The sequence below is a fragment of the Vipera ursinii genome, assembly GCF_947247035.1.
Source record: "Vipera ursinii genome assembly, chromosome: 8".
In the NCBI taxonomy this organism is placed as follows: Eukaryota; Metazoa; Chordata; class Lepidosauria; order Squamata; family Viperidae; genus Vipera; species Vipera ursinii.
The window spans coordinates 1,834,156-1,977,668 of record NC_139519.1 but is presented as its reverse complement, the minus strand read 5'-3'; the positions used below and the strand labels follow the sequence as shown (position 1 = coordinate 1,977,668).

Here is a 143,513-nt window from a genome sequence, read left to right as displayed (position 1 = left end):
TTGCTTGTAGGAACTGAACTGAGGAACAGGGCTGCTGTTCTGGATCGAAGCTCATTGTGCTAGTGATTTAATTCCTTATTAAGACACTTGCAATGGTCTGTTTAAGCAAATGTAGTCACAATTAACGGCCCTTTCCAGACAGTGAACTCATAAAGCACCTGGTTCATCTGAAATACCTTTATTTTGCATGTAGAAGATTACAGCAGAGAAGGTGTGGTCAGGTGAAGTCTGGATGGTACTTTAAGGTCAAAAGACAGTAAGGGGATTACTGTCCACATGGCTTGTGTTCAGATGTTACAATGGAGGATGGAACACAAAGGAACAAGGAAAAGGAGGAAGTCCAACCCAGAAGGGGTGGATCCTAGTACATCATGAGCAGGACAGGAAATACATCACAAAGGGGGAAGGTACTGGAAGACCCAATTAGCATATTATAATTTCCAAAAGCAGCCACGTGGTGGCAGCACAGCTGCGAATGCAGCAATTTATACCCTGGCCTCTAGGCAGCGGCCAATAGGTTTAAAGTAACATATTGCTGCCCTAGAGGCAGCCAATGGCGGCACTGGAGATGGGTTGTCTGAGGAGCTGGCAGCTGTTAGCCAGCTTCCGTGCTTAAACAACCTACCAGCAATTAACCCACGTGATGTTCCCTTAACAAGACAAAGCCCAATACATTACACCCCTCCCCCCTAGAATGTACAAACATTATAACAACGAGAATGATTACAGCAATACGAGTTTACAGAGGTACAACAGTAATGTGCAATATACACATTTTTCCATACTGGCTAATACAGAGGGTCTCCTAACTAGCAGCACAATGATACACACAACATCATAGCTCAGTTATTTCAGAACAAAATCTTGTAAATATGCAGGAGGCTTGCGAACCCTTGTGGAACGCCTGGGAGACCCAGGCACTTCCTGGCCTGGCTGGGTAGACCAGTGTCCGTAAGTTCAAGTGAGTCTGGTTGACTCGGAATTCTCTGGCTGGCCCTTCCAGGACGGCCCAGCCCAGAGTCCAATTGCTCCGCAGAGTTAGCACAGCGGCTGTAGTGTTCTGGTTGGCTTTCTCCATCAGGGCCCCCATGTTGCACTCCTGGGCTTTCCTCTCCTACGGCCACCTCCCCGTTGCTCTGACTGCTTGGCACCTCAGAGCCTATGGATTGATCGGCCTGGCTGCCGGTTTGCGGTCCATAAATGGGACCTGGGATGAAATCCTCGCTTTGTGACCATTCTGGGAAACTCTTTCTAAGCTGATCGATATGGCGACAGATGACTCCCCGCCCTCTAGGCCCACTTCGTTTGAGAGAGGACCCAACGTTTTGGTGATTTTCCCTGGCACCCACAAGTTCCCATGCCCATAGTTCCTGGCCCACACCCCGTCGCTCACATGCAGCCCCCTCAGGGGTTTTGGGCGAGAGGCCTCAGCTGCCACCCGGTCTGGGTGCAACCTGTCCAGTTTCATGATTAGGCGCCTCCCCCAGCGCAGCTCTGCTGGGCTTTTCCCTGTTGCCGTGCATGGCATGGAATGTTGGCAGACCAAAAAGTCGGCCAATCTGTGGTGCCAGTCCCCAGTCACTACATGCCTCAAAGACTCTTTTGTGGTGCATACCATACATTCGGCTTGACCATTAGTAGATGGGTGAAATGGAGCTGATGTCGCATGCCTAATGAGGCTTGCCCTCAGGAATGCCTGAAATTCTGCCGCATGAAGCGATTCCAAAACACTGTCCCTTAATGAATTGGAAACTATGACCCTGTTCCCCCAAAGAATACAACCCTTATGAACTGAGAACTCAGGTCTCCTTGTGAAATAGCTCTGAAACTCAGGACCTGGGCTTTTATCTAGCCACCCCGTGTGTACCCAAGATAGCACTCTGCTTAGATTGTTATCTGCTGCCGTTTCAGCAGCTATGTCCCCCGCGTGGAGGGGAAACTCCGGCAAGTCCTGAATGGACAAAACACGGGCTGCTGGGGCCGGATCTGGTTCAATTTGCGGCAGTGGAAGCCTGCTCAGGCCATCTGCATGGCTCATATCCTTGCCAGGTTTGTGAATTAGCTTAAAGCTGTAAACCGATAAAAAAATGGACCATCTTAGCATCCTAGGAGATAAGATGTGGGGTGTCTGTCTGTCTGTAGTGAATAACCCCAATAGCGGTTTATGGTCTGTGAAGACCATGAAGTCCCTGCCGTATAAGTAGTCGTGGAATTTTTTTACTCCAGCTACTATAGCCAGTGCCTCTTTGTCGATTTGAGCGTAATTACGCTCGGCGGACAGTGTCCTCGAATAAAAAGCAATTGGAACTTGAGTTCCATCTCTAAGTGACTTAGGACTGCCCCCACCCCATATGGAGATGCTTCACACACTAGGCATACTGGCATTGATTCCTTGAAATGAGTGATCGTGGAACTGACCGACAGAAGAGCCTTCAGTTCCTGAAAACTTTTTTCGTGAACACTAGTCCACTTCCATGCAGCATTTTTGTCCAAGAGCTGGTGTAACAGCTCTGCCACTGAGGCCTCGTTAGGAAGCAATGTGTGATAAAAATTTAGGAGGCCTAGGAATGCCTGAAGCTCTCCCTTCGTTTTGGGGCTGGGTGCCATCTGAATGGCTTTTACTTTAGACTCAGCAGGATGGATGCTGTCAGCATCTATATGGAAACCCAAGAACTCAGTTGAAGGGACTCCAATACTGCACTTATTCTTTTTAAACTTGAGGCCTGCTTTGTGCAGCCTTTGAAGGACGGCTCTGAGCCTCCTTGCAAGCACCTCAGTGGATTGACTGGCGATGAGCACATCATCAAAATAGGGGCAAACCCCCGGAATGCCCTTGAGTGTCCGTTCCATAATGCCCTGAAGACCATAGCCTTGTATACGCACTTTTGTTGACAGGGTGATGTCTCTGCTTTTTAGTGTGCTGTCTAGATTTGCAATTGCTTTCCTCCCCAGGAGCAAGGCTTTTTTAATTTCTTGGCTACAGTCCCCATTTGCAGTGATCTTGGAGCCCAGGAAAATAAAAGCTGTCACTACCTCCATTTCTTCCCCATCTATTTGCCAGGAATTGAGAGGGCCAGATGCCATGATCTTGGTTTTCTTAATGTTAAGTTTCAACCCAACTTTTGCACTCTCCTTCTTCACCCGCAACAAGAGGCTCTTTAGTTCTTCACTTTCTGCCATTAGTGTGGTATCATCTGCATATCTTAGGTTGTTTATATTTCTCCCGGCAATCTTAATTCCAACTTTTGATTCATCTAGCCCTGCCTTTCTCATGATGTGCTCTGCATATAAGTTAAATAGGCAGGGCGACAGTATACAGCCTTGCCGGACTCCTTTCCCAATTTTGAACCAATCAGTGGTTCCGTGTCCAGTTCTCACTGTTACTTCTTGACCCGCATATAGGTTTCTCAAGAGACAAATAAGATGGTCTGGTACTCCTATGTTTTTAAGAACTTGCCACAGTTTGTTGTGATCCACACAATGAAAGGCTTTAGCATAGTCAATGAAGCAGAAGTAGATGTTTTTTCTGGAACTCCCTAGCTTTCTCCATGATCCAGCGTATGTTGGCAATTTGAACTCTAGTACCTCTGCCTCTTCAAAATCCTGCCTGTACTTCTGGTAGTTCTCGATCCACATACTGCTGGACTCTAGCTTGTAGGATTTTAAGCATAACTTTACTAGCATGTGAAATGAGTGCAATGGTGCGATAGTTTGAACATTCTTTGGCACTGCCTTTCTTTGAAATTGGAATGTAAACTGATCTTTTCCAATCCTGTGGCCACTGTTGAGTTTTCCAAATTTGCTGGCAAATTGAGTGTAGCACTTTTACTGCATCGTCTTTCAAGATTTTGAATAGCTCAGCTGGAATACTGCTCTAAGTGTGTTCCGTTGATGATGGCAAGCCCAAGATCCAGTCTTGGAAAACGTTACGGCTAAATATACAAAGGTGTTAATTGGTTCACCATCTAATTGCCATCTATGTCTCTCATGATGTTTTCCAAACACCATGATTTTTTATTTAGATTTACTGATGGTTAGGGAATTGTCTTGGCAATAGGAGTTAAACCTTAATAGCCTACAGAATCTTACTTGTGAATACGATAATTGGATCATATCATCGGCTTAGAGCAAGCTATTACAGTATGTATTTAGGATCATCGGCATATGTACCATGGGATCCTTCATTAACCCTGGCAGGTCTTTCCCCTTTGTGTTATTCCTGTTAGTCAGGGCTCCATTAACCCCATACCACACCTTCAAACAGGTACTAGTGTAAAGGGCTTTAATCAAAGCTAGTAATCTAGGTTCTATTTTAAGAGATGTCAATTTACTCCATAGTACTTCTCTATTTACAGTATCAAATGCTGCTGTAAGTTCTATAAAGGCAGCAAATGGGACTCCTCTTATAGGCATATTTGGCAATTAGATGGTTCAGGATAAAGCAGTTATCGATAGTAAATCAGTTTGATCTAAAACCTGCTTGTTCTTCTGTGAGGATATGTTTTTCCTCTACCCAGATTTCAATCTATTCAAAAGGAACCTAGCATATATTTTTGCTACAAGGTCAATAAGACTAATGGGTCTATAATTACTAGGGTCCTTTTTATTCCCTTTTTTATATATGGGAACAACTATTGCCATCTTCCAATAATATATACCAACAATTTATCATCATAAAAAATCTTTTAAATTGTAATTTAGTGTAAATTTTAAAACATTTGTCCACATATTCTTTCGTTCTTTACATTTTATCCAAAGTTTCATGCCCACTGAATTGTTTTTACATATTCACTTTCCAAATTCAAATACATTTTATAAACCTTAGCAATAATGTGTTCATCACCACTACAGTAGGATTTCCGATTCATTTTTAACAAAGTCAAACCCATAGCTTTTTGTCTAATTGAAATCTTTCAATTGTAAATACATAAACTAACGTCCCTTTGCCTAAAAATATTCATTTAATTTCTTTTTACAGTCTTTTACAATTGTCTCCTTTTACAATAGATTCATTTAATCTCTTTTCTAAGCACCAAAAGAACTGGGTTATGATCAGAAAAGATTTAGGAATCATGGTGTCTTGGTTGTAGCATTTCTTTCTGGTCTGCTACAGATTCCCCAGTTTTGTTTTGTTTTTTTATACAAACTTTATTGATTTTCTAATATTACATTCACATATTTGAAAAGCAACGTGGTGACTGAGTAGTAGTGATTCAATTACATACAGATATCATTACTACAGATTTCAGATTGCTACCATAAACATTTTCTTTTTTCCCTTCATATATACTGTCTATTTGTAAATTAAAAGACAAATTTTATCTTATCAATCACATAGAAGAAAGCTTTCTTACATATATCCAAAGTTTTTAACTTATATTCTAGTTTTTTTAACATACAATCTTTTAGACAATGACCTAATAAATTTTTCAGTTTTAATTTCCACTAACATTTAGATTTAGTGTTTGATATTTATCATTCCCAAAAATTTTATTATACTCCCAATTAATCTATCATTATCCCTCACAAAGTCTAATATTCAAAATACACATCCCATCTACTTAACTTCTGACCCTCTATATCAAAAAGTTAAGGATATAATATGATATCCTTTTTGCTAGTTTTCAGGTTTTTTTAATAATCAAAATTTCTTTTTATTTCAGTATTTAATACTTCCTCTCTCTTCCTCTTTGTATCTGCTATCTCTTGCTTAAACTAATTTTCGTTTTTAACATTCCATATAGACGTATTTATTACTTTTAACAATAAGTTTTAGCTTATCTACATTGTTCACCCTTGCATGACCTTTATACACAAATCAATATTCAAATTAGCTATTAGTATTTAAACTGCTAAATTTTAATGACCAAATTTTTTTCTTTATCTCAGTTTATAACAATGTCTTGTGTGCTGCCGCCACTTGGCTGTTTTGGGAAATTATACATTATGCTAATTTGGTCAGCCAATCCCTCCCCCTTTGTGATGTATTTCCCTGCTTGCTGAGCTAGACTTCCTGCTGCTGCTTGGCTCTGTGCCTGATCTCCTCCACAACCGGCAGATACACGTGCTCCTCCATTTCACATGCAGACACTGTGAGTCGTAACTGTCTTTTGACCTTGAATTACCGTCCATACATCATCTGTCTACACCTTGTCTGCTGTAATCTCATCTGCATGCAAATAAAGGTATTTCTGGATGATCAAGGTATTTCATGAGTTCTGCTATCTGGAAAAGAGCTGATCCAGAATAGTCAAAAGACAGTTAAATTCCTTCTGTCTGCAATCCATATATGTGCATGTTATCTGCAAGCAAGCTTAGTTAAAAGGCAATCCATATGTGTGCATGTTATCTGCAAGCAAGCTTAGTTAAAAGGCAATCCATATATGTGCATGTTATCTGCAAGCAAGCTTAGTCAAAGGCATCATTTGCCATTCAATTTCTAGCCAGCATCTTAAAGTAATTTGGACAGACTTTGAAATGAAAATGAATTTCTACTCAGATCTACTTTGAATGTTTACAAATGTTCCTAATTGCAAAGAGAGATTGTTTTCAAGCCTTTGTGAAATCAAATGCAGGACCAAAAATTTCCCTGTCTGTTTTCTCCAAAGGGAAACTGCTTTTTCCCCAAATTGGACTGGGAAAATCACAAATATCCTGTGTTGCAAACCCAATTTGTGTTTAGAGCTGAATTTTACCCAAAAAAGAAAAAAAGTTTGTCAGTTTGCTAAACTCCCTTTGTTTAACAGACTGCTGAGAGCAGCAATAAAAGGGCCATAAAACAATTAGTTACATTGGTAACTAAGACCCTGGTACACTGCTGAGTGAAAGAGGCCCCTACCCTTGGAATGCAAAAAGTAAACAGCAAGCTTGGATTTATGTCAAAGCAGGCAGTGACCTCTGGTGGCCAAACTGAAACGTTTATACTGTCTGCAAATTTAAACTGCATGTGGAGCTGTATAGACAGAGAAAGGTATTGATTCACATTTATGACAAGCCATGAAAGCACTTTATATGGAAAAAACAAGTGATTTAGCTAACAATCCTAAAATATATGTTTTGAATCTCCAGAAGGGAGATTATTCAGCAAGCCTACAGTTAAGTTACCTGCAACTGAACGCCTAAAGCAAAGCAATCCTAGCCAGTCCTACTAGCTCTAAACAAAAGAACAAGGAGCAAATTAAAAGGCTTGCTTCCAAACAGCGACCTCTAGTGGTCAAAGGGTGAACTTTGCTGAAGTACCCACTTACGCAAGCAGCACAGCAAATATAAGGCTTGTCCCCAGGCATGTGTAGAGTGCCCCCTAGTGGCTAAAGGGTGAACTTCCTTGAAGTCTCTAACAATGCAGAAGGCATCCCCTGGTGTTCAAAGAGCAAAGTTCACCAAATTAGTTAAAAATACCTAGGAAGTTTTCTGTATCTATCCTAGCCATGGCGGAGTGTCCCATTGATTCAGAAGAGCTGGTTCAACCAGACAACCCTGATTTGTGCAAAGATCCTGCTGTAAAACCCAAGCGTACAATAAAACCAACCCAGAAACTCAGAGAAAATTATGAGGCAACTAGAGATGAATTTTCCAGTAATCTGTCAGAACTATGGAACAGAACTGCATACAGCATGTCAGTTTTGCTGAGCCTTAAGCATAATCCTGTTGAATTAAGAGGCTCTATAGGTCGTCTATCTGCAGCATATCAAAGTTACCAGCTGCTGTCTGCAAAATACACAGGTTTTTTGAATGACTCTAATGTAGATGATTCCTCAGCAGAACTAACCAATATTGATGAACTAAACCAGCAAAGAGATCTCCTAGTGTTGGGGTAGGCAACCTCGGCTCTTTTATGACTCATGGACTTCAACTCCCAGAATTCCTGAGTCAGCTGACTCAGGAATTCTGGGAGTTGAAGTCCATGAGTCATAAAAGAGCCGAGGTTGCCTACCCCTGTCCTAGTGCAAGATGCAAAGAATAAGGCAGAAATCCGTATTGCTGAACTGCAGGAGACCAGATCTCATAGATCCACATCAACTAAAGTCGCAGTATGTTCTGCTAGATTTTCTCGCTCCAGGGCTTCAACGATACATGACAAGCTAGTAGAGGCCCATGCGCTTTCAGAAGAAAAGAAAGTGCAAGTTTCGCCCTCCATGCTCTTCAGAATGAAGCCCTTTCTGAGCTTTTTCTCTATATTTCCAATAAGGGTCTTTTGCTCAGAAAAAGTGTGCCCACTCCTGAAACAGCGTCACCAAGAGGGAACTGTCGCTTTAAATCTAGGCTGCAACAGCCCTCACACTACTAAGCCTGAGGCTGCTGCAACTGAACTGACCCTGAGAAAGCAAAGAAGCAATATACGAACTGTGTTACCCACAGCTGCAGGAACTGCTGAGGATGTGCCAGAGGAAATGTTGATTGACCTATTCAGTGCATTGCCAGAACCCGAGCAAGTTAACATCATTCAAAGATTGGACGACCTAAAAGAGGCACTGACAACAACCCAATCTACAGCAAAGCCTCTATCTAATTTGGCTCCACTAAACACGCAACCTTGTGACAAGATATTTAATCAACAATCTGCCTTTACCTCAACAGTAAAAAAAGGTGTTGTCACACAGGCTGAGAGTGGAGTAACTGCACTGACTGACCCAGCCTCTGAGAAACAACTGAAAGACAAAGGGCTTCATCACACAGTGCCCCCTAAGCTGACAAACACTAAGGACATAATCCAGCTTCCATCCTCATCTGATTTAGAAGTTCCCACAACATCTCTCCACAAGATGAACCCTCAGCCATGCCCCTCCAAAAATGGACATAAATCTACATTTATAGACTTAAGCCAGAGTACCTGCTCTTTGGAAAAAAAATCATTCTTGGAGCAAGAGCAGAGGCACACTGGCAACCGAGATATAGAGGAGCAACAACAAGTTCTGCAACCCACGAGGAGAAATATCGAACCTCACAACAACTGTGTTTATATGGGAAGCTTAGATGATATTGACCCAGCTCCATTGTCAAGTTGACATCTGGCATTTCCACCATCTAGCCAATCAACCAAGTCAGACCACGTTGCTTCTGAAAACTCTGAAAACTCCATACAGAGTTTTCATACTGGAACATAGCTGGCTGGAAAAGGATGGTTGATAGTGGACTAATGAGCTTTCTTTCTAGATTTGACGTAATAGCCTTTCAAGAAACCTGGCTAACCGAAGTGGATGAACCAGTACAATTGCCAGGCTTTCAGGGATGGGCCTCCCCAGCCCTAAAAACAAAGAACAAAGGGAGACCCTCTGGTGGGCTATGCATTCTTATAAAGGAAGAGTTGCAATGGCAGGGAGAGAAATTATATAACGAAGATAAGTATCCGTACTTTGTAGCTGTCAAATTTGAATATGACCAGTTTGAGTTAATATTGTTAAATGTGTACATTCCTCCAAGCACATCCCAGCACTATAATTTTGAATATTGGATGGGCTTGGAAGTTATCTTAGAAGATATATCTATATTGTACCCTCAGTCCATAGTGGTATTATTAGGAGATCTGAACGCTAGACTGGGTCCCTCTCAGTATGAGCTTGCCCAGAAGAAGGGAATCCCAGGGGAGTTCTTTGATAACCATCCTCAGTGGCTCTCAAGAGACTGTAAAAGTAATGCCGCTGGCCTGCTCCTAGTCTCCTTAATTTTTAAGGGTAATCTCCAAATTTTGGGAGGTAAGGACAAGAATTATACATACCCTTATACATACCACTCAGCCAATTCAAGTAGTGTACTGGATCTCTTTTGTGTGTCTAGAGATAAGGCTGACCTCTTCTCAGAGGTCACAGTACACCTTAGCGACAATAGCGACCATCAGCCTGTAAGTGTGACATTGCGAGGCCACTCAGATTTAAGACCATATAACATGGCTGACAGATGGCTCACCAAAAAGGTAGAGGTGACCCAAAATAAAAGGTTAATTTGGGCCAAAGTTGATACTAAGGCAATATTAGAATGCCTTAAAACAGAGAATGCTACTAAGTGGGCTAGAACAATACAGTCATCTACTACTGACTGGATGTCAGCCTTCAATGCATTCTCCAATCTGTGTAACATACTGAAGAAACACCTAACAGCTAAACCTACTACAAAAAGAGCCCAAGTGGGTAGACCTCGCTGGTTTGATCCTGATTGCCAGCGACAGAAAAAGAAATTGAAGGCAGCCATGAGGCTTGCCCATAGGAATCCTACTGCCCATATACAAGCTAAGATGCTGCACACAAGAAGGGAATATAAAAAAACTATAACATTAAAGAAAAAACATTTCAATCTGGTCAGAACTTGAGTTGGCTGCCAGAAGTCATAATTCAGTATTATTTTGGCACTCAGTAGCAGGTATTCTGAAGGAACGGAGATTTGCATTTGACATACCAATCTCTGCTGCGGACTGGGAGAATTATTATCAGTGCTTGTTTGCCCCCACCGAACCGGTAAAGAAATTATTTTTAAACAGTGATTTGGTAAATCCTAGAACTCTCCCCCCTTGGCCACCAGTCTCAGAAAAGGAGATACAGTCCATCATTAAAAGCTTAAAGAGCAATAAAGCCCCAGGCGAGGATTTTTTACCAGCAGAATTATTTAAGAAATTTCCCAACTGGTGGGGCCCTGTATTAGCAGGTCTTTTTACACACATAAATAACACCTGCCATATACCAGACGGGTGGAAGATGGCAATAGTTGTCCCTATATATAAAAAAGGGAATAAAAAGGATCCTAGTAATTATAGGCCCATCAACCTGATTGACATTGTAGCAAAAATATATGCTAGGTACCTTTTGAACAGAATTGAAATCTGGGTAGAGGAAAACAACATCCTCACAGAAGAACAAGCAGGTTTTAGACAGAACAGATCTACTATTGATAACTGCTTTCTTTTGAACCATCTAATTGCCAAATATGCCTATAAGAGGAGACCCCTGTTTGCTGCTTTTATAGACCTTACAGCAGAATTTGATATGGTAAATAGAGACGTACTATGGAGTAAATTGACATCTCTTAAAATAGAACCCAGACTTCTGGCTTTGATTAAAGTCCTTTACACAAGTACCTGTTTGAGGGTGCGGTATGGGGTTAATGGGGCCCTGACTAACAGGATTCACACAAATAAAGGGATAAGGCAAGGGTGTATCCTGGCCCCATTATTATTTAATTTATACATCAATGATTTGCCAGGGTTAATGAAGGATACCATGGTACACATGCCGATGATCCTAAATACTTACTGTAACAGCTTGCTTTATGCTGATGATATGATTTTATTATCATACTCACAAGTAGGATTATGTAGGCTATTAAGAAGATTCAGCTCTTATTGCCAGGATAACTCCTTAATTATTAGCAAATCCAAATCAAAAATAATGGTGTTTGGAAGAAACCATCAGAGACATAAGTGGCAATTAGACGGTGAACCAATTGAACAGGTTAATACCTTTGTATATTTGGGAGTAACTTTTTCCAAGACTGGATCTTGGGCCTGCCATCATCAACGAAGTACATTTAGAGCAAAAGCCCATTTGAATTTATTGCTCAAACTAAAGAACCATAGTTACCCAGGGTCCCTAGCTCCACTACTCAAAGTTTATAAGGCTAAGGTTACGACAATGCTCTTGTATGGAGCAGAAATTTGGGGTCTTTATTCAACCACAGCTTTAGAACGAACACAGTCCCAGCATCTGAGATGCATTTTGGGTGTAGATCCAAGAACATCTGCTGCAGCAGTTAGAGCTGAATTGGGAATTCATACAATTCAGGCATTATCTAAAATTAGAGCTTATAACTACTGGTGCAAAGTTAATGAAATGGAGACTGATAGACTCCCCAAATTATGCCTACTAGAGCAAATAAAACTGCAATCACAAATCTCCTGGATCACCAAACTAACAAATTTTGTAAGAAGCTGTGGCCTTCCTGTTTCTTGCGTAACAGGAGAACAATCTAAAAAAAGAGTTGCCCAAAGAATTAAGGATATAGAAGCACAAACTGATATAGCTATCCTTAGTAAGGTGGGTAACTTGAAATGGCTGAGTAAATACAAATGTACTTTACATTGAAGAAGGAGAGTGCAAAACTTGGGTTGAAACTTAACATTAAGAAAACCAAGATCATGGCATCTGGCCCTCTCAATTCCTGGCAAATAGATGGGGAAGAAATGGAAGTAGTGACAGATTTTATTTTCCTGGGCTCCAAGATGGGGACTGTAGCCAAGAAATTAAAAGATGCTTGCTCCTGGGGAGGAAAGCCATGGCAAATCTAGACAGCACACTAAAAAGCAGAGACATCACCCTTTCCACAAAAGTGCGTATAGTCAAGGCTATGGTCTTCCCAGTTGCAATGTATGGCAGTGAAAGTTGGACCATAAGAAAGGCTGAGCGCCAAAGAATTGAGGCCTTTGAACTATGGTGCTGGAGAAGACTCCTGCGAGTCCCTTGGACTGCAAGGCGATCAAACCGGTCAGTCCTAGAGGAGATCAATCCTGACTGGTCTTTAGAAGGCCAGATCCTGAAGCTAAAACTCAAATACTTTGGCCACCTAATGAGAAGGAAGGACTCACTGGAGAAGAGCCTAATGCTGGGAAAGATCGAGGGCAATAGAAGAAGGGGACGACAGAGAATGAGGTGGCTGGATGGAGTCACTGAAGCAGTAGGCGTGAGCTTAAATCGACTCCAGAAGATGGTAGAGGACAGGAAGGCCTGGAGGAATGTTGTCCATAGGGTCGCGATGGGTCGGACACGACTTCGCAGCTAACAACAACAACTTTTCAAGTGGACAGTTATTTGAAGTTACAACTCCCAAAACATCTCAGGGAGATATTTACGAGAGCGAGATTCGAACAGCTTGATACAATGGTCAGATATGGGAGATTTCATGCTATACCATACAATGAGCGTCTCTGCATTTGCGGAGCAGCAGAGGTAGAGGACCTGGCTCACATTCCTATTTGACTGTTGTTTGTATAAGAGGGTGAGAGACAGGTATCTTGGTCTATATACCAAACGAATGACCCATTGGGATCCCCATATCAAAATAACTTACCTTATGTCTGGCCAGAACTTGAAAATAACATCCAACGTAGCACAGTATTTGAACAAAATGATCCAGTTAAGATCTGCATATGTGGGACTGATTGGGGTAGATTGTAAGGGCGACTCCGAAATATAATGTTTCCATATTTTATCTATATCTTAAATTTGCATTTTATTACTATTTTAACTTAAATTGTATTTTAATTCCATTTTAAATTGTATTTTATCAAATTCCATTTCGGATTGCTTTTATCTAGTTTTGGTGACGATTTGTTGCTGGAACTTTGTACTTTGATATGGCCCAAGGGCTAATCAATAAAGTTGTTGTTGTTGCTAAAGCATAATGTTTGCAACGATGCAGAGCTATCTTCTGTACTTCCCACAAACAACGCTGTCCTGACTCACCACACAGAAATCCCAGAACCGCAAAGGCCTGCACCTCCTCAACACCACAACACGAGTGCATCAACTGTACTTCCTACGAACATCAGAGACCCCAGAACTGCAAAAGCCTGCAGCTCCTCAACACTACAACGCAGGTGCATCAACTGTACTTCCTACGAACAACACAAAGACCCCCAAGCCTGCAAAAGCCTGCACCTCTTCAACACCACAACACAGGTGTGCCAACAAACTGCATCACCTCTTGCCAATGACAATGTAACTTCCAGCAATGGACAACGGTTGAATCAACAGCCAGCACAAGCCTTAGGGACTACACCACAGCTGAATGCTCTTACAACATCATTCTATCCTGGTACACCTCCCCCTTATTCACCAGAGAACTTTCAAACCCAAGGGGTCCCATGAGTTTCTTTGGCATCAAGGAGTGAGGGGTCAGACCATTTTGACCATGCCAGATACATGATTCGCTGAGAGCTCCTCAACCCTAGCCTCACAAAGTTTAATGACCGTCCAGAGACCTACAGATCCTGGAAAGCAACCTTCAAAGCTGCTATTGCTGATCTCAACTTCAACACCAGGGAGGAACTTGACCTACTCATAAAGTAGCTGGGCCCAGAATCCGCAGATCGTGTTCAAGGACTGAGAACAGTACATGTTGACTCCCCAGACGATGCCTTATTCGAAAGACTACAAAACTTTCCGAAGATAGGCAACAAAGACAATTACAAGCTTCAAAGACTAAGTGATCTCCTCATGGAAATAGAATTGGCAAAAACAGGCCCACGTCTAACTGGTCTGAGCTACCTGGATTCCTCCCACGGTGTCAATCAAGTGGTGTCAAAACTGCCATACAACCTGCAGGAGAAATGGACATAGCAAGGCTCAGATTACAAACTACGCCATAATGTTTCCTTTCCCCCATTCTCATATTTTTGCAGGTTCATCAGCAAACATGCCTGGACGAGAAATGACCCCAGCTTCAACTACCCTGAATCCAGTGTGTCTGCTCCATCATCATCATCAAGGTTCATCGGCAGACACGCCTGGACAAGAAATGATCCCAGCTTCAACTACCCTCAATCCAGTGTGCCTGCTCCATCATCATCATCAAGGTATGATAACACCACAGTTAAACACAGAAACTTACGTGGAGCTGTGTTTACAAAAAAGATGGACATCTCACCTTCTGTACCATCCCCTACTCATCGGAGTGGTTCGGGTGGTGGAGATGAACATCCTAATCGTCAGTGTCCTATTCACAAAAAACCTCACCCTCTCAGGAAATGTCGTGAGCTTAGAGCTAAGGCTATACAAGAGTAGAAAGAGGTTCTCCAAAAACTTAGAATATGCTACAGGTGTTGTGCTTCATATGACCATCTTGCTAAAGATTGTAAAGTCTCTGTTAAGTGCACAGAATGCAATAGTGATAAGCATGTTACAGCTATGCATCCTGCTCCACTTCCAGGCAATCCACAGCAACCACCTGCATCCAACCCTGCTTCAAACCATGGCGGGGAGCAACAAAGTTATGCTCCAGTTACAAACGTGTCATCTTCATGCACCGAAGTGTGTGGGAAAGATTTCACTCACAAATGCTGTGCCAAGATATGTCTAGACAAGATATATCCAGAGGGTCTGCCCGAGAAGGCTGCCAGGATGTACGCCATAATAGATGAGCAGAGCAACAGATCCTTGGTCAAACCCAAATTCTTTGATATCTTTGGCATAGAAGGACATGCAACACCATATACGCACAACACCTGTTCTGGTCGTGTGGAGACTTCTGGCAGAAGAGCTGATGGGTTCATGATTTCTCATATCAAAGCGCTTAAGGGCATACCATTGCCATCATTGGTTGAGTGTGACCAAATACCAGACAACAGGGAAGAGATCCCCACCCCAGAAGCTGCGTATCACCATCCCCACCTAAGGCACCAATGGACATGAATGCCGACATCTTAGTCTTGCTGGGAAGGGACATTCTCAGAGTTCATAGAATACGCCAGCAGTGCAAAGGACCTGACGATGCCCCATATGCACAAAGACTTGACCTAGGCTGGGTAATAGTGGGAGATGTATGCTTAAACAGGATGCGCACACCGTCTGAGATCAACTCCTTTAAAACTAACATCTTAAGCAATGGGCGTGCATCTCACTTCAGACAATGTCCTCACCACTATGAAGTGAAGGAGAAGCCTCTTGACATCATCCAGGTATCTGATTTTACCTGTCACCTCTGATGACAACTTAGGCAGCACAGTGTTTCATACTACACGTGATGACAACAGAATAGCCATGTCAGTTGAAGACAGAGAATTCACCAACGTGATGGACACTGCATTCTCCAAAGATATGTCTAACAGCTGGGTTGCACCTTTACCTTTTCATACTACCAGAGCCAGACTCCCAAACAATCACAACCAAGCTCTATCTAGACTTCACTCACTACAATGAACATTAAAGAACAGGTCTGAAATGAAGGACCATTTCATTGCTTTTATGAAAAGGCTCTTCGACAACGACCATGCTGAGCCAGCTCCACCTGTTCAAGAACATGAGTGCTGGCATTTGCCTTTCTTTGGTGTGTATCATCCACGCAAGCCAAAGCAAATCAGGGTAGTGTTTGACTCCAGTGCCAAGCATCAAGGTGTGTCCTTGAATGATGCTCTTTTCACAGGTCCAAACTTAACCAACAACCTTGTAGGTGTACTCATGAGGTTCAGAAAGGAACCCGTTGCCATAACCGCTGACATTGAGCAAATGTTTCATTGCTTTAAAGTAAGAGAAGACCATAGGGACTTCTTAAGGTTTTTGTGGCACTGTGATAACAACATGGACAATGAAGTGATTGAATACTGCATGAAAGTACACGTTTTTGGAAACAGTCCCTCACCTGCTGTTGCAACATATGGTCTGCGAAGGACTGCTCTTGAAGGTGAGAAGGACTATGGTGCAGTTGCTCGAGATTTCATCGAGAGGGACTTCTATGTGGATGACGGACTCAAATCCTTACCCACAGACGAAGAAGCCATAGACCTACTCCAAAGGACACAAAGTATGCTTTCTGAAGCTAAGACTCCACAAATTTGCCTCAAACAGTGCTGCAGTTATGAAAGCCTTCCAGACCAGTGATCATGCCAAAGGATTTAAAGACCTTAATCTGGGAGTGGACACGCCCCCCGAACAGAGAAGTTTGGGCCTACGGTGGAACCTATCAAAGGACACTTTTGGCTTTCATGTCAGCTCTGCTGATAGACCATTCACCAAATGTGGTGTTTTGTCAGTAGTGAATAGCCTATATGATCCACTCGGCTTTGTGGCTCCCATCACCATACAAGGTAAATCTTTACTATGACAGCTTTCAGAGTCTAGTAAAGACTGGGACGCACCACTACCAAGAGACAAGCTCCCAAAATGGGAGTCCTGGAAACAATCTCTAAATGCCTTAGATGGAATTGACATACCACGCTGCTACACTCCAGTTTCCCTTACAGCAAGTCAGACCAGGGAAATTCATATCTTCTTCTCAGACGCATCCACTGAGGCCATAACAGCTGTTGCCTACCTCAAAGTAAGAGACTTTATAAATTGGAACCACGTAGGGTTTTTGTTTGCCAAAGCCAAGTTGGCACCCAAGCCTGAGCACACAATCCCTAGGCTTGAACTTTGCGGGGCTGTATTGGCTGTAGAGATTGTAGATTTCATATTGTGTGAGCTGGACATTCAGATACATGATATCAAATTTTACACAAACAGCAAGGTTGTCTTGGGTTACATATACAACCAGACAAAATGTTTTTATGTTTACGTCAGCAATCGTGTAGAAAGGATCAGGAAATCCTCAAAGCCTGAACAATGGCATTACATTCCATCAGAACTTAATCCTGCAGATCATGCTACAAGGCCACTGTCGGCAAGTGCATTTGCAAGTTCCTCTTGGTTAACAAGTCCTAAGTTCCTGCTTGATCATACAGAAGAAAGCACAGCTGAGGTCTTCAATCTTCAAGATCCTGACAACGATCCAGAGATTCGTTCTGAAGTCAAGACTCTCCTCACCAGATCTGAGCAGAGAGCCATCATGGACTGTCAACGCTTTGAATGGTTCTCCAAGTGGACAAGGCTTGTACGCACCATTGCAAGGTTAGTTCACATTGCACAACATTATCACACCAAGTCCAGCGATACTGAATGTCAAGGCTGGCATTTCTGTAAAAACCCTCTATCAGCAAAAGACATTGCTAGAAGTGAGCTGATCATTATATGCAGTGTACAACAGAATGTCTTTAGCACAGAAATCAAATATATCCATGACAAGCAGAACATTCCAAAAAACAGTCCAATCGCCAACCTGAACCCATTTATAGACATTCATGGCATGCTAAGGGTTGGTGGACGTTTAAATAAGGCCAAAATGGGAGAGCAAGAACAGCATCCTCTTATTATACCTGGTCGCCATCATCTCTCCACCTTGCTCATACGGCACCACCACGAAACAGTTAAGCACCAAGGAAGACATTTCACAGAAGGTGCCATAAGAGTGGCAGGCCTTTGGATTGTAGGAGCAAAAAAACAGATTACAGCACAGCTGTGTTCAATGCTGCAAATTAAGAGGAAGGCATCAGCAACAGCAAATGTCAGATTTGCCAGCTGACAGGCTAAGCACTGACCCACCATTCACTCATGTTGGTCTGGATGTTTTTGGGCCATGGTCAGTAACAGCACGTAGAACACGTGGTGGCCAAGCAAATAACAAACGTTGGGCAGTGCTGCTCACTTGTATGAGTGTGCATGCAGTACACATTGAGGTTTTAGAATCTATGGATGCTTCATGTTTCATTAATGCTCTAAGGCGATTCCTTGCCATCAGAGGACCAGTAGAGTCATTAAGGTCTGACTGTGGAACTAATTTTATTGGAGCCTGCAGAGAATTAGAAATCAATTCTAAGTCAGTCCAGGACTTTTTAGCTGAAAAGGGCTGTACTTGGATCTTCAATCCTCCACATTCTTCTCACATGGGTGGCTCATGGGAGAGAATGATAGGAATTACATGTAGAATATTGGACTCTATGCTTATGGACTTGAATTCTACAAGGCTCACTCATGAGGTCCTAACCACCTTCTTAGCAGAAGTGTCTGCTATAATCAACTCAAGGCCACTTGTTCCAGTGTCTACAGATCCAGAATTCCCAACCATTCTCACTCCAGCTACTCTTCTCGCTCAAAAGCTCGGATCTGTTCCTGTTCCACCTGGAGATTTTAAAACAGGAAATCTATACCATGATCAATGGAGGAGAGTACAATATCTTGTGTTCAACATGCACATTTATCTATGTAAGTACTTTCTGTTTTAGATTTCAATAAGATGGTGGAAACTCCATTCTTCTTGACTCTTATTCTGGCTTTTTTTTCCTTTGCCAAATCATCTTCCATGTCCTTGTTTTTGGGTCATCAAACCAGTCTCCTTGTATTATCATGTATATTAATTAATATTGACAAAACCATCCAGTCGCTATTTTTTTGAGAGGACTTGTAGCTCTAGTGGGTCGTCTCTTTATTCTTCCATATCGACGTGGTTGTTCTGAATTGTTTATCTTCTCATCCAACTGTTCTTTTTCTAAATCCTCTAGTTCCTTCTGAATTGTATAAGAAACCTTTTCCTTTTTCCAAGTTGTCGATGTCTTTTCTGAATTTTCAAATGTCAATATTTGTTGAATAGTAGATTCTTCTGTCATCGTATTTGAATGTTTCATTTTTTCTGTTGTATTTTGTATAGATGATTCTTTAGTTGTAGTCAAAGTTTAGGCTTTCATATCTGGGCTATCTTCTTGTTCCTTCACGTAGCCTCTTAGTATTTCATTGGTTGTAGTAATAATTTGGATTAATGTTTTCAATATAGTGAGTTTGTTGATCTTCATCTATAAGGAAATTTTGTTCCTGGTCTTCTAACATATTGGTATTTTAAGCTAAAGACTTTACACTTAGAAAAACCAAGAGAGATTTTTTTTTCCTAGGTAGGGAACACAAAGCCTTTCACAGCTGTTGTTTCAAAGTTCTCAAGGTTATGTATCTTATCTATTTCCCTGGGCAGTCAGCCAGACCCCTTTTAAAGAGTCCCAAAGTTGTCTTAATCTTTTCAGTTGTTCTTTTTTTTTCATAAGAATCCAGATTTCCAACAGAAGTAGACCATGAAAAATAGGAAGTAAAAAATCTTTCAATCCACATGCTTTGATAAATAAAGTTCCAATTGGGATTCAGTTACTTTTTCAACGTTTAAAACGCCCCTGGGTATTTAGTTGCCGCTCTTTCTGGAGGGAGGGCAAAATTCCCCCTTCCCTCACACAGGGGAGAAAATGCTTGGCAGCTTAAGGAGGTACAGAAAGTAATTAGGATGTAAAAGAGGTAGATCTCACCCAGTCTCTTCCGCACTGCTTTAAGAGTTGCCTGGTGGAAAATGTGGCTTCGGCTGTTCATAGCCTAGGGATGAGCCATGATGGCCGGTCCTTTCGTCCGCCTGTTTGGAGGGAACACCAGGTCTAATAGGAGAGTTGCGGCTCTCCCGCGATCCAGTGAGCGCTCCTCCTTGTTGGTCGCCTCTTCAGGGTGACTTTCAGCCCTTTTCAGGGGCCCCCAGAGATGCGAAACTGGATGGGGGAGAGAGAGCAAGTCTCCCAGCCATCCATAGTGGCTGCGTGGCAAACTGGAAGTCCAGATTCCCCAGTTTTGTACTTACAATGTTTTCTAAGTCAGAAGAACCTTCTCTGGGAAAAGAGAAGTTCTGGAAACCAACCCTTTTGCTCCCTGGTTGGCTGGATGCTCTCAGAGAACTTCTTGAGGAAGAAGTAATTGGGTGAATCTTTGGCTGTGGTTGGGTAACCAAGAAACAAGTTCACTGTGGAAGAACCAGCCATTTAAAATGGACAATAAAGTCTACCACTGCCTCTTAGACACTAGCTTTTTGCATATTTACCTCTCAGAGGCTTCCTCTGGCTGCAGCTTGCTTTCTCCTTTTTGTTGAAACATCGTCATTTCTGAAATTCTGTTTATAAGGGCTTTGTGTAGTCAGTAGGTCTTGTAATATTGAGGTTATGTCAGGTGAGGGTCAGATCAGGGTCTTATGATCAGGTTTGGGTGTGTCAAGTGAAGGTCTTGTGATAGGTCAGGTGTGGGTCACCAGTGAGTGTCTTGTGATGGGTCAGGTTATGAGTGACATTGGGAGGTGAAGTGTGGTTGGGGGGAGCTTGCATGGGTTGGTTGAGGGTCAGTGTGGTCTCTGGTTGGCTGTGTGGTTGATTTGGATTCTGAGGGGTTCGTAGGCTGGTTGTAGGTCAATGTGTCTGTGGATGGAATTGCTTGTGGAGTGCCAGGCTTCAATGAACTGATGAGCGTGGTGGGTGGTGGCATGGCTGATAATTCTTGTATTGCTCCAATCAAAGTGGTCCTGTTTGGTATCGGTGTGGGTAGATATTTGGGACCCTCCACGATGCAGATGCTCTGGAACTATGGAATTTTAACCATTTCATGGCGGCCCTCAGGAGACGATTTGAGGATCCTTTGGCTGATCAGAAAGCTAGGAAGTGCATAAAAACTGTCAGGCAAGGGTGATGCCCAATAGCAGAATACACAGAGGACTTTCAAGCCCTGGTCAGCCGGCTTAATTGGCCAGAAATTTTGGTGGGCCATTTTAAAGATGGACTAAAAGATTACCTTTATTATGCCTGCATTACTGGGGGGGACCCTGACCAGCTCCATGACTGGTACATCCCTAGCTGAGGAGGCTGAAATCGATTGGGCCAGGAAACAACGATGCCTGGGAAGATCCTGGAAAAGATCTGTAGCCAGCGAAACAAACCCCCACCACTCCAAGACCATCAGGCTGTTCCAAATATGGGAAGGATAGCCACCGCACCATTGAATGCCGCTCAAAGACTCCAGTCTGGAAGCCTGACCGAGCTGTAGGGGGGAAGCCCAGGAAAATCCCGCTGAAGCCGAAGGAAACGGCCATGAAAAGCATGGAGGTTGTCAAGGTCCTAACCCCCTCAAAGTATGCGGGAAGAACTCCAACCCGGACTGGAGATCCCCCAGAATCCTTGGAGGACAGCTCGGAGGACAAATCCCTAGTAAATGGACCCATGGCACCCCGGAGAAAGCGATGCCGGAGAAAGTTGCATTAAGGGGTTTGTAAGACTCTGGTTACACTCACTGCCTCATAAGCCCAAACATGGTGGGAAACTTAGGAATCCCAGTGAGGAGGCTGAATTAGCCGATTTTGTTCAGTCAATTAGGTGGGTCCATCACAGGGGGGATCCCGGCCACTCTCATCACACAACCCATCCAGCTTACCATAGGGAACCATATAGACTTTAATGTTCATGGTGACCCCTGGAATGTAATGCCCACTCATATTAGGCATGGTGTGGCTAACAAAATTGAACCCGAGAGTGGACTGGAGAACTAGAAAACTGAGATTCCTGAAATGTCGATGCAAAGGGAGCAGCTCAGAATAAAGGGGAGGCTAAAATTCCGGAAAGTGCGGCAGCAGTGAATGATGGGGAGCTGGAAGCATACCAGAGGAATATCGGGATCTAGTTGAAGCGGTCAACGAAGGGAAGTCTGATGAATTACCCCCACCCCCCATGGACTGTGCTACTGAAATCCTACTGGGGGTGAAATTACCCAAACCAAAATTATATTCCATGACCCCTTGGGAGTTGGAGGAATTAAAAAAAGTCATAGAAAAGAATTTGGTGAGAGGGTTTATCCAACCAGTGAAACCCAAAATGGCAGCCTCGGTGCTATTTCATGAAAAGAAGGATGGGTCTATTTGTCTCTGTGTGGATTATAGATCTCTTAATGCAGTGAGTGAGAGTAATCTCTACCCCCTCCCTCTGATGAACATATTGGCACATTTGCCTAAGGGAAAGATTTTTTCAAAATTGGACTTGAGGAAGGCTTATTATCGAGTCAGAATTAAAGAAGGGGATGAGTGGAAAACAGCATTCAACTGTCCCTTAGGATATTTCCAATTTAGGGTCCTGTGGTTCAGGCTTCAGGAAGCACACGCAGTATTCATGGAACTGATAAATGAAGTGCTCCAGAAGCATCTTTATAAGGAGGTGCTTGTCTACCTGGATGATATCCTAATATTCACAGAAACAAAGAAGTAACATGTGAAATTGGTCAGAGCAGTGCTGAACAAGTTACGTGCAGCCTGCTTGTATGCCAAATTATCTAAGTGTGAGTTCCACAACGACAGAATCATTGAACGGCATAGAGATAGACCCTGAAAAGGTCCGGGTTGTATTAGAATGGGCTCCACCCCACACCCAGAGACAACTGCAAAGCTTCTTCGAGTTTGCAAACTTTTGCCACCAATTCATCCCCTTTCGCGTAAATCACACTGCCCATCACAAATCTGCTAAAAACTAAGGGGGAGGGGAAGCTGAAGCCCAGCCAGCCTTTAAAATGGACTGTGGAGTGTCAAACTGCTTTTGAGAAATTAAAAACATTATTATTCTGAGTGGAACCAGTGCTAAAACACAGAGACCCAGAGAAACCTTTCATAATTCAAGCAGATGCCAGTTGTCATGGTTCTGACTAATGAAACACTTCAAAGAATCTTCAGGCATTGTTTATTCTAAAAAGTCTATAATAATGAGAACAAAGTGTTGGCATGGCATGGATGGATGCCAAAATCTGAATTCCCCTCCCTTCAGCACCTAATATGTGGCATAGTTCCCTCCTCCAAATTAGCAGTCATGAATCACATCCTCCAATCAGTTTGAAAGGCAAAGCTTTGCTTCCATTCTATAAGGCGCCATTTCTTATCTGATGAAAAACAACTGGGGTAGCATTCTCCTCCCCCGTTTCATTTAATTCTAAGAGCAAAAAATTTAAAGGAAAAGGCTGCCTCTTATATTGTCAAAGCAAAAACATCCAATGTTTACAGCGTTGACATCTGCCCCCCCTTACAAAAAAGATAGATCCTGTAATGTAAACAAAAGCATATGTCAGGGATTATTATCTCTTGGTTTGTTTGGTTTTTTTTCATGAAACATTTTGATGAGGCTGTCAGCCTTCACATCGCTAGATTTCACCCAAGTAGCTTTAGACAGTGAGTATTCCTTCCATTGTACTAGGTATTGCAATTTCCCTTTAAAAATTCTAGAGTCAAGAATGTCTTTCACTTCATAGTGTTTCTGACTCGCTACTACGAGGGGCCCAGGTGCCTTAAGGGGAGGTCTTAAGGTGGAGTCCCAAAAAGGTTTCAGCAGCTGCAATGGAAGACAGGGTGAACTCTCCCTAAAAGCCTAGGGAGTTTTAATTCCACTGTGATGGGTTGATGATCCTGTGAGCTGCACTCCTCTATCCAAAATTATTCACTTAGGGATGCCATACAGCCGGTAGATATGTTACAGGAAAAATTTAGTCAGTCACTGAGCAGATGGGACTCCTTTGTAGGTGATAAAATGAGCCTGCTTCAAGAACAGGTCTATTACAGTCCAGATGACAGTATATCCTCTACTTTTGGGTAAGTCTACAGTAAAGTCCATAGCTATTTCTTCCCATGGTTAAGAAGGTCTGCCACTGGGACTTCCGGTAGTGCTGCCGCGCTGAATGGCGGCGTTTCTGAAGCCGCCCGATCTTGGGATGCGTTAGAGCGTGCGGAGGCAGCGAAAATCAGCTGTCCCGTGGCACCGAAGTCTCTCCCTCGGGAGAAGAGGGAGAGGCGAGCTTGTTTGGGTAGAGGTAGAGCTCCTCTGTGATTCCCCCAACGAGTTTGGGGGCTAATGGAATGAGTTCCCTCGGAGCCCAGGCTTTCTCCGCTCCCAGGACGCTTTCACTCCATAAAGGACTGGAACAAGATGCAACAACTACATCTGCTGCTTAGATGGGACTGTATTTTTTTTCTTTGAGAAGCAGGCAGAGCGAAGCAGGAGGATTTGAATTTTCAAGTTGGATTTTAATTTTAACTCAGACTCATTATCTTTTTCAAGTTTTAAGCTGATGGAAATGGAGTAAAAATGGCGCTGGAATGTTTCTTTCTTGTGTGAATTGACTGTTTTGGAAAATTGTTATATTTTGCAACATAGCAAGAGATACAATTTGCAACTGATTCTACCCAGTACCGGACTTTGTGTATTTGAAAGCTTGTCCTTTTTTTATTGAAGGATAAGGAACTTTGGGAGAAAAACTTCTATTTTTTCTCCCTTCTCTTTTTTTTTCTTTTCAACTTTGATTCTGCTGGGAGAAAGAGGAAACCGAAACCTAAGAGATGGCTGCAAGGCATGGGGGAGGCCCTACAATCTCTAAAAGTGTTATTTCTTCACCTTTACCACAAGCTGCAGGGCAAACTACAACAAAACCTACAGTACAACCACCTTCCCCCCCACCATCTGCATTTACATTGGCAGACATTCAGCAAGTTGTGATGCAGTCAACACAAGTATTAACACAAGTATTACAGCAAGAAATAAAGGAAACAAAGGAAGAATTTGTTAATCAAAATAAACAGATGAGGGAGGATATAGTGCTTGCACTTCAGGGCTTGGCTGCACATATTGAACGCCTGGATGTTCGTGTGGATTCAGTTATGGAGTATGTGGAGAATCTGGAAAATAAAATCATCAGTGCTGAACAGAAAATAGACAGAACAGAGGTTAAAATTGATAGAACAGAAGATGAAGTCATCATCTCACAATACAAAGACATGGAGTTTGCATTGCGCATCAGAGGCCTTAAAGAGAATCCTAAAGAAGATTTGGAATGGGAAGTAGCACAAGCAGTAGCTCCTGTCTTGAAATGTGAACCTGAAGAATTACTTAAAGAAATGGATAAGACATTTAGGGTTAATTCCTGGATTGCTAGGCAGAAAAATTTACCTAGAGATGTAGTGATTTACTTTTCCAGGAGATCAACCAGATATTCTATTATCCAGGCTTTCTATCGGGAAAGATTTCAAATTGCAGGCCAAGATATTATAATTTTAAAGGAGATACCTCCAAAAATTCTTAGAAAAAGGAAAGATTTCGCTTTTCTGTCCAATGAGCTTAAGAAGCGACAAATTCAGTTTAGATGGGAAATATCCAATGGAATTGTGGTGAATTATGCAGGGACGAGGTACAAGTTGAATACAATTTTAAAAGCAAAGGATTTTTATACTAAGGTCCTTAAAGCAGGCTCACCACCGTCTCCTCGAGTTAAAAGAACAGAAGTAAGACAAGAAGATAAACAATTGAGTGAAGGGGCAATGTCATTGCCTCTTGAGGAGATGCAGCAGGCTGAGATTACGGAGCAGAGTTTGGCGTTAAAGGAGGACCCGAAAGAACAGAGGATGACTAGGGCTGCATACAAGCGTATGGAAAAAGAGCAAAAACAGAAGCTTGTATCTGGTCTAACTACGCAAGATGCGGCTGTCTCAGAGCCTGTGGGAGGAGCACATCTGAAGAGAGCAACAGGTGATCTTCAGGCTATGTTCCAAAGGCTCATGGTCACCAGAGATGGTGAAGTTCCTGACATGGAATGTTAATGGCTTAAATTCACCACAAAAAAGAAAGAAAGTATTTTATTATTTGAAACAACATAAAAATGACATTGTTTGTTTACAAGAGACACATATTGTATTAAAAGACCAAAAGTATCTGGCTAATTCCCGATTGGGAACACATTTTGCATCTTTTGCTCTGGACAAGAAGGCTGGAGTGGTCATTTATGTAAGAAAAGATTTTTCGGCTAGATTAATCGAATCGGACAAACAAGGGAGATATGTTAGTATTGAATTAATGCTACAAGGAAAGAAAGTTCTTCTTATTGGATTATATGCTCCAAATCAACAACAGCAAAAATTATTTAAACTTTTACATCAGAGACTAATTGAATTGGATTACAAATCTGTTATTATGATGGGGGACTGGAATGGAGTTTTGGACCCATCTGAAGACAAGAAGGGATCCTTCAAAAACTTTTCTAATTCAAAATTGCCTAAAGCTTTTTTTTTATTTGAAGGAGGATCTGGAATTAAGAGATGTATGGTGGGAAAGGAATATGAAAGACAGAGATTTTACTTTTTTTGGATAGACATAAATCTTTCTCTAGGATTGACTTTATTTTAATTACTACTGATCTTTTCTCTAGGGTTAAGAACGTTAAGATTTTTCCTAGGACATTGTCGGATCATAGTCCTGTTTGGTTGGAGTTTTTTTGCTGAAGATGGTAGTAGAAGATCCTGGAGACTGAATGAAAATTTATTTACAAATGAGGTGTTCTTGCAGAAATGTAGAGAACATGTGAAAGAATTTTTTGTTATGAATATGCATAAAGGTACATCGATGGGAATGGTTTGGGACGCCAGTAAAGCTTATATAAGAGGGGTCTTGATTTATATGAACAATGCTTATAGGTGTAAGCAAATGCAAAAACGTATAGATCTTGAGGAAGAGATTAAATCTAAGGAGAAAGATTTTATTTTGAATCCATTGGATAATAATTTAAGGATTTCGATACATTTATTGAAAGAACAATTTAGTATGCTATTGGCTGACCAAGTAGCAACTAATTTGCGTTATGCTAGACATAACACTTTTTGTAATGCTAATAAGCCTGGTAGGTGGTTGGCTTACCAATTAAGGAAGAAACAGAAATTACGTACTATAGATAAAATAGAATGTAAAGGAAAAGAAGTCTATCAACAAAAGCTGATTAAGAGGAGTTTTTTAGATTTCTATTCGAAATTATATTCTAGAGAAAACATACAAGCTTTAGATATAGATACAGGAAGCTCATTTTCCGAGACTTTCAAAAGAACAACAACTTGAGATGAATCACTTAATAACATCAGAGGAAATCTCTTTAGCTATTAAACAGTTGAAAGTGGGCAAGGCCCCGGGAACAGATGGATTAACAGCAATTTATTATAAAAGGTTGTTGGTTGAAATGATTGAACCTTTAAAGATCTTGTTTAATGAAATTCAGACTGGAGGAGCAGTTCCTCCATCTTGGAGGACAGCTTTTGTATCATTGATTCCAAAGGAGGATCAAGACCTTACTCAACCTAAAAATTATAGACCTATATCGCTTTTGAATACAGATTATAAGATTTTTGCTAAAGTATTGGCTAATAGATTAATGCAAGTTTTCAAACAAAAGATTGATAGTGATCAATCGGGATTTATATCTGGAAGGTATATGAAATATAATGTAAGACAAATTGTAAATTTGCTTGAATATTTGGATAAGAACAACCAAGTCCTTGCAGCATTGATATTTTTGGATGCAGAGAAAGCTTTTGATCAATTGAATTGGCAATTCTTATTGAGAGTTGTTGAGGAAATGAATTTTGGAGAAGGATTCCTACATTCTATTAAAGCAACAAACTATCAACAACAAACTGTACAAATTATAATTAATGGGGGGCTAACAGAGATGTTTAAAATTGAAAAAGGTACAAGACAGGGATGCCCCCTATTACCATTATTGTTTGTTTTAACATTAGAGATTTTATTAATTAAAATTCGAGAGTCCTCTATGATAAAGGGAATTAAAATAAAACAGAATGATTATAGGTTGAGAGCTTTTGCTGATGACTTGGTTGTGACAGTATCTCAACCAATACAATCGGTTATAGATTTGATGGAAATTATAACTCAGTATGGTAAGGTTTCTGGGTTTAAGGTGAATAGTAATAAGACTAAGATATTATCTAAGAATATATCTATGAGTGAAAGGGAAATGTTAATTAAATTAACAGGTTTTGAAATAGTAAAAAAGGTTAAGTATTTGGGAGTGTATATTGCAGCTTCAAATGTAAAACTATATAAGAATAACTATGAAACATTATGGTTGAAGATACAAAGGGATTTTTTTTATTGAAAAGTTTTTCAATACATTTTATCTTTAACAATCCCTCCCCCCCACCCCCACCCAACCCTTCCTAGCCCTCCCTAACCCTCCCCCCTCTCCTTCCCCCCCTCCCCCATCCCTGACTTCCCAGAGCTAAATACAAGGTATAAAAGTAAAAACAATCATAAACAACCATATGCTAACAACAATAAACTATTAAGTCTATCGCACTCTAGCTCATATAAAATGACTACAAGCAATACTAATATCACATCAAAACTTATACAAATGCTAAATGAAACTTTTTGGTCCCATATTTGTTCTGGATGTAATCAATCCACTTTTTCCACTCCATAATATAACGTTGTTGCGAATGGTCTTTCAAATAAGCCGATATCTTTGCCATTTCCGCCAGGTCAGAAACTTTTAAAGTCCATTCTTCTATAGTCGGCAGTTCCTCCTTCTTCCAATATTGACCTACTAAAAGTCTTGCTGCCGTAATTAAGTTCAACATCAATTTAGTGTCCACAACAGTAGTATCCGTAATTATGCCCAATAAAAACAATTGCGGACAAAACTTTATCCTTTGCTTAAATATCTTCTGCATATTCCACCAGATTTTAATCCAAAAAGCTTTAACCTTTTTACAGGTCCACCATATATGAAAGTACGTTGCGTCTTCGCCACCACACCTCCAACATTTAGGTTGATAGTTCGGATACATACTTGCGAGCTTTTTAGGATCTAAATGCCACCTATAAAACATTTTATAAAAGTTCTCTCTTAAATTTTGGGCTTGCGTAAATTTTACGTTCCTCACCCAAATCTTTTCCCAAGTATCCATTGTAATAACTTCTTGAATATTCTGAGCCCATTTTATCATACAATCTTTAACAAGTTCTGTTTCTGAGTCAATTTCTATCAATGCAAGATATATCTGTTTGATATGTGCTGGACCCTGATTTCTAATTTGCTTTACCAGATTTTCATCAGTCATTGAAAAACCAATTTTCTGATCTTCTTTCCACCTGGCCCGTAATTGACCATATTGAAACCAGGTTTGAACAATCTTCTCTTCTCGTAGAAAATTATATGGCTTCAAACACCAGACGTTCCTCTTCAAACTTAGGATTTCCTTATATGTAGTCACATCATGTTTGAACCCAACATTTATATTTTCTATTGCATTTCGGTATTGCCCACAAAGGTATCTTGTAATTTAACTTATGTCTATACTTTTTCCAAACTCTCAACAAAGCATATCTAAGAATATGCACCTTAAACACATTATCTACCTTCTTATCAAACAATAAATATGCATGCCAGCCAAATAACAAGTCGTGGCCTTCAAGATTTAATAATCTCCCTTGTGTTAAATTAATCCAATCACTTATCGCTGACAAAGCAGCAGCTTCATAGTATAATTTAAAGTTGGGCATTTTGAGACCACCTCTTTCATGCGTGTCCTGCATAATCTTAAATTTAACTCGTGGCCTTTTCCCTGCCCATACAAATTTGATACCTTTTTGCCATTCCTCCAAATTTGAATCCTTTTTAAGAATAGGTATCATTTGAAATAAGAATAAAAATTTAGGCAAAACATTCATTTTCACTGCTGCAATTCTTCCCAATAAAGACAATTGTAATTTTTTCCAACTTTCCAATTCTTTTTGTATTTTTCCCCATAATTTTTCATAATTATTTTTATATAACTTTGCATTTGAGGGTGACAAATACACCCCCAAATATTTAACCCTTTTAACAATCTCAAATCCAGTTAACCCTTCTAGAAGGGCCTTTTGCAATACTGTCATATTTTTAGCCAATATTTTAGTTTTTTGTATATTAACCTTAAATCCAGAAACCTTCCCATATTGCATTATTATCTCCATCAGGTCCAAAACAGAATTCTTTGGCTGAGTCACCGTAACAACCAGATCATCTGCAAACGCCCTCAATCTATAATCGTGATCTCTAATTTGAATTCCCTTAATTTTTTCCGAATTCCGTATTTTAATCAATAATATCTCCAATGTTAAAACAAATAATAAAGGTGATAACGGACACCCTTGTCTTGTGCCCTTTTCAATATTACATACTTCAGTCAAACTATTATTTACTATTATTCGGGCTGTTTGTTTTTGATATAATGCCCTAATTGGTTGTAGGAATTTATCCCCAAAATTCATTTTATCTAATACTTTCATCAAAAATTGCCAATCCAGTTGATCAAAGGCTTTTTCGGTGTCTAGAAAGATCAGCGCCGCAGGGATCTGGTTGTTCCTTTCCAAAAATTCCAACGCCTCACATTATTTTTCATTTGTCTGCCACTAATAAACCCAGTTTGGCCCCCATGAATTATCTGTTGCAAAACCCTCATCAATCTATTAGCTAAAACCTTAGCAAATATCTTGTAGTCCGTGTTCAAAAGTGATATTGGTCTGTAATTTCTTACTTGAGTGACATCCTGATCTTCCTTCGGTATCAGAGAAATAAAAGCAGTTCTCCAAGACGGAGGCACCCCTCCTCCCCTTTGAATTGTCTGAAACAATTCCCTTAATGGCTTTATCATCTCCAATTGTAATTTTTTATAATACACCGCCGTCAGTCCATCCGTGCCTGGCGCTTTATCCACCTTCAATTGTTTAATTGGTAAAAGAATTTCTTCTTCTGTTATCAATTGATTAATCTCTTCCTTTTGTTCTTGTGTAAGAACCGGGATGTTGGCATTCCTCAAATATACATCAATATCTGCTTCGTTGATCTTATCTTTAGCATATAATTTAGAATAAAAGTCCACAAAAGCTTCCTTAATAAGATCCTGTTGATACACAACCTTACCCTTATGTTCTATTTTACAAAGGGATTTAAATAATTGGAAAAAATTACAATTATCTTTACTGGGAAGAATTGCAGTTGTTAAAATGAATGTTCTGCCGAAGTTTCTCTTTTTGCTTCAAATGATACCTATATTGAAAAAGGATGCCAACCTTGATGAATGGCAGAAGGGTATTAATAAATTTATTTGGGCGGGGAAAAAACCAAGAGTTAAATTTAAGATTTTACAAGATGCTAGGGAAAGAGGGGGACTCAAGGCGCCGAATTTGAAACTGCATTATGATGCGGTGATCTTGACATGGGGTAGCAATTGGCTTAATTTAACTAATAAGAGAATACTTCACCTTGAGGGTTGGGATTTGGTATATGGATGGCATGCATATTTGCTTTATGATAAAAAGGTGGATAGGGCTTTTAAATCTCATATTCTTAGAAGTGCCTTGTTACGTGTCTGGAAAATGTATTATTATAAGTTAAATTATAAAATACCGATTTGGGGAATTCCTGGACACGCGATAGAAGGTGTATCTATGGGAGTGAGTTTGGATATGTTTTCCTATAAGGAATTACTTAGATTGGAAGGGAATGATTGGCAACTTAAATCATTAGATGAGTTAAGACAAGAAAACATAAGTTACTCTTGGTTTCAATATACCCAATTGAAAGCTAGGTGGAAGTTGGATCAGAAGGTTGGTGCTGGGTTGCTGGGAAGCTGCTGTTGCTGGGATGCTGCTGCTTGTGCAGCCGGGTTGAGAAATTAGCTGCTGGTGAAGCTGGGCAGAGGCTGCTCCTGCCCAGGGTTGGCGCCCATGAAAGAAGGACACAGAGATCTCTCGGGGGAAGGGCCCCGCTGCTCCTGGGATGCACACTGAACTTGGGATGCACTCTCAACCACGAGGAGCAGTGGACCTTGTTTATTTATAGTAAAAGCAACCAATCATATTTTATTATTGTTCAAATAGACCAATCATGATTACACATGTGTTCTTCTAAACTATCCTGAACGGACATTGGTGTAAATGGTAGATTCAAATACAGTAATGACCAATCATCTGCAGGAGGCGTCAGAATTTGCCTTATATGGAATATCCAATGGTGTGAAGGAATTCTGTGATTATGCCCTTACAGATGAAAATTTAGTAAAACAAATTAGAGATTTAAATTGTACACATATAAAGAGGATATATAATGTTTTAATTGAATTGGATTCGGAAACGGAATTAGTTAAAGATTGTATGATAAAGTGGGCATTTCCACCAGTTCAATTTCACCATAAAGCATTTGCCGGGTGGAAAGAATTTCCAAGCAAGACACACTGTCACGATTGCCGCAATACAATAACACCAAAACACAGATAAGGGACCCACTCATGCCATCTAAGCAGTTAGCAATGCTGGTCACCACTCGAGCACAAGCAAGGACCCCAAAATCTCTAGTAAGCCAAGCTGGGGTGGAATTCAGAAAAGCACTAGAAAAGGATGAATGGTTTTTAAGCCATAATGTCAGAAACTTGACACATAAGAACTTATGCACAATGAATGATGGGCTAACATGGGGGGGAGGAAAGCTCTACATTCCAAAAAGCCAGAGACTGACCTTTATGCAGCTCTGCCATGACTCCAAGTCAGCCGGACACTTTGGGTCCTTGAAAACCCTCCACTTGGTAAAATGACAATTTTGGTGGCCATTGATAAAAAAGGACATTGAAAGCTATGTAGCTAGCTGCCCAACATGCACAGCAGCCAAAAGAAGACCCCAGAATTGTTACAAATGGTAGTCAGCCTGTCAGCACCCTGGAGGGAGATTTCTATGGATTTTATTGTAGAATTACCAGAAAATGGGGGAAATACAGTAATTTGGGCCATAACAGATTTATTTTCAAAACAGGTACATTTTATCCCATGCCCCAAAATCGCCATGGCCAAAACATTAGCAAAATTATTCATGCAACACATTTATCAACTGCATGAGGCCCCACAATAATTATATTCGATAGTGGGGTGCAGTTCTCCTCGGAAGGCAAAGCTTCAATCTGATGCCTGAACTGCCTACCACCGAGCCAACCATCCCCTCCCTGAAGGAGTGGATTGCGCAACAACAAAACACATGGACGGTTGTGAGAAAGGCTTTAGACAGGCTAGGGAAGCATATAAGATCCAGGCAGATAAGAAACGAACAGAGTACAAGCCATTCCAAGTGGGGGAGAAAATATACCTGTCCACAAAATACCTGAAATCCTTGCAACCCTCAAAGAAACTTGTATTTAAATTTGTAGGACCTTTCCCCATTAAAAGAATAATCAATCTGGTTACAGTAGAAATGGAACTTCCTAAGACACTCAGACAGGTTCACCTGGTATTTCAATGCAGCCTGTTAAAAGCGTGAATTGAATTCACCCTTAAGGCCAGCTGCAGCTCCTCCTCCCCCTCCTATCATGGTAGAGGGAGGGCAGCATTTTGAAATCAAGGACATTTTAGACTCTAGGAAATACCATGGTTCCACACAATATTTAGTAGACTGGAAACACCTCCCTCCCTCCCAAAACGAATGGATCTATAAAAGCCACATCAAAGCCCCTAGGTTACTTAGTAAATCCCACGCTATGTATCTTGGTAAACCAGGCTAATCCCTATGTTTATCTCCCTTTTTGTGTCTTTACAGGTGGATTTCTCATTTTTTTAAGGGAGGGGGCGGCATGTCAGAATCCGTTCCTTTGCTGTAGGGGTCTTTTGGTAATTAACTCTTTTCTTTTTCCCTTCTACGGGTTCTACCATACTCCTGGGGGGACGGGGGAGGCTTTGCGGAATTGCAATGTATCTTCTTCCCTTCACATAGCTGCTACAACGTATTCTCTCCACTTCCTCTATCTGCTTGCTCTTTGAACTGTCTCCCCTTGATAGCAAGCTGGGGTGAAAAAGGAATATGCCTCCGGCCGTCTGGCTTATCTCTTGCTGTGGAAGAAAAGGTGCAAAGACCTAGCAACGTTTTCACAGCCTTGGGAACTATGCCTTATCAGCTCTGTTCCCACAGCAGACTTTTAACACCTGGGGATTGGCCTATTTGAACTGACCGGATGAAATATTGGGGCGGGGTTTGCTTTTTGCTCTTCTAACCTATTGATTTGGGCAGGAAACCCTCAAATCCTGCTTTCTATGCCTGCTGTCAACTTCTAATAAAAGTTCCTTTTAGGATGACTTCGTTCCAAGAGTCCTGCTTTCTTGGGAAGAGGATTTGAAGCAGGTCCTTACACCCACCCCAGTCCCACCCCTCTCCACCAAAGACCCCCAGTTCCCAACACCGCCCGCACGTCCCACAGGGAGAGCTGGTGAGTTGGCCTCCGGCCATTGACTTTGCTTGTCAAAAAGTTGCAAAAGGGGATCACATGACCTTGGGACACCGTGACTGTCAGTTGCCAAGTATCCAAATGTAAATCACATGAGCCTGCGGATGCTGCAACGGTCATAAGTGTGAAAAATGGTCATAAGTCACCTTCTTCAGTGCTGTTGTAACTTTGAACAGTCACTAAGTAAACTGTTGTAAGTCTAGGACTACCTGTACTTTAACACTTTTTTCCTTGTTTGTTTTTAAGTTTTAGACATCTTGCTAGGCGACCGGTGGTACTTGAATATTGCAGTATCCTAAAAGTGGTACAATTGGTGAAAAGATTGAAAAGCCCTGCTAAATAGAATTCGCCTCTCACAGGGCCTCTGCCGGACTCTGCATTCCCTCTGTGCAGGCAGGCAGCTCTCTCTCTGGTTGACCCCCCCAAGGCCTGAGGGGCCCTGGACAGCATCATCTTCGGCCCCTGGGGCTTCTGCCCCGCAGCCCGGATCCCGGCGCCGAGGCCCCGCTTCCTTCGCGCCCCGCACGGGCGACTCCCGCCGGCAGAGGCGAGGCGGAGAGCTTTGCCCCGGGGGAGGGCCGGGGGGACCGCCCCGGCAGAGACGCCTCCTCCCGGCGCCGCCTCCGCGAGCGGGCCCGGCGCTCCCCTTCCGCCTTCGGGCCCGCCCGGCGCCGCCTCCTCCCTGAAGCGCGGCTCCGGCATGGCGGCGGCGGGGCCGGGCGCGCTGGTGAGCGAGGGCCGCGGGGCTGGGGCGGCGCCGACCGGCGGCCCCCTCACCGCCTCTCCTCCTCCTCTTCTCCCCCCGCAGGGCGCCCGGGAAGCGGCCGAGGCGGCCCACGTGCTCTCTCTGCCGGCCGAGGCCTTCGGGAACGACGTGAGTGCGGGGCGGCGGGCCGGCGGGCGGCGGGGCTCGGGGCCTCGGGGCGCTGACGGCTCTCCCTCCCTCCCTCTCTCCGGCAGCCGCGGCTGGAGGCGGCCTGGGCCGAGCGCGCCCTCCAGCACGCCCACGTCTACTTCCACGTGAGTCCCGGGCGGGGGCGGGGGGGGCGGCGGGCGGGGGATCTCGGCGCCGCTGACCCGCCCGGTTCGCCCGCAGCTGCTCTCGGCCGCTGACCCCGCGGGGCTGAGGCTCACCCCGGCCGACGACCGGATCTACGCGGCCTTCCGGCGGAGCTTCCCCGACCTGCGCGTCGACCTGCTGGACGTGGAGTCGCTCAAGTCGGAGCCGGCCAAAGAGGTGGGGCGGCGTCCGGGGAGGGCCGGCGGGGCCGGGGGGGGACGCGGGCTCACGGCTCGCTCTCCGCCCGCAGAAGTGGCGCCCCTTCTGCCTGCAGTTCGAGGGGGCGGTGGAGGACTTCAACCTCGGGACTCTCCTGCGCCTCGACTGCCGCCGCGGCTACTCGGAGGAGAACTCCGTGCTGGGTAAGCGCCGGGCGGCGGGCTGGGCCTGGGCCGGCCTCGTGACGGCCCCTCCTCGCCTGCCTCTCCTCCCCGCAGCGCCGCGCATCCAGTTCTTGGCCGTCGAGATCGCGCGCAACCGCGAGGGCTGCAACGGCGCCGTCTACCGCCGCGCGGGCGCTCCAGAGGCCGAGCCCGACCCGGCCGGCGCCCGCTGAGAGCCTGGCCGGACCCGACGCGAGTCGCGCAAGCGAGGAGACCCGCGGGGGGGGGAGAGGCCGGGCGGCCCTCGGAGGGCGAGGCGTGGGCCGCTTTGGGGAGCTGCCCCTGCGCCGTCTCCTGGCCCAGCGATCGACGTTTGCCTTCCGCTTTGTATGCGGGACTTCAGCAGAAGGTCCGTCTCCATCTTGGCTTGTAAACAGTGAGTTCCGAGATTAACGTTGTGTGGCTTGTTTTTTTTCTAAAGATGGACCCTCGTTTGCCAGGCGGGGGCCCCTCTGTCGCGTTCCCTGCCGTTTGTACCCCGAAGATTAACGCTCTGGCCTCATTGCACGCAGTTCAGTAGAAACCACTTTATTTGCAGCCACAATGCTTACACTGTATGCAGCAAACATCCGTACAAATCATTCAGCAATCTGGTCACAGAAAAAGGACCCAGCACACAATCGCCAGAGGAAATAATTCTCCCCCCATCAAGGAGATGCTATTTGGGGAGAGAAACCAGGGTTACAATTAGATCTGGGCTCCTGGGACAGAAAACTAGCAGCAAGAGGGTGGGGCAGGGCCAAGGGAAATCGGTCCCTGTTGTTTTCACTAAATTTAACATTTAACAAATGTTCCAACAGCTTTAGTGGGAAAAGAGATTTGTCTGAAGGATTTACAGTGCACTTTCTTGGTGGTGGGATGGCCTTGGGGAGAAGCTGCTGTTTCCAGAGCTCCAAGATGCTCCATGAACATGGGTGCAATGTGGAGTTGCTCACAACTGCTGCCAGATAGCCAAGTCCTCCCATCTTCCAAAAATGTGTGTGTGTGTGTGTGTGCATGGCAGGAATGTGGCATGGCTTTGAGCTCCTAATGAGGGAAGGTGGGGAGGGATGGCCTAAGCTGAAGGGATAGATAAGAAAAATATACATTTGGAATTTTACACTTGTGCCTCTAGACTAGTACTAAATATAATTCTGTACTCTCACACCCCCTTGCCCAGTAATGTGGCAGGTAGCCAGGAGACTCTTCACTTGCATACCACCCTCGCTCTAGCATTGGTGCACTATGTAAAAATTTCACTCACACTTTTTTTTTAAACTTGAGTCAATATAAACCTTGTTCAAAATGTTATGAAAAAATGTACATGTTTATACAAGGCAGGCTATGGCAGGACACAGGGTTCCTCTGACATTCACGCAGGGAGGCGCCAATGGTGCCTCCCCAATGAAAAACCCCCTCTGAGTGAACCTTTTACACCCCCCTCCTGCAGCCTAGCCCCAAGGAGGACCAGCAGGGATCGGAAACACCCTTGTGTCTTTCCATCGGAAAAGTTAACCTCCCCAGCCCAGAGAGCAGCTCCTGGCGAGACGTCAGCTCATCATGTCGTTGCTGTTTACCCCGTAGGTGGAATTTTTCATGGAATCGTTTACTTCTCGACGAAATGCAGAAAGATTCTGTGTAAACCTGTCAAAGAAACAGACGTTAGGATGGGGGCAAACGGACCTGTCTTTTTGCCCAACAGCTGGATGGCATCAGACGAGAGTTGGGTTCCTTCTTAGGGAATCATCAGAATCAGCCAAATCCAACTTCTGGCCAAAGCTCAGTTTTTTAATGCTCTGAATTTCAGCTTTGAAAACATGGCCGCAAGTGAGGGGCAAACCCAATATCCCTTCAGCTCCTCCCAATTTTCCTTCCATTTTCTTCACTGGACACTGGAGATTTGGATTTTGAACACAAGCAAAGTGTAACTACTTTATAACTTTGGAAAGGAACCAAGCAGGTTCCTTCACGACAGGGACCAAAATGCTTCTGAAAGGATAACTGTCCTACAGAATTTAACTGGGGGCGATGACATTTCTGGTGTTCCTCTGAGAGGGAAATGTAAAGAGGGACGGCTGCACCGGGCTGGGTTAACTACTCATAGGGGTGGGCGAGACTTTGAGCCAGAGAACTATGGGTGGTGGTGGTGGTTTGTCTTTTTGATTCCGTTAAATTTAAGACAGGATTTGCAGCCTCGGCACAGTGAGTTATTTTGTTGGCACAATAGTTTTTGGCAGCGTGGGTCACAAGAGATGGTGGAGCCACCCTTGCAGGCTGCATGCGGTCCTGGGCTAGTGGGCAATCCTCCTGTCCAAGAGCTCAGGCATTAAGCGATCTGGCAGGGGTGCTGCTTCTTCAGAACGAAATGAATAAGAACAGAGGACTTTGGCTGTTCTGCTGGCTGCGTTTTATGAAGTTACTGACCTATCACGATTCTTTGTCAGCAGGTTGCGCTCAATGCCTTCCATGAGATTTTCAAAGCAGAGATGCATAGCTTGTTGTTTCTCAGGGGGCTGGCTGTTTACTATGCTGTTCCTTAAATCTGAAAAATACTGCAAAGGAAAAGTTCACGCTGTAAGCTATCCAGGATAATGTGCCAGCACACAATGACACACTACCCTAAATCGGTGGCCTTACCTTTTCATTGAGTAGGATCAAGCCAAGCAAAGGCCGTGACATAGACCACTGGTTCCTGCAGTCTTCAAATATGATGATATTCAACACTGTGGAGAGCATCTGGAAGGATCAAGCACAAGCTTGTAAGCCGCCCTGAGTCTTCGGAGAAGGGCGGGATATAAATGGAATTAATAAAATAAATAAATAATAAATAATCCAGTCAACTGTACAGGTCTACCGAGCTCACACTGGGGCACTGCTGGGGATTATGGGGAAACTGGGAAGGAAAGGTAGACATAGTGGGCAACTCACAGGACAGCTTATCTAATAAAGAGCAATTTAGTCAGATGTTTTGTAGGGAAGCAATTCAAAGTATTCCAAGAAGCATTTAGTCACTACAAATGAGTGGGAGAAATTGGGAGTGAGAACGTCTAGTCTAACAAAAGAACTAGGGGGGACACAATAGCAGTCTTGCAATATCTGAGTGGCTATCACAAAGAAGACAGGGTCAACACATTTTCTAAAGCACCTGAGGGGGTTGGATGAGAAATAACAGGTGAAAGCTAATCAAGGAAAGATCCAACCTAGAATTAAGGAGAAGATTCCTGACAGAACAATCGATGGGACGGCTTGCCTCTAGAAGTTGTGGGTACTCCATCACTGGGGGTTTTCAAGAAGAGACTGGACAGCCGTTTGTCTGAAATGGTATACGGTCTCCTGTCTGAGCAGGGGGTTGGGGTAGAAGACCTTCAGCTCGCTTCCAACTCTGTAAATTCCTACTACACTTTTCAGAATTCTGTATTTATCACAGACCAGCATTTACAGAGGTTTTCCAGGAATCCATTTAAGCATTTGTTTCCTTGACCTTGCCCAGCTGCCTGAGTCCTGACAGGAATGTTTTATACCTGTTTAAGAAGGCTGACAGACAAGGGAAGAGACGGGTGTTCCAGCAGCCTGAAGTGGGGGGTGCTTCATGCCCAGGGAGTAGCAGATTCCATCAAAACAAACAAAATGCAAAATATCAAAGCCTCAGAGGAAACGTTACCTAACTACCAAATATCACAGAAGGTATGAGATACTGTATATCTGAACAAGGACAAAAATCAAACAGGATTTTAGAAAAGTAGAAAAATGAAGGGAATCTCTTAGACAGGAATGATAAGGCAAACACAAAGATTGGCTGGAGAAGCATATGAAGAAGAAAAGGTGATCAATGTATAGAACAACTAGAAAGATTTCCTATCTCTGCTTGGTACTCAAGTACCATTGTTGAGCTAAAGCCAGAGGGTTTGGGAAATGAAGTTAACAAGCCCTGGGAAATCGGGCTAAGAAAGCTGTGGGAACTGTTTCACAACACCGAAAGTCGATGCCCACAGTTTATAATCCAGTGGGGAAAGCGAAGGGATGCTCAGTCTACCAAGCAGCTGCATTCCTCATGTTCCCACAAGACAACGATCCTGACTTTCTCAATCCAGGTTTCCAGAATACCTGGAGCTGGTTTCCAAAGAGAAAAGCACTGGGATCACGCTCTCCACAAGCCCCAACAGATGAGAAAATAGCAATAGCCCTTAGACTTACATACCGCAGAGTCAGCCTATGGCCCCCAACATCTGGGTCCTCATTTTACTGACCTCGAAAGGATGGAAGGCTGGGTCAATCTTGGTAAGTACTTAGTAAATAGTAAGAGTATCAATTATTGATTATTCTATGACTTTTGGCTGTAGTCCACACGGACTATAGTTCTTAAAAACATGGGCATACTGGACTACCTCATTTGCAAGCTAAAGAATTTATTTATTTATTTATTTATTTATTTATTGATGGGATTTATATCCCGCCCTATCTCCAGAAGGACTCAGGGCGGCTAACAGCAAAACATATAATAGGTACAGAAATCAAGATAGAAATAAAATTGAGAACATCTGTGCAATAAATTAAAATTAGAGAATTTAAAAAAATAAATTAAAAATACTAAATATAAATTAATTAAAATGCCTGTCAGTCTAGGTCAGTGGAACAGGAGTGTTTTGAGGCCGCGGCGAAAGGATTGGAGGTTTTGGGCCATCCGAAGCTCAGGGGGGAGCTGATTCCATAGGGCTGGCGCTCCCACAGAGAAGGCCCTCCCCCTGGGGGTCGCCAGCCGACATTGCCTAGCTGATGGTACCCTGAGGAGGCCTTCTCTGTGTGAGTGTACTGGACGATGGGAATTTGTTCCCGGCAGCAGATGGTCCTGCAAGTATCCCAGACCTAAGCCATGTAGCGCTTTAAAGGTAAGTACCAGCACCTTAAATCTCACCCGGAGGGCAACCGGTAGCCAATGCAGCTCACGCAGGAGGGGTGTAATATGGGAGTATCGGGGTGCTCCCATCACAACCCGTGCAGCTGCATTCTGCACCAGCTGAAGCCTCCGGGTGGTCTTCAAGGGCAGCCCCATGTAGAGAGCATTACAGTAATCAATATGGGAGGTAACGAGTGCGTGGGTGACTGTACGTAGGGCATCTCGGCCCAAAAAGGGGCGCAATTGGTATATAAGACGAATCTGTGCAAATGCCCCCCTAGCCACGGCTCCAATATGATCTTCAAAACTGAGTCGTGAATCTAGGAGGACGCCCAGATTGCGTGCTCTATCAATGGGAGGTAACATCTCTCCTCCAATAGTCAGAGATGGAATCTCTTGGACTAAACGAGATGACGGTATGTACAGCCACTCAGTCTTGGCCGGGTTGAGTCAAAGCCTGTTTTCTCCCATCCAAATCTGTTCCGCTTCCAGGCAACGGGACATCACATCGAGGGCATCACTGGGTTGGTTCGGGGTGGAGATGAATAGCTGGGTATCATCAGCATATTGATGATATTTCACCCCGAAGCTACGGATGATCTCTCCCAGCGGCTTCATATAGATGTTGAACAGGAGGGGCGAGAGCCCCGAACCCTGAGGCACTCCACAATTAAGAGGCCTAGGGCTTGACCTCTGCCCTCCTGTCAACACCGTCTGCGAACGGTCCGAGAGGTAGGAGGAGAACCACTGCAGAACGGTGCCTCCCACTCCCAGCACCTCAAGACAACGCAGTAAGATACCATGGTCGATGGTATCAAAAGCCGCTGATAGATCTAATAGGACCAGGACAGAGGAATAACCTCTATCTCGGGCCCGCCAGAGATCATTCACCAGCGCGACCAATGCCGTCTCCGTGCTGTGCCCGGGTCTGAAACCCGATTGGTACGGATCTAGGTATTCAGCTTCCTCCAGGTTCAAAGGGAGCTGTCGTGCCACCACGCTCTCAACGACCTTTGCAAGGAAGCGAAGGTTGGAGACAGGACGGAAGTTGTTTAAAACAGCTGGGTCCAGTGCCGGTTTCTTGAGGAGGGGCCTTACCACCGCCTCTTTCAAGGCAGCAGGGAAGTACCCTTCACTCAGTGAGGCATTGATAATTTGCATGCTGATCAGAAAGCAACAGCTAGAACAAAATATAGAGTAACTAACTGCTTCAAATGAAGTATATCAAGATTGCATACTACCTATTACACGGATATGTGAAACATTTTGAGAAAAGCTAGATTGAAAGAAAAAAAGAAATTGAAATTAAGTTTGTTGGAAGAAATATTCTGAGGAATGTTGCGAGATGCAAGGACTCTCCCGGTCACAGCATATGGCTGTGAAAGTTGGGCAATTGATAGGATGAATAAAGAAAAACAGCCCTTTGAATTGAAGAAAGGGATGGGGAGTGTCTTGAATTGCCAGAAGAACAAATAGTTGGAGCAAAGCCACACAACTCACTGGAAGCATTAGAAACCAAGCTACAGTTTAAATATCTTGGAAATTGGAAGCAAGCGCCTTGGAGGAAGACCATCCTGAAGCGAGATACTGACTGCAAGGCACTCATCGCGACCAGGCATGTGTGCTTGCAAGCAGTTACTGACGAGACGATCCTGGCAAACTGCTGGCCTCTGGGCTAGGAAGAGTAAAAGGCAGCTAAGCATTTTCAGCAGAATAGTCACTTCATCCTCAAACAATATTGAGAGTGAGGAGATGAAAAGTTCTACAATAATTTCCTGGGGACAAAAATCGCTTCTTGCGACCTGTGTGTAAATATTCCAGGCAAGGGTTTTAGCCTTACGTATATCAGGCAACGGCAAGGAAATAACAGGCAGCAGACAAAAAGCAGAGCTGCTTAACTCGGTCTTAATGCAAAAAGAAATTACCGTATATACTTGAGTATAAGCCGACTCGAGTATAAGCCGAGACCCCCAATTTCACCCCCAAAAACTGGAAAAAGTTGTTGACTCGAGTATAAGCCGATCCGCCATTCTGCAAGCCTCTGCCGCCAGCAGAGGCTCGATCCGCCATTTTGCAAGCCTGAATACACAGGAATACCCTGTGTGGCCGCGGCTCTCGGGGAAGCCCTGGCTGTCAGCTTTCTCGCTCCACGCTGCCATTCGGGGCCCGCGCGTTCCCCGGGCAAATCGCGGCGCCCAGCAGGCGAGGAAACGCCCGCTCCAGTCGTCCCCCCTTCCCTCAGGAGACGCGAAGCAAGTGACCGCCCGGAGCTTACCGAGGACTTGCTTCGGTGCTTCCAGGATCGCGCGCACCTCTCCCAAGCCGCCGCCGTCCGGAGACCTGCCGAAGTTTGGGGAGGTTTGGGGAGGTGCGCGCGCACCTCCCCAAACGTCGGCAGGTCTCCGGACCTCTGCGCCCTGCCTGCCTGCTTCTTTCCGCAGCGGAAAGAAGCAGGCAGGCAGGGCGCGGAGGAACGGACACCTGCCGACGTTTGGGGAGGTTTGGGCGCCTCCCCAAACCTCCCCAAACGTCGCCGGGTCTCCGTTTCTCTGCGCCCTGCCTGCCTGCTTCTTTCCACAGCGGAAAGAAGCAGGCAGGCAGGGCGCGGAGGAACGGACACCTGCCGACGTTTGGGGAGGTTTGGGCGCCTCCCCAAACCTCCCCAAACGTCGCCGGGTCTCCGTTCCTCCGCGCCCTGCCTGCCTGCTTCTTTCCGCTGTGGAAAGAAGCAGGCAGGCAGGGTGCAGAGGAACGGAGACCCGGCGACGTTTGGGGAGGTTTGGGGAGGCGCCCAAACCTCCCCAAACGTCGGCAGGTCTGCGCGGAGGAACGGAGACCTGGGGAGGTTTGGGGAGGTGCCCAAACCTCCCCAAACGTCAGCAGGAGGAACGAAGACCTGCCAACGTTTGGGGAGGTTTGGGGAGGTGCCCAAACCTCCCCAAACGTCGGCAGGAGGAACGAAGACCTGCCGACGTTTGGGGAGGTTTGGGGAGGCGCCCAAACCTCCCTAAACGTCGGCAGGTCTGCGCGGAGGAAAGGAGACCTGGGGAGGTTTGGGGAGGCGCCCAAACCTCCCCAAACGTCGGCAGGAGGAACGGAGACCTGCCGACGTTTGGGGAGGTTTGGGGAGGCGCCCAAACCTCCCCAAACGTCGGCAGGTCTCCGTTCCTCCGCGCCCTGCCTGCCTGCTTCTTTTCGCTGCGGAAAGAAGCAGGCAGGCAGGGCGCGGAGGAACGGAGACCTGCCGACGTTTGGGGAGGTTTGGGGAGGTGCGCGCGCACCTCCCCAAACCTCCCCAAACTTCGGCAGGTCTCGGACGGCGGTGGCTTGGGAGAGGTGCGCGCGATCCCGGAAGCACCAAAGCCTCGGCCGCGCACAAGTCCTCGGTAAGTTTTTTTGTTGACTGGAGTATAAGCCGAAGTGGAATTTTTCAGCCCAAAAAGTGGGCTGAAAAATTCGGCTTATACTCAAGTATATACGGTATATCCCAACCTACCAAAAACATAACTGAAAAAGACAGACTAGAAAAATAAGCAAGAAAATAGCAAGAGAACACCTGTCTGATCTTGATGAATATAAATCCCCAGGACCTGATGGATTACATCCCAGAGTTCTGAAAGAGCTGGCAGCTGTCATCTCAGAGACATCTGAACCATATCTTTCAAAAATCCTGGAGAACTACCAGAGGACTGGAAAAGAGCTGACGTGGTTCCCATCTTCAAAAAAAAGGGGGGGAAGACAGACTCAGGAAACTACAGATCAATCAGTCTAACATCAATACCTGGGAAGATCCTGGAAAAGATTAAAAAAAAAAGATCTGCGAACATCTACAAACAAGTAATAATTAGAAGCCAGCACAGATTTGTTAAAAACAGATCATGCCAAACCAATCTCATTTCATTCTTTGACCAAGTGACTAAATTAGTAGACCAGCAAAATGCTGTGGACATAGTATACTTAGACTCCGGCAATACATTCAACAAAGTAGACCACAACCGCTTCTTGGAAAGCTAGAAAAAAGTGGGATAGACAACACCACCATCAGACAGATTTGTAACTGGCTGACAAACGGTACTCAACAAGTAGTCCTTAATGGTACTATGTCTAATGGAGGGAAGTAAGCAATGGGGTACCCCAAGGTTACGTCTTAGGCCCAGTACTCTTCAATATCTTTATAAAAGATTTAGATGAAGGAATAGAAGGGGAGCTTATCAAATCTGCATATGACACTAAGCTGGCAGGAATAGCCAACACCCTAGATGATAGGCTCCAGATCCAGATAGATAGGGCCCAGTGTTCACATCTGTCAAAATCCAACAAAATAAAATTCAGTGTAGAGAAAAGTAAAGTCTTACACTTAGGCAAGAAAAACCAAAAATACATATATAGATTGGGTGAATCCAGGCTTAATAGCAGAAACTGAGAGGGATCTTGGAGCCTTAAGTAGACAATCAAATATGAGTGAATAGTGTGCGGCGGCAGCCAAAAACCAACGCAATCTTAAGTTGCATTAACAGAGGGATTCAATCTAGATCACATGAGGTACTAATATCACTCTATAAAGCCTTAATAAGATCACACCTAGAATATTGCAACCAGTTTTGGTCTCCACACTATAAAAAAGATGTTGAGACTCTAGAAAAAGTGCAGAGAAGAGCAACAAAGATGATCAGGGGACTGGAGGCTAAAGCATATGAGGAACGGTTAAAGGAACTGGGCATGGCTACTCTAGTGAAGAGAAGGACCAGGGGAGACATGACAGCAGTCTTCCAATATTTGAGGGGCTTTCACAGACAGGAGGGGGGTCAAGCTATTCTCCAAAGGGCCTGAAGGCCAGACAAGGATTCAAACTAAATATAAGGAGAAATTTTCTGACAGTGAGAACAATCAACCAAGGGAACAGATTGCATTCAGATGTTGGGGGTACTTCATCCCTGGAAGCTTTCAAGAAGAGACTGGACTGACATCTGTCAGAAATGGGCAGGGGGTTGGACTAGATGACCTACAAGGTCCCTTCCGACCTGTGATTCTCATTTTAATTCTAACTCAAGGGCGATGATGTGGAGCTGCTTTCAGAAACACCCCCCGAGTCCTGCCCTCCTTGTCCTGACCTGTTGAATCATCTCTGGGTGCTGTTGCATGATGTGGAGGAACCGATCGCTCTCCTGGGTCAAGGGGGCAGATCTCTTTTTGGTGCTGCGGGAGAGCTGCTTGAAGAGATAAGTGACAATGTGGTCTAAACAGGAGCAGCATCCAGTGCAAACCATGGTATCTGCCAGGAAAAGAGGAATGAGGCCAGTTACGCCAGGTCAAAAATGCCTATTTCATTAGCTGGATCATTTCCTTGGCCAAAAAACCTGGATGAGCAGTAGCAGCCTCAGGCCAACCAAGCCCGCTGTGACCATTGTGCACTCTTATTCTCCTGGCATGATTTCTTAAACCCTTCAGGTCCTTGGACAGGTTGTATGCCTTGTTCATATCTTAAGACAAAGCATTACTTGTCTTAAGTTTCATTGTACGTACAGATAATTTTGCTAAGCCATACGATTCTTTGAGAGCAACCCAGAAGTGAATAGGTCTCAGGTGTTGCGGAATTCTCATTAAAAGGGTTCTATGATCAAACCTTGCAAGGTTATCATGCAGTATCAGCAGTGGCTATAACAGCTGAAAACCCACCAAAATGATCAGTGTGAACCCCTCCTTCACAAACCTTTGTCCTCCTCAAGGGCTGATGGCTAGTCAGTTGAGGCTGCCAAATCTTCCTGAGAAAGCTAATGGAGGGATAAAGATCCAATTGCTTGGGATTGCTCTGTCACTCACTTTGCCACAAGAGATTAAGTAAATGTAAGGCTAATCCTTATATCAAAATGAAGACACCAAACCAGGAACTGCGAGGGAATTAAGGAAAGATTTAGATGTTCTACTGTGCATTATGTCTAAGCCAGGTAATGTTGGTGTCTACATTCCTTTGCTGCTGCTGGAGAACAAAACCCCAGGGCGCCTGTTGGCCCTGACGGTTAAGACTTTTGTAGCCCTTCCTCAGCTCTCAAGAAGAGCCCTCAAACTTCCAAATAACGATTGTTGCACTCACCTAGTGCTGTGAGACCTTCTGAAATGGAAGATAGAATATACATGATTACATGTGGCTCCAGGCTAGCTATAAAATTCATGTGATCTTGAGTAAGAACTTCCAGTAAAGAATAGTAGGACTGGCTGAGTTTAGGATAATCCTGAAAAAAGATAAAGGGATTAGGAGAACTTTCAGACGAGTTTTGTGGGCCCAGAATGTGTGACAAATTCAGACATGCTGAGGTTGGGGAGCATTCAGACGTATTACTCCCCCCCCCCGGCAATCCCAATATCAGAAGCAGTGATTTTCCAAACATCTTTACTTTTATAACCACTGAAGGTACAGCTTCCAATTTATTGACAAATTATCTGCATATAGTGTAACCGTTCTTGAATTCCTAGACCAGAGAGGTAGAGCTGTTATCATGCCAGGCCCCCATCTCACAGGTTTCACGACCTGACCATCCAGTGCTATTTTATATATATCCTTGGGGTTTTATATCATGTGACTGTTTAACTCAGAATTCTTTCAATCTCATTATTAAAGATTTTGACAACTGACAATTGCTTGGAGAGCCGGTTGCGGTCGTGGCTAGGTGAACCTTTGTGCAATTTTGTGTTGTGTGCCAGTTGTGCCGCTTCCCGGATCAGAGGTTCCTGTGCTCAGTCACTCAGGCCCAATCATCTCGCTTCTGGACTGCATGGGACCACTCCTGAGCAAGACACACTGGTTGCTGGTTTGCTCCTCGGCCCAATACAAGCTGTGGGTCATCGTCTTTATGGCACAGGGCCAGGGTAGCTGGGGGACCACCTCACCCTAGCAGGACTGGCCCACCTCACTCACCCCTGCAGGAGGAGGATGCGCTGGACCGTCAACCCAGGGACTCCAACTGGCTGGTCCCAGGAGAAGGGCCTGAAAATCTGATTGGCCTGGAGCCCTGATGGGGCGTTCCATGCTGGATTAAAAGACTCCACCTCTAACCGCTCCTACTTTTGTACCTTCCTTAGCAAAGTCTTGTTGATTTTAATGTTAATATTTATTTCTTTAATATTTTATAATGTTCTTTTTATCTTGCTGTAAGCTGCCTAGAGTCACCTGATAAGATCGGCGGCATAATAAATAAAATTATGCAGTAAGTATGAAAAGCACAATACAACTTGTCCCACATAGCAATCACTAGGAATACCCTAAATCAAATACAGGCAGTCCTCAACTTACGACCACAATTGAGCCCAAAATTTCATTTACTAAGCAAGAAAGTTGTTAAGTAAGTTTTGCCCCATCTTATGACCTTTTTTGTCATTGTGAAATGAATCAATGCAGTTGCTGAGTTAGTAACAATCTGGCTTCCCCACTGACTTAGCTTGTCAGAAGGTCACAAAAGGGGATCATACGACCCCGGGATCACACAACAGACCAGTTGCTGAGCAGGTGGCTTCTGATCACGTGACCATGAGAATGCTGCAACAGTTTTAAGTGTAATAAAAGGTCATGTCACTTTGTTCAGTATCGTTGTAACTTCAAATGGTCACTAAACGAATGGTGGTAATTCGAGGACTACCTGCCTGCCTCTTCCTAGGATCACAGGCCAATCTGGCATCAGCTCATCCACTGCTGGGACACAGCAGGGAAGAGACGGACTTTTGACCCTCACTTTCAGCACTGTATCTGAGCCTTGCAGTGCTGCATTTGGCAAAAGTGAAAGTACGGCAGCAGCCCTCATCTTACACCTCAAGCAGTCCCTCCACCCCAGGGCAAACTGCTGTGGGGTGCAATCATGCCCCAGTCCCTCAGCCAGGGCAACGACAGCTGCTGCCACTTTCTCAAGAAGCAACCCAGTGCCAGAATGGGCAAAGATTAATTTGTAGCCCAGCTGCCATTATGAGGGAGGCCAAGTTAGGACGCCACCATTATGTAAGGCTAGCAGCAGAGGGGAACAATTCCAGAAAAGTCAAGCGGGAGGGGAGGATGGCAGGGACCGGAGTCACTGTGCATTCTCACCAGCAGGTCACTGTGTGGGATGGAGAGCAGGAGCTTGATGAAAGTTTGCAAGGCGTTGTCGAGGGCATCGTCCCCGTAGAGGCGGAAGACACCAAAGTTGACGTAGCTGCCGCTCAGGGCGGCTTTTAGCATGGAGAAGCAGATGGAAACCCCCTTTAGCTTCAAGGCATAAACTTGATCTTTTGGAACTTCCCCCAAAGTGAGGATACGGTTTCCTGCATAAAACAAGGCAGATATCTCAAAAACATTCCTTCAAAGGATAGTTTACCTGTGTGGCTCCTGGAAAAATGGAAGATGAAAAAGCCAAGAGACAGTCTTCAGAGAATCTTACTGGAACCACAAAAGAGTTGCATTTGGTCAAGTCTACTCAAAGCCGCATCGCCTTGGCACAGGTGCAAATGGCAATAGCAACAGCGCTTAGACTTTACAGCCCTGCCTAAGTGGTTTACAAATGTCAGTCTATGGGCCCCAACAATCTGGGTCCTCATTTTACCACCCTGGGAAGGATGGAAGGCTGAGTCAACCTTGAGCCCATCAGGATCGAACTCCTGGCAGTGGGCAGAGTCAGCCTGCAATGCTGCATTCTAACCCCTGCACCACCAGGGCTCCTCAGCAAAGCAAAGCAAAGCAAAGCAAAGCAAAGCAAAGCAAAGCAAAGCAAAGCAAAGCAAAGCAAAGCAAAGCAAAGCAAAGCAAAGCAAAGGCCAAGTTCTGTTAAACTCGACAAGGCTTCAAGGGAGAGCAGCTCTCGGCCTAGCTTTCTTTCCCCTTTCCCGTTGAAGACCTTTCCAAAGGAGATGCTCTTTGGCTGTCCCCCTGCCAATTCAGAGCCACAGCAGCAAGTGGGCCAGGCAGTCCTGGGCAAAGCTCCCTTCCAATCTGACCCAGTTCAACGGCTGTGAAGGAGAAGGTACCCACCGTAGGTCGTTATCATTTTACTGGTCTCCCGAAAGAGCAGGATGCCATTTGGGGAGGAGACATCGAACTGCAGCCTCTGGGACCTGAAAGCAAGTGAGAATAGAATAGAGCTGAAAGGGACCTTGGAGGTCTTCTAGTCCAACCCCCTGCTCAAGCAGGAGAACGTATACCATCTCAAAAAGGTGACTGTCCAGTCTCTTCTTGAGAATTTCCAGTGATGGAGCACCCACGATTTCTGGTGGCAAGCTGTTCCAATGGTTGATTGTCCTCACTGTCAGGAAGTTTCTCCTTAATTCCAGGTTGCTTCTCTCTTTGGTCAGTTTCCAACCAGTTTCTTGTCCTGCCCTCTGGTGCACAACCTGACCCCCCTCTGTCTTATGGCAGCCCCTCAGATACTGGAATACTGCTGTCATGTCTCCCCTATTTCTTCTTTTCTTTAGACTGGCCAAACCCAAGTCCTGCAGCCATTCTTTGTATGTTTTGGTCTCCAGGTCTTTGATTATCTTAGTTGCTCTTCTCTGATTTTTTTCCTAACTCTCAACATCTTTTTTGAGATATGGTGACCAAAATTGGTTGCAGTAGTCCAGGTGTAGTCTTACTAGGGCTTTATAAAGCCTTGGCTGAGACATGCTATCTGAGTGGACAGCCCAAGCCCAGAGCAGCCAGAGAGGTGGCCCTGGGTTCTAAACAAGGATGCCGTGTGGGTAAGCTTCAGGCATAAAGCTACCTTCTATGGATTTTTAGCATTCTTTTGAAAAGCGTTATACAGTATTTAGTGGCTGTTTCCACTTCACTTACTGAATGCCGTAACATCTGAGAGGACAGTCTCTGGCTGCCTTCCCCTCGCAAAGAAAGGGTGGGTGGGTCCAGGAAAGGTCACTGCCATGGACTCTGGCCATGGAACCTGCCTGAGGCCAAGGACTTGCAAACACCAGGCCTCTTCTTGTTTGGGTTGTTCCTGTCTGCACTCCTATCTTTTATGGGCTCCAAAGTTGTTTTACTACCAAGTACCGTATTTTTCGGACCATAAGACGCACCCAGTTTTTAAAGCAGGAAAACAAGAAAAAAAAATTCTTTCTCCTTCTCTCTCTCTCCCTCTTTCTCTCCCTCCCTCTCTCATTGTCCCTTCCTTCCTTCCTTCCTTCCTTCCTTCCTTCCTTCCCTCCCTCTTTGTCCTTTCCTCTCTGCATTAGAGCAGTACCCGCGGAGGCGGCCCTGCAGCCCGGCTTTCTCTTGCAGAAAGCAAGCTGAAACGGAGAGAGGGAGATTGCCAGAAATGCGAATTGGCCGATCTCGCACTCCTGCAAACTCCCTCGCTCGGTTTCAGCTTCCCTTGCTACAAGAGAAAGCAGGCTGAAACGAGGCAGATTGCAGCAGCGCGAGATCAGCCGATTCGCATTCCAGGCAATCTCCCTCACTCAGTTTCAGCCTGCTTTCTCTTGCAGCAAGGGAAGCTGAAACCGAGCGAGGGAGAGTACAGGAGCGTGAGATCGGCCTTTCTCAGCACGTGCCGATTTGTGCTCCTGGCAATCTCCCTTGCTTTCCACTTGCGGAGGTTGGGGCTGGCCATACGGATCACCTTCGGACCATAAGACGCACCTTCGTTTCTCCCCCCCCCCTTTTGGGAAAAAAAGTGCGTCTTATGGTCCGAAAAATACGGTAGTTCTTTAGGAGCTGTCTGAAGGTACTGGAAATTCATCCCAGCACTTTCAACAAAGATCTCATCAATATTTATGTTTCCTAGAGCTAATAATTACAGTGTTCTCTTTTCATACCACCTCTCTCCTCTGCCTGTCTGTCCCTGTAGGACAGCCTTACTTCAGGTACCCAAGGAGGCCACTTAGAGTCCACTTACCTATTGTGCACCAGCTCAGCCATCAGCTTGAGCACAGGGGTGGTGCAGGCTGGGTCATGGTACCAGAGCTCAACTGCCCGCTGCAAGATTGGCATGTAGGCTGGGTAGCTGTAAGGCTGAAGCTAAGGACCACCTGACTACTTCCAGAAGCAACTCAGACATTCATCCTTCAGGTCAGAATAGCCAAGATGGCCAGATTACTGCAAAGATGACCACCACAGACTCAGTTGGCAAATAAAGGACTTGAAGAAAAGACAAATGAATCTATTGGATCACTTCAGGCAAGAGTTAGTAAGTGTTAAGCCTTCTCCTCCTCCTCCGGCTGTCTGCCCAAATCTACATTATTTCAGCCACCTGCTCATAAATATGGGAAGCAGAATACTACAGATCATGTGCTATGTTGTCCAGGCTGGCTTTTTGACCAGCCCTGGGAAATCTAAGCATAGCACAGCAGGTGAAGCACCGTTTTCCCTTGAGCCATCGGAGAGAACTGGAGATTCCAGAATTCAGTCGTCAGCCTGGTCCCCATTCCAGGAGGCAGACAGGCACAAGAGTCAAGGATACATCCACTCGAAGAGCATCATAAAACTAGTCTTGGCGTTGAAGGCAAAGGCAATCCCCCTCAGGTCTCTCACAAGGCCAACCAGCGTCCTCTGAATGAGGGGAAAGACACAGATTAAGAGGAAAGATGCATTGCTTCATGTCCTCCATATCACAATCACCCTCCAAGCCAACTGTATTTGCTGGTCCCATAAGGAAGACCCCTCCCCCATTTCAGAGAATGCTTCCGTCAGGGATCATGGAGGAGGCCTTCTGAACTGCCTGCGCTGGGTGGAGGACCCTCCTTCCAGCTATCCAGGCTGCTCCTGCCCTGGGGTGTTTTAGGAAGACCATTGAAACTTAGCCCATTAGCAGGCCTTGAGCTTTGGGACATTTTAAAACTCTTTACTGGCTTTGGGATAGTTTTCTAATGTAATTAATGCACCTGGCGCTTACGTTTTATGCACAGATATAGACGGATCGTAGATAGATATACTGTTAAGTGTATGTAAACACACACATTTGTTGTTGTTTTTAAACTTGATTTAGAGGTCAGATATGCAAGTTTTCAGTCATCGGCAACTAGATCCCATTAAATATTGGTAACTTCTCCTCAAAAAATGGCTGAACTCCGGCCCATCTTCGCACTCCATGCCCAACAGACTCCATGCAAGACAGATAAAAATGGCTCCTAAATGGGTCAATATAGAATTGCCCTTTAATAATGCAGATTTAAAAGTTCTGCTAGGGTCAATAATGAATGCCCTTTGCTGTCAGAATAAATGAACAGATAACAGAGTTGGAAGGGAACTTTAAGGTCTTCTAGTCCAACCCCAGCTCAAGGTAGGAGTCCTTATACCACTCTGGATACATGGCTATCCAACCTCCAGTGAGGAAGCACCCACTTCTGGAGGCAAGCCATTCCGCTGATTAATTTTCTTAATGTTAGGTTGGAATAATAATCTCTTTAATAATCTTCCATTAGTTACTTCTTGTCCTTTGGAAAATAGTCAACCCACTCTTCTCTGTGACAGGCCCTCCCTCAAATATTGGAATGAAGCTTGCATATCGGCCTAACTGTGGTGAAAACAAAGGCACCTAATTTAAAATTCCAAAGGGCTGCCCTTTGCTTTAGGATGCCTTTAGCTCTGTCCCACCAAGAGGAATTACAAACTGAGGTAAAAAACTGCAAATCATTAAGATCTTGTATTAGCATTTTTCTCTATTGCAAGTGAAAGGAACCACTTGGCATAAGAACTATGAGAAAAATATTATATTTACCCAGTAATTAAAATGCAATATCCAAGCACATTATCTCTTAAATCCTGCATGCTTTGTTGATCAGGCTCCCTGATATTCTCACCATAAAGCTTAATAGTAATTTCTAAAGTAAAATAATATATTCAATTATTCATAAGTAATTTAAATTGGAGAAATATATCCTCCATGAATTTTTGATACTTTGTTTACCCATTTATATTTCACTGTTAGTTCCTTTACTTGTCTTTTAGTTTTATGTTCTTTCTCTAAAATGTCTAATTAAAAAAGATTGTAAACACCCTCAACAGTCCTCTCTCATCAATGGACCATGATTGGTGTCAGTAAGTAAAGCTTTGGAGCCAGATTATCAGCCTCAAAAGCACATAAAATCAGGGATATAAAGCCCCCTCCCCATTCTAACAAGAGCAATACTTTGAGGTAGAAAAAAATGAAATTCAGAGGAGGCAGACAAAACCAAACCCTGGCGGGGTTAGGACACAAATGCTTGCCCAGAGGGGCCAGGAGCTCAGCAGGCGCTTGGGCTCAGCGGTCCAGAGTCTGCAGCCCACTCCTCAGCCAAGCAGCAATGTCAGAAATGGGAAATGCTGGAAATATACCGTATGATCTAGGCCAGGGTATCAAAGGGAATCATTAGGAGGGACATGATAGCTGTCTTCCAGTACTTGAGGGGCTGTCACCAAGTAGAGGGGATTGACTTATTCTCTAGGGTACCTGAGGGCAGGACAAGAATAGGTGGAAGTTTGGGAAAAGCAGTTATGGGTGGAATCTTGCTAAAAATGAGATCCAATATAGACGAAAGAAATTTTCTGTCAGTGAGGGCAATTAATCAATAGAATAGCTTGTCTTGAGCAGCGGGTTGGACTAGAAGACCTCCAGGGTCCCTTCCAAGCCTATGATACTGTGTTTCAAATGGGAATCCAAATCAAGCCCCAGTTGCCCTTCCTGGGTGGACCAATGGCTTCTGTAATGGCACCCAGGAAAACTCCTTGTGTCAGAAGAGATGGATTTGAGGGCCCTTCCGACCCAATGGGTCAGCCCTCCAGGAGGAGACTCTGTTGAAATCTCCCCCAGAACGTAAAAGCCTCACGTGCCTCTTGGGAATGGAAGCCACGAAACTGCTTCTCACCTTCTGAATATTCGGCCTCTCTGGCTCCTGGCAGGAGCAATCCCAGAAAAGCCCCTCAAGGAAAAGGAAAGAGGGTAATGCAAGGGCCCCCCAAGAGAGTCCGCTGAAGGAACCTGGAACTAGTGCCAGGCCAGTGCTTCGCACAGACTGAGAGCTGGTCATTATTTAAAGGCATTTGAGGACAGTGGAGAGTGAATACAGATAGTTTTCTTTGGACATTAAAAGAAAATTAAAATAAACCCAGAAATAGATAAATCAGGAAAATTAAGTATATTTCCACTACTGATCTGACATTATTGTTCTTGTAAATCACATCTGCTTTTTTAGGGATGGACAGTGTGGCCATATGTGGAATAGGGTTCAATATATGGGCTCCCTCCCAAATGATGTATAAAAACATACTTACTGGATGGAAAAGAACCAAAATCAAAATCCTGTAAGGAGAAAACCTGAAGGGCAGGTATCTGAGCCCAGGCTGGAGGAGGCAACATCCCTGTCCGCAAGCAGAGAATCCCAAGCCTTGGACTTTTGGAGGACCGCACGCCCACTGTCCAAACATGCCAAACAGGCAGCTCCAGACCAAGATGGGCAATCCAGACCACCCAAACACTTTGGACTTCCACCCTAATGGAAGAGGGGAACTGTACTCTCGAGAGTCTGAAAGGTTCAGATGGCCTTCCTCTAGCCCACAAAGGGTTCCACACACTCCAAAGGTGAAGCTTTCTGCCCCTTCCCTACCTTTGCCTCCTGCTCATTGAAGGTGTTGGTGCTGAACATTTGTGCCACAGTTTCAAAAGCAGCAGTGAGGGGTAACATGAATTGCTCATACTGATCTTCATCCTCTCCTGGAAGAGATATGAAAAACAATGATCTTTAACAGTCCTCTGCTTTGTAATCTGGGCTAAAAATCTAAGTAATTCTTAGATCTGTCTGGTAAACCTTGGGGACTTTGATCCTCCAGGGAATTCAGATCTATGCTTGCAGTGGGCAATACCTGGAGCAAGGTAACCAGATGAACTCTTTTCACACTGAATAACCAAGCTTTATAGAAAGTTGACAGATTAAACTGTTCCTGTCTAATTAGTTATAATTAAAATGACAAGAACTTAGCAGCATGCATTTGGTAGCATGGGAATGGGTTGCAGTACCGAGGTCCACCATGAGGAGGCGCCCAAGTGCCGTATAGAAAGTAGTCCGACATCTCATATCACTCAGGTTGGATTGATTGTTAATACCCAAGAAGGAAAAGTGCTCACTCTGTTGAAGAATAAAAATCATATTAATGAGGTGAAATTCAATGGTGAAAAAAGTAAGTTTCTACATTTAGGAAAGAAAAACCGAATGCACAGGTACAGTGGAGGTGGTACCTCGCTCAACAGTAGTAACTGTGAGAGGGATTTCAGAGTCCTAGTGAACAATCACTTAAGTATGAGGCAGCAGTGCGCTGCACCTGCCAAAAAAAGCCAACACAGTGCTAAGCTGCATTAACAGAGGGATGGAATCAAGAGGACAATTAACCAGTGGAACAGCTTGCCTCCAGATGTTGTGGTTGCTTCATCACTCAAGGTTTTTATGAAGAGACAGGACAGCCACTTGTCTGAAATGATATAGGGACTCCTGCTTGAGCATGGGGCTGGACTAGAAGACCTCCAAGGTCCCTTCCAGCTCTATTCGGATTCTGTTTCTAAGATCACGTGAAATGTTAATACCCCTTTACAATGCCTTGGTAAGACCACACTTGGAATACTGCATCCAGTTTTGGTCACCACGACGTAAAAAAGATGTTGACTCTAGAAAGAGTGCAGAGAAGAGCAAAAAAGATGATCAGGGGACTGGGGGCTAAAACATATAAGGAATAGTTGCTGAAATTGGGTATGTCTAGTTTAATGACAAGAAGGACCAAGGGTGACATGTTAGCAGTCTTCCAATATCTGAGGGGCTGCCCTAAAGAAGAGGGAGTCAAGCTATTCTCCAAAGCACTGGAAGGCAGGAAAAGAAGCAACGGATGGAAACTAATCAAGGAGAGAAGCAATCGAGAACTAAGAAGAAATTTCCTGACAGAACAATTAATCAATGGAACAATTTGTCTCCAGAAGTTGTGAATGTTCCAACCCTGGAAGTTTTTAAGAGACTGGACAGCCATTTGTCTGAAATGGTATAGGGTTCCTGCCTAAGCAGGGGTAGGACTAGAAGACCTCCATGGTCCCTTCTAACTCTATTCTGTTCTGTAACAGAAACAAGATGAGTCCTTGGCATATGGGCACCATGGAAAGTCAGGCCACAAGTGCCTGCCTTCCTTGCCCTTGTATTTGCCAAGGAACTAGCATAATTGCAAACCTGGGGCTTTCCCCCTCCTTCTGGTAGAATCCAATCCAGTGCCGGTCATTGAATCTGGCCTAAAACAACTAAGTACTTTTATATTTCACAATGGATGTAAAGTAACCAAGGAGAGAAGCAATCTAGAACTAAGAACAATCAACTAATGGTTAGAGCAATCAAGCAATGGAACAGCTTGCCTTCCGAAGTTCTGAGTGCTCCATCACTGGAGGCTTTCAAAAAGAGACTGGACAGCCATTTGCCTGAAATGATATAGTCTCCTGCTCGAGCAGGGAGTTGGACTAGAAGACCTCCAAGGTCCCTTCCAACTTTTATTCTGCGTTCTATATTTCAAATATGCTTAAATCAACTTGCATTATTTATGGTACTTGACAAGCAGCGTTCCTTTGTCTGACATGCTATTTTAGGCAACCAACTCCTAGAGCAGTTTTAAACTGTATTAGACTTAATACAGGTAGTCCTTGCTTAATGACCAATCAAAATTACAATAGACTTCAAAAATGCTACTTACAACCTTCCCCAAAGTTATAATAGCCGCATTTCAACTTCCCCTCCCGCTCACATGATCCCATTTTGGGCATTTGGCAAATGGCTTGTATTTAAATCCGGTTGCAGTGTCCTGAGATTACACGACTGTGATTTGCAACTGATTTGTGTTGTTCTAGTGCTGTTCTAGAATCAAGCTTGTGTTTATATAACACACTGAACTAGTCCACATAAATGCTCTGCTACACTTAGGCCAAATATGGACAATTTTGACCTCAGACTGCTGTGTGTGTGTGTGTGTGTGTGTGTGTGTGTGTGTGTGTGTGTGTGTACGCTAATGGGCAGAAGAGGGAGGCTTTCTGAAGAGTTAAGAGTTCAGATGCCCCTGAATAGTCAAAGCATGGAGAGATGTTCTGTGGGCAACCATGTTGGAAAGTTTTTATCAGCTAGAACATGAATAGTGCACAGCCAACTACAAGAGGAATGGGCAGACAAAGTGGTTAAAATGGCAAGAGGCTAGCAGCATGTGTCCTTCCTGCCAAGGTCCATCAGGAGAGCTTTCAATCGATGGTGGTCAAAGTCAAATTGCTGCTAGGAGACACAACACTTTTTTTTGCCCAAGAAGGGCAGGATTGACAGGACTAGGATAATTTGTATGGCAATGTCTGAATCTTAACCTGCTTCCCCATGGATCTGCAGCTTCAGTCCTTCTTTCCTCTACAACAAAAGACACCCCAGCTGACAGTATTTGGAAGGCACCGCCCCCAATAAGCTTTGCCAAAGGAGTTGATAACTAACCGTGTGATTGTTCAGCATGAATTGCACAGCGCTCAGTTTCACCAGTTTCCTAACGCTGCTGTAGGTAGAAATGAGGTTAAGGAAACAAGAAGACATCAGCCTAATTAGAAAATTTCACAGGCATAACATGAAAGTAGTTCTCACACGAAATCCTGTATCCCCCTCCATGCCAGCTAAGAAATCTAGCATGCAACGGTCGGCACCGGATCTGTTGAATGGTGTTGCGGGGAGCCAAAGTCCAAAACGTCAGAAGGATCTCACCTGATTTCTCCCTTCCTCTAAGTATAGGTGTATTAAGAAGTTTAGGCATCCCTGGTAGAATTGCATCCACTCTTAATTCTGAATCTGTAAACACTTGGCACATAAACCTGCAAATTGGCAGATGGAGGACACTTTTAACTTTCTGTTTACTGAGGAATTCACTGAAACAGTTTGACCAGAGAGGGCTAAACTTGCATACGCAACAGGGCTTGTCTGCAGCTCTCCGCTTGGACAGGTGTCTCCACTTAGCAATGGCAATCAGGACCGGGAAATCCACTACTAAGCCATGCGCCCATCAAGCGTTGGGCCAAGTGACTGCGCTGGTTCACGATGGCAGTTGCAATAGTTCTAGCTGCTGTCATTAGGCGAATCCCACGTGGTTGCAGCATCCCAGGGGTCACGATCACCATTGGTGGCCTCCTCCTGGTTTCCCCATTGACTTGGCTTGCCGAAGCCAGCAGTGAAGGCCGCAAGTGGCAATCAAGTGACTGTGAGATGCTGCAACCCTAGTCATTGCAAGCCAGTTTCTGGGGACACTGCCATGGTCGCAACTCTGAGAACCATCTCAAGTCCCCTCCTGCAGCACCATTGCTACCGTCCACCTTGTGAGATGGTCCAGCAGGAAGTAGCCAGGGTTGAAGTAATTCTATTTTACTGTAAGGTTACATGAACAGATTCTTGCAGATCTGAAAGTCTATTTCTTTCCTGTCACTTTTACAGCCCAAGAAACTGGGAAGGGCTAAGCGGCCAGCTTTCCTCCGACTGCTCCCTTGCTGTGGTTTTTCCTGCTGTCTCCCAGGCCATTCCCACATGCTATTACAGTGCCTGGAAATGATTGCTGAATGAGTGGTTCCCCAATTATGGTCATGACTGCTGAGACCACTGGAGAGGACCATATAATAGTTTGGTAAACAAATGAGATAGTAGTAAAATAATGCTTAATTATCTGCTTCTCTATCTTCAACATACTGACATATTTGAACCACATTCCCCCATTCCACCCCAATTTAATCTTCATCTTATTATTATTATTATTTATTGCATTTATATACCGCCCTTTCCCTGAGGACTCAGGGCGGTTTACAGGGAATTAAAATCAACCATACAAAAGTTAAAACCCAATTAAAAAAAAATTAAATCGACCCTGTACTAATTAAAACCCCAATTAAAATGAATGTCTCCTCAGTCTGGGCCCGAGAGCTCGAAGAGCCAGGTCTTCAGGCCCCGGCGGAATGATCGGAGGTCGGGAGCAGTCCTCAGCTCCACCGGCAGCTGGTTCCAGAGGGCAGGCGCCCCCACTGAGAAGGCCCTATCCCTGGGTGTCACCCGCCGGCAATCTCTTACCGGCGGGACCCTGAGCAGACCCTCCCTGTGGGAGCGCACTGGGTGAAGGGCATTTGATGCCGGCAGCAGGTGTTCCCTCAAATACCCCGGACCCAGGCCATGTAGGGCTTTATAGGTGATAACCAGCACCTTGAATTTCACCCGGAGGGCAACCGGAAGCCAATGCAGCTCGCGGAGTAGAGGTGTTACATGGGAGTATCGGGAGACCCCCATTACAACTCGCGCGGCCGCATTCTGCACCAGTTGAAGCCTCCGAGTGGTCTTCAAGGGCAGCCCCATGTAGAGAGCGTTACAGTAGTCCAAACGGGAGGTCACAAGCGCATGAGTAACTGTGCATAGGGCGTCTCGGTCCAGATAGGGACGCAACTGGCGCACCAGGCGAACCTGTGTAAAAGACCCCCTGGTCACGGCTCCTATGTGATCTTCAAAATTGAGCCGTGAGTCCAGGAGGACGCCCAAGTTGCGAGCCCTATCAATGGGGGGTAACACCTCACCCCCCATCGTTAGAGGTGGAATAACTTGGTTAACCCGAGATGCCGATATGCACAGCCACTCAGTCTTGGCGGGGTTGAGACGAAGCCTGTTTCTCCCCATCCAGACCTGAACCGCCTCCAGGCACCGGGACATCACGGAGAGGGCATCGCTGGGTTGGTTCGGGGTGGAAAGAAAAAGTTGGGTATCATCAGCGTACTGGTGATACCCCACCCCGAAGCCACGAATTATCTCGCCCAGCGGCTTCATATAGATGTTGAACAGGAGAGGCGAGACAACCGACCCCTGAGGGACTCCACAAATGAGAGGCCTCGGGGCGGATCTCTGCCCTCCCGTCAACACCGACTGCGAGCGGCCCTGGAGGTAGGAGAACCACCGTAAAACGGTGCCTCCCACTCACAACCCCCTGAGACGCCGCAGCAGGATACCATGGTCGATGGTATCGAAAGCCGCTGAGAGATCTAATAGGACCAGGACAGAGGAGCAACCCCTGTCCCTTGCCCTCCAGAGATCATTCACCAGCGCGACCAATGCCGTCTCCGTGCTGTGTCCGGGCCTGAAACCCGATTGGTACGGGTCCAGATAATCAGTTTCCTCCAGGAACAGAGGGAGCTGATGCGCCACCACACTCTCAACAACCTTCGCCAGAAAGCGAAGGTTGGAGACTGGACGGTAGTTGTCTAAAGCAGCCGGGTCCAAAGCAGGCTTCTTGAGAAGGGGTCTCACCACCACTTCAAGGCGGCAGGGAAGACACCCTCCTTCAAAGAAGCAGTTATTACTGCATGGAACCAGCCTCGTGTTCCCTCCCGAGCCGCATAAGCTAGCCAGGAGGGGCACGGATCCAACAAACAGGTGGTGGTGCTCAGTCTCCCCATGATCCTGTCCACATCATCAGGGGAAACAGGGTTGAACTCAGTCCAGATAACGTGCTCAAGACCGCCTGATTCCTCCACATCAGACTCTGCCCAGTCAGAGTCCAGGCCGGTCCGGATCCGAGCGATTTTGTCCGCCAGATGATGACTAAACTCCTCGGCTCGTCCCTGTAAGGGATCCTCCCTCACCTCCTGGTTAAGGAGGGAGCGAGTCACCCTAAACAGGGCGGCCGGGCGATTATCTGCGGACGCGATAAGGGCGGCAAAGTAGTTAGACTTCGCCGTCCTTATCGCCGCAAGATAAGACCTTATAAAGGTTCTTAACTGCAATCGGTCGGATTCGGATCGGCTGGATCTCCAACCGCTCTCTAGACCTCGTCTCCGACGCTTCATCTCCCGGAGCTCCACAGAGAACCATGGGGCCCAACGGGATCTGCGCCGGGTCAGAGGTCGCATGGGTACAACACAGTCAAGTGCCCTGGTGGCAGCCGTTTCCCAGGCCTCCACCAGAGCATCGACTGGGCTGTGGGTAAGGGTGATAGGTATAGGCCCAAGCGCCCTCTGGAATCGATCCGGGTCCATTAGGTGCCTGGGGCGGAACCACCTGGTCGGTTCCGCCGCCCAGCAGCGGGGGGGTGGCATGACGGAAAACCAGCCTCAGGAGGTGGTGATCTGACCATGACAGAGGGGTGATGGACGGGGAGCCCCCTCCCAGATCATCCAACCACTGTCCAGACAGGAATACCAGGTCGAGAGTATGATCCCCCACATGAGTCGGGCCCTCAATAACCTGGGTCAGGCCCATGGCTGTCATGGAAGCCATGAACTCCCGAGCTAACTCCGACGACCCTCCCAGTGACGGCAGGTTGAAGTCACCCAGGACTATAAGCCTGGGGAACTCCACCGCGAACCCTGAGAGGGTGTCGAGCAGCTCAGGCAGGGCTGTTGCCACACAGCTGGGCGCCAGGTATGTAAGCAACAAACCCAACTGAACCCGAGAACCACATCTCAAGAGGAGGGATTCACTCCCGGCCATCTGGACAATGGTGGCCTCCCGGGGACACAAAGTCTCCCGAATAACCACTGCCACCCCACCACCCCTGCCCTGAGCCCGTGGCTGGTGCAGCACCCGGAAACCTGGCGGGCATAACTCGGTGAGAGGCACCCCTCCCTCCGAACCCAACCAAGTTTCCGTGATGCACGCTAGATCTGCACCTTCCTCCTCGATCAGATCATGGATGAGGAGAGCTTTGTTAACTACGGATCTAGCATTAAAATAGACCAACCTGAGCTCAGGGGCCTGATCACCCTCATCCCCGGGTAAGAGGGTGCTAACCGGAGGGTCGGAGCGCGCCACCGCTCGGAGATAGCGGGGGCGCGATCCCAGGTGTTGATATGGCCCTCCGCGCAAACACCTGCTGCCATCTTATGAATACAGTTAATGTATTAAACGTTATCATACAATTATTTACTCTTGCAATATATCTGCTGCTTATCCTGTTCTAGTCTTGAAAGGAATCCTGTGAGAAACAGGGCAGCAGACGCTGAGGAGCTTTCGAGGGAAGCCTCCCCACGATGCCTAGAGCACCCTTGTTGAGCCCACAGACAGAAAAGGATATCCAATGGAGAGGTCATTGAGAAGCTGCAACGTCTTGGAGGTGATTGGTTCGCACCGTCCCCAGTACTTCAGGTTAGTGATTCTGTAGGGAGGAAATGCACACCGTCCAGCGGCTGCTTCTTTCGCCTCAGGCCTTTCATCCTCCCAAAGTCCCAGTCAACAAGAAAGCTCAGAGATGCTGGGGTGGAATCACTCAACCGTTCACTCGTCTCTGCTGTCCCAAAGCTGCATGGTCCAATGTTTGGAGGAGGGGGGGCTGCCTCTAGGACCACTACCTGCAGTCAGACTGCCAGCCCACCACGAGCAGAACCTTTCGCACAGACCCAGGGTGCAGCCAATGCTGAGGTGACAGCCAAAGGACTTACATTTTTCCTATGAAGACACTCAGGACCATGGTCTCGTCATTCAGTCCCAGGACTTCCGAGAGCCGGCGATACAGCTAGGAGTGGAAAACCGATTTCAGCTCAGGTGGCTCTTACGAATTCACTTTCCTCGAGCCCGGTTCCTCTAATAGATCAGCTGCCCTCCTCCCCAGCAAAAGCAGGTCTGGATGCCTCAGAATCAAGCAGCCCACTGGGGACTTGACTGAAGCCTCCCCTGCCTCCAGTTTGGATGGCCTGCAATTTGCCCTCTGGCAGCTTCTCCCCTTCTGGCGGGATATGCCAAGAGCTGCTCTGAACAGAGATCACCTCGGATACGGCAGTTGCCCAGGAAACGGGCTTCAAGATATGAAATTGCTTTGTGCAAACTTTTTTTTAATGGTCGGCCAGCAAATTCCGAAAGCCACCATCTCGAGAATCATATACTGGCCGAGGCTTTCATGCCTGGTATCTGTTGGGCTTCAGGATTTAGTGACCATGGTCCAGAGAACAGATTACCTGACACTTTGCCAGCAACTCTGGCTGACACCTTCACAGGAAACTGAGCAGGGACTGACTGGGTTCCTGTCTTGACTCCTGACTGGCCTTAGCTGAACTGGTTTCCAAAGAAGTTGATTCAGGAGGTGTTAGAGTCACCAATCTACAAAACACTCAAGTGCGATCCTGAATGCTGCAGAAACCTAACTACCTTATCAAGCCTTCACTGGTCCCATCCCCACGTGCCACACTGCCAAATGCCTTGCAACCCTCCCACAATCATATACAAATAGTCCTCAACTGTGATGCTGCCTGGAATTTCTGTCATGAAAGTTGTAAGTCAAATCATCCACATGACTGACTGATTTTATGATATTGGACAGTGGTTAAATGAACGCTGTGGCTCTAAAGTGAGTCAACCCACTTATTCCAGAACTGCAACCTGCCTGGAGTGCCCAGAAGTACAAGGTGTTCAGTGCTCAGAGACATGGCCAAGGTAAGGAAGGATGAAAGCCCACTACCACTGAACAATACATGTAAGTTGAAAAGGGAAGACTGGGCCAGGAAATTTCTAAAGACAGATTTTTCAAAGGTTTTATGGACCGAGGAGAGTGACTCTTGATGGGCCAGATGGATGGGCCCATGGCTGGATCAGTAACGGGCACAGAGCTCCACTTCGACTCAGACACCAGCAAGGTGGGGGGGGGGGTAGTGGTTGGGTTGGTATTATTAAAGATCCGCTAGTTCAGGAGTGTCAAATTGCTGGCCCGCAGGCCGGATGTGTTGTTCGGAAGCCACACCCAGCCCATTGCCGGCAATGGCAAAACTGTCCCAATACGTTGCACGACGTCACATGATGTTGCAAGTTTGACATGTCTGCGCTAGTTGGACCTTTTCTGATTGAAGATGGACTCAAAATCAACTCCCAAACCTACTGCCAGTTTTTAGAAGACACTTTCTTCAAGCAGTGGTACAGGAAAAAGTCTGCATTTTTCAAGGAGACCATCGCATGCATCGAAGTATCCACTGTGTGGCTAGCCAGTGAAGGCCTTAAAGTTGAAAATATGACATGGGCCCCCTTCCTCACCTGACCTAAACCCTATTGATTACTTATGGGCCCTTCTTAAAGAAAAGATTACAGTGAAGGAAAACAGCACACCTCTCTGAACAGTGTCTGGGAGGCTGTGCTTGCTGCTGCACAAAATGTTGATCGTCAACAGATCGAGAAATTGACTCCGTGAATGGAAGGCTTATGACTGTTGTTAAAAAGAAGGATGGATGGATTGGTCACTAATTTTTTTTCCTGAAATGTCAGAAATGTTTATTTGTACATTTTGAGTTATTATTCTCACTTTAACCGATGCAAATAAACCAGTGAGATGGGCAAAGTTTTGTTTTTCATTTAGCTGCATGATAATTCTGCACACCAAGTTGCCCAATAATTGTGCACACATAGATATTCTCCTAAGAAAGCCAAAACCTCATGTTTTCTTTCTTATTCAGGTTTGAGGTTTATTAGCATTTTGGATTGACTGAGAGCACTGCAGTTGTTCAATAAGAAAATTAATCCTCCAAAATACAACTTGCCTAATAATTGTGCCCACAGTGCAGATGAGAGGATAGAAGGGGAACTCATCAAACTTGCAGATGACTTAAATATGAACGAACAATGTGCTGCAGTTACCAAAAATGCCAATGCCATAGTGGGCTGCATCAACACAGTGATAGCATCAAGATCATGAAAAGGGATAATATTGCTTTATACTGCATTAGTGAGGCCACAATTGGAATACTGCATCCAGTTCTGATCACCACAATACAAAGATGTTGAGACAATAAAAAGAGAAGAGCAACACAAATTATTAGGGGTTTGCAGGCTAAAGCATATGATGAACGCTTGAGGGAACGAGCTTTATCTAGCCTATCCTAGATTAGGGGGGACATGGTAACAAGTCTTCCAGTATTTGAGGGGCTAGGCAACAGGCGGGTCAGTTTATTCTCCTAGTACCTGAGGACAGGACAAGAAGCAATGGATGGAAGCTTATTTAAGAGAAATCCAAACCAAAAGGAGAAATTTTCTGACAGTGAGAACAATTAATCAGTGGGACAGTTGAAGTTGTGGGTGCTCCATCACTGGAGATTTTCAAAAACAGACTGGACAACCATTCGTTTAGGATGGCAGAAGGTCTCCTGAATTGAGCAGGATTGCACCAGAAGACTTCCGACATCCCTTCCTGACATGGTTCTATTTCTATGCATTAAGACATCTTAATCAAGCTCTATAAGCTGATGGGTGCTCCATGAGTGAGATTAGATGAGCATTACAAAGCAGGCAAATAATAATAAAGACAAACCACCCCAATAGGGAGGGCATTTATGTCCTACACTGAGAAGGTCATTGACCAAATAAGAAAATTATTAGAAAAACACAATGTTAAAGCAGAAACAACCAGGAACAGAAACTTGCCTGGACCCAACATAAAGTAAGAACCAATCAGAAACCAGAACTCCAAAAATGACCAATCAGAATGAACCCAACATGGTATAAGAACCAACCAGGAACCAGAACTCCAAAAATGACTAATCAGAATGAACAAAGGACCAATCAGGAACCGACATCACCAAAATAACTAATCAGCATTGGGCACAAACCAAGAAGTAACCAAAGCCAAGACCTCACCAACTAGAAACCTAAAGGCCAATCGAGACGCCTGGCCCTGCTCCGTCCCCTGCAGCCTGTAGGGTATCCCACTTGGCTTCTGAAGTGGGCAGCCACGGTGGCTGGCAAAATGTTAGGAAACCTGTTCTGCAGACCACGGTCACTAAACCCTGAAGCCCCACACTGACCAAGAATAATCTGCAGATGAAGAGTTTTTATGAAGCTTATTGTGCAAACATTATGAAAAATTCTGTAATGAGAAGAGATCCAACTACAAGTATTTTTTACCTTAGAGGATTTCTGCACCTGGTCTCCTATGTAAATTTTCCGGAACTGCTCAAAGAAGCTCAGCATGGCCAGCTCTAGCTTCTCATTGCCTGCCTGAGCAAGACGTGAATCGGTCAAGTTCATGAGCTGAAGAACCCTGGAAAGGCAGGAAGGGATGAAGAACATGGCAGTGCTGAGGGCACAAGTCCAAATCGGTCCTCCACCCATTTATTCAAAAGGGCATTTTTTTATTTTAAAATGGCAGGCTGCCGACTTTTCATGTCTGGTTGAATTGGTAGCCCAATTTGCCAGTATGAGGAGGACAAGTCACACTGGTTCCTCTGAAACCACCTTTTGGCTTGGGAAGTCAGACGCCCCTCCAGAGACAAGGATTGTCACACAGCTAAGTGCCCAAAGTGGGCGCTTCTGGTACATTGAAAACCACTCTGCTAATTTTGCCCCATCCAGAATTTCATGCAGGTTTCTCAAGGAGACCTTAAAGACTCAGAAATATCTGGCTGATGGGAAACTTTTTGTTTTCATAACATTAACATTGACAAGATTACATTTTGGAGAATGTTAAAAACAATCAGCAGAAGGAAAGCTTAACTCAATTAATGGCTACCCTGCCCTATCTTTTCTTTTAGCAATGGATGAGGTGTCACTTTCTCTTGAAAATAACTGCTGTGCTTTGACCACAAACTTTGAACTTTCCCATTTCAAAGCCCAGCAACCCACCAATTTTCAATATTTAGTTCTGTGTTCTGTATCCAAAACTGCAAAGTTTGTTCTGCAGAGGTAGCAATGAAGTGCACATACACACCCAGCTGATTCATAAAACACGTATTCGGGTTGTGAGTGCTGACAAGGTGAACAGCCAGTGCAGCATATCTCAGGAATGCTCAATTATGACTATTTTTATTAATCGCTTATTGCAGTCAGCCAGATGTTCAGACTGGATTTGGCATTTTAATCCACGTGTTGAGTGTTTCCCAAAGACCCGGGACAGGCAGAGGTTGATAACAGAATAATAAACAAATGTTGGATTACTCTCTTTGATGGTGTTAAAGGGATTGTGGCAGGATTCTTATTATTAGTGCTAGGTTCTTACCGACAAACCAGTTCGCCATCCATGGCATCTTGCTCGTCTGTGCTGGCAAATGACACCCGCCCGCCAATCACGGCCCCAATGATATAGACCAGCCAGGTGAGGCGTCCTGAAGCCAGAAAAAGTAACAGAGCTAATCCATAAACCTGTCTTCTCCCCACATACCTTTCCTTTATTTAGACTGAGAAGGTTGCCCCTCTCACCCTGGGCAGCCAGCAGGCAAAACCATCCATGTCATACACACACTTCCCACATCAGCCCTCACATAAACACATCCAAATAACAAAAAAGGCAAGCAAGGGAAAACCCAGCAACAGAAATACACACAGCCTGGGAGAAGATCTAGATCTCAAGGGGTTTAGGAAAGGCCAGCAGGGCCAACTCCTAATTTGAATGCTGTTCCAGAGGGCAGGCACTGGGGCACTGGGCCTCCCCTCCAATGACGTTCTGTAACAGACGGGAGCTGGAGCAGGCCTCTCCTGCCAGACTGAATGTGCCAGGTGCACATCTCTGCACAGAGTCAGATCCTCAAAGAATGCAGCCTGAAGCCACAAAGGGCTTGATGAGCGATAAAACTCAAACTGCACCAGGAATCGTACTGAGGGCTAGTGAAGTTTGCGAAGCAAAGATGCAACCTGGGCACACCAAGTGTGATCACAATGCCTTGGGCCACCACAGCCTCTGGAGGTTCTTCAAGGACAGCTCCACTAAAGCACACTGCAGTCATCCACTTCAGAAGCTCAGCTGGTGGAGAAGATGAAGATGAAGATGCAGTTGCAGCATCCCTGCAGTTGGTCATATGGGCAGCCAGAGGGTCAAGCACATGAACTGTGATCCTGCGACTGCAGGGGGTGCTGCAGCAGCCATAACTTTGGGTGAAGGTGATAAGTCCCTTCCTTCAGCACTGTTGTAATTTCAAAGGGTCGCTGAATTGTGGCCTTAAGCTGAGGACTGCCTATGGTCTGAGACTGGAAAAAACTAGTCCACCTCTCTGAAATCTTGCAAAATTTTGAATGTTAGTCTTGTTTTTTCCACTGCATTTCACATAAATCTATTAATTGTTCTTTGCCAATCCCTGCAGTTGTTTATCTGGGACCACTTGATTGGTGCCACTTGAAATAAGTTTTATTATGAACAATACATTTATTTTTTATTCTCGCCCAAAGTCTTAGCCAGGAAAATTTTAAGCTTTTCAGACTTGAAAAGCCGACTGGTGATGTAGTCAAAACTCTGGCTCTTTGTTAAACTGAAGGGAAGAAGATTCCGTGGCTTTCCTGGCCAGTGTGTGTGGTTGGGCAAAAGCACTCCAATGCTTAGAAGCAGAGTTTCAAAGGTATAACACTTCTGTGCTTTATGTGGCTCTCCTTTTCATTAGATAGGAACTAATGCGGACTCTCAACTGTTAATTAACTTCATCCTGCATTAAAACACTTCCAATCTGTCCTGCATTGTTTCCAAGAATCACAATCCCCAATCAGGTGCAGCTGTGCTGGAGAAACGCTGCAAGAGAAATCTCACTCGCAAAGGAGGCTGGTCTACCCGATTAAGCTCCGGCACCCCAAGGCTTCCCTTCTGAAACCAGCCAAGCCAAGACAGGAGCCTTCTGCTCGCTCACCTTCTTGCACGGCCACATCCACCGGGATGGCTGTGGCACTTTGCAGCAGTTCCTGGTAGGACTGAGCGGACTGGTCAAACAGCTGCACTAGGAGGGCACAGGTCTTCTCATATTCGCAGCGCCCAATAGTGGACAGCTGGTCGAGCTGCTGCTGCACCAAACCTGTGTCATCCAGTGGATCTTCTAGGCCATCTCTGTGGGTAGACAAAGCAGCCAATTGGAGAGAGAAGGAGCCTCTGCCAGGTGCTCCCTTTGCAAAGGCAGACGGACCCTGGGAGCTCCGCTGAGGAGGCCTGTAGATTTACAGGGAAAACGTGAAAGCAGCAAGGCCCGCTTCCCTCCCATTTGCAGCCGGTGTTACGGCAGCGTTCTTCTCTTGCGGCTGCATAGCTTTCAGACATTCCCAGACAAAGACTGCGAGGACCAGCCACTGTCAGAACATCTTACCTCAGTATGATGTGGACGGACTCCAGCCTGGAGGTGATGTATGCTTTGGTAACCTCTGGGGTGTACGTCTCCAGCATGTGTGGCTCGGTGGCTTTAACGTAGGGAACAGATGCTGCCAGACGCTGCCACAGGCTGAGGAGATAGTGCACGCTGTTCGGAGCAAACTCCCAGTGCTGCCGAAAGGAAGGAAGGTGGTGAATGCAATCGGCCTGCCTGTGAAACCTCCCTACTCAGAGGAAGAGGCCTGTTCCAGCCATTTGCAAGTAAAGCGACCAGTTCTAGCCCCAGAAAATGTGTATTCTAAAGGCTGGTGTCCAAAGGGAAGCCGTGCCTTTCCCTGCCCATCCAAGTTCAAAAGGCCTCCTATGGTGAAGAAGCAGGAGCCGGGAGGACTGAAGTGACAGCTGCCGCATTTGTGCTCCACCTCCCGCCCACAGACTCGCTCCAGCAAAAGGAAACCCCACAGTGTCCCACCTGCAAGCTGGTGACAGTGAAGTTGGCAATGAGTCGGATGACCTCAGGATAGTTTTCCACTTTTACCAGCTCCCCGAGCTGATAATTGCTTTTCAGACGAGCTAAAAGCCGACAGAATTCATGATAGTTGTTTGGGTCTGACAAACTCTGAGAAAGAAAAAGAGAAGGAGGAGAATCATCAGTTCTGCACAAACTCCTCAATGAGAGTACTGGAGTGGTCACATGAAGCATTTGGACACCTTGAGATTGACTGAGATCATCCCATTACACCAAACACAAAGCCTCCAGCATTAGGCTAGCTTGGGACTGCTGGGTCCAGTTCTGGACCACAACACAAAAAAGATGCTGGAGCCCTAGAAAGAATGTAGAGAAGAGCAACAAAGATGATTATCGGTCTGGGGGCTAAAATGTAGGATGAAGGGTTGAGGGAAGTGGCCTATCAAAGAGAGGCTTCACCAGATGTCTAGTTAGCCCCGCTGGACGTTTGCATCTTGGGAGCTCAAAACCCTGAAAGTGTTCACCCAAGTAGATGGCTCACTAGTAGGGGGAGGCCCTGCAACTTTCTCCCTACATTACTTGCCAGGGGGAAAAAACTTTCCAGGTGATGCACTCTCCAGACTGCCTCAATACAACAGCGTCAGAGAGGATGTGAATTCCATCATCCCTTCCAATGAAGTAGCAGCCCCAGCTTTCACCAGAATGCAGGGAAAATTGGAACCTAAAGTAACTGACAATCTCACTTATGCTCTGAAAGTGGCCCTGGCAGGAGACGACTGGTTCACACACCACAAAAATGATGTCACTGTACATGATGGCCGTGCCTGAATCAGGACCAAACTCTATGTACCCACAAGCCTGAGGACTCTGTAGTCTTGCAGTGGAGCCACAATTCTAAGACTGCTAGACACTTTGGTTTTGTCAAGAAAGACCAAGACCTTCTGAGGCACCAATTCTGGTGGCTGAGCACGAAAGAGGACATTGAAAGCTATGTTGCCAGTTGCCCTGTAGGCGCATCAGTGAAAAGACACCCTGGAAAACCATCAGGGCTACCGCAACCTGTGGCCAGCCCTACAGCTCCTTGGAAGGAGATATCCATGGACTTTATTGTTGAACTGCCAGAAAGCTCTGGAAATACTGTAACATAGGTTATCACCTAACTATTTTCTAAACAGGTGCACTTTGTGGCTTGTCCCAAAATCCCTTCTGCACAAACTCTTGCAAACTCTCTGTGCAACATGTTTATAATCTCCGTGGGCCTCTGAGAGGATTGTCTCTGATGGACTGATGCAATTGACGTCTTAATTTTGGGAAGAATTTATAAAGCTCTTAAGGACTTCCCCGGGACTCAGTTCCTCTCATCACCCTCAGACTAACAGAGCCTGTGAATACGTGAACAGCATCTTAGTGCAGTATCTCCAATGTTACATTAATTGCCAATAGGACAATTGGTCAGTCCAGGGGTGTCAAACTGCTGGCCCGTGAGCCAGATGCAAAGCTGCGCCCACCCCACTGCTGGCAATGGCAAAAGTTCTCCCGAGACGTTGCACGACATCACGTGACGTCACGAGTTTGACATGTCTGGGTCAGACCTTCTTCACAGAAGCACCAGGTTTGCACCATTTCTGTGGCCACTGGCTGGGACTTTGTCTCTATGCCTGAACTCCCCCAACATTCAACCCAAACCACATCACTAACTGAGTGGGTGAACTCATTGCAAACTACATGGCCAGTTGCTTGCAAAGCACTAGAGCAGGGCTTTTCTACCTTTTCACCCATTGTACCACTTTTAGGATAAGGCAATGTCCGAGTACCACCAGTCGCCCAGCAAGGTGTCAAAAGCATGACAAAAAAAGGAAAAAAAATGATAAAGTACAAGTCCTCGACTTACAACAATTCGCTTAGTGAGTGTTCAAAGTTACGACGGCACTGAAAAAAGTGACTTATGACTATTTTTCACACTTATGACCGCTGCAGCATCCCCAGGGTCATGTGATTTACATTTCGATACTTGGCAACCGATTCATATTTATAATGTCACATTGTTCCAGGGTCATGTGATTGCCTTTTGCAACCTTCTGACAAGCAGTTAGTGGGGAAACCAGATTCACTTAACAACCGTTACTAATTTAATTTCTCTCTCTCCCCCTCTCTTTCTCTCTCTCCCTCCCTCTCTCTCTCCTTCTCTCTCCCTCTTTCTCTTTCTCCCTCTCTATTTCTCTTTCCCTCCCTTTCTCCTCTCCCTCTTTCCCTTTCTCCCTTTCCCTCTATTTCCCTCCCTCTTTCTCTCCCTCTCCCATTTCTTTTTCTCTCCCTCCCTATTTCTTTCTCCTTCTCTCTCCCCATTTCTCTCTCCCTCCCTCTCTCCCATTGTCCCTTCCTTCTTTCCTTCCTTTCTTCCTTCCCTCCCTTTGTCCTTTCCTCCTTCCCTCCCTCCCTCCCTCCCTCCCACTTCCTTCCTTCCAAATCCATTTTTACCAAGAAACCTGATGCCCACTTAACTCTCCCGGGGCTGGCGGGCCGAACGGGGACCGGCCTCCCCCTCTCCGTGCTAGAGCGGCACTCACCCCTGCGGCCAGCTTTCTCTTGCAGAAAGCAAGCTGAAAACGAGGAAGATTGCAGGAACACGAGATCGGCGTTTCTGAGGAAACACCGATTCGTGGTTCTGGCAATCTCACTCACTTGCTTTCTGCAAGCAAGCGGGATGTGCAGGAGGCGAGATCGGCGTTTCTGAGCAAACGCCAATTCGCGGTTCTGGCAATCTTGCTCGCTCGCTTTCAGCTTGCTTTTTGCAAGCAAGCAGGATGCGCAGGAAGCGAGATCGGCATTTCTGAGCAAATGCCGATTCGCGGTTCTGGCAATCTCGCTTGTCCCGGAGCCTCCGCTGCCGGAAGCCTGCAACGGTGGCATAACGGGGCTTGCAAAAAGTGGGATGGGCGGCAGTAGCTACTCACAGCGCTGGCCAAAAGCAAGCAGGGCAAGGCCACTATCAAGTCCCGGGCTCGACAATCAACTCGGTGGGTGTGGGGGGAGGAATCCGCGCAGCAAACCAGCTGATCGGCAGAGCAATGAGCGGCTGGCTCTGGTGTGTCTTCCCTGCACTACGCTCTGTCAGCAGCTCAAATCTGGAGTTTCAGCCTCCCAGCTGATCGGCAGAGCAATGAGCGGCTGGCAGGCCAGGTAGCTGGGTTGCTTCACGGATTCCCCCCCCCAAACCCAGTTGATTGTTGAGCCCAGGGCTCGACAGCCGCTCCTGCTCAAAAGGCAGGGTTCAGCGGCCAGCGAGGCGCTCGTAAGGGGCTCTCCCGGGGATGGCGGGCTGAACGGGGACTGGCCTTGCAGCACCTGTGGAGGTGGCCAAGGGCAAGCAGGGCAAGGCTGCTCCTGCTCGAAAGGCAGGGTTCGGTGGCTGGTGAGGCGCTCGCGTGGGGCTCTCCCAGGGCTGGCAGGCGATGGGATAGGAGCGGGCCGATCGCCTTACCGGTACCTGGGACTCCGACACGCCTTCCCGGCCATGTGTGCCCCGAAGAAATGTCGATCAGAAGTCAATCCGGTTGCTGTACAACAAATCCCTGGGGAGGGTGGGGTTTCGCTCTGCGCCTGCGCGCGCCCTCTGTAGGGTTTCTGCAGGCCGCTGCCAAGCAGCATGCTTTCCAGCAGCAAGTGAGCTGGAAAGGAGCGGAGTGCGGGGGTGGGGAGGAGGCAGGCGACGCCGCGTACCACCAGCCAGGTGCTCGCGTACCACTAGTGGTACGCGTACCACCGGTTGAAAAGCCATGCACTAGAGGACAGAAACATCTTTGTAATACAGGACATGTTAGCAAGATTGTTACTTAGACCACCCTTTAGTTATTTTTTATGTGGACTTTTTGTGCTTTAAACAGAAATGGATTATAACTTGCTATAAGATCTGCTAGAGATCTTTAAAAAGATAAGGTTTTCCCCTGTCCAGTCGTGTCCAACTCTAGGGGGCGGTGCTCATCTCCGTTTCTGACCCGAGGGAGTCAGTGTTGTCTGCAGATGCTTCCATGGTCATAAAGCCAGCATAACTATACAGCAAGGCACACAGAACACTGTCACCTACCCACTGAAGTGGTACCTATTTATCTAATCACATTTGCATGCTTTCAAACTGCTAGGTGGGCAGGAGCTGAGGCAAGAACAGGAGCTCAGGCAATCATGCAATGCTTGGGTCTTGAACTGACAATTCTCCTGTCAACAAGAATTCTCCAGTCAACAAGCATCTTAGCCACTAGGCCACCACGCTCCTGGATAGATCTTATAAAGATTTAAAATAAATAAATGAAGTGAACAAAGGACAAGCTGGAGGATATTCTGCTATAGTTCTTCAAAAATAATATTTTCTTTTTCTGAGCTTTCCTCAAAGGGAACCTTCACTTTCTCCATTTCGCACATGATTGCAAATGGCAACTGCACACGCACCAGCCTCAGCTGGAAGCAGACACCCAGGATGAGTTTCCGGACATCTATTTGAAGCTTCGAAGGATAATTTATGACAATGTTCATATAAATTTGTTCATGTTCACATTCTGACTTACTTGGGGATTTTCCAGTATGCGCTTGACACCATCAACAAGGTGTGACAGGAACTTGGCTCTTTCTGCATTATTAAATAGGGACCGCCGGACTGAAGCAATTTGCACTAGACATGACAAGACCTAAGCCAGGGGAGCAAAATAAAAACATGAATTGTTTGAATGAGTTAGCGCCTAAGCAAAAACTGTGTGCAAAGGCGCCTGAACACTGTAAAAACACAGTGGGAGGTGGGTCAGGCAGAAAGAGCAAAGTATTTTTTCTTGACTTTGAATGTAGCTAGGCCCAGATGTGTAGTACTACTGGGGTCCCACCCACCCTCTGATCATTTTCCAGGGGAAATCTATGAGACAGATACTTACCAGGGGTGAAAAAGTGGGAGGTATGGAATGGTACAGATCAAAAAACAACTGCAGGGTTGAGGAATCTAGAAAGGCTGAAAGAGAGACAAGTATAATTTCAGGCCAGACCTGAAACAGCACATTGCATTCATCCTTCAGGCCAACACTAATGCACAGCAGTCCTAGGGCAACAATCAGCTGCCCTACTGAGGATTCTCTAGCCAAGAAAATGAAGGTCCTCCTCTTTGCTCTCTCCACTTAAAGGAGCATGAGCCATTCTTCCTCATAGAATATCAGAGTTCGAAGGGACCTTGGAGGTCTTCTAGTCCAACCCACAGCTCAAGCAGGAGGCTGTCCATTCTCTTCTTAAAAGCCTTTACTGATGGAGCACCCACAACTTATGAAGGCAAGCCATTCAACTGGTTAATTTTTCTCACTGTTAGGAAGTTTTTCCTTAATTCCAGGTTGCTTCCCTCCTTGATTAGTTTCCATCCATTGTTTCTTGTCTTGACTCCAGTGCTTTGGAAAATAGGTTGAGCCCCTCTTCTTCGTAGCAGCTCTTCAAATATTGGAACGCTATCACGTCACCCCTGGTCCTTCTTTTCAATAGATTAGCTATACTCAATTCCTGTTAACCATTCATGTTTTAACTTCCATCTTTGTTGCTCTTCTCTGCACTTTTCCCAAAGTCTCAACAGCTTTTTTTTATAATGTGGTGACCAAACATGGATGCAGCATTCCAGGTGTGGCCTTACTAAGGCTGAGTCAACCTTGAGGCTGGTGAGATTTGAACTGCCAAACTGCTGGCAATCGGCACAATTAGCCTACAATACTGAATTCTAACCACTGTGCCACCAGGGCTCTTTTACTATAGATAGTAATTCGCAGTAGTATAAAAATGATTCCTTGCAGTTACTGCAAGAGTATGGCAAGTGTGCACTTTTATTTTAATGGAAATGTAAGGAAAAGAAAAAGAGGGAATTTTTTTTTGTAGTTTTTATTGAAAAGCTAGAGTTCAGTTGTGCTGTGGTTCATCTTCTCTCTCTTCAGCAGTACAAAGGAGAGGGCTGCTTAAGAAAAAGAAGGGCCTCTTTCTCCCCAAGGAGGAATGCTAAACACGAACCTGAGATTTGCAGAAAAGAGGACTGCACCTTTTGCAGGAAGGAGATTTTACAGAGAGAAGATTCTGCAAAGATTTGCGGTAAGAGGAATTACACCTCCTTTTGCAGGAAATCTCAGGCTTTGCTCTTAGCCCTATTTCCTGCCTTGGAAGATCATGCCTATCCTGTCTTGAAGCACTCTGCAATTATCCCTTTCCTCCCTGCCTCCTTTTGATTCTTATTTATCCCCTTCTTCCCTGCCTTCCTATGTTCCGTGCTTATCCTTATCCTGTCTGCCTGCACTGTTCAGTGCTCATCTGGACCACCTCATTGCCCCCAGTCCTCCCCAGATTGCTTTTAAAACCACGGATTCTATGTACTGTATTTTCCGGCGTATAAGACGACTTTTTAACCCATGAAAATCACCTCAAAAGTTGGGGGGTCGTCTTATACGCCGGAAAATCAGTGGGTGGCGTCTGGCGGGAGCCGGCAGGGCAGTCCTGCACACGCGCGCACTCCCCGGCTGCTCCTTAGCAGCTGGGGAGTGCGCGCGTGTGCAGGACTGCCCTGCCGACTCCCGTCTGACCCTCTCCCCTCTTGAGGCAGCAGCTGCCTCAAGAGGGAAGAGCGTGGAGCCGGCAGGGAAGTCCTGCGTGCGCGTGCGTTTGCAGGACTTCTCTGCCGGCTCGCTCTTCCCTCTTGAGGCAGCAGCTGCCTCAAGAGGGAAGAGCGTGGAGCTGGCAGGGAAGTCCTGCTCCCGTCCGATGCTGTGCTTCCGCCGGGCGGTGCTGGCCGAGACGAGCCAGCAGGCAGCCGCCGTGAGCGCGGCGCTGAGGGGCAGCAGCCCCATGCGCAGCAGCAGCCGCCAGCTCAGCAACAGGTCCGAGCGCAGGAGCCGCACCACCAGGCTGCCCAGGAAAAGCAGCCACACCGAGAGGCTGCACGCCCAGTCCAGCTCCATGAGGGGCAGGGCGGGAAGCCGGCCGGGAAGAGGGACCGGGAGCCCGGGCCGAGCGCGCCTCGGCCGACAGTGAGAGGGAAGCGGCACATGAAAAAGAGGCTGCGGGCGGAGCTGTCCCGCCCTGCGCCGAATGGGAGAAGTTCAAGGCCTGGGGGGGGGGAAAGCAGGAGGGGTGCCGGCCGTGGCGGCGGCTGCCCTCCGGCGCTGCCTGCCGCCCGGGAAACACTGCGTCTCGGGGGCCAGCAGAAGCGCGGGAGCAGTGGGAGGGCCAGCGGGGCCAGTCGGGCCTTCGCCTCCTCTGCGACGGACAGGGAGGGCAGGGCATGTAAGTATTTTCCGGCGTATAAGACAAAAAACCTTGAAAAACTTCTTAAAAGTAGGGGGTCGTCTTATACGCCGGGTCGTCTTATACGCCGGAAAATACGGTATTTCTTGGAACTTCTACGCTACGCCCTTTATTTCCCAAAAAGTTAAGTGTATAAATCCCAACTGCCACCTGTTGAATGCCCATGAGTTTGGCTCTAAACCAGGGGAAGAAAGCTTTCTGAAGTGCTGGGTTTAAACCCCAAGGCAATTATGCTGAAAAGAGGAGGGGAAATTAGATGCTGAAGAGAAGTCACTTTCAAGAGGCATTTTAGAAGCCCAGAGGTACCTACATCCATTAACTGCATACAGATATTAAAGAGTATGCTTGCAAATATGTTGTATTTTCAATCAGCAGAAACCTTTTTAAACGCATTTATGGTCTGAACTGTAGGTGAGCATAATTACACCTGGGTCATTCCAGGACAAATCAATGAAAAATGGTATATTTTATCTGAAAATTCTGCACAGCCATTATGTATGACTAAACATATATGCAGCCAATTATTTTCTCTGCTGACTGAATTATACCGCCTTCTACTGCAAAAAGGGACTCTTATTGTTTTTCCTGTGCACTAGAAAGCTGACTCGAGCTATGTCTACAAAGATCGAGAGAAGCATCCAACTACAACCCTTTAATGCAACTCTACCTGATCTCCAGCTGGTAGGGATCTGCACTGTGCAGAGGTCGTCAGATGACTCATCTGTTGATGTACCAATGAAGTCAAAGTTCAAACAATTGTATGTGAGCTTGAGAAGCTGCATAAGAAGACCATGTTGACTTTCGTCATTCAAATTCAGGTTTTTTCCTGACGCCTTAAAAAAAAAGAAAACCAAAATGGACACAATTTTTAAGACATCAGTTGGATATGAAAAAAATATTTTATTTCACGTTTCTGGTAGAACCTGATTTCCTAAGGAACCAGGACTCTGTCTATCCTATATTATTCCCCTTTAAATCTTCGAGCCAAATATGGAAACACCTAGGTATTTAGTTTAGTAAGCATGCCTCATTTGGAAGACAGTAGCAACATATTTATTCAAAACCTTGGCTTGTATGGTTTGGTGCCTTCAATGAATTGTTAGTGTTAAAGGGTTTCTTTTTTATATATACGTATGTATTGTTAAGAGGGACGCGGTGGCTCAGCGGGTTAGGACGCTGAGCTTGTCGATCAGAAGGTCGGCAGTTTGGCGGGTCGAATCCCGAGTGCCGCGTAACAGAGTGAGCGCCTGTTACTCGTCCCAGCTTCTGCCAACCTAGCAGTTCGAAAGCACGTAAAAAATGCAAGTAGAAAAATAGGGACCACTATGGTGGGAAGGTAACAGCGTTCCGTGCGCCTTTGGCGTCCAGTCATGCCGGCCACATGACCACGGAGACGTCCTCGGACAAGCGCTGGCTCTTCGGCTTTGAAACGGAGATGAGCACCGGCCCCTAGAGTCGGAAACGACTAGCACGCATGTGCGGGGGAACCTTTACCTTTACCTATGTATTGTTATGTGTGTATTAATGGTGAGCTGTATTTTAAGTTTTATGACTTGGTCTTAGACTGTAAATAAATAAATATATGGCACATCAAATAACAAGCCAAATAACTACAAGCTGTTTTTAAAGTTGCTTTGTATACCTTGAACACGTACCCTACACCAGGGTCCCAAAACTTTTTGGCAGCAGGGACTGGTTTCATGGAAGACAATTTTTCCACGGACTGGGGCCAGGGGAGGAGTACGTAACCTAGATCCCTCTACATCCCTCACACGTGCAGTTTACAGTAGGTTGCAAATACAAGATGAAGCTTCACTTTCTCAGTTGCCCACCACTCGCGCCCCCCAGCTGTCCAGCATGGTTCCTAACAGGCCGTGGACCAGTCCCATTGGCTGAGGACCCCTCCCTTAGGCCAAACCATCAGAAAATAAATGCAGACTTCAAAAAAAGCTATAGACACTGCAGAGCTTTTGACAAGAGATCTCTTGTAGCAATCTGGACTAGAAACTACTGCAATCAAGTTTCTCAGAGTTTCAACTGGAAAAAGAATTCAGACTACAACCTAAAATTCCAGCAAGTCTTCAAGTGAGAAACCTATACATAGACAAGTAAAGAAGGCAAGATTCTGGTTCATTTTCCATGCAGAAGCAATTAGGTTTGCCTCGTTTGTGAAGGTGGGGCAGTTTGTACCTGTTATTCATCTGAAAAAGCGCTAGTAGCCCTCTTACCAGTATGAAAATCAGGCCTCTTAACACTTAACATTTGCCTCCAGAGTGGGAAGTGCTGAAAAACTCGCTCCCACAGAAGCCCCTGAGCTCCACCTCCACATTACTGCTATGGTTTTGGAACATTAGCTGGTCTTCTTGCCAGCAGAGCCTAACAATCCTATTTTATCATATACAGAAGTTGCCATACCAGGCTGAAGTTAGAGGTTTTCAGAGCTCTAAATCGACATTAACATTGGACTTAATCGTTTTTACCTTAATCATTTTACTCAGTTAAGACTGAGCACTAAGTTCTTGGGTTTCCTTACCTGTTTCAGTAAATTGCAGGACAGCGTGAAAATATCAAACAAAGATGAATCACGGAATGAGGAAGCAATTTTCCTGTGCTTGGTCAAAGGATGTGTAGTGTCTGCCTGGAGATTGAGAAAGGGAGAAAAAGAAAGCAGGTTATCATTAGATCTTAAATGCTCATGAAGAAAACAAGAAGAAGGATTTGTGGGGGAGTCATGATGGCCCTGACTCTTTCCAGATGTGCCCCAGATGGCTGCTCCTCCTAGGAAGGTGTACCCTTCAACAGCCTTCATGCTCACAACTGTGGCGGAGCATTTGACTAACCTCACTTTTGGAAATAGCCTATTTAACTATCTTAAGGCTATTAGAGACTTTTGGAACAACAAGTCTGAAGAGCCATCTGGTAAGTTTACCTTCATTTGTGTACTTAAAAAAATAAAACTTAGGTTTAAGAATGTAAAGAATTGTAAACAACTGGCAAAAAGGTAAATAAGAGTTTGCTCTAAGAAAATTATAAACAAATTAAGGGGGCTGACAAATTTGGAATATTGAGGCTTTTACTATAAGATTTGGGAAAATTTTTTGGAAAGAATTATTTAAATAAACAGCTTTTCAAGAGAAACAAATTTTTTGTCTCACTTTAGTCATAATAGAAATTTGAGATATTTGAGCTTGATATCCGAAGCCGGACACTAGAGGGGTCTAAAAACTCCAGGCAGTGTCTTTGCCTTTGGTTTTTTTGTTAGTATGGAGATTTACAAAATAACATGTTACAATATTTGAAATTTGAAATACTTGCAGAGATTTTTCAAATGAGGATAGAAATTAGTAGCTATAAGGTCAATGTCAGTAGTGATGCCTGCTTTTATGGATAGACTATTTCCAAAAGATGTTAATGAAGGAATGGCAGATGTGCAACAAATTTTGCCTACTGCAGAAATATTAGAACCAGAAATATTGGATAATAAAAAGTGTAGATTGTAAGACAGGGAAGACAGTTAAAATGGAAACACAAATGACAAGCAAAGAGAATGACTGAGATAAGGACATTCAATTGGATATACAAAAAGTATATACAAAAAGTTTTGAAAATCAAAATGGAGATACAAATGACAGACCAAGAATATAATCTGGATAATGACATTTTACAGGTTTTACAAAAGATGTATGCTAAAGCCTCTAAGAAGCCTTTGGGATGGGAAAAGATAAACCAAAGAGAGAACACATCCTACAACATCTGAATGGATTAGAGTCAAGATTATCAGAAGTAAATGTAAGGGATATAAAGTAGGGTGGTTTTTTTGATGAAGATTGAAATACAGGTAATCCTTGAGTTACAACAGTTTACTTAGCGACCATTTAAAGTTGCGACACAGTCCCGAGATTACGAATGCTGCAGCACCATTGCAGCCATTTGCTCTTATGAACAACCGCAGAGGCACTGCAACATTTCCCCTGCCTATTCCCCATCTCCCCACTGGATCTCCACCAGCACTGGCCTGTGCACTCACTTACCTGGCAAAGATGTAGAGAGCTGTCTTCTCTCTGCCGTGGTTTCTTTGCCTGCTTTGTTGCTTCAGGCCTTTGGTGCATTCGCAGAGAACAGAGGCCTAAAGTACCGTGAGATCGCTAGTGCAAGATCTCATTCTACTGATTTTGAGATCAGTAGCGCAAGATCTCGTTCTATTGATTTTGCGTGATCTTGCACTACTTTAGGCCTCTGTTCTCTGCGAATTGAGGCCTGGACGAGATCTGCATCAAAAGGCTTTGCAAACAGAGGTAAGGCTTTGGTACTTCAGGCCTTCCCTCCATTTGCTGTTTCCTTGTTAAAGCCTGCAGGGAGATTGCATCCCTGTAGGCTCCGGTCATCTTTGCAAAAAAAAAAACTTTGCTAGCAAGAACACAGCCTGGGAGGGGCTGGCGTGTTCCTTCCAGCCTCCACTCTTCCTGGCAAAGGCGTCCAGAGCCTACAAGGACACACTCTCTCTGTAGGCTTTGGCAAGCCTAGAGATGGGAAGGCCTGGAAAAAAATTGAAAAAAATGTGAAAAAAACAGTTTTTTTCCAAATGGCTTTTCCAAATGGAAGAAAACCCTGTTTTGTTCCCAATTTTTCCAGTTTTTTTTTCCAGGCCTTCCCATCTTGACACAAGCCTTTGTAAAAAGTCTTTGCTGGCAAGAATGGAGCCCAGGAGGGGCCGGTGTGTCCCTCCTGGGCTCTGTTCTTGCCAGCAGTCTTGCCGATTTCACTGCCCCAAAGCCTGCCATTGGCGCGCAAATATTTTGCGTGCCGAGACTGGAAGCTTCTGGGGGCCGTGATCTTGCCTGACTTCAGGCACCCATCCATTTTTTGCAGAGATTGGGTGATTGAAGTTGTGCGAGATCACAGCCCCCCAAAGCTTCCAGTCTCTGTGTACAAAGTGCCTGCAAGCCAATGGGATGCTTTGAGGCAGTGCGATTTTGTTGCCCCAAAGCCTCCCATCGGCGTGCAAACAAGACTGGAAGCTTCTGGGGGCCATGATCTTGCGCGACAGAGAGGCTGGAGAGGAGACAGCTTGCTAGATCTTCGCAAGATAAGTGACCCAGTGTGGCAGGATGGAGGAGGGGGGGAGCAATTGTGAGGAGCATGAGGTATCTCAGTGGGTCGGGGGAGGTCTTGGGTGGTCTTAAGCAGGTGGCCTGTTCCATCACTAGGCCCCCAAGGCCCTCCCCACCCTGAGATACCTCATGGGCACTTAACAACCTGCTCATTCGATTAGCAAATGTGTGGACGAAAGCAGGGAGTTTTCACATTCATTTTACATTAATCACTTCAACGAATCCTCAGGTTACGAATGCAACTGGCAGGCTCCATTACATTAATAACTCGAGGACCACCTGTAAGAAACGTTTCTATAAAGCTCCGATAACCCTTTACCAATACCAGGATTAAAAGCTTGATGATTTAAGAATTTGCATACAGATAAAGGATGGGTTTATAGAAAAATCTTTTAGGGGTGAAAAGTTATTAAATCTGATTTTATCTGCCTTCTTTTTTTTCTAGGCACTTTTTAATCCTTCCCTCTCCTCTCCTCTCCCTATGTTTGTATTTGATTCTACTACTGTAAGTAGAATCTTCAGTAAAAATTATATATACAAAAGAAGGACGCTAGTAAGAGCAAGACTGGGATAGTAGAGCATCCCCTAGCTGCCTTTCTACAGGTTGTCCACTAGAGAATCCCTATAATTTTAAGATAAACATGCTGATAAAATGGAGATCTCAGCAAAGTAGAACTGCCATGGGTTGATTATAGAACATATTATCCACTGCCTGAGAACATCGTATTTCCCATTCAACTATCAGCATTTGCTTCCATTTCTCTTTTGAAGAAAAGCATAAATGACATGAATTATTTTACCTATACACTGGCAAAATCTAAAATCCCCCATAACACCAAAGAATTACTCAGTACTGTAGTGTATATAATCATGGTATAACAGTCTATACAGACATAGCAAGGATCATTCAAGATTGAAATATGCTAAATAGAAAGTACAAAATCTGTTGTTTTTTCAGCACAGACAGTATCTGCTGGGCCGAATCTGGCCAGGTTGGTGCGCTCCAGTTTCCTTCAGCTGAACAGTGTCATCTGCCAGCATCCGGGAACTGCCCCTTCCTTCTCTGCAGCAGGGCCTGCCCACTGAAATGGGGCTTCCGAGAGGCGTTCAGGTTCTAGCTCTTCTCCCAGGCATTTGGTGAGAGTGAGCAAAACCCTCCTGGATTGTGAGGATTTCTTTCTTTCTTTGCATTTCTGTCTGATTCTTGTCATGTTGGCCATCTTTTTTCTTGCTGTATTTTTGACGGTACTTTTACTTATGAGCCAACCACCGTAGTAGCTGGGAATTGAGGGGCACACAAAACCTTTCAAATCAACCCATCCAATCAACAGATTACACCAGGGTTGGTGCCTGAACTGTATCTCTTTGCTATATCAGTTGGGGGTCCATCATCTCCCTGGACTACACCCGTCCATCACCCTTTTCAGCCCTGGAAGCCGCTGTCCATGTCTGCTGAAGCTACAATGACTGCTGAGAATCAGCAGCGGAGGAGCAACGTGCGCTTTCCCTGGAAAGAGGAGATGGGCCGGCCTTTGCGAGGCGTCCTTTTCCCTCACTTCTGAACCCCCCACCCCCACCTCGCTCAGAGAGAGCACTAGGGACCTTGACCCGATTGTATCACGTTGGACAGTCTGCTGCCACATGCTCTGCTAGCGCTTGCTACCATGCGCTAAGCGATTGGCCTCCTGTTGATTTCAACCAACAACAGAGACCACCAAAGGTCTCACCTAAATCTCCATTACATTTTACAGTTTTCAGGCCAGAGTTTTCAAATATCTGCAGGCGTGTTAGTAGAAGCCAGCAAGCCTGCCTTGGGATTAGGAAAAAAAGATACAGCCAGGTTTCGGCAAAGCCAGATTCTTGTCCCATTAAGGATGAAAAAAATGAAGAGTGTAATTCTTAAGCTGTCTTTACTACACTGTACTTTCCAGCAATACAGTGGATAAGCTGACTTCCAATTGGGCTGGCCTTTGAAGGAGAGGCTCTCTGTGTTCCTTGGCATAACTACAGAACTGCAGTTTCAGAGTCCAAGCAGCCTCCCAAGCACATCAAACAGAGAGTTGAGAGTCCAAACCAATATCCCCGGTTCTTCTTGATGATTTGTCAGTCAAGATTCTTCAAGCTTCTCTATAGAGATAGCACAGTGGGAGGCTAGGACTGCTGAAGGAGTGGCCTTCTGCAGACACATCAAAATTTGGAGGACAGGGGTTGCCATCTGTACTTCAGAAGAAGACCACACCCTGGCATGGGGAACATGCTAGCTTTTGAGTCTTCCCAGAACTCTGACGGCTTCCATGCACGACGGAAGTAAGTAGATATTAGGAAAGACTTTTCCAAAGGTGGAGCTATAAAAATGGAACGCTCATTGTGAACCAACACAATATTATTGAATAGAGGGTTATCTCTTTCGAGATCACTGTTCCATCCAAAGCCCTGCTTCTATTCCTCAGGAATTGTGCCCAAAATGGTAAACTTTAAACCCCAGTGGAGTGCCAGTATTTCTTACCAAAGCAACACATGTTTGTACAAACAAATCAGCGCACAGGCACAAAGCAGCACAAGGAAAAATGAATGAATAAAGTTGACACTTACTTCACTGAGGAAGGCTGAAGCACTTACTTGATTAATTTCATTTGTTAGCTGAGACAAGATTGTCACTCCTATGATGCAGTGCTCAACACTGTCCTAAAGAAGGAAAAAGGAAAAAAAAGGTCTCTATTGTTGTAGTTTATGGCTTAAATTTATTACTTATATAAAGCTGTCTGGCAGTCCGCCCCACAAGTCACAAGTGTGTCCCTTCTCCGAAGTGGGATACAGGTAGAATTTTCTTTACTGGGCTTGAGGAGGGCCTCCAATCACATTTTGCAAGCAACTGAGATTTACTTGCAATTGTCGCTAATTATGTGTCCCTTGTAGGACTGGTTTTCCTATAATGGTCTGATAGATCTTTAACAAAATCCAGCTATGTGCCCAGTAGGTGCTGCACTGTCTTTTTATTTTTATTATTCTTATACGTATGAAATATGCTAAAAGCTTGTTATACAATTCAAGACAGAACAGGATGCCGCCATGCCCTTTCATCTTAATCTCTGCTCTTCAATACTGTCACTCCAATAGGCAGGCAAAAGGAATGACAAGTCGAGTGAACAAATTTTAGCTAAGCATCAGAAAAAATATTCCAGTCACAGAAGGCGGCTGTTTAAGAAAGCACCGGGGGCGGTTTGTTGTTATTGAATTAGATAGCTTTGGAGTAAATCAACAGCTACCAGTCCTCACCTAAACTATAGCACATTCTAGTTCCTCTTCCTGGAAGCTTTTGGTTGGGCACTCTGAGAAACAGGAAGCTAGATAGTGGAAGCCTTTGATCTAGTGATTGGGGCAGATAAGAATTTTAGCATTTGGCTTTGCAGTTTTCTTCTTGTTGGCCTGATACCCACAACAGTACTGATGAACACTGGTTGTGTGAAACAAGCCTACTATTACCATATTTTCCAGCATATAAGACGACTTTTTAACCCATGAAAATCACCTCAAAAGTTGGGGGGGGTCATCTTATACGCCCAGTCGCCTTATACGCCGGAAAATCAGTGGGTGGCGTCTGGCGGGAGCCAGCAGGGCAGTCCTGCCGACTCCCGTCTGACCCTCTCCCCTCTTCAAGCAGCTGTTGCCTCAGGAGGGAAGAGCTGGCTCGCTCTTCCCTCTTAAGGCAGCAGCTGCCTCAGGAGGGAAGAGCCGGCTCGCTCTTCCCTCTTGAGGCAGCAGCTGCCTCAAGAGGGAAGAGCGTGGAGCCGGCAGGGAAGTCCTGCTCCCGTCCGATGCTGCGCTTCCGCCGGGCGGTGCTGGCCGAGACGAGCCAGCAGGCAGCCGCCGTGAGCGAGGCGCTGAGGGGCAGCAGCCCCACGCGCAGCAGCAGCCGCCGGCTCAGCAACAGGTCCGAGCGCAGGAGCCGCACCGCCAGGCTGCCCAGGAAAAGCAGCCACACCGAGAGGCTGCACGCCCAGTCCAGCTCCATGAGGGGCAGGGTGGGAAGCTGGCCGGGAAGAGGGACCGGGAGCCCGGGCCGAGCGCGCCTCGGCCGACGGTGAGAGGGAAGCGGCACATGAAAAAGAGGCTGCGGGCGGAGCTGTCCCGCCCTGCGCCGAATGGGAGAAGTTCAAGGCGGCGCCGGCCGTGGCGGGGTGGCGGCTGCCCTCCGGCGCTGCCTGCCGCCCGGGAAACACTGCGTCTCGGGGGCCAGCAGAAGCGCGGGAGCAGTGGGAGGGCCAGCGGGGCCAGTCGGGCCTTCGCCTCCTCTGCGACGGACAGGGAGGGCAGGGCATGTAAGTATTTTCCGGCGTATAAGACAAAAAACCTTGAAAAACTTCTTAAAAGTAGGGGGTCGTCTTATACGCCGGGTCGTCTTATACGCCGGAAAATACGGTAAGGAAAAAGGACAGAAATCACCAGCCAAAACCATTATATGCAAATGAAAGTAGAAGAGATAAAACACTGACCTGCAAAAATCTTGTGACATCAGTGATGACATTTCTGAAAACATATTCATCCTTCTGGCAGTCAAACCAGCCCAGCTTTGTGATCCTGGCATAGAGCTGAATTAGTGCTTGTGTAACAAATGTGGCTAGCTTAGGTCTGGTAGCAAGATAATTGAGCACATAATTCCCTGAAACAGATGCATCAAATAAAGAAGAGTTTAGGAAACATTTAGCTGGGAAAGGTTAACCACCACTGAAGCAAATACATGCAACTGGGCCTAGGCTGCGAACAGCACCGGCTGCTTATTGCACGGAAGACCCACCGCATGCCCTGCGTGGGGAAAAAGAAAACAATGAGCGGAGGCAGAGGAATGGCCTTGTAATGAGCACACACCGTTCAGCTCGGCATCATCAGGCAAGATCTGGCCAAAGTGCTTTCATTGTGCCCTATCCAGACTGCCTGACCTGCAGACAACAGCATAGCTAAAGCCAGGTTCCGCAGAGCTGTACTTTCTGCCCCAGAGCTGCTGCTGCTACTGATCAGCGGAGGCCCTCGGGGTGACCTCGGAAAGGCCGGCTGCTCTTTCCCACCTAGAGCAAAGCTGCCTTGAAAGCCCAGGCAGACCCAGGAGGAAGGAGGTTTTGAGAGAACGGCCTAAGCATTTCCTTCCGTGTCTGACACTCCCTCACACTGTTCAAAGAACAGCCAAACAGCTGCTTCATACTTCAGAGACTTTTTAAAGGGCACTTTATGGTACGGTATATTACAGTATATTATTTAACATGTGTCAAGGAAAAGGGAAGCATGCACATATAAGGAAGATAAGCAAGGAAAATTCATTCTTTTTCCTCACACTATAGGTAACTTAAAAGAGAAGATTCTGTGTATGTTCCCTTTCTATCCCAGCATATGTTCTTAAACTTTTCAAATAGCCAATCTGACCCTAGGCAAGCCAGACCTTGGGACTGAGCCATCCAGCTTTGCTATACTCACGTATGTCTATGCGCTGTTCCAAGGGCAAAGGGTTGTTTGTGCGTGACACCAGTTTTGTAAGGCATGTAGCTGCCAATAATTGGGAATATGATGACTGTAAAACAAACACAAAGAAAATAAATCATTCATATGGATGGATAAATTCTGTGTTTCTGCTGACGGCTCTTAGCGATCCTCATATTGGCAAGATGGCAATGTACCAATATTTAATAAACACCTTGACCCATGAGATGGGTGGCACATAAATTTAATAAATAAATAAAATAATAAAAGTATCTTTCACTGAATACTTTAAATTCTAGGTTAGATGGCCCAATAATTGGATCTCCACAGACATATTTGGCACAGCCACATTTTAAAGAATGACTGTATCTGTCCATTGCAGATGCCTTCCTATATCAGATCATCAAGATACATCCCTAAACCTGCAGAAAATATCCAGCCACTTCAAAAGTAGTGTTGTGCATTATTTGTCTACATACACTCCCTCTTTCAAGGAGAAGCTGGCACTTGTTCAAGCAATCTGGGCTATTGGTAAATTCAACCAGGGCTTTCTCTGCCTGGAGCCGTGTAGTGGTGTCCGTTGTCTCATAGAGTTGCTTGCACAAATTCTCTAGCTGGGCTAGACTCTGGAACAAAGCAAAGAGAACTGAGTTAAGATTTGGTTGGTTTTGCCATTTTGGAATACAATATCATGATAGAAAAAACAGAGCTCCAGCAGACACTTAAAAATAGCCTAATATACAGTATCTAGTTTTACGTATTCTGGTAACACCTGATACGGGCTTTAATCCTGAGTTAAAATTTAGTTCCATTCCCTAACTGTGTCTTTAACCCAAATTTGTATTTCAGTCAAAACATGGACTTACAAGCAGGCTGCTCATCAGTGAAAAGGGTGGAGCATTGTCTTTCCTTCAGCTGATGAAGCACTGAAGCTGCACATTTTCAGGAAGCGCTGAAAACAGGTGGTACTTTAAAAATGCCTGGCTTCCGTGTGGTTGGCCCTCTCTAGCACTAAGTAGCCTGTTCGTGTCTTACGTAAGGTTGTCTTTAAATTGGTCATTCTTAATCCAAGGACAGCCTATACTATGAAGTTTAACAAACAGTAACTTTTATGTGAAATTTGCAAGCTCTTTGACAATGTAAGAGAGCTATTCCACAGTGGAACAGTTTAATGAAGCCACACCACAAAAGCCAAAGGAGCAAACAAATCTGGACACTATTTAAGTCTACATGGAGGAGTGTCAAGTATTTAATCCCTAAATCCTGAAGGAAAGGGGGAATGTGAGTTGATCAAATGAATAAAGGTAAACAGCAAAATATGTTGATATGTTACTATGAATATGTTCATATGAAATTCCATTAGATCATGTGAGCTAGATTCAATGTATGGATATGCAGAGACTTACTTCAAACATTTTTTAACTTCAACAATTCAATTTTTTTAAAGATGGCTTTGAGAGATTGCAAGGGATATCCAAATATGAAAATATTTTTTGTACTCGATGCTACATCTTCCTTTCAGCCACAGAGTAATGCAGATAATTTTGAACAAACACCAAGTTTATTTGTATGCTTATTTCCCAATTACCAACTAATGAAGAGAAGGGCTAGGACTAGCAAAGGCTTGGAATTATACTTCAATATAGTTGGACAACAGCAATTCTTGGAGCCATGATAATGACAGTATTGGGCATACTGACTTTCTAGCAAAGGAGTCCTGTACATATGAGATAAGGGTGCAAGCATGAAACAGCCTGAATGTACTTGGTGCATCTCTCAACAAAATGTACCAAGTACTGTCTCGCTTTGTTCAGGATTTTATTATTTTTAAAAAACATCTGTATGTTAAAAAATACAAACAAATGCAGGCAGGCAACTTTTTGATGATGGCTATGGGCTGGGATTTTTCTGAAATGGGCTTCTTAGGATTCTAAGAATAGCTACTTTTAAGTCTGTTTTATATCTTTCATTAACACCTTTGAGCATCTCCCACCTCAAAATAACAGAACAACCCATATTTATCAACTGCAGGCCCAGACAGTTCTTAAAACAAAAACAATTTCAAGGCTGAGTTAGGCCACCAAGTCCCCCAATGGTCACTCTGCTTTGTGGAGCTGAAAATGGTGAAAAATCATAAAACTGACATAAAGTCAGTTGAGATGGGAGGCTACAGAAATTGAATAAAAAACAATTATAATGTTGAGCATTGTATAGCATTGAATGGAGATTACTAAGCTCTGAATTCTTCAAAATTTCAATTAAAAATTTGAATGAAGAGGTGGAGAGAAAGCTTAAAACTTCATCCTGGAATATTCTATACCCTAGAATATAAAAACCAAATATAACATCAGCTTCATAACAACATATTGGAAAAAGATTGGTTGCTAAAAATAACGAACCTCACATGGGGGTGGGGCAAGATGGTCTGTTTATGGGCAAAGGTAGAACCTACAGATGGAAGCTGACTGAAACTTTGTTACAAAAAAAAATCAATAATTGAGGACTGTAAGAAGATACAAGAACAGTACGGGATGCCAGTAAAGACTTTACGAGGGTTATATAGCAACATGACAAAAAAGGACAAAAAAGATGCATTTCTTAAAAGAGATAAAAATGGCAGAGGAAGAACTAAAGAGCTCTCCAAGAAGAAAAGGTATCCCACAGTAAATGACACTTTTATAATGCTAAGGTGAGGCGCAAAAGACCAGGTCCACACGTGAAGGTTCAACGTAACTGATTTGTTGCTAAAAGCCTGTGCAAGGGAATTTTCCATCTAACGGTCAGCACCTGGTTAGAGTCAGATACGGGTCAACGGCATTCAAGGGGGGGTCGTACTCTGTGGGGTCAGGCGCAATCTGGACGGCAGGTTAAGTTCCACTTGGGATGATTTTTTGCTTAAGCCTCGACACAAGAGTCTAGTCAACTAACGGTCAGCACTAAACTGCTAGATAAGAGTCGACAGAGTTGGGGTGTGTGTGTGGGGCTTGGAGTGTTTGTGGACATATGGGCTGCGTCCCCTTTTGGCTCTGCCTCTTCTCCTGTCAGCCACCTAGTATGACTCTAAACTCACTCCTCCTCCCCCACCCCGCCAGGCCCTTCATTCCTTCTCCTACAGCAAACTTTCCACAATAACAAAGAAATGAAAACTGAATTTTGTGAAACAATGAATCAGCAAATAAGTGAGGAAAATGGTTAGCAGATAAACAAAACAGCAAGAAAGTGACACTGTACTAAGTGGAAATGTTATGGTAACAGATGATGCCAATGAGTAAAGTATATTTCACCAGTATCACAGAAAAGTGTATAAAAGATATGAGATTCCCCTGATAAAAGTAGAAAAATATTTAAAGAAAGAAAATTTACCAAAGATAATGAATAAAAAAGCAGATGGAATACAAAAAGAGAGACATCAAGGATCCTCACTTTGCTATGGGGTCTGGAAGTTTTGAACAGTCATAAGACAAGATGGAGGAATAGTTGAGGAAAAGGTGAAATGAGAGCTATGCAAACCAAGGGCATTTGCAGACGATTTGGCTTTAATTCTGGAAAACCCTAAAAAAGGAATAGATATATTAATGGAGAAGTTCAGGAATTTGGTGCATTAGCTGGATTTAAAATTTAAGGGAAAATGAAGATATTAACAAAATGTGAGGATGGAGAATTAAAACAAATATAAAAAGACCTGTTTTCAGATTGAAAAAAGTTAAAATATTTGGATGTTGTTATGACTAATATGAATTGTATGCTATTTCAAATTAACAACGTCAAGGTATGGAATGAAGTTATGAAAGATTACTAAATTAGGAAAAGTTACAATTCTCATTGTGTAGAAGAAATTCTGTGGCAAAAATGGGTTTTATTTGAAACAATCAGTTTTAAAAAATGATTCACCTTTTAAGCAATGACAAAGATATATGTAGATTTATGTGACGGTATGCTGCAGCCCGTTTGGATGAAAGAAACAAGAAAATGCTAGAATTAAAAGAATAAAACCCGAGGTTTGCTTGGCATGGCTTATTATGGTACGATAAAGTTAATGTAGATTTTAAAAATCATTATGTGAGGTGCCATATTAAAAATACAGAAGTGATACAAGGCCCGGGCTGTGACAGAAAGTACTTTTGTTGGCTTCAGAAGCAGCACTGCAAAAAAACAGGCCAAGAAAGATGGTTCACATATTGAAGAAAAGCACAGAGAAGATATAAGGTGATATCAAGAGATCAACTGACCGCACAGGGGTTTAATTTTCAATTTTTATACGCACAGTTAAAAGAAAGATTTAAGGTAGATAACAGGACATTTGGAACAAATGTACAAATGATGAATATGTAATTGCTAAAATGTATAAACGTTTGCTTAAATTTGAAATAGAAAAGTACCTGGTAAGTTAAAAAAACTACATGATAGAACGGGCTAAGAATTTTGGTTATAACATATGGATCAATGGAAACGTCCCAGTCTAGGGCCTGTTGCCTCCACCAAGAGACCCAGATCCACGTGACATGTGCTGCTGCTGCTCCCCATCTTAGCTCGGCTTTTCCTGGTGTGCTGGGCAAGGAAGGAGCTTCTGTAACTGTCCATGTGGGCCCATCTGCCCCATCTGCAGCTTCCGGTGCTCTTCAAGAATAGCCCTGTGTAGAGTACACTGCTGTAGTCCGACTGGGCAGTGACCAAGGCAAGAATGACCATTACAACCTCTTGGTCCATTAGAGCTACAACTAGTGCACGATGCCAAGTTGCACAAAGGGTTTATCTCCTAAGAAGTTTTCCGATACTGTTGTTTCTCCACAAGAGCTTCCTGTATCTCACTGAAGAATTCCTCATCCACCCTAATAAGCTGGGAAGGAGAGTTTACGTTCAGCCTAAACAGAGAAAAAAATTCCTGTTTGGGTTCCCTGTTCACTTCTTCACTGAGTTCATTCTCTGGGAGTTGCCACAAAAGCTGGGAGCAAGTGCTCCAGTCACACAAAACTGGACAACCAGCAGCACAAACCATTCGGCTGTCGGTCCCCTCCTCAGCTCTTCCTCCTCATGCTCCTTTCTGCCAAACTGAAGGCGGTCCTCGACTCGTGACCACAAATAAGCCCAACATTTATGTAGCGAGATGTTTGTCCATAGACCCTTCTTGCCATAGTTGTTAAATGAATCACTGCAGTTGTTAAGTTAGCAATACTTTCTTGCCACAGCTGTTAAGTGTATCTGGTTTTCCCCTTGACTTTGCTTGTCAGAAGGTTGCAAAAGGGGATCACATGATCCTCAGGACACTGAGATGGTCCTAAGTATAAACCAGTTGCCAAGCTTTCGAATTTGGATCACGTGACCAGGGGGATGCTACAACAAGCGTAAGTATGAAAAACACTCCTAAGTTACTTCTTTCAGTGCCGTTGTAACTTAGAATGGTCACTAAATGAATAAGCTGAGGACTACCTGTTAACTACAAGCTAAGACAAAATTAGTCTGGCCAATTTTGTTCTGAAAAAATTATCTCCCCCAAATGTAAGGGTATTGAAGTTTTCCATTTTTATTATTTCATGCCCCAAACAAAAGGAAAATAATTCCTCCCTCCCCGGCATAAATCGCGAGATTTGGTGGCTGTGCTGAGGCTGGGCCTGAAGGGGAGGTTTGGGCCTTGCCTCAAGGCCGGCACCACGGCTGCAAAGGCCGCTGGGCACCGTCAGAGAAGGGCACGATGGCCCCCAGGGCCCCGGTCTCCCCAGGGGTGCTTCAGGAGCAACTCTTTTCCTGGGACAAGTCCACCACGGCTCGCAGGGGGCCTTCTTTCCTGAAGCAGCTTCCGCGACTCCAAAAACCACGCAAAAGCTGTTCTTGTGTGATATTTTTGAGGCAACACAAGAGCACGGCTCTCTTGTGTGATTTCCAGGAGGTCCAGAGGCCACCCAAGAGCATACCCCCTTCTTGTGCAGCCTCAAAAAGAATGGGGCAAGCTTTCAGGAATAGTTGCCAGGCACTGGTAAATGCTGTCATGTCACCCAAAACATTGTGGTAGGTCAGATTTCACACCCGTATCACAGGTTCGACATCAGTGGTGTAGAAAATAAAAGTCATGAACTTAAAAGATAATGTTCTCTCTGGGCTGCTTAAGAGGCTTTATTTTAGCATCTCATTTTCTAGTCCATTAGTCTGTAACTAAGCTCTTTAACAATTTGGTTAAAAATTTCCTACTCAAGCCTGCCCAATGCTTTGGCCAAACACAATTTCATTATCCTTGTGATTTGCAATGTATCTAATATCAGCAGTTTATCATCTATGATATCTAAAATGTTTGTATATAAATCTGTCCAACTGCATTAAATTGTAATGGACCTAAAGTATTTTGCTTTTTGGTTCTATTTTCTTTGAGCTGAAGGATAAATGAAAATGCCACTTCAGTGTGCCCCTCGTGCTCCTATCCAGATCTTTGACCTTACTGAGATTTCTTATCATTTCTATGTGCAGTAATTTTTTAAAAAAATACAGACTCATATAGTCATATCATCTATCAATCAAGTTGTCCAAGCATCATAGGGGTCTCTCTCTCTCTCTCTCTCTCTCTCTCTCTCTCTCATACACACACACACACACACACACACACACACTATGATGCCCAGAGAACTGGACAGATAAAGATTCCTATACTGGGCCAGGAAACCTGTGAGGTCCCTTCCAGCCTGGTGGCTCTCCCAGTTTAATCAGGAAACACAACTGGATGAACTAATTCTATTTTATCATAAGGCTGTATCAAAAAAATCTTGCAAGTGTGAAAGTATAAACTTCCCACCTCCACTTTTTACTGCTTGATCCATTAGGGCAGGTCCTTCATAAGTTCCTTCCTCTGCCCATTACTCCATTCAGGACTCCTGCATTGTTACTTTAGGCAGCTTCTCTTCTCCTTGTCCCACAACTTCATCCACACATCCCTTTACACAACCCTGGGATTCTATGTATAAAGAGCCAGCAAACCCCACTCCCCCTCATGTTGATGATAGTACTTAACCTGGTAATAAAACCAGGAACTCAACAATTGTGAGCTATTTCTATTGGAAATACTCATTTTCTCTGTAACCACATTGATCTCCACATGTTGCAATTATACAGCTGTGAGGAAAATAAACATTTTGCAGCACTGAACTTACACTTCAACGAACGCACTTGTACCAAACACTGTACCTCTTCAGTGTAGCTCTACGGCAACTGGATTAAGCAATCATTTTCAAGGTTATAACACTCTGTATTAGCCCAGCGATTCTCAACTAATGACACATAGACCAAACATAAATGAGCTCCACCCCAGGGCAAATCATTAAACTTTAATAACATCTTCAAACACACTGTAAATAATAAATACATCAGGATGCAGGAAAACAGATAGATGCCCTGCTAGAAAACTATACTTGGTTCAATAGCAGCAAATGAGAGGGACCTTGGCGTCCTATTGCACAATCACTTGAGTACGAACCCGCCGTGTGCGGCGGCAAGCAGCCAAAAACCCCAATGTAATCCTAGGGCTAGAATCAAGATCACATGAAGTGTTAATACCACTTTACAATGCCTTGGTAAGGCCACACTTGCAATAATGCATCCAGTTTTGGTCACCATGATATAAAAAGATGTTGAGACTCTAGAAGGAGTGCAGAGATGAGCGACAAAGATGATGAGGGGGCTAGTGAGAAGAACTAGGGGTGACACGATAGCATCATTGCCAGCCATTCAGTCACGTCCAACCCTCGGCCGTTCTATGGATCAGCACTCTCCATGCCTCTCGTGTCTCGCACTGCGTCCTTCAGATCAACCATGGTCATCCCGGTGTCATCCTTTATAGCGTCCAGCCAGCAGATACTAAGGCAGCCCCTTCTCCTTTTTCCACTGATCACGCCCAGAACGATTGGCTTTTTGAGTGAGTCAGCTCTCATGACATGACCAAAGTATGACGGTTTCTCTCTGGCAATTTTGGCTTCAGGTGATATTTTTGGTGAGGTTCGGTCTTTCTTTGTGATTTCTGCAGTCCATGGGATGCGTAACAGCTCAAAGGAGTCCACTCTTCTCCTATCTGCCTTTTTCAGAGTCCATATTTGACAGCCATTAGTAGCAATTGGAAAAAATATGGCCTTAACCAATCTGCATTTGGTTGTGAGGCTGATGCCTTTATTCTTCCAGATGTTATTCATGCCAGACTTTGCAGTTCTTCCAAGTGTTATATGCCTTCTGATCTCAGGGCTGCAGTCACCACCTGAGTCGATTTTTAAAGATGAATTGCTTTGCTGTTTCGATGGCCTCACTGCCAGTTTGCACTCTGACCTGGGTGTTCTCTGCAGTGGTCATTATCTTTCTTTTCTTGATGTTACGGTGCAGTCCAAATTTTTCACTTTCATGTTTTGATTCTCAGGAGTAACCGCTCCAGATCTTCCTTGATTTCTGCGAGTAATGTTGTGTCATCTGCATATAGGAGGTTGTTGATATTCCCACCACCGATTTTTTAACCCCAATGGCAGATTCCTCCAAATGGGCATTTCTCATAACTATTTCTGTGTACACGTTGAATAGTATAAGTGACAGGATGCAGCCTTGCCGAGCGCCTTTTCCAGTTCTGAGCCATTTTGTGTCCCCATGCTGTTCTTACAGTGGCTGCCTGATCAGAGTACAGTGAGTGAATGAGCTGGATGCGGCGTGCAAATATTCCCAGTTCTTTGAGGCAGCTCCAGAGCTTGTCATGGTCAACACAGTCAAAGGCTTTTGTGTAGTCATTGAAGCACACGTAGAGGTCTTTTTGGTATTCCTTTGCTTTTTCCATCATCCAACCGAGAATGGCAATATCATCGCACGCTCTTCTTCCTTTCTGAAATCCTGCTTGTACAAGACTTCCCTGTGGGTGGGTGGATTCAAACGTGGCTGGATTATCTTCAAGAGAATTTTTCTCACATGTGGCACCAAGGCTGTGGTTCGGTGGTTGGAGCAGTCTTTCGTACCACCTTTCTTTGGGATTGGGATAAATATCGGCCTTTCCCATCCTTTTGGCCACTGGCCGTCTTCCATACACTTTGGCAAAGCCTTGTCAAAGCTTTTGTTGGCGGTAGTTTCCGCAGCTCTGCAGGAATTGCTGGGGCTTTGCAGTTAGGCCACCCTACCTCCTCCTACCTCCTACCTCCTACCTCCTACCTCCTACCCTACCTCCTCCTCCTCCTCCTCCTCCTCCTCCACTGCTGGGGCTTTGCTCCTCAACTGCTGGGGCTTTGCAGTTGAGCGCCCACCCTACCTCCTCCTCCATTTCTGGTAGGTCAGCTTCTCCTCTTACGGCTTGGCCTTGTTTTTCGTTCGTGTAAAGTTGCTCTACATATTCCTGCCATCTTTCTCTGACTGCTTCATGTAGATGAAGATTCAGTCATCAAGGCCAAAAGTATCTCAAAAGGTTAAGTCATGGCAACTGAACCAAACTTTGATAATTTAACCTTTTGAGATTCTTCCAATTGCTTGTTGGTCATGCAGTTCCTGCCCATCACTTCCTCTGAGGGCTTTCTGGCCTTCTCCTCATAAGTGAAATGCTCTCTTGTAAGACTCTCGTGGCGCCTTCCTCCATTCTTACCTTGCTCAGCCCTGTGCTCTTCTTTATCTTTTCTGGAGCCTTGCATTTAGTCTTCGCATTTCTTCCCTGTCCCCCATGGCTTTTGCTTTTATCCTAGCTTCTGATATCCATCAAGTTTCATTGGTTTCTTTTATGTAAATATATCCTTGGGTGACAGTTGTTTTTATTTCCTCCCATAGCTCATCTGAGTCCTTCGGGAAAGGGCGGTATATAAATCTAATAAAATTTAAAAAATTAAATTGGTTGTCTTTCTGTGATATTGATCACAACTTCAACTGCGTATGCCTGGGGAAACTTCTTAATAGATTAAATTTCCAAATCATGGGTGGCTGTTTGGAACCACAGCGCTTGGCAGCTAACAGTTCGTGGTCTGATCCACAATCTGCACCTGGGAACATTTTCACGGCAAGGATGGAACTTTTCCACTTCTTTTGGTATATGTAGTCAGTTTGGTTTCGATGTTCTCCGTTTGGTGAAGCCCAAGTATATAGTAGCCGCTTGGGTTGTTCAAACCATGTGTTCATTACGCTTAGTTGTTGTCTGTAGCGTAGTTGAATCAGATGTTCTCCTGCCTCATTTAGTTCACCAAGGCCGAACTTCCCTGTGATCTCTGTCTTCCATTTTTCCCATTTCTGAATTGAAATCTCAATAGAGATATAGAGATGATAGCATGATAGGCATGATAGGAATGTTCCGATTTTTGAAGGGATACTCCAAAGAACCAGAAGGCAGGTCAAGAAGCAATGGGTGGAAAGTAATCAAGGAGAGAACCAATTTAGAACTGAGGAGAAATTTCCTGAGAGAACAATTAATCAGTAGAACAGCTTGCCTTCAGAAGTTGTGTATGTGCTCCATCCCTGGAAGTTTTTAAGAAGAGATTGAGTCACTTGTCTAAAATGATATATGGGCTTCTGCTTGAGGAGGGTGTTAGGACTAGAAGATCTCCAAGATCCCTTCCATTTCATTCCTATCATAGTGGATCCCTTGTTGTTTAAAAGAATAACTTGTGGGACTTAAGATACAAAAAGTTAAGAATCCCTGCCTTAATTCTAGCTCCATTTTGTGATGTTGGCTATGAAAGTTATTGGTCCTACAAAATCAACCAGGCAGACACTCAAATTACATGAACTGGTACTCAAGGTAAACTTCAAAAGGACACATTAATGGGACAATTATTGTACAGGTAAGTGAATATGGTAATACACTGCTACACAAACATTACGTTTTCAAAGCCATTAAAACTATTAATAATCCTACAATGCTGGGATTTATAGTGGGAGCTGAACTTCAACTAAATACAATTAATAGATGGATTTTAAACAAACACCAGGCCATATAAAGTGTCAGGTCCCTGTTTAATACTCTCTCTGCTGGAAAATGTTTGTGAAGTTTTAGATGTAAAGCTGATGGCACCTCCTTCAGCAGCAATGACTTCAATGAAATACTTTTGTATTTACTAATCAATCCCATATATCGACATGGAGATTTTGACCCATTCCTCATTACAGAATTGCTTTAACACGCTGCTATTTTGGGTTGTTTTGCTTCATATCAGGCCACAACATTTCATAAACATTTAAATTATAGGGCTGGAAGGGACCTCAGGGTTTTTTTAGTCTAGCCCCTTGTTCAAGCAGGAGACCTTATGCCATTCCAGACAAATTTATTTATTTATTTTAATCCCATTTATATCCCGCCCTTCTCCGAAGACTCAAGGGGGCTTACAATTTAAGTACAAACCAATGTGCTTAGCAATAGCCTTCATTCTATGTATATGCCTGCTTTATTAGGGCTTTTGGGCCCCCCCAAGCGGCATTATTACAAAGTCAGCTTATTGCCCCCAACAATCTGGGTCCTCATGATTGTCCAATCTCTTCTTAAAACCCTCTAGTGATGGAGCACCCATACAACGTCTGAATGAAGCTGTTCTACTGATTAACTGTTCTGTCAGGACATTTCTCCTCAGTTCTAGATCAGTTCTCTCCTTGATTACTTCCCACCCATTGCTTCTTGTCCTGCCTTTCTGGAGACAAATTCCTTGCGTGCCTAATCACATTTGGCCAATAAAATATTCTATTTCTTTTTCAATTTGTATTCCATTCCATTAAGTGGTACTATCACTTCTCATGATCTTGATGCTATTCCTCTTTTGATGCAGTTAGTGTTTCAGTTTGCCCATCCTCAAATGCAAAATTTATTCTGTTTCAGTCTTTCTGTTGTAGTTTATTTATGCATTCAGGATATTTGGCTGATTCACATATGTTTAAGCTTTGATCTAAAGATGGATACCATACAACTCTCTAGCATTCTCTGGTACAATTCAAAATGTATTATTCACTCAAAAACAGCAAGCCAGTAGGTCCCAAAGCTGCAAAGTAGCCTCATATCATAATATCCGGATGAAGCGTTTGATTTTCCTGCAAATGTTTCTCATTAATACCAGCAGTTTTATTTCACTTGTTCTGTTCCAATGGTCTACTAGATCATCTTAGTACATTTTGGCAAACTTGAGTTGGGTATTTATGTGCTTTGTGGAAGGGAGTGGCTTTCTTTTTCACAATCTCTTATAACAGGACTGATAGGCTGCTTATCCTGTGTGATTCCAGGTGGCTTACAACAACCCATGAAAACATGGCTAAAAGCAGCCCCCAGCTTAACCCCCCCCGGTAGCCCAATGCCCAGGGAAGGCCCAGGACATCGCCCTCTGGAAGGCTACAAGGGCAGGGATCCCTTGGCTCTCGGCTGTCCCCAAGGGTTGGGAACTGAAAAGGCACACCTTTGGGGCCCCATCCCTTGCGGAAGGAGCCCCGGGGCATGCCCACCCTACCTTATCTAGTAGAGTAGGCAAACGCTCTCAGGGAAAGGTGGTCCTGCAAGTAACGTGGCCCTGTGCCACTTGGGCTCTAAAGGCGGTAACCAGCATCCTGAATCCTACCCAGAAAGCAAATGTGAGCGCAGCTTATGCAGCAAATGTGAGCGCAGCTTATGCAGCACTCGGGTTACTCAGGTGACCTGTGGGGCCCCCAAGCTGCATGTGCTGCATATTCTTAACCAGTTGGAGCAGCACCTAAACAGCATTCCTGGGCTGGCCTGGGGCATATTTAATTAGATATCATTAGCATGTAGAAACAGGGACGCGGTGGCTCAGTGGGTTAGGACGCTGAGCCTGTGGATCAGATCGGCAGTTTGGTGGGTCGAATCCCGAGTGCCGCGTAACAGAGTGAGCGCCTGTTACTTGTCCCAGCTTTTGCCAACCTAGCACATAAAAATGCAAGTAGAAAAATAGGGACCACTACAGTGGGAAGGTAACAGCGTTCCGTGCGCCTTTGGCGTCTAGTCACGCCGGCCACATGACCACGGAGACGTCCTCGGACAAGCGCTGGTTCTTCGGCTTTGAAACGAAGATGAGCACCAGCCCCTAGAGTCAGAAATGACTAGCACGCATGTGCGGGGGGAACCTTTACCTTTACTTAGCATGTAGAAATGACTTGTCCAGTGTTTTTCTTAAGGAAGACTCAACAACTGACATGGGACAATATAAGTGGCCTGAGGACCTTTTCCCATTATTTTGGAGTCCTCTGAGATCTCCTCAAATATTGCATGCTTTGCAGTTGATTTTTACTTGAAGACCAATCATTAGAAGAATAAGTCATTGTATTTTCTCTGCTTTTACATTACCAACCTGATCGTCAATTCTGATCTCTTTGGCAATATTTTCATCCTTCCAATCTCAGAAGCCTGGCTAGATAACTTAAAATGCTCCAAAATTATCTTATTTTCATGTATTTATGAAAAGTGTTGCTAATTCACAAATTACTGACAAAGAGTTTCCAACTTTCAGAAGTACATGGAGGTGTACATCTTTCAGCTAAATAGTCTTTGCTGATATTCCAAACAAAGAAAAGAAAGCAGCAATTCAGAGCAAAGATAGATCAACACTGACTCAGTGACCTGAAGTTGTGGAAATCATTGCCATTGAAAGGGTAATTAGTTCATCAATGAGTAAAGATAATCCAGTAAAGAATATACCTTAAGTCTCTTGAACTGAGCTTTGTCTCGCTAAGGGAATGTTGGTACTTTACAATGCAAAAAAATAAAAAAATGGTAGAAAGAAATTATATGTTAGTCCACGAGTGTGGTAATTCTCCAAAAAATAGAACAAAATGGGGTCAGATTTGCTATAGCATGAGTTAGGAAAAGAAAAATCAAGTTGCTCTGCCAAAGTACTGTATTTTGATGGGAAGGTAGCAGTTCAGAAGCCTACCAGATTAAAAAGAAATACTTTTCTTTACATACTTTATCTGCTTTCTATATCTTGTTTCAATGAGCACCATTTTTAAACAACTGAGTCAATGGGATAAGGAAGCTGGTGGGCACTATGTGGTATTTACAGAAGCACTGGTGTACCATTAATTTGCGTGCTTTGTGCTCTTAAATTTGTGTAATTTAGTGTAGCTGAAATACTTGCCATAAGGCATTATGTCCATTTTAAGAAATGCCCTCAGTCTGAATTTTATATACAATTATTATAGTAAATATAAGACCCAGTTTGGTAGTCCTTGCTTAACAACTACCTGTTTACTGACAATTCAAAGTTATTACAGTGCTGCAAAAGAAACTGTATGACCAGTCTTGCACTTATAACCATTTCAGTGTCCTTGCACACAAACAAAATCAAGGTTCAGGCCATTAATGACCATTGGAGTGTCCGGCGGTCATGTGACTGCCATTTGCACACTTCACAGACAGCTTCCTATTGACAAGCAAAGTCAATAGAGAAGCTGGGAATAAAATCACAAGTTGCAATCACCTGATGTCTCATTTAATAATCATGTTGCTTAGCAATGGAGTTGCGGGTCTCAACTGTGGCTCTGTGAGGGCTACCTGTAGTATTTAAGGCACCAGGCAAGAAACTAGGAGACTGTGAGGTCTAGCTTTGTAGAAATAGTACAAATACTGCAATCTCAAATACTATGTAAGTTAAATCATTGCTGAAGCTTTTCAAGACTGGACAACTATTTGTCTAGAACGGTATAAGGCAGACATGTCAAACTCGCGACGTCACATGACATTGCACAACGTATTGGGAATGTTTTGCCATTGCCGGCAATGGGGTGGGCACGGCTTCCATGTGAGGTGTCTGGCCTGCAGGACAGCAGTTTGACACCCCTGGTATAAGGGCTCCTGCTTTGGGCAGGGGGTTGGACTAGAAGACCTCAAATGTCCTTTTTAGCCTTATGATTCTATGATTCTCTGTGTCATTCTTTCTCAGTCCTAAGGAGCTGGCGTGACAAACCACTTCTGAATTCTCGCCAAGAAAATTCTTGCAGGGTCCAGGCAGGAGTCTATACTGAGAACGCACATGGGCAAATATAAAAGGAAAAAGGAATAACATTGCCACAGGCATATATTACAAACCACTCAACCAAGAGGAAGAAATAGATTATCTATTTGCTATTCAGTTAGTTAAGGTGTGCAGGAAACACTCTACAGGGGTAATGGGGAATTTTAACTACCCTGACATCAACTGGGAGACAAACTCTGCACCTAGTGGGAGATCAAACAGGTTCCTGATGAACCTAGCAGACAATTTTGTCTCCCAAAAAGGTAGAGGAGGGAACTAGAGGATCAGCTATATCGGACTTAATTCTCACTAACAGAGATGAAATGATAGAAGGGGTTGAAGTTGTGGGAACTTAGGGGGAGAGTGACCATGTTATATTGGATTCAACATAATGCAAGTTCAAGAAATAGAACAAAATCAAACTAGAATTTTGGACTTTAGAAGACCTGATTGCAATAAACTTAAGAGAGAGCTTAGGAAGGATTCCATGGGTAAAATTCTAAAGGGCATAGCAACTCAAGAGCTTTGGGAAATTCTGAAAAATAAGATAATTAAAGTCCAGTCTAATACAATACCACTGAGAAAGAAAAATAAGTTACCTCAGACAAAACCAGCATGGTTGCATAAAGAGCTCTGATAAACTGAGACAAAAAGGACAAGTACAAAAAAATAGAGAGATACATAACTAAAATAGAATATCAGCAAATAGCCCAAATCTGCAAGAACAAATTCAGGGAAGGTAAGGCTCAGAATAAACTAAGACTTGCAACAAATGTCAAAAATAATAATAAAAAGTTTTTCCAGCATATAAAAAACAAAAAGTCTAGAAACAATTGGTTCACTAATGGAAGAAGATGGCAAAGAGGTGACGTGTAGCAGGGAGAAAGCAGAAGTATTGCTTTATGCAAAAAGAAAATATAATACAACTTATCAAAAACAGCACCCTAGGAGACAGATTAGGAATACAAATCAAAGTTGCCAAGAATATGGTAAGAAAACACTCATCCATCCTAGATGAGTTTTTTTAAATTCCATTTATATCCCGCCCTTCTCTGAAGACTCAGGGTGGCTTACAAGCTTAGCAGTAGCCTTCATTCTATGTTTAAAACAACAGGACCAGAGGGACTGCATCCCAGAATTCTGGAGAAGCTGGCAGACGTGATCTTAGAACCACTGAACCATATCTTTCAAAGAGCCTGGAGCATCAGGGAACTACCAGAGGACTGGAAAATGGTGGATGTAATTCCCATCTTCAAACACGGGGGAAAAAATGGATCCAGGAAACTACTGATCTATCAGCCTGACATCTATACCTGGAAAGATTCTGGAAAAGATAATCAAGCAACGAATGAACATGGGTTTGTCAAAAACAGATCATGCCAGACAAATCTTATTGCATTCTTTGACAAAGTGACAAAATTAGTGGACCAGCAAAATTCTGTGGATATAATTTATTTAGACTTCCATAAGGCATTTGACAAAGTAGACCACAACCTACCTCTTGGTGAGATTGAAAAATGTGTGACAGGATCACCACCAGATGGATTTAAAACTGGCTAAGTACACTCAATGTGTTGTCATCAATGGAACTACATCTAAATGGAAGGAAGCATGCAGTGGGCTACCTAAAGATTCTGCCTTAGGCCCGGTATTCTTCAACATCTTCCTAAACGATTTAGCTAAGGGAATAGAAGAGGTATTCATTAAATTTATCAACAACAGCAACGGAGTGTGTGTGTGTGTAAGATTTTCCTCCTCATGCCATCTATCTACTGAACACCTAATTCTCACACTGCTGTGTAATGTCTATGCATATTTCCCCATGTAGTATGGCTGTAGTATTATCACTTATCCTTATCTTTACTACTTCACTACTGATACTATGATGATGATGATGATGATTCTGTTGCTTTGCATGTACATTGAAAGCTATTGCACCAGAGACAAATACCTTGTGTGTCTAATCACACTTGGCCAGATGAAGTATCCTATTCCTATTCCATTCTAATGTTTAGTAAGACCGTACTTGGAATATTGCATCCAGTTTTGGTCATCACAATACGAAAAAGATGTTGAGACTCTTGAAAGAATGCAGAGAAGAGCAACAAAGATGATTAGGATGCTGGAGGATAAAACATATGATGAACAGTTGCAGGAACTGGGTATGTCTAGTCCAATGAAGAGAAGGACTAGGGGTGACATGATAGCAGTCTTCCATGATAGCAGATATTTGAGGGTTTGCCACAGAGAACAGGGGGTCAACCTATTCTCCAAAGCACCTGAGGGTAGGACAAGAAGAAACAGATGGAAACTTATCATGCAGAGATCCAACCTACAACTAAGAAGAAATTTCCTCACAGTGAGAACAATTAATCAATGGAACAGCTTGCCTTCAGAAACTGTGGATGCTCCATCACTGGAGGTTTTCAAGAAGAGACTGGACAACGATGTTCCTGCCAGAAGCCATCGAAAAGTGTGACAAATACTGTTTCAGATCCATGCCTGGGTCTGAAACTGTTTCATTCAGGATCCGCTGAGGGTGCTGTGTGACCATCTTCTCCACCACCTTCCCTAAAAAAGGAAGGCTGATAGTGGATGAGAATCCTCTACAGCTTTCTAACCCAGCAGCCTAAACTTATTGGCCAAAAACCTGCAAACCCACATCCAACTTTTATGCGATGGAACAATGTATTTATTAATCTTTGTAACTAGGTTTTGTCCAACAGTATTTAAAGCAACTTACACTAACCCATCATTATTTTTAAGGAAGGCAACTGGACTTTGTTTTTTTCCTTAAAAAGATTTCGTGAAACATTTGCGAAATGTTTTCAAGGAAAAAACCAAAAAAGTCCAACTGCCATTTGAAAAAGCACCTTTGGGACAACCTTAACCTGGATGACTGAGAATCTCCATAGACATTTTTAAGGAAAAAATCTGACATAAGAATTTTCAGAGCCTCAAAGTTCTGAAGCCGTGGCCTTCCAATGAGGCCTCTTGCCTACAGAGAATAGCAGAAATGCTGATGAGCCATTGGCACGAATATCCAGAAGGGGGACTGTGGCAAACTTTTTATTCACGGCCTTTGGCACCAAAGCACAATCGCCGACCAAGCTCGCAAGCCTGAGAGAAGATCCTTCTTAATGACCGACAGTAGGACAGGCAACTGGTATGAGTACAGGTAGTCCTCGACTTACGACCACAATGAGTCCAACCTTTATGCAGCTGAGCGAGACGTTTGTTCATTGAGTTTTGCTCCATTTTTACGACCTTTCTGGCCACAGTTGCTAAGTGAATCACTGTAGTTGTTAAGTTAGTAACGTGGTTGTTAAGCGAACCTGGCTTCCCTACTGACTTTACTTTCAGCTTGATCCGAGGGGGAACTGACCGCCCTCATATTGGGGGCCAGGGGCAGGAGGAAAGCGGAGACTTACAGCAACGAGACGCCTCTCCAGCACCGACCGGAGGGGGGTGGCGAGGAAGGCAAGGGGGTAGCCCCAAGCAACCGAGAAGGGCCTCTGCACCAGATCGCTCCCCTTCGGGGCCGCCAGCTTCCACCCAGGAGAGAAGGGCCGCCTTCTGCTCCCCCCTCCATTCTTTCGCCTCGCCACCCGGGGCCACGTGGGGAGCAGGGGAACCCCGGGCATCGGCCAGGCCCACCTGCCCGGGTCCAAAGCCAGCGCCGAGCCGCCTCGCAGCCCCATCGGACAGGGGAGCTCGGGCTCCCGGCGAAACCGACCTCGAGGCGGAATTTCCCGACCAGCCGCGTCAGGGACGAAACGTGCGGCGAGAAGCGGTTCGCACGCCGACTGCTGGCGGGCTAAAAGGCGGGACCCCTTTCCGGAGGACGCGGGAGGGCCGGCGGGGCCCCTCACCCGGCAGAGGGACGCAGGCAGCGCTCCTTCCGCTTCTCGCTGCGGATCCCGGCCGTGGGCGGCCCGTCCGGCGCCCCCCGCCCCCCGGCGCCCCCCGAGACCGGCTCCCGCGCCCGCCAGAGACGACCCGGGCCTGCCCCGCGCGCGCCCCCCGGGCTCGGAAAGGACAGCGCGCCCCCGGCCCTCGAGTGGGCGCCGCGCCGGCCTTAAATCCGCCCGCTCGGGCCCCGGGTGGCGGCCTGCGAAGCGGCGGCGGCGAGCGCGCCGCGGGCCCCTCCGCCTCACCTGCACATGATCCGCCATTTTGCTCCATTCATGTTCTGCTCCGCCGCCGCCGCCACCGCCGCCGCCTCCCCCTCCCGCAGGCGACCTAGGCAAGGTTCCTGCGCGTGCGCGCGTCCGGCGGCCTCCCCACGCATTCGGCGTAAGGGATCCCCGAGCGCCAGAGGCCGCGCTGCGGCGCGTGCGTTTGGAGAATAGCGCGGCTAAGTGCAGCGGCGTAAGAGGGCCGGTCGCGCGGCAGCGACGTCGCCTGACGCGCAGGGGGAGGCGAAGGGGAGGAGCCGAGCTGTGTTTACTTGTTTCTTAAAGGGCCCGCGCGGCCCGGGTGGAAGCGCGGCGGAGCCTCTGAGGGAGCCGAGCGGGCGGCGGCCGAGGCGGGCGGGGAACGGGGCGAAGGGAGCCCAGGCGCGGGGCTGGGGAAGGTGGCCGGCGCCCCGGCCGTTGGGCGGCCCGAGAGCCCAACTCGCCAGGCCCGGGCGGAGCTGCGGGGCGGCCTCGTGACGGACAAGCGGCGGAGAGCGAAGCGGCGCTTTCCGCCAAGGGAAGCCGCTTGAACGGAGGGACGACTCGGCTTCCCTCCCCGCGCCGCGGCCGCCGTTGGGGGAGAGGCCCGGCTGAGGCCGACGCTTCCGTTCTCCGCCTTCGTCGGGCGCGAGCTAAAACACCGGGAGAGCCGCTCCCGCCGCCCGCCTGGAGCAGCGGCGGTGCGACCCTGAAACGACGGCCGGTCGGGCGCCCCGCATCGGCCCTGCGGAGGCTTGGCGACCCTGGCTTCCCTGTCGCCCGGAAGCAGGCGGCGTCGTGGGGCGTCTCGGCCGGTGCGGCACCGGCCCGTGCACGTTGCTGTAAGGTAAGCCTTTGGTGTTTCTTTTGCAAGGGAGCGAGCGGCGGCTCTGCGTTCTCTCTGAAAGCGATAGGAACGTGCAAAATAATGCACTCTTGCCTGCTTTTTGTGTGTTTTCCATTATGAACAGATAACCAAATGCAGAAAACCACAATACGTAGTAGTATTATTTCAGTGGACGTAGCTCGCTACATCCTATCCTGACTGGTACTATTTAGACAGGATATTAGCTTGCCATTGAAACGGAGAGGAGCCCCTAGAGTTGGAAACGACTAGCACGCCTGTGCGGGGGAACCTTTACCTTTACCTTTTACGTAGCCCTAGTGGCTGTTTTTGATCTAGGAAATTTATTTTTATTGTATTTCAACTTTTTGAGATTTTGAGATTGACCTAGATTACTGTACATTATCCAAAACACACATTTGCTTAAATGCCGGGGTGGATAATCAGATTTTTTAAAATTTAAATTGGATTTTTTAAAATCAAATTTATTTTAATAAAATGTTTTTGGAGTAAAAATCTAAATATAGTTTCCATTTAAGATACATTAATAATTTACTTTATTCAGCATGAAATGGAGCTTAGTTATGTAGCATGAGGCTGTATAATCTGCAATATTTACATTTTTGGTAAACTTATTCAATATATCCAAGCTTTATAAGCTGAGATAACATGCACTGCATTGATGCATTCACACAATTTCACAGTAACCATGAGATAAATCATAAAGCAAAGTTCAGGAATATTCTTTTATCCCATTGTTTTGCAAATCTGTATACACTACAAACTGTATGATTGTTTGAAGAAAAAGACATCTATACCAGGCTCTGAGTGTTTTAATTAAATAAAAGAATTTGAGTAGTTCTCCAACTATCGTGTAAGACCTGGTCTTGAATTATTTTTGCCTCCAAAAGAGGCATTAGGTCTTATTTTGGGGGTATGTCTTATAGTTTTTGTGCCTCGCCTCTTGGTGGCGGCACGAACAGCACCGTCCATCAGACGCTTGCGTGGCTGCCAACCCACTTGTGCTGCGGCCACTTGTGGCAGGAGCCGCATGGTGGAGCAGTGGGCTAATGCCTCCTTAAGTAACACCAGCTGCCTCAAGGTTGACTCAGCCTTCCATCCTTCTGAGGTAGGTAAAATGAGGACCCAGATTGTTGGGGGCAATTAAGCTGACTTTGTAATAATGCCGCTTGGGGGTGTGTGTGAAAGCCCTAATAAGCAGGCATATACATAGAATGAAGGCTACTGCTAAGCTTGTAAGCCGCCCTGAGTCTTCGGAGAAGGGCGGGATATAAAATGGAATTAAAAAAAAAATGCTGCCGCCACCACAAGGAGGCATGGCAGGTGGAGTGGGTGGAGCTGCCCCATGCACCCCGCACCCACTTACTTCAGGGCCCCACCAGCCAGGCCATTCCTTGCTCGGCGACCTTCCCTTTCACTCCCCTCCCGAGCCAGACTGCCATGCTACGAAGAATGGGCGGGGTAGGCCCGGTCCCCCTCCACCGTTTTGGAGCCAGGCGGAAGTGACAGCGAAAGGTTCCGCTGAAGTTTGTGGGACTAAAAAAGTTCAGTCAGACCTTCCAACTTCTGGCGAGATCTTTTTTTTTTCCGCAAGAAGGTGTGACTGAACTTAGTCCCACAAACTCTGTTCCCCTGCAGCAGAGCTGGGAAGCAGATTAGTGAAGAAATGCTTTCGTGAAGAGAGAGGAGCTGGCCAGTGATGTGCCAAACTATACAGCAGTACCGGGAGGAGAAGCGGCTCCCCTCCCACTTCTCCATTCTCTCCAGTGGCGGAGGCAGGTGGCAGGGGAGGCTTGTGCCGCCCAGTCACGGCGCAAGCCACGGGAGAGTTGGTGGAGTAGGAGGAGGCGGCTGCTGCCGGGCAGGTGATCTGTTGGGCAAAGCATAAAGAAAGCCCCTCCAGTGGCAAACCGTGGCAGCGGAGCCTTTTGCTCTCACTCCCCCCTGGTTCCAAAATGGCAGAGGGGGACCGGGCCTATCCCGCCCATCCTCCGTAGCATGGCAGTCCGGCTCAGGAGGGGAGTGAAAGGGAAGGTCGCCAAGCAAGAAATGGTCTGGCTGGGGGGGGGGCTGAAGTAACCAGGTGTGGGGGGCAGCTCCACCCCTCCCCCACCCACCTTGCTTCATGGTGGCAGTGGCATGACACCCGCTCCCTTGCCCCATTGCGGCAGCGAAGTGGATGGAATGGGCAGGGTCCTAACTAGGGCTTATTTTGGGGGTAGGCCCACCCCCCAAAATCAGGGTAGCTCTTATTTTTGGGGAAAATCCTAGTTTTGGCAGGCAGTGGTGCAGGCTGGGATCTGGGTGGCATAATTGTTTTCCTTTTTTTGGTCATCAAGTTTTTGACAGCTTGCTAGGCCAGGGGTCTTCAAACTTGGCCCTTTTATGACTTGTGGACTTCAACTCCCAGAATTCCTCAGCCAGGCATGCTGGCTGAGGAATTCTGGGAGTTGAAGTCCACAAGTCATAAAAGGGCCAAGTTTGAAGACCCCTGTGCTAGGCGACTGGTGGTACTTGGATATTGCCTTATCCTAAAAGTGGTACAAAGGGTGAAAAGGTTGAAAAGCCCTGCTGTAGAGTACTGTAAAAATCCTATCTTTCTCAAATAGCTGAATCCAGAAAAAAATAATTTGCTTCTTAAATGCTTGAATAGGCCTTCCTTCCTTCCTTCTTTCCTTCTTTCCTTCCTTCCTTCCTTCCTTCCTTCCTTCCTTCCTTCCTTCCTTCCTTTGATTTCTCTGTATAAGCGAGAGTGACTGGATCATCCAGATGGCATCTGTTCTCTATTCTGTGAACTCCTGTTTTTCAACTTTGCAAGCTATTTTTGTGAATTTTTATCCCTTCCTGTGAACCCTGATTTTCCTGATGACTAGAGTGTATGTAGAGTATGGCTTTCACAGTTCACTCTCCCCAGTTGTCAAGAATCAGATGAATAGAATAACATACTTGCACTACCGTATTGTATCCCCCCCCACTCTAACACTGAAGATAGATTATTCTGACACGCTCTCTCTTTCTCTCTCTCCCCAGTACTTATTTTCAGTGGGGATGTCCTCAAGGGAAAAGCAAAAGCTCCAACTTCAGCTAAGGAAGCAAGCAAGAATCAAAGGAAAACCATCCATCTTGATTTGAAGAAGATCATCAAAATGCACAAGGAATGGAAGAAGGAGGACATTCTGGCACAAGAAGTAGGGCTGGCCCATTCCACCATCTCCACCATCCCGAAGGATCAGAGAGGTGATTGAAAGCGCCAGGAATGGATCCTGTTGTAACAAGATACTGAGCAGGGCTCATCCACAAAACAGAAAAAAGCAGCTCGGATTGAAGATTAGATACAAAAGAGGATTGCAGTCCTCATTCAGGCTAAAGGCATCCCCCATCTTTACAACACTGAAGGAAAGAGCAGATGAGGGGTGCAGGGATCCTCAACTTACAACCATAATGGAGTCTACTCATTGTTGTTGTAAGTTATAACAGTCATAATTGGGTCACCCACATGACCAACTTGATTTTACAACCTTTTTTGTGGCATTCATTAAGTGAGTGCTGCCGTTGTTAAGGTACCAATGGTTCGCTATGGGCTAGTTTTGCCAAAAACCAGAAGTAAATGCTGGGTTTGACAAAACTCATAAATGTGGTCATGTTATTGAGATGCTGCAAATGGTTGTAAATGCAGGCCAGTTAGTAAGCACCCACTTTGTCACATGACCACAGGCAGGGTTCTGAATGTCTTGGGAGTGGGGGTCTGTTGGAACTTCAAACTGACACTGAATGACCAGTCATAAGTCAATATTTGGATTTATATTCATTGCCAGCTATGGCTGGTTTAAGTGATTACCAAAGCACACACACATTAGGTGAAGCCACAAGCACTGAGAAAGAAGCTGCTTAACTTTTTCTGGATGAATTTGATAAAGCCATAACAGGAAAGAACTGTTTGCCTGCTTGGGGTATTCTGAAAAAAGGAAATACAAGAAAATCCAGTTGCCTTCTGAAAAAAGCACCTTTGGGACAACCATACCTGGATGTCTAAGAGTCTCCATAGACATTCTGGAAAAAGAAAATGTTAGAGCGCATCTGCCTGCAAAGGGAGCCAAAGCAGCGCCTGGGTATAAAGCATTCAAGGACAGAATAACCTTGTTATTCTGAAGCCATTTCTGGTCCACAAAACAGAATCCCCTCTGTGTTCATTACCAATCCATTCAAAAAGCTTGGATGACACAAGTTCTCTCTGAGAATTGGTTTAGTGGTTGTTTCATATCTCAAGTAAAGAAATAGTGGTTTGACAACAGAATTCCTATTAAAAGCAATCTCCACCCAGATGTAATGGTAATTTATTTACCCCCAAACACTCCCCCCCCTCCCGCCCCCTGTCTCTGTCAGCTTATGTTCCAGGAAGCTATTGCAACATTTGCTGAAGTCGCAGTTGGAGTGGAGAATGAAGCACTTATGTGTGACTTTTGGAAAGTCTGAAAGATCCTCATTTTATCTTGCAGCAGCATGGCAGAATGTTGGTGCAAAATTCAGGCAAGGAATTTTGAAAAACTGTTCAAAAATGTGCTGCTCTTTGAAGGATTTGACCATGACAAAGATTTGCATGAAATAAATTAGGACATCTTGACATTTATAGAATAATTTGATTTAGAGGTTGATGCTGAGAACGTAGACACTATCAGCCAACCAGTGAGGCCATAAAACACCTGAAGCCATACAAGATAAAAAAAATGTGGACAGAGCTGACCCATAGAATTAGACATGATTGAATGGATAGCATTGACATCATAACTGTTGGAAAACATGGATCCAAATATGCAATATTTGGAAAAGTATGTTGTGATACAGATGACATCTTGAAATATTTTAAAATATATGAAGAAAAAATAAGCAATATACACTTGCTGAGTTATTTAGGAAAGTTACTCTTTCCTTAACTCTTCTTCCCTCCCCATCCACAAGAACAGGAGATGGATAATTCTTAAGTTTAAGTTTAAGTTTATTAAATTTTTATACCGCCCTTCTCCCAAAGGACTCAGGGCGGTGAACAGGGCATATAATAAAAAATACAAAAGTACAAAAGTTAAAAAAGAATTAAATTATTGCCCAAAATAAAACAGTAAAAATATACAAATATTAAAACCCTAAGTTAACTCCCCATCAGGCCAGGCCAGCTTGTTCGAATAAATGGGTCTTTAACCCGCGCCGGTTATTTTTTCTTTTTATGACCCTGTAATCCCTTGTTTCAGGGTGTGGTCAGGGCAACTGGAGCTGTTTATTTATTTATTTATTTGTTTGTTTTTATAAACCGCCCTTCTCCCGAGGGTCTCGGGGCGGTGTACAGAATAAGGTAGGTATACAGAATGAACAATAGTGAAAAAACAATAGTAAAAAACAAACTGGGACCCCAATTAGAGCTATCAGGCCAGGCCGGACTGCTGGAACAGGTAAGTTTTTAAGTCGCGCCGGAAGGTGCGGAGGTTGGGGGCCATCCGGATTTCGGTTGGTAAGCTGTTCCAGAGGGCTGGCGCACCCACTGAGAATGCCCTCCCCCTGGGGGCCACCAGCCGACATTCCTTGAGCGGTGGCACCCTGAGGAGGCCCTCTCTGTGGGAGCGCACAGGACGGTGGGGTGCTGACATTGGCAGAAGGTGCTCCCGTAGGTAGTCCGGACCCATGCCATGTAGGGCTTTGTATGTCATTGTTAGCACCTTGAACTTCACACGGAAGGCAACTGGAAGCCAGTGCAGCGCACGGAGGAGAGGTGTGATATGGGAGTATCGGGAGGCTCCCAAGAGTGTCCGTGCCGCTGCACTTTGCACCAGTTGAAGCTTCCGAGTGGATCTCAAGGGCAGCCCCATGTAGAGAGCGTTACAGTAGTCTAGGCGAGAGGTCACAAGAGCATGGGTGACTGTACGTAAGGCATCCAGGTCCAGATAAGGCCGTAATTGGCGAACTAGTCGAACCCGGGAGAAGGCCCCCTTGGTCACAGCTCCTATGTGATCTTCCAGGGAGAGCTGCGAGTCTAGGAGGACACCCAGGTTGCGGGCCCTATCAACAGGGGGTAGTAATTTGTCCCCGATGTTAAGGGATGGGATGTTCTGAGTATCCTGGTTTGCCGGTACGTACAGCCATTCAGTCTTGTCCGGGTTCAGTTGAAGCCTGTTCCTCCCCATCCATTCCCGGACCGCTTTCAGGCAGCGGGACATCACGTCGAGGGCATCACTGATGTTTGGAGTTGAGATGAAAAGCTGGGTGTCATCAGCATACTGATGGTACCCTACTCCAAAGCTGCGAATGATCTCGCCCAGCGGTTTCATGTAGATGTTGAACAGGAGAGGCGAGAGGACCGACCCCTGAGGGACTCCGCAAGCGAGAGGCCTCGGGGTCGACCTCTGTCCCCCTGCCAGCACCGACTGCGAGCGACCCTGGAGAAAGGAGGAGAACCAACGCAGAACCGTGCCTCCCACTCCCAGTCCCCTGAGGCGTCGCAGCAAGATACCATGGTCGATGGTATCGAAAGCCGCCGAGAGGTCTAATAAGACTAGGACAGAGGAATGGCCCCTGTCCCGGGCTCTCCAGAGATCATTTATCAGAGCGACCAATGCCGTCTCCGTGCTGTAGCCCGGCCTGAAGCCCGATTTGTTCAGGTCTAGATAAACCGCTTCATCCAGGATCTGAGGGAGTTGGTGCGCCACCACGCTCTCAACAACCTTCGCAAGGAAGCGAAGATTGGAGACTGGACGAAAGTTATTCAATGAGGATGGGTCCAAGGTGGGCTTCTTGAGGAGAGGTCTCACCACCGCCTCCTTCAAGGCGGTGGGGAAGTGACCCTCACTCAGAGAAGCGGAGATGACCGCCAGGAACCAGCCTCGTGTCCCCTCTCGAGCTGCATATGTCAGCCAGGAAGGGCACGGGTCCAGTAAGCATGTGGAGGAGCTCAACCTCCTCATAATCCTGTCCACTTCCTTAGGAGTCACAGGATCAAATTCCTCCCAGATGACGTCGACAAGACTGTCCATGCCTTGTTCTTCCAGCTCAGCCCAGTTGGAGTCCAGGCCGGTTCGGATCCGAGCAATTTTATCCAGCAGATATTGACCGAATTCCTCGGCTCGACCCTGCAAGGGTTCCTCCCTCACCTCTTGGTTCAGTAGGGAGCGAGTCACCCTGAACAAGGCAGCCGGGCGATTATCTGCGGACGCGATGAGGGTGGAAAAGTAGTTGGATTTTGCCACCCTTATCGCAGCGAGATAAGACCTGGTGAGGATTCTTAATTGCAATCGGTCGGATTCGGATCGACTGGATCTCCAACGGCTCTCTAGGCCCCGTCTCCGACGCTTCATCTCCCGGAGCTCCGCGGTGAACCATGGGGCTCGCTGGGATCTGCGCCGGGTCAGAGGCCGCAAGGGTACAACTCGGTCCAGAGCCTCCGTGGCTGCCTTTTCCCAGGCTTCCACTAAGGCATCCGCCGAGCTGTGAGCAGGGAGTGCATGTGCGTCCCCAAGCGCTGCCTGGAACCTATCAGGGTCCATTAGGCGCCTAGGGCGGTACCATCTGGTTGGCACCGCGCACCCACGGCGGGGGGTGGCAAAGGGGAAGTCTAGCCGCAGGAGGTTTACTGGCCAGATGCCCTTCCTGATGCCTACTTGGAGTTCACAGCAGATATTTTCTCTTTGCGCCCTGATAAACATCTGTCTTGGCCTAGGATTGAACTCTCAAGCTTCAAAGTGGGAGGTGAGCATCTTCACCTCTCATCGTGCTGCTTGCATTATGTATTGTTTCTTAAATGTACATGTTGCCCATTTCACTATCAAATGACTAGCCAGCATATCCAATATTACTCAAGACACAGAAAAAGAGTAACCTGCTGTATTGATCTTTATAGGTACTTGTAAGATCTGATTTTGCATTATTAACTATATTGTAATGCAATATGCCATTATAAAGAGATTTTATAATGTTAAAAATGTACAGGGGTACATTTGAAGGGTAAGAAATTGATTACTGAATTAAAGACAACTTAAGGGGGGGGATTGTTAGCCTTGTCCATCCTGCTGTCCCTCAGAGGTGTCCTAGAATTTCCAGCCATGACGGATTGTGCTCCTTGCCATGGCCCAGGACTGGACCACGCCTGGAGTGCAACCACAGAATTTAATACAATTCTGCTGTTTTACTTTTGAGACCAGTCATCTACTGTGGGAACGGCCAGAATTTGGCCTCCCAAGAATTTGGTTTCTCAGCCTTCAGCTTTCCCAACCCCCCTTAATTGACCTCCACCTGGGTTTATTTTTTATTTATTTTATTTTATTTTATTTTTATACCGTCCTTCTCCCGAAGGACTCAGGGCGGTGTACAGGGCAATACAATAAAATACAATATATAAAAATTTAAAAAATATTAAATACAATAGTCCAATTTAATAAATTACAAAACGTTAAAATACCCCTAAACCCATCAGACCAGGCCGGCTTGTTCAAATAAATATGTTTTTAGGTCACGTCGGAAGGAACGAAGGTCGGGAGCCGTCCGGAGCTCCACCGGTAAACGGTTCCACAGGTCTGGCGCGCCCACAGAGAATGCCCTCCCCCTGGGGGCCGCCAGTCTACACTCTTTCACCGACGGCACCCTAAGGAGGCCCTCTCTGTGGGAGCGCACTGGACGAAGGGAAGTTGATGCCGGCCGCAGGTGCTCCCGTAAGTAACCTGGACCCATGCCATTTAGGGCTTTATAGGTCATAACCAGCACCTTGAATCTTACCTGGAGGACAACTGGAAGCCAATGCAGCTCATGGAGTAGAGGTGTTACATGGGAGTATCGGGTTACAGTGCAGAGCATACTCTCCTGACTCACAGGCAGGCTGGCATGTGGGAGGTTTGGGAAACGCTATAATAAAGCTTTCACATATAGTATCTTGTTTTTGTAATGATTTCATAGGCACCTGAGAAGTTCCAATTATGTATCCTATGTTGTATGAGACTGATGGAGTTTTTTTGTAATGTTGGAGGTGAATAAAAGTTCAGCGGGCAGTGCTCAAGGAGGCTTTTTTGTGGAGACGAGGCTGCCTGGCTGGTTCAGAGCTCTCTATCGACCTGGGTCTGAATTCTGTGCATACCGGCATCTCAGACTAACCAATCTTTTCCATCGTTAACTATGGGGGGTGAGGTGTTACCCCCCGTTGATAGGGCCCGCAACTTGGGTGTCCTCCTGGATTCACGGCTCAGTTTGGAAGATCATATAGGAGCCGTGGCCAGGGGTGCTTTTGCCCAGGTTCGCCTGGTGCTCCAGTTACGGCCCTATCTGAACCGAGATGCCCTACGCACAGTCACCCATGCGCTCGTGACCTCCCGGCTAGACTACTGCAATGCTCTACATGGGGCTGCCCTGAGGACCACTTGGAGGCTTCAGCTGGTGCAGAATGCAGCCGTGCGAGTTGTCATGGGAGTCTCCCGATACTCCCATGTAACACCTTTTCTCCGCGAGCTGCATTGGCTTCCGGTTGCCCTCTGGGTGAGATTCAAGGTGCTGGTGATGACCTATAAAGCCCTAAATGGCATGGGCCCGGATTATCTAAGGGAGCACCTGCTGCCAGTGTCAATTTCCCATTGTTCTGTGCGCTCCCACAGGGAGGGTCTCCTCAGGGTACCGACGGGCGATCCACAGGGGGAGGGCGTTTTCTGTGGGCACGCCTGCCCTATGGAATCAACTGCCAATGGAACTCCGGACTGCCCCCGACCTTCGTTCATTTCGCCGGGACCTAAAAACCTGGCTCTTTGAGCTATCTGGTCTGGACTGAGGGGTTTAATGTATTTAAATTGTGATTTAATTTTTGTGGCTGGACTTAATTTAATTTATTTTAATTTTATATTGGATTGTTTTTAAATTTTGCCTTGTAAACCACCCTGAGTCCTTTGGGAATAGGGCGGTATATAAACCGAATAAATAAATAAATTCCTTTCCCTTTATCTGAATTCTTTTCCCTTCGTCTGAATTCCTTTCCCTTCATCTGAATTTCTTTCTTCTTCAATCTACCTTAGGGACCTGTTCATTTTTCTGTTCATTACATCTAGGGAAATCATAAATTTATTACTTGCACTTCCAAACCTGTCAATTGACCTGCATGTCTGATTTGAGCTCAGTGAATTATCCCTAGTATTGTGTGTCACAGTAGTCATGCTGTAATTAGGCACCCTCGTGACCATATTGTATGAATGACTCACAAGTCCTGTTCAATTTAAGGGTGGGCTAAGTCCATGCAGGTGCTGTTTGTGTCCTATTTGGACCTCACATTGACTCAAAAAAATATTTTTTTCGTATACCAAAGAGAGATAAAGATTCCTTGGGAGCATTCTGGATATGACAGTGTTTTATTAATCTCTTGTAAAAACATAAGGGTCTAGGAAAAAACATGCATTCTGAAAAGGCATAGTACAGTAGCACAATGTATATTTACATAAGATCAACAGAATAGTTTCATTTACATGCACTTATAGAGTTCACGGAACGCAGTGCAATGAATCAAGAAAAATTGGGAACCTTTGAATTAGAATACAGTAATATAGATTGCACATTAACAGATCATGGAACCAGGTAAATTTATGTTTGATATACTAGCTTAACCTGGTAAAGGGGATTTTGTGCAACACAAGGTAGCACATATCAATTACAACTTATTGTAAAAATAATATTGCAAATAAAAAGCAACAGCCAGCAAGTTTCTATTGTTAGGGCCGATTCCTGCGTTTGAGAGGTCTAAGCATAATGCCTCGTGATGGCCTTTTTCAGCTAGCCTGGCAGTAGTAACTGCACAGGCTGTTTACAGTTGCCATTTTAGTTTCTCACCATACATAGCACAATTAGTCCTCGACGGTTGTTTAGCGACCGTTCAAAGTTACAACAGCACTGAAAAAAATGGATGTAATGTTTTTCACAATTACAACCTTTGCAGCATCCCTGTGATCATGTGATCGAAATTCAAGTCACGTGATCACCTTGCTACCTTCTCATAAGCAAAGTCAACGGGAAAGCCAGATTCACTTAACAATCATGGCAGGTAAAGTCGTAAAATGGGGCAAAACTCAACAAAGGTCTCACTTAACAACAGAGTTTTGGACTCAATTTTGGTTATAAGTCGAGGACTACCTGTTTAAGACAATCTTCCTGTTGAAATATACAACATAGAACACAGAACAACAGATGTGGAAGGGACCTTGGAGGTCCCCAACCTTTTGGGCACCAGGGACCGGTTCCGTGGAGAGAGGGGTTTTTTTGTGGACTGGGGGTGTGTGGTTTTGTATGCTGCCTGCATCCCGCGGATGGGGCTTCGCTTGTTTGCATGGACCAGTTTCTGGCATGTTGCGGACCAGTGGCGGTCCATGGACCGGGGGTTGGGGACCCCTGCTCTAGTCCAACTCCACGCACAAACAGGAAGCCCTTTACCATTCCTGACACACGGCCGTCCAGTCTCTTCTTGAAAACCTCCAGCGATGGAGCACCCATAGATGGAAACTGTTCTACTGGTTCATCATTCTCTTCGTCGGGAAATTTCTCCTAGGTTAGGTCTCTAATGGTCTTCCACATATTACTTCTTGTATTTTACCCTTAAAGAACCAGGCTAAATTAGGCCTTTGGGGCTAGTGTTATTTTCAGTTAACTATGAAAAACATTTAAGGTCTTTGGTGGAATCTTTATAAGAAATTTAAAGCAAAGGTACATCTATTAACTATTTTTTTCCTCTTAATAAGCTCTATCTTTTGTTACATAAATCTTATCTTTTTTAAGGCATTAATTTAAATTGTTTGGAGGAAAATATACACAGATTGTTCTCCTCAACCTTGTTCCCCAGTACTGCATCTCTTATTTCACTTAATGACCAGCTCGGTTACTTAACAATGGAAGGAAATTGCAAGGCTCAGTTATAAGTCATGTAATGACCATACAGGTAGTACTTGAATTACGAATGTAGTGGAGCCTGCCCACTCCATTCATAACTTGAGAATTCGTGGGAGTGAATCTCGTACCTCGAACGAGATGACTCCCAGCTTGTTAAGACGCAGGCGGCTCAAGTACACATGAGGTATCTCGGTGGGGAAGGCCATGGGAGGGTCTAGTGATGGAACAGGCCCTGAAGGCGTCCCGGACCCACTAGGTTGCCTCATGCTTCCCCCTCCCTTCCTGCCGCACCAGACTCACCTTGCAAAATCTGTCTCCTCAGCTGCCGTTTCTTTCCCTTTGGGGGAGAGTACTCAGCTTTGAAATGCTTTTCACGCAGGCAATGGAAGCTCCTGGGTGCTGTAATATCATGTGAGTTCAAACACAAATTCTCTGCAAAAGAGATCATGCCCCCCCCCCGGAAGCTTCCATTCTGGGCGGGGGGGGAAGTGTTTGCTTCCTTTGCATGCCTATGGGGCAAAGCGTGGAATTGGAGGCGGCCGAGTGCAGGAACCAATGCCGCCGGGGCCCAGGTGTGCTGTTTGAGGGCAGGAACAAAGCCTTCAACTGAGCAGGGAAGCATCACGGGGCAACTCCCCTTGCACCTGCGTTCAAGCTGCTGGCGGTGGCAGCAACAGCCACCTGAGTGGCCACGATCTCTCCTCCCCAGCCACCCACCCTGCCCAACCTACTGCTTGCCTGACCGGCCAGTGGCACAAATCCTAACTGCTCTTTTTGTCTTCCTCTTCATTCAAGCGGCGGCAGCAGCTTCAATTTCTCCACTCCATTCCAAAAGGAAGAAAGAGGAGGTGCAGGGCAGGAGTGCTCTCAAGAAAATGGGGGTGCGCTGATGTGCGCCGGCCTTATTGAAAGCAATCCCGCTCTGCACCTCCGCTTCTTTCCACTTGGACAGAGCAGAGAAAGTCAACCCACTGCCGCTCAAACACTTTTTATCTGAACACAGGCCTGAGAGAGATTGGAAGGCCCGTCTGCCTGCAGAAACCGAAAGGAGTGCTCTGTGTGACTGCTTGAAGCTCTGTGTGACTCAGGTCTCCATTTGGATAAAGAGTATTTGAGCGCCTATGGGGCTATTCAAAATGCAGGGATTCGCTGCGTTTTGAAGCTCCATGGGACAGTCCTTTCTGAAGCACCCACTGGCAGGCCTTTTCTCAAGCCCTTGCACAGTGGAGTGCATAGTTGCCACTCAGGCCAACATTTCAGCTGGGTGAGCCAGCCGATTGCATGCGGAGTCTCTTGCTGTGACCGCCATAGCTCCACAAGCGCAGGAGCTTCTCATTTGGATTCTTGGAAGGAGCAGAGTAGGGAAGATCCAGGAAGTCACAGGCACTCTCTGCCACCAGATGGCGCCCTTTGCCCACTGTTGGTCAGAAGAAACTGCTGAGCCAACAGGACTGAGCTGTTGTCAGGACTGGGATTCTGGAATGGGTGGCCTTAACAGGTGGCCTCCCCCCCTCGTCTCCACATGGGATGATCCTGCCAGGGGTCAGGATCACAAGAAATGCAAGGCTAGGATCAGGTTGTGACCCAGTCCTTTCAGTTCTGACACCAGGGCTCCATTTGACAGTGCCCAGTTGATCCCTCCCTCTGGCCCCTCGGACACAATGCCTGCTAATGGATGCTTGCTCTTGGGTCAACTTCTGATTTCCCTTTGCTTTGATAGTCTACTCAATGCTAGCTGATTATTTCCACTCCTTGATGATTGCAAGAATCCTCCACCATCCAGAATCACTGCCAGTGCTGCTCAGAGGAGCTATGGGCTTGTCTTGAGACAAACTCTTCAAAAATTAGACTAGATGTTGAAAAACCTATTTCAGCAAGGCAAGTTTTTGTGCCCTTTTGCACCCTATCTAACATTTTGTGCCCTCTCTAACATTCCAATTTGCTATACAATTCAGAATTACAAAGTTACAAGGGACTATATAGGTTTTCCAGTCCAAGCCCCTAGACCATTCTGGACAAAGGACTATTCAATCCTTTCTTTAAAACCTCCAATGATGGAGCACCCACAGCTTCTGGAAGCAAGCCATTCCACTGGTTAATTTTTCTCACTGTCAGGAAATTTCTCCTTAGTTTTAGGTTGGATCTTTCTCTCATAATCTTTCCCATGTTCCTCCTTGTCTTGCCTTCTGGTGCTTTGGAGAATAGGTTGGCCAAATCTCTGTGACAGCCCCTCAAACACTGGAAGGCTGCTATCTCTACTTGTCTTCATTAAACTAGACCTACCCAGTTCTGCAACTATTCCTTGAATGCTTTAGCTTCCAGTCCCCTGATCATCTTCGTTGCTCTTCTCTGTGCTTTGTCTACATGGAGGACCATATCAACACCTGGGATCGCACCCCCGCTGTCTTCAAGCGGTGGCGTGCTCCGACCCTCCAGTTGGTACCCATTTATCCGGGGGTGAGAGGGATCAGGCCCCTGAGCTCAGGCTGGTGTACTTTAATGCCAGATCCGTTGTGAACAAGGCTCCCCTCGTCCGTGATTTGATCGAGGAGGAACACGCAGATCTGGCATGCATTACAGAAACCTGGTTGGGCTCAGAGGGAGGTGTCCCTCTGACTGAGCTTTGCCCTCCAGGTTTCTGTGTGTTACATCGGCCACAGGCTCAGGGCAGGGGCGGTGAGGTGGCGATAGTTATATGGGAGACCTTATGTCCGCGGGAGACCACTATTGTACAGATAGGCGGGAGTGAATCCCTCCTCCTGAGGTGTGGCCCTGGGGCTCAGTTGGGCTTGTTGCTAACATACCTGGCGCCCAGCTGTGTAGCAACGGCCCTGCCCGATCTTCTCGACGTCCTCTCAGGGTTGACGGTTGAGTTTCCCAGACTTATAATTCTGGGCGACTTTAACCTGCCTTCTCTGGGAGGGTCTGAGTTGACCCGGGAGTTCATGGCCTCCATGACAGCCATGGACATGACCCAAGTAATTCAGGGTCCGACTCATGGGGGAGGACACACTCTTGACCTAGTTTTCTTATCTGGGCAGTGGTTTGATGATCTGGGAGGGGGCTCACCAACTATTGTCCCCCTGTCATGGTCCGATCATCACCTCCTGCGGTTGGTCTTCCGCTATGCTACCCCCTCTGCTGGGCTGTGGAACCAACCAGGTGGTTCCGCCCCAGGCGCCTAATGGATCCAGAATGGTTCCAGACGGCGCTTGGGTCTATACCTATCCCCCTCGCTCACAGCCCAGCCGACGCCTTGGTGGATGCCTGGGAAAGGGCTGCCACCGAGGCGCTCGACCATGCTGTACCCTTGCGACCCCTGACCCGGTGCAGATACCGGTGGGCTCCATGGTTTTCTGTGGAGCTCCGGGAGATGAAGCGTCGGAGACGAGGTCTAAAGAGCTGTTGCAGATCCAGCCAGTCTGAGTCTGACCGGTTGCGGTTAAGAACCTTTACAAGGTCTTATCTCGTGGCAATGAGGACAGCGAAGTCTAATTACTTCGCTGCCCTCATCGCATCCGCAGATAATCGCCCGGCCGCCCTGTTTAGGGTGACTCGCTCCCTCCTTAATCAGGAGGTGAGGAAGGAGCCCTTGCAGGGGCGGGCTGAGGAGTTTAGCTATCACCTGACGGACAAAATCGCTCAGATTCAAGCCGGTTTGGATTCTGACTGGGCAGAGACTGACGGGGAGGAATCGAGTGGTCTAGAGAATGTTACCTGGAGTGAATTTGATCCTGTGACCCCAGATGAGGTGGACAGGATCATGAGGAGACTGAGTTCCACCACGTGTTTATTGGACCCGTGCCTCTCCTGGCTGGTATATGCAGCCCGGGAGGAGACACGAGGCTGGTTCCAGGCAGTAATAATTGCTTCCTTGAAGGAGGTGGTGGTGAGGCCCCTCCTCAAGAAACCTGCCCTGGACCCGGCTATTTTGAACAACTATCGTCCGGTCTCCAACCTTCGCTTTCTTGCGAAGGTGGTTGAGAGCGTGGTGGCACTTCAGCTCCCTCTGTTCCTGGAGGAAACTGATTATCTGGACCCATACCAATCGGGCTTCAGGACCGGGTACAGCACGGAGACGGCATTGGTTGCGCTGGTGAATGATCTCTGCCAGGCTCGGGACAGGGGTTGTTCCTCTGTCCTAGTCCTATTAGACCTCTCAGCGGCTTTTGATACCATCGACCATGGTATCCTACTGCGGCGTCTCAGGGGGTTGGGAGTGGGGGGCACTGTTTTACAGTGGTTTTCCTACCTCCTGGGCCGCTTGCAGTCAGTGTTGACGGGAGGGCAGAGGTCCGCCTTGAGGCCTCTCATTTGTGGAGTTCCTCAGGGGTCGGTCCTCTCTCCCCTCTTGTTCAACATCTATATGAAGCCGCTGGGTGAGCTCATTCGTGGTTTCGGGGTGGGGTATCATCAGTATGCTGATGATACCCAGCTTTTTCTTTCCACCCCGAACCAACCCAGTGATGCCCTCGACGTGATGTCCCGTTGCCTGGAAGCGGTCCAGGTTTGGATGGGGAGAAACAGGCTTTGTCTCAATCCTGCCAAGACTGAGTGGCTGTGCATACCGGCATCTCAGACAAACTAATCTTTTCCATCATTAACTATGGGGGGTGAGGTGTTACCCCCCGTTGATAGGGCCCGCAACTTGGGTGTCCTCCTGGATTCACAGCTCAGTTTGGAAGATCATATAGGAGCCGTGGCCAGGGGGGCTTTTGCCCAGGTTCGCCTGGTGCGCCAGTTACGGCCCTATCTGGACCGAGATGCCCTACGCACAGTCACCCATGCACTCGTGACCTCCCGGCTAGACTACTGCAATGCTGTCTACATGGGGCTGCCCCTGAGGACCACTCGGAGGCTTCAGCTGGTGCAGAATGCAGCCGCGCGAGTTGTCATGGGAGTCTCCCAATACTCCCATGTAACACCTCTTCTCTGTGAGCTGCATTGGCTTCCAGTTGCCCTCCGGGTGAGATTCAAGGTGCTGGTGATGACCTATAAAGTCCTAAATGGCATGGGCCCGGATTATCTAAGGGAGCACCTGCTGCCAGCATCAATTTCCCATTGTCCTGTGCGCTCCCACAAGGAGGGCCTCCTCAGGGTACCGCCGGTCAAGGATTGCCGACGGGCGATCCACAGGGGGAGGGCGTTCTCTGTGGGCACGCCTGCCCTATGGAATCAACCGCCAACGGAACTCCGGACTGCCCCCGACCTTCGTTCATTTCGCCGGGACCTAAAAACCTGGCTCTTTGAGCTATCTGGCCTGAACTGAGGGGTTTAATGTTTTTAAATTGTGATTTAATTTTTGCGTCTAGACTTAATGTAATTTATTTTAATTTTATATTGGATTGTTTTTAAATTTTGCCTTGTAAACCGCCCTGAGTCCTTTGGGAATAGGGCGGTATATAAACCAAATAAATAAATAAATAAATAAATAAATAAATAAATAAATAAATAAATAAATAAATAAATAAAATGTATTGTAAAACTTTTCAATAAAAAAAAAAAGAAATGCACCATCGCTTGGAAGTGGCCAGCATATGGCCCTCTCTACTTTGGGCAGGCTAGGGGTTGGGGCAGCGTTGTGCTTCTCTTCAGATTCATGCCACCCGGCTCAGCCTCTTGGCACTGTGAGTAGAGCACCCCGCTACCTGCCAAAACTGGGCAGGCTAGGGGCTGGGCAGCATTGCGCAGGTAACATCAACTCTCATGCTGCTCATGGCATCCCCTCCCCCAGAGCCCAACAAGCTGGATACATGAAGTAGGCGAGGGCCATGTGCTGGCCATTTCCAGGCAATGGTGTATTTCTTCATTCCTCAGGAAGGATGACACTTCCCCAGCTGTGTTTCTTGCCTGTTTTTCTCCCTCATCTCAAATATTTTCCCACCACTCTGTTCTTTGGAAGGAAGGAAGGAGAGGGAAGAAGTTCTACCTTAGTCCTGCCCTGCTGCCCTTTCACCATCCCCTTGCCCCCTCCTCCTGGCCTATGCTGGGGGGTCTACCTATTGCTAAGGAAGCTTTGGATACAAAGCCAGTTCTCATCACATGGAGAGGGAATGGGCCTCCCTCTTGATTTTGCCCTTGTACCCATCATGAGCAACCTGGCTAAGGAGAACAAGCACAGCAGCAGCAGCCTTGAGGAGGAGGTAACTGCAGCTGGGCACCCCCTTGGGGAAGTGGGGCTGGGCTTAGTGCTGTGGGTGCTTGAGGGCTGGGCTAGGCATTTGATTTCCGCGCCACCATCCAGTCCCTCCCATGGCCTGAGGGGAACAGTGAGGCTCCTCCAGTGGATCATGCCTTGGGACTTCCCTGGTCCCATCTCCTTCTGCCAGAGACCCTCAGATCTGTCCCACTCCTGCTCAGGCCCCCATAGGTACCCTTCACACAAATGATGTAGAGCTGGCCATGCCCACCCAGTGTTCTGTACCAGCCTACTACCGGCCCAGCAGAAAAGGCAGGGACAACCCCTTTACAAAACGGCAAGAGGCTGGAACTAAGCCTGCCAAATTTATTAACATAAAACAGAGCAAACAGAAACATGAACCATGAAACAGGAGCTATTCAAACGGTCGCCTTCAGCAAACCAGCCCTCCCACACATTCCCCTTTTAAACAGTTCAAGGCGTGGCTTCTCTCTGCCTCCTTCCGAGGTGCCCCATTGCCTTCCTCTGTTTACTCCTGATTGACTGCCTCCTGCGTCGGGCGTCCTTGAACAGGGCCAGCTGTGGGTCATCATCATCCACTCTGTCAGGCTCACACAGCTGGGTCTGCGTCATAACCAGATGGGAGTGGCCTGGCTGAGGGCTCTGCGGAGCCTCAGGGCTATTCTCTGGAGGCTCTCCAACACCCCCCTCCTCCTCCTCTGAATCGTCCGACCCAACTGCCGAACCCACAGGCTGACCCTGAATCACAACACCCAGTAGGCCATACGCACTCCAGCCATGCCCACACCCTGGCCACACCCACCCCATCCCCCCAAGGGCAACCACAATGCTGATGCGGCCCTCAATGAAATTGAGTTTGACACCCCTGTTTTAAAGTGTTGGCTATTCCTCCCCCCCCAGCTTAGTGTCATCTGAAAATTTGATGAGTTCCCTTTCTATCCCCTTATTAAACCAACAACAGTTCTAGGCTGTATCACCAGAAGGATAACATCAAAATCACAATGCAAAAAGATGCTGAGGCCCTAGAAAGAGTGCAGAAAAGAGCAATAAAAATGATAAGGGTCTGGAGACTACAGCATAAGGCCATGGTGGCGAACCTATGGCATACATGCCATAGGCGGCACGCAGAGCCGTCCCTGTGGGCATGAGTGCCATCGCCCCAGATGGAGGCCAGGCTGCTCCCTGCCCCCTCTCCACGTGCTCCTGCACTCTTGCTCTCTTTTTCTCTGCACTGAGAGTCAGGGAGCAGCTGCAAGAGCTGGGCAGATCCGAGATGGATGGTGTAGGCAGCTGCAGCACGAGTCCAGATAAGCCTTCGGAGTAATTTTGCACACACATCCCCAGCCGATCCAGGTGGCAGAGGCCTTTTCGAAGCCCCTGGAGCTCGCATCCATTGGCTGCGGGGCGATTGTGCAGTGCGCCAGCGGCCCGATCCAGGCTTCAGAGGTCTGCAAAAGGATCTGCCCCACGGATCTAGGGCTTGCACAGTGATTTTGTGTCCTCCCCACTGCCAATCCAGGCCATTGAGGTGCCGCAAAATCGCCCCATGGCCATGGATGTGAACTCCAGAGGCTTCAAAAAGGCCTCTGCTGCCTAGATCGGCCGTGGGGAGGGGCCCCCTGACATCACTGTGTAGCCCTAGATCTGTTGGGGAAAGGGCCTTTTCCAAGTGGCAGTGGTGGCAGGGTGATCCATGTGGGGGGTAGGGGTGGGAAAGGCAGCAGCAGGGCAATCCGTGCGGGAGGGAGAAACGGCGGCACGACAATCCGTACCTAGGGGGGGAATGGCAGTGGCAGCACGGCAATCTGTGTGGTGGTTTGGCCAGGGCTCGGGGGACTGATTGGGGCACCAATCTTCCCTCTGTCCACCATGGCAGGCTGCTACTCACTGCTCTGTGGGCCGCCCTTTTGGCCCCTGGGAGTCAAAGGCCATCTGTGGCCACCTTGTCCCCGGTCATAAGGACCTGGCTATGGGGGCGGACGGGGATTCTGCTCTCCCAAAAGGCCGCCAACTCCTGGCTGGCAACCTGCCTGGTGGCCCTGCCCTGTCAGTGCCGAAGCACTGCCCGCCCTGCCCAGAGCCACCCCCAGCCGCCGCCTCTGCCCCTCTGCCGTGGAAGGCAAGCGTGCTGCCACGGTTAGGGCCAAGAAGAGGCAAACATCCACGCCACTTGCCAGTTGTTCGCCTATGGCTGGAGGCAAGGATCTGCCCCACTTGCTGGCTGTTTGCCTTTGGCCAGAGACAAAGATCTGCGCCATACTGAAACTGGACAGTCATGGCAAATGTCCAGTACAGCATGGCTGCTTGGCTCCAGCCAGAGGCGAACCGCCACCTGGTGCATTGCGGCTGCAGAGTGGTTTCGGGCACATAGCAGCTGCTTGGCTCCGGAGGCGAACGGCTGCCTGGTGCGTCACGGCAGAGGGTCAGTTTCAGTGCATCGTGGTCTGGTGTGTCGCGGCAGAGGGTCAGTTTTGGCACATCACGGCCTGCTGTGTCGCAGCTGAGGGCTGGTTTTGAGCATGTCGCAGCCACTCGCCTCCCTCCGGAGGCTAACAGCTGCCTTGCGCGTCACAACAGAGGGCTGGTTTTGGCGTGTTGCAGCCTGGTGCGTCGTGGCAGAGGGCCGTTTTTTGGCATGTTGCGGCCGCTTGCCTCCTTCCGGAGGTGAATGGCCACCTTGTGTGTTGCGGCAGAGAGCCAGTTTCGGCGCGTCGCGGCTGCTTGTCTCCCCCACCCCCTTTAATATCTCTTCCTTTAATATCATCTCTTCCTCCATCCCCTTTAATCTCTTCCCCCACCCCCTTTAATATCATCTCTTCACCCCCTTTAATATCTCTTCCCCCACCCCCTTTAATATCAGTGAGGCTACTCCAGTGGACCATGACCCGGTGCTCACCCCGGTCCACCGGAGACCCTCAGATCCACCCCAGTCCTGCCCAGCTCCATACAAGTGCCCCTGACACAAGTGATGTTGAGCTTGCCACGTCCACCCAGTAGGCCACGCCCATCTGGCACCCGATAAATAAGTGGGGTTTGGGTTGCAGTTTGGGCACTCAGTCTCTAAAAGGTTCGCCATCACTGGCATAAGGGAACTATGTTTAGCCTAATGAAGAGAAGGGTTCAAGAAAAATGTGATAGCACTCTTCTAATTCTTGACCGAAGGAAATGTTGACTTATTCTCCAAAGCCCCTGAGGCAGGACAAGAAGCAGTGGATGGAAACTCATCAGAGGGAGATCCAATCTGGAACTAAGGAGGAATTTCCTGAAAGGGAGAACAATTAATCAGCGGAACAGCCTGCCACCTGGAATTGTGGGTCCCCACCATTGGAGGTTTTCAAGAAGGTACTGGGCCACCTTTTGTCTGGAATGGCATAGGGTCTCCTGCTTGAGCAGGGGGTTGGATTAGAAGACCCCTTCTAGTCTTTTCCAGCCCTGTGATTCTATGATTCTTAGCCACCTGATCAATTTGAACTCACCTGGAGTGGATAGTTATCTTCTCTTTATCTTATTTTCCAGCCTGATCTTCCATTTTGTTGGCACATTTTTGGGATGTTTTTATATTTGTTAATTTTGCATCCCAAATATTCAGTTGTGATGCAGTTGTGCTGTACATTAATTAGTTCTTTTTTTGCACTGAGCTAGTGTTTATATTTGATATTACACTATTGGCATCTTTTAATATTTATGCTAACTGCTTCTTGGAACAAGCTTCAATACAGACAACCTTGTTTTGTGCTGTTCTGGGTGCTCTATTATTTTTTATTTAGATTTTTCTTCTTTTTCAGTTAGAAGGCTTTGTTCTTTCTGAGAAAAAGGCAGAGAGGGATCACTGGTTTTGAATCAAATTAAAATGATGCAATAGCTTTGCTTGCCTCCTCTACTGGTGACTCCATCTGGTTTGCCTCTAACAGTTTGAGCTTTGATTTTGTTGCCCTTGGTAAACCTTAGCAGTTCTTTCCAATTCTGCTTCTGTGGATTCTTTGTTTTAGATTATAAATTGATGTTAATTTGCTAGCCTGTTTTGTTATTTTTGATTCTGGACCTCCAACAGGAAAAAAGAAAACTCTCATAACGGAGCACAGTTTCCCTTCCATCACAAGCCAGTGATAGTTGCTGTTTTTCCTGTGGCCCTGGGATATTTTTCACCCTGGACACATCTGGAGAGAGTGGGCTAGAACAAGGCTTTTCAACCTTTTCACCCATTGTACCACTTTTAGGATATTGAATTGAATTGAATTTATTAAATTTATATGCCGCCCTTCTCCCTAAGGACTCAGGGTGGCTCACAACAATAAAAGTTAAAAAAACATAAAATACAAAATTTAAAAAAGAATTAAACAAATGTAATAAATACATAACAACCCAATAAAACCAACATCTGAGTACCACCAGTCGCCTAGCAAGGTGTCAAAAACTTGATGACCAAAAAAAGAAAAAAGTGATAAAGTACAGGTAGTCCTCAACTTACAACAGTTTGCTTAGTGACTGTTCGAAGTTACAATGACACTGAAAAAAGTGCCCTCCAAGCCACAGCCGAGCAAGACACCTGCCTGCCCGCCAAGCAGCGCTCTTGCTCCTGTCCGAGGTTTTCATTGTGAGCATTTCTATTGAGGATTGTCAGCAGGGGTGGGGTGGGGGGCATTTGGTTTTTATTCCCCCCGTCTGCTGGGTGGTTGCAGCAGGTTTTGGTCACTTCACATGACCCTGGGACACTGTGACCATCATAAATATGAATCAATTGCCAAGCATCTGAATGTAAATCACAAGACCCTGGAGATGCTGCAACATTCCAGCTGATCGGCGCTTCTTCTGGGCTCAGAAGCGGCAGGATTTATTTATTTATTTATTTATTTATTTTTATCCCATTTATATCCCGCCCTTCTCCGAAGACTCAGGGCGGCTTACAAGCTTAGCAGTAGCCTTCATTCTATGTATATGCCTGCTTATTAGGGCTTTCACACACACCCCAAGCGGCATTATTGCAAAGTCAGCTTAATTGCCCCCAACAATCTGGGTCCTCATTTTACCTACCTCGGAAGGATGGAAGACTGAGTCAACCTTGAGCCTGGTGGGACGCGAACCTGCACTAATTGCAGGCAGCTGGTGTTACTTAAGGAGGCATTAGCCCACTGCTCCACCAAGGCTCTTAAGAACTGGAGCCTGGTGCTGATCGTGGTGCTTCCACTGAGCCCTGACAGCCCTGAAGAAGCGCTGATCCTGGCACTTTCACTGAGCCCTGACAGCCCTGCAGCCATCTCTCACTCAGGCTTGTGTGGTGCTGCCACCGGTTCAGCTCATTCCCCTCCCCCGCTACCACTTTTCTAGGATGGTTGTGTACCACCTGCCAGGTGCCAATGTACCACAGGTGGTACCCGTACCACTGGTTGAAAAGCCCTGGACTAGAAGAACTCTCAACTGCAAATTCTCAGTTTGGCATTGGGCTCCAATAGTTGGATACTGGATTACCCCAGTTTTGCTTTTGTCTGAGGAATCAAGGGTGGGCTGTGTTCAGTACCAGAGTCTTGAAAGGAGGGTTTGGGGGGGGTGTTAATGGCATTCAATCATTGTTTAGCTCAACGGAAGCTAAGAGCACCTCTGGGGGCCTAGCATTGTTAGTGTTGCTGTGGGGTCTTTGTTTTTGAGTTTAATGAATCATTTGGAACCAGGCCCCTCATTAGAATACAACAATGGCTAATTAGAAACAAATTTATTCAAAGTGATGGAAGACAGATCATCCCACTCTGAAGTTAGCTCCCAAGTCCAGAGTGAGGCCAGTCTTAGTAGGCACTGAGCCAAGGGATGCTCTGCCTTGGGCTATTCAGCCGTAGACTTGGGGCTGCCGGTGCCCGCAGAGATTTTAGAGCCTTGTGATTTTAATGCTGTGTGATTATTAAATACATACAAATGATTTTGCTCGTCACATTGCTTTAATCAACACTGAAGGTATTACAGTCCCTTTTCTCCTGGCCCTGTGACTTTGACTTTCTCCCCTCTTGTACTTAGTCCTCACAGCACCTTTTCTTGATTCAAGAAGGGGTGGGGTAGTTTCAAACTGGCATTAACTCAATGGTTTCCCATTAAGATGTGTTAACCTGTTACAGTTCATTAACCATTACAGGTAATCCCTGTGTTACGAGCGTTCACTTAATGCTTAAAAAGTTCAAAGTTATGTGATCAGCACCCCCTAGTATTTACAAGCTAGTCCCAAAATTATGAATATTGCAGCACCACAGCAGTCGTTCCCCCTTACAACCACAGAGGCTCTTCAACATTCACCCTATTCCCCCCCCCACAACTGCTTCCCCTTCCCTTCCTGCCATGCCAGACTCGCTTAACTTGCAAAATCTCCTCTTTCTTTCCCTTTGAGGGAGAGGAGAGTCGGCTTGGAAATGCTTTTCATGCTGACAATGGAAGCTCCTCCATAATATTGCACGAGTTCAAAAACAAATTCTTTGCAAAAGAGATCACGGTCCCCGGAAGCTTCCATTCTGAGGGAGAGAGGAGTGTTTGCTTTGTTTGCATGCCTATGGGGCAAAGCGTGAAATTGGAGTCAGCCGAGTGCAGGAACCAATGCCATTTGTGGCCCAGGTGCGTGTGCCAGCCTTAGTTTGAGAGCTGGAATGAAGCCCACAATCAAGTGGGGAGGCATTGTGGGACAAGTCCTCCTTGCCTGACCAGCTGGTGGCACAAATCCTAACTGCTCCTTGTCATTTTCCCCACTCAAGCGGCGGTGGGCTGCTTGAATTTCTCCACTCCGTCCAAAAAAAAAGAAAGCAGAGGCACAGAGCAGGATTGCTCTTAAGAAGACGCGGGTGCACCGCTCGCTCGTGTGTGCTGGCCTTATTGAGAGCAATCCTGCTCTGCATCTCCGCTTCTTTCTACTTGGACAGAACGGAGAAAATCAAGCTTAGCAAATGCATTCCTCTCTGTTTCTGAAGCCCCCCTTTGGCAGTCACATGGATTTTCCAATCTCTCTCAAGTCTCCCTTTGGATAAAAAGTATTTGCGCCCCTCCGGGGCTATTCAAAATGCAGGGATTCTCTGCATCTTGAAGCTTGGTGACTGCACACGGAGCTTCAAAATGCAGTGAATCCCTGCCCATCATCTTCAGCCTGATAATCTCCAGGACCCAGTTGGTTGCATACCCAGGGTAGGCCACTTTCTTTACTTGCTTCATGACCCTTATTGGGACTGGCATTTCTGCTGCAAAACAAAGCAGTTGCTAAGTGAGAAACCTTATGACTATGATGATGGTTTCCAACTGGAAAGAGATATGACCAATCACTTTCACATCTTCAGCTTTTGTTGTCTCCTAATCACTCCCCTGCCCTTTGGAAGGCTCAGGTGCTTACTGGCTTGCCAGCAATGCAAGCACACAGTGCAAATGGCTTCCTCTCTTGAAATCTCTTTTCCAGTCTCTCTGCTCTGACAGATGGGGGAGGTGTTAGCCGGGGAAGAAAACAAGCCATTTCTGCAGGTAATCTCTTTTTTGCAGGGGAAGGGATTGCAAGAAAGTAAATTGTTTGTGTTCTACACGTTAAAAATAATGTTGTGTTGGCAGCCTGGGGCTGGGAACCACAGGCATGCTACCCTGACAGCTTATAGTACTCTCTTGAAAAAGTCAGGCAAAGTAAAGATTGCCTACAAAACTCATATATTTATTTCTTAAATTTATATGCTGTACCCATCTTGTAGTTCAAGGCAATTTTGAAAGACTAGTCTAGACACGACTGAACTGAAATAGAAATAATAGAATACAGCTGGAAGGGACCTTGGAGGTCTTCTAGTCCAGTCCCCTGCTCAAGCAGGAGAACCTATACCATCTCAGACAAGTGTCTGTCCAGTCTCTTCTTAAAAACCTCCAGTGATGGAGCACCCACGGTTTCTGGAGGCAAACTGGTTAATTGTCCTCACTGTCAGGATGTTTCTCCTTAATTCCAGGTTGCTTCTCTCTTTGATCAGTTTCCAACCATTGTTTCTTGTCCTGCCCTCTGGTGCTTTGGAGAATAGTTTGATGCCCTCTTCTTTGTGGCAGCCCCTCAAATACTGGAATACTGCTATCATGTCATCCCTATTTCTTCTTTTCTTCAGACTAGCCACAGCCATTCTTCATAGGTTTTAGTGTCCAGGCTTTTGATCATCTTAGTTGTTCTTTTCTGAATTGTTTCCAGACTCTCAACATCTTTTTTGTGATATGGAGACCAAAATTGGTTGCAGTATTCCATGTGTGGTCTTACTAGGGTTTATAAAGCAGTACTAATACTTCGCATGATCTTGATTTTATGCCTCTGTTTATACAACCCAGGACTGTATTAGCTTTTTTTGGCTCCTGCTGCTGCACACTGCTGGCTCATAGTCAACTGATCGTCCACTAGGACTCCAAGGTCCCTCTCACAGTTAACTGTTTTTAAGCCAGGTCTCACCTAATCTGTACTTGTACCTTTGATTTTTTTCTGCCTAAATGTAAAACTTTTCTCCACATTGAAACTCATTTTGTTGGATAGGGCCCATTGTTCAAGTTTGTCAAGATCTTTTTGGATCCTAAGCTTGTCTTCTAGGGTATTGGCTACTCCTGCCAGTTTGGTGTCATCTGCAAATTTGATGAGTTCCCCTTTAATTCCCTCATCTAAGTCATTTATGAAGATATTATGAAACCATTTATCCGTGCTTGCAGAATGGACAGATTGAAGGGATTGCAAGAGAGTACTCAAAGCTGTTTGTGTAACATGCTCCCAGCTCTGGGTTGCTGGTGTAGTCACATTGCGTTTGATGCATAGAAGAGCAAATAGTTTAAACTCTTGCAATCCCTTTCTTTCCAATCTCTTTGGTCTACAAGAGAGAAGCAAAGAAAAAGAACACAGGTCAGGCACAGGACAGCATGTACTATTGTAATGGAGCAGAGGAACAGCCAACCAGCCCAACCCATTCACTTCCTGATGGGGTGCCTAGAGTGATAGGTCACACTGCAGGCAGTTGGGCCCGCAACCTGTGGAAGAGAAATTATATAGGCACAGGGAATGGAGCTGTTGCCATCTATTGGCAAGGGACACACTCCCATAGTGGGCAAGGCTGATTGTCAGATGCCCAACAGATTTAGCCATAAGATGTCACCCATACCAATTAGATTTTTTTTAAGTCCAAGATTTTTATAATCCTTTTTCCAATTTTACTTTATTTATTTATTTATTTATTTATTTATTTGATTTGTATACCGCCCTTCTCCCTAAGGACTCAGGGCGGTGAACAGTGAACATAAATAACAGAATGCACAAATAGTTATCTTAAAACAATAATTAAAACAGAACCCGTCAGACCAGACCGGATTGCTTAAACAGATATGTTTTTAGGTTGCGTCGGAAGGAGCGAAGGTCGGGAGCCATCCGGAGCTCAACCGGTAAACGGTTCCATAGGTCAGGCGCACTCACAGAGAACACCCTCCCTCTGGGAGCCACCAGACGGCATTCTCTGAACGGCGGCACCCTTAGGAGGCCCTCTCTGTGGGAGCGCACTGGACGGAAGGATGTTGACGCTGGCAGCAGGTGATTCCTAAGGTACTTCTTTTTTGTAAGTCAGACATGTCAAACACAAGGCCCGGGGGGCCAGATGCAGCCCGTGAAGTAGTTTCATGTTGCCCGTGAACCCATCCTGGAAACAGTGAGGGAACGGCCCCCGCTGCCTTGGCCCTGGCCCAAGCCGACTGGGAGCCAATGTACAATTTCATGGTGGCCATCTATGCTGAAACGCATTCAGTCTTAGCTCCACAAGGCTGTCTGGAAACAGCGAGGGACCAGCCCCTGCTGCGTCGGCCCCACCCCCTGGGCACGCACTGGGGTGGTATCACCCTTTGTGAGGAATGAAGAAATGCACCATTGCCTGGAAGTGGCCAGCACATGGCTCTGTCTACTTCAGGCAGGCTAGGGGCTGGGCAGCATTGTGCTTCTCTTCAGATTCATGCCACCTGGCTCAGCCTCTCAGCATGGTAAGTAAAGCACCCCACTGCCTGCCAAAACTGGGCAGGCTGGGGGCTGGGCAGCATTGTGCAGGTAACATCGACTTTCATGCTGCTCATGGCATCCCCTCCCCAAGAGCCCACCAAGCCGGATCTGTGAAGTAGGCGAGGGCCATGTGCTGGCCACTTCCAGGCGATGGTGCATTTCTTCATTCCTTACAAAGGATGACACTTCCCCAGTTGCGTTTCTTGCCTGTTTTTCTTCCTCCCTCATCTCAAATATTTTCCCAGCACAGACAGGAAGGAAGGAAGGAAGGAAGGACGGAAGGAAGGAAGGAAGGGAGGGAGGGAGGGAGGGAGGGAGGAAGGAAGGAAGGAAGGAAGGGAAGGAAGAGGGAAGGAAGGGAAGGAAGGAGGGAAGGAGGGAAGGAAGGAAGGAAGGAAGGAAGGAAGGAAGGAAGGAAGGAAGGAAGGAAAGGGAAGGACTGAGGGAAGTCCTGCCTTAGTCCTTCCCTGCTGCCCTTTCACCACCCCCTTGCCCCCTCCTCCTGGCCTATCCTGGGGGGTCTCCCATCCTATTGCTAAGGAAGCTTTGGATACAAAGCCAGGTCTCCTGACATGAAGAGGGAGTTGGCCTCCCTTTCGACTTTGTTCTTGTACCCATCATGGGCAACCTGGCTAAGGAGAACAAGCACAGCAGCAGCAGCAGCCTTGAGGAGGTAAGTGCAGCTGGGCGCCCCCTTGGGGAAGTGGGGCTGGGCTTAGTGCCGCGGGTGCTTGAGGGCTTGGCTGGGGATTTTACCTCCGTGCCACCGTCCAGCCCCCCCCGCATGGCCTGAGAGGAACAGTGAGGCTCCTCCAGTGGACTATGCCTTGGCATTTGCCCCAGTCCCATCTCCTTCTGCCAGAGACCCTCAGATCTGTCCCACTCCTGCCCAGGCCCCCATAGGCACCCTTGACACGAATGATGTAGAGCTGGCCATGCCCACCCAGTAGGCCTCACACACTCCAGCCATGCCCACCCAGTAGGCCGCGCCCACCTTGGCCACATCCACATGGCCCCCTGAGGGCAACCGCAATGCTGATGTGGCCCTCAATGAAATTGTGTTTGACACCCCTGTTGTAAGTAAAAACCCAAATCTTCAATAAGAATAAGAAGTCTTTTAGTCCTCAAATTTTAGAAAAATAAAGATCCAGTTAGAATCAGGTTATTCTTGCAACATTTTAAACTCCCCTGGATAGTCAGTCGCTGCTGTTTTTAGAGGGTGGGATAGAATTTCCCTTCACTCTCTCCACGGGGGAAAATACTTTGGGCAGCTTATACAGGTGGAAAAAATAGTTAGGATTGAAGAGAGGTTCAGATCTCACCCAGTCTCATCCGCATGGCTTTATAGGTGCCTGGTGGTAAGTTTGACTTCGGCTGTCTGCAGCCTAGTGACGAGCTATATTTCTACGGCCAGTCTTTTGTCCGCCAGTTTAGAGGGCTGCTCCAGATCAAGAGAAGGGCTACTGCCCTCCCGTGATCAAGTGGGGATCACCTCCTTGCTGTTTTCCCCTACAGGGCTACTTTCAACCCTTTCCAGGGTCCCCCAGCAGTGGAAAATTGGACGTGGAAGATGAAGCTTGTTTTTCAGTGGCCACGGCAGCAGCAAACTGGAAGTCCTCCTTCCCTAATTCTTATGCAGTAGTATGCCTCCCTTAAATTAAGCTTTGAGAAAATTCTGCCCTTCGACAGGTGTGCTAACATGTCCTTCATCAATGGTAACGGATATACATTTTCCACGCAGACTGCATTGAGGCTCCTATAGTCTACGCAGAGACGAAAGCCATCTTTTTTTTCTCTTGGAATAACACAGGGGCTGCCACTCGTGGTTTGGTAGGCTCAAATGAACCCCCGTTCTAAATTCTTATCTATAAAGTTTTTTAGTTTGTTCAGTTGCCTAGGGGTCATGGAGTATATTTTTGGCTATGGTAACTGTGTCCCTGGGATGATTTCAATCGCGCAGTCTGTGGGTCAATGAGGGGGAAGTTCGTCCACCCTCCGCTCACTAAACACCTCAGCCAAATCTCTGTACTCCATTGGTAGGCTCTGCCTCTCTCGCTCAGTAAGGGCAGCGGTAAACTCCCATTTCACACACACCCCTTGTCAAGATCATTACAGGGGTTTAGAGTCTCTTTTTTCTGGAATCTGAGTTTCCCCTCCCTCCAGTCCACCATAACCACATTAGCCCCAAGACTAATGGCCATTTGATTCCAGGGGCCACAATAAAAGCTAGAGTTTCTGTGTGGCTTCCTGGGTTGATGTTTAAGGGACTAATAGCAAAGCTGGCAGGCATCCCCCCTGCGACTGAACCATCTAAATGGCGAAATGTGATCGGAGTCTTTAGTCTCCTAAGGGGCACTCCCATTTTCCTAACTAGATTGGCCCAAATCATGCACTGAGTGCAGCCTGAGTCTAATAAGGTGGCTAGTTTCATGGTCCTTCCCGTACCTGGGATAGACAGTTCTACGGGCACTGTTATTGGATTGATTGGCCCACTCATCCTCTTCCTCATCTTCTACAGCTCTGGGATCCTCAAAACGCAGGGCCATAGCTCAACTTTCTCAGTTGCGGCCCCAAGGGACCTTAGAGGCTTTGACGGCCCTCATGGTAGTCTCTTTGGGGTGTAGCAGGGTTCATGAGGGTCTATCAGCTGACAGATGATCTCCCCTCCTTGTAGGTATCTTTGCCCAACACTGTGGCCCAATGCCCTTCTTTCCCACATTTAAAACAGGCAGTGCTGTGGGGTGAGATAGGCAGTGCTTGTGTGGGTTCCCTTCAGTTTTCTGAGTGTGGGGTGAAATTTAACTTCACTGGGCAGTGTAAGTGCTTACGTTGATCAATTTCTACCTTTTCCGCCAGCAGGCACCAGTCATATAACCATCCTGGGGCCCCACAGGCTACACAGGCATTGTAGAGGTCCTCATTAAGTCCTTCCTGGAAGCAGCTTACCAGGATATCCTCTGGCCAATGGAGGCGGCTAGCTAACTCTCTAAACTACTACATATACTCTGCTACTGGTCGTCTGCCCTGCTTTACTGTTTTTATAAGCTCCCGGGCTTTTTTATCAGTTATTTGGTCTCCACATCAGTAGGTAACATTCTCCCATAAATCTGCATATACGTGAACACCTGTGCAAGGAAGAACCCCAGCTGCTTTGGGTCCCTGTCAAATTTCGCCCCAATTGGGACCAGTTTTGCTTCTGCTGTCTGAAGCGGTCGCCCTCTAGTTGCCTGAATTGGACACCCCGAGGACTGGGCTGTGGTCTGGGCTGCCGTGGCCCCTCCTTCTCTGGTCACCAATTCCTCAACCTCCGACTCTTCTCCCCCTGATTCTGCCTCAGATTTCCGGCCCTCCTCCAGTTGTAATATGAATTCATCTAAGACTCTCCTTATATATTCCATTACTGCCTCCATAACTTCCGATTTTGGTTCCTCCTTTCCCCCACTTCTGTCCCGGAGGGCAGGGCTGGACCCCTCCTTCTTCTTTCTCCTCCCTCCTCAGTTCAGGTTAACATTAGAGTCTCCCACCTCCCAACCTTCGGATTTACCGACTCCAAGGGACCATCTGGCTCGGTCCCCTTCGTCAGATGGCCCATCTCCCTGCTTTTGGCACGCAACTTCCTGGCTTCCCTCCCCATGGCAATCAGGAAAAGGAAACAGAACTGGCGAACAAATACAAACAGGCAAGTAACGCTGGGCTCCCCCCTCCCACAACAGAATGGCAGGTCCCAAAGATGGAAGGACAGAGGGAAGTGGAATGGCTTTCCTCCAGAAGTTGTTCTTATCTTAATTTAATATATGTCCTATATTACATTGTGTGTGTGTGTGTGTGTGTGTGTGTGTGTGTGTGTGTGTAATGCTTTATTTAAACTAAATTTGTATATTAGTGATTGCATGATCTCTTTAGACACCATAAGTTAAATAAATAAAAAATGTGTTTGTTCTTAAGGGGTTTGTATTTTAAAAGTCTTGTTAACATTTCACGTGTCTACTCCTGTCCCTTTAAAAAATATTAATAGTTTTTAAAAGACAGTGGACAAGCAAGTGAAGAGAGAAAAGAAAAAAATAGTTAATACAGAAATACAATGTCAATAAAAGGACAAAGGAGTTGCCTATGTTATGCAGTTATTGATCAGCTTATTGTTGTTGGGAAATTCTTCACAAATAAACTATTTTAAATTATTTTAACAATGTGAGAAAGGATTTGAATGTCTGAGCTATGCCAAAATTATACTTAAACATTTAGATACTAGTTTTTAACTTGTTACATATTTTTTTCTCAGTTGTTTAGTTCTTTACCTTAAAAACCATGCTCTAAATACTTATATTTTCCTTGCTGCATTTCTGTTGTGAATACATGTTATTAATTTTAACATATAGTTTACTTTCCTACTTTTGTATCTTTGGCAACCTATCTCTTTTCCAAAGTGATGCTAAATATTCTTTAGGCTGTAAACATGTTTCTTAATTAATGGTGATATGTTGCACTAATATGTTTTGGAATTATGCCTGCTAAGAAAAACAAAGTGATTTTGTTTAAAAATTGACTTCTAAAATTTCTAATAGTGGTGCATATTTTTTTCTACTACTCTTTCTTGCATGTCCATCATATATGATAAAACACTCTCTCATGGAATTCCCAACTTTTACTATCATATAATTTCCCAGTAGGTTCAAAGAACATAGAATAATAGGGTTGGAGGGAACCTTGGAGGTCTTCTAGTCCAACCCCCTGCGCATGCAAGAGACTCTATACCATTCTGGACAAACGGCTGCCCAATCTCTTCTTAAAAGCCTCCAGGGATGGAGCACTCACAACTTCTGGAGGGAAGCCATTCCCCTGGTTGATTGATCTCACTGCTAGGAAATGTCTCCTTTGTTTTGGTTGCTTCTCAGGCAAGCCTCAGGTCTGGCACACCAGGGTGGCCTGTGTCCTGGGAGGCACTTCAGAGGACTGGGGCCAAAGCCCTGTTTCTGGATGGCCTTATTCTTGTTGAGAGGCATCATTTTGAGAGCCTCAGCTATTTTTGAAAAAACATTTCAGCTGCTTCTCAATTATTAATGGCCCACTTTGCTTTATTGTCATCCTGATGTCACTGACTTCCTATCAGGGCTGCACAGTGGAGGTCTTGTGCCTGAGCAAGTATTGGCAGAGGCAGGACTCACTGCACTGATCTGCAGGGGGAAGATGTTTGTCTCAGGCAGTAACAGCCCAGCTTCTTGTTCCTCCTGGACGGTGCTGGTGCCATAACAGGATTGGGGCTCTTTGTAATGGCCTGTGTGTCAGGACCCACCCCAAACCACGTCTTAGGAAGACAAAACTCTTGGAGCCAAATCTTAGTCCAAAAGAAATCTTTACTATGACATGCTTGGTTGTAGGAATACAAGACAGGACTTAATATTGTTCCACAAACTAAACCCTTATAAAGAATTCCCGGTTCAACCCCCCCTTAACCCCATTTGGTCAGTCCCCCATCATTTACCTCGTATCATCCCTCTTGTGGGAAAAAGGAACTTAGGACCTTTTATGTTTATTGTTCTCTTCTGTAACACAAGCCAGATGCTCCTACCCTAACCCCCCCTTTTGTTCCCCCAGTTCAAAAGGCTTCTCTTTTCCTTTGAAATGCCTAATACAGGTTCAATACACATCCGTTCCCTCCTCCTCGGGAGATGGCAGGATCCATGGAACAATGTTTTAAACATACATTTATGAATATGATATAAATGGATTCTGACACTGTGAGAATGGCCTTGGGGGAAGAGTCACGGATGGAACTGCTGCACATAAAATATGCCTCAACCCACAGAAGAAGGATGGCGAGAGAAGCTTCTCAGAAGGGACCCTCCATGGTTTTCCAGAGAGTAAAAGGAAAAGAGGAGAGAAATACTTTCCGTCTTGTGAGATTCTGTTAAGGAACCTGTCAGTAAAGATAAAGTTAGTATTTCTGGTTATGCTTCTTGTCTAGACTACTTCAAAGGGGAAACATTTTTGCCATGGTGAAGCAGGCCGGCAGCCAAAAGGTCTCACATGACCTGTGCGATCACTTTTCCCAATAGTGTAAGGACCTGCCTCAGCTAGGTCTCCCAAGAAAGCAGAACTCTTGAAACAGGCATTGTCTCAAAAGGAACTTTTATTAGGGGCTAGTGACGTGGTGGCTCAGTGGGTTAGGACGCTGAGCTTGTCTATCAGAAGATCGGCAGTTTGGTGGGTGCCGCGTAACAGAGTGAGCCCGTTACTCATCCCAGCTTCTGCCAACCTAGCAGTTTGAAAGCACATAAAAATGCAAGTAGAAAAATAGGGACCACTACGGTGGGAAGGTAACAGCGTTCCGTGCGCCTTTGGCGTCTAGTCATGCCGGCCACATGACCTCGGAGACGTCCTCGGACAAGCGCTGGCTCTTCGGCTTTGAAATGGAGATGAGCACCGGCCCCTAGAGTTGGAAATGACTAGCATGCGTGTGCGAGGGAACCTTTACCTTTACCTTTAGTGATAGCAAGGATTCGAAGCAGGGTCTGAGGAAAAATCCCACATGAGCAATATATCAAAAGCAATATTTGTTACTCCTCCCCCAGGTTTCTAGTGTCCATTTGAATCCTAGCCAATCCACAGGTGGCATATTGTTTTAGTAACTGGCTCCTTTGGCACGCTCTTCAAGGTCTCTCTCGCTTTCGTTTCCCTCTGGCTCCAAGCGCAAACCGTCTTCCAGATAAGGGTGATGTTATTCGGCAAAGTGGCAAGACAGTGCAAAGCATCCCAAAAGCATCCCCCCTCCCAACAGAATGGCAGGCTCCAAGAAATGGATACAAAAGCATGTATATGAAAGAGAAGCAATACATTTCTTTGGGGATCTGACAAATAGGCTCTTCCTTGATCATCCCCAGGATCCCTGGGGCAAAACACTTCCCAAATGGGGTGGTGATTGCCAGTGAACATATAGCTTGAGAAGACTGGCCCCCTCCTCTGCAGGGCGCATGGAGGGGTGCTGGGTATGAGGGAGGGGGAGCAAGTGTCTTGAGGGACCCAAAGGATGTTAGAAAGGATGAAATATTTCCGGTGAGTCAGTTTTGGCTCAAAGGGAGAGTTTCTACCCTGGGGTCCCTCCATAACTGGCTCATTCCTCAAATCCATTAAATTCTTGTTGGATTGACACTTGGTGGATTTTGTTTCCTGCAGCCTCTCAGAAGAAGGAAAGGCTGCAAAAGGACCAGCTGGAGCCAAATATGGATTTAATTGCTAAGCAATGGTGTGAAGTATCTGAGACAAACTGCTGATCTGAGCAGGAAGATATGAAATGAATTAAAAAAGAAACCATAAGTTCTTTTCTTGAATTTGCACTGGGGGCAAAAATTATATCAGAGAATTTCCATCTCCCATTCTCACTTTGCAAATAGTGTAGAATGAGGGTTGATGTTACTTTGCCTTTTCTTCATCTCGCTTTTAAAAACGTACTGTTA

At 46.0% G+C, this 143,513-nt stretch overlaps 3 protein-coding genes across 10 annotated transcripts; 2 read left to right on the top strand and 1 right to left on the bottom strand.

Annotated features, from left to right (window-relative positions):
- The first annotated feature begins 35,096 nt into the window (after positions 1-35,096).
- Positions 35,097-36,312, top strand: PBDC1 (polysaccharide biosynthesis domain containing 1). 5 transcript variants are annotated; one of them, XM_083368675.1, is made up of 6 exons: positions 35,102-35,188; positions 35,270-35,335; positions 35,422-35,481; positions 35,558-35,698; positions 35,772-35,883; positions 35,959-36,297. In XM_083368675.1, the coding sequence occupies exons 1-6, from the start codon at positions 35,162-35,164 to the stop codon at positions 36,075-36,077; spliced, it is 525 nt and encodes a 174-aa protein (XP_083224801.1). In that variant the 5' UTR covers positions 35,102-35,161; the 3' UTR covers positions 36,078-36,297. The 5 variants fall into 5 exon arrangements, with proteins under 5 accessions (XP_083224797.1, XP_083224801.1, XP_083224799.1 ...); XM_083368673.1 differs by lacking the exon at positions 35,772-35,883 and having other exon boundaries at positions 35,959-36,312; XM_083368674.1 differs by having other exon boundaries at positions 35,103-35,335.
- A 104-nt stretch (positions 36,313-36,416) lies between these two features.
- Positions 36,417-107,283, bottom strand: XPO7 (exportin 7). Of its 4 annotated transcripts, none has more exons than XM_083368667.1 (29): positions 107,161-107,283; positions 105,394-105,574; positions 88,562-88,708; positions 88,080-88,173; positions 87,107-87,273; positions 85,206-85,298; positions 80,036-80,140; positions 78,170-78,335; positions 75,117-75,190; positions 74,760-74,879; positions 70,204-70,350; positions 69,730-69,902; positions 69,283-69,476; positions 67,671-67,776; positions 66,581-66,716; positions 63,142-63,215; positions 62,778-62,858; positions 58,190-58,253; positions 55,717-55,825; positions 55,307-55,413; positions 52,186-52,274; positions 51,622-51,729; positions 49,767-49,849; positions 48,849-49,063; positions 46,869-47,007; positions 45,889-46,049; positions 38,521-38,619; positions 38,308-38,435; positions 36,417-37,527 (listed from the first exon to the last, which is right to left on the bottom strand). In XM_083368667.1, exons 2-29 carry the CDS (start codon positions 105,415-105,417, stop codon positions 37,434-37,436), a joined length of 3,297 nt encoding a protein of 1,098 aa, XP_083224793.1. In that variant the 5' UTR covers positions 105,418-105,574; positions 107,161-107,283; the 3' UTR covers positions 36,417-37,433. The 4 variants fall into 4 exon arrangements, with proteins under 4 accessions (XP_083224793.1, XP_083224796.1, XP_083224794.1 ...); XM_083368670.1 differs by having other exon boundaries at positions 85,233-85,298; XM_083368668.1 differs by having other exon boundaries at positions 105,394-105,569; positions 107,161-107,191.
- LOC310644096 (uncharacterized protein) lies at positions 107,191-117,101 on the top strand (the record flags this gene model as incomplete). The annotated part of the gene is made up of 5 exons (XM_083368868.1): positions 107,191-107,299; positions 107,508-108,002; positions 108,952-109,133; positions 111,056-113,292; positions 115,633-117,101. The coding sequence occupies 4 exons, from the start codon at positions 107,191-107,193 to the stop codon at positions 111,155-111,157; spliced, it is 888 nt and encodes a 295-aa protein (XP_083224994.1). The 3' UTR covers positions 111,158-113,292; positions 115,633-117,101.
- Between the last annotated feature and the right edge of the window lie 26,412 nt (positions 117,102-143,513).

Bases quoted from the DNA above. Each gene is read 5' to 3' on its own strand.
- XPO7 (XM_083368667.1), bottom strand. From the start codon at position 105,417: ATGGAGCATCCACAGTTTCTGAAG. The intron at 58,254-62,777 runs ATATCCTTTTCT...CCTCATTTCTAC, and splicing joins CTCAATGACCTCTCCATTGG to CTACAGCAGCGTTAGGAAAC. The intron at 51,730-52,185 runs GTATCCTTGACT...TCAGCCTTACAG, and splicing joins ATGATGCTCTTCGAGTGGAT to CTACCCAGCCTACATGCCAA.
- PBDC1 (XM_083368671.1), top strand. From the start codon at position 35,162: ATGGCGGCGGCGGGGCCGGGCGCGCTGGTGAGCGAGGGCCGCGGGGCT. The intron at 35,336-35,421 runs GTGAGTGCGGGG...TCTCTCCGGCAG, and splicing joins CCGAGGCCTTCGGGAACGAC to CCGCGGCTGGAGGCGGCCTG. The intron at 35,699-35,958 runs GTGGGGCGGCGT...TCCTCCCCGCAG, and splicing joins AGTCGGAGCCGGCCAAAGAG to CGCCGCGCATCCAGTTCTTG.